Consider the following 144,179-nt stretch of genomic DNA (forward strand, 5'->3'; position numbering starts at 1 on the left):
TACTTACATTACACTGCATTTGTCACCAGTCTGTCCATTCCACTAACCTGTCTATATCTTCTGAACTTTTACAGTCTTCTTGCAGTTTGCCAAACCTCTTTCTTTTGCGTTAGCAGCAAATTTCAAAATCCTGCTCTCTATGGCCAGGTATAAATCATGCCTATCTACAGAGAACAAAAGTGGATTTGGCACTGAGCTCTGGAAAACTCCACTTCCAATCCTTTTTCAATCTGAATATCACCCATTAATTCTGACTCTTTGGGGTGAATTTTAACTTGCAGCAGTGCATCAGTTTGGGAGTGGGGGTGTGGAGTTAAAACTGGGGTCAATTACTTTTTCTTCATTCATGGCATGTGGGCATTGCTGGCAAGACTGGAATTTATTTCCCATTTCTAGTTGCCTTTATCGATTCAGATACAACAGAGTGGCTTGCTAGGCCACTTCAGAGGGAAATTAAGAGTTAACCATGCAAATGTAGGACAAGAGTCACATATAGACGAGACTGGGTAGGGACAGCAGATTTCTTTCCCTAAAGCACATTAGTAAACCAATTGAGTTTTTACAATTATCTGACAGCTTCATGGTCACTTCTATGGGTAGTCCTCACCACTTAAAACATCCATGTTTAAAATGGGCAGTCACTTATATCAGCCCAAAAGCAATTGCCATTAGCAACAATTTCAAATTTGCTTGTTATAGCGTCTTAATTGTTCTGTTTATTCTGGGCAGAAACAGCTATGCTTAGGAACATAGGAGCAGGAGTAGGCCATTCAGCCCATCGAGCCTGCTTACAGTGGTATTATGTGAGTGAAAAACATAACTATCTAAAAATATAAAAGCAAAATACTGCAGATGCTGGAAATCTGAAATAAAAACAAAAAGTGCTGGAAATACTCAGCAGGTCTGGCAGCATCTGTGGATAGAGAAGCAGAGTTAATGTTTCAGGTTAGTGACCTTTCATCATATTCTTCATTATTTTTACATATGTAATTAGGGAACTACATAGAGGGTAAACACTATACTCACTTCATAGCACCCTTGCTGGAAAATATAAATAATGTAAAAAATATACTGAATGTTTGAATTTTAATTACACCATGCCTGTCAATGATGCAGTTCAGTTTCCCCTGCCTGGCGAAGGACCTGTCTGTCACTATTCAGATTATAAAGGATCATTGTTTAGTATTTGTCATTGTTTATTATTGAGCTTTGCTTCCATGTGAGAAAGGAAAAGAATTGTGAATAGGCAGCCTTGATCAGATTTTGTTTGGAGCATTACAGAGATGGGTTCTTGGTCACTGGATGTGACATTTCTAGAGAAGGGGAAAAGCCGGAAATAGACTGAAATAAATATATATATGTTCATCTGCACTTCCAGAAGACATTGATAAAGCCCCTCATAAGAGCCTGTTAACTAAAGTTGAAGCTCATAGAATTGAACGCAAGTTATTGACCTGGTTAGGAAACTAGCTGGGTAGCAGGAGACAGAGAGCAGGGATAATGGGCAGGTATTCTTTTGAGCAGGATGTGACAAGTGTCTCCTGCTAGGATCTGTGTTAAAGCCTCAACAATTTATCGTGTTAAGAACATAGAGCATGGGAAAAGAAGCCACTTAACCAAGTTTGCCATGACACAAATATAGGCAGCATTGTAAGCAGTGTAGATGGAAGCATAAAATTACAGAGATATTGATAGATTAAGTGAATGTGCAAATCTGTACCAAAATGGATTTCAATGTAGGCAAATGTGAAGTCACCCACGTTGGTCCTAAAAAATGATAGAAGAGTACTTTCTAAATGTTGAAAGCTAAAAAAACAATGGAGGTCCAAAGAGACTTTGGGGTCTAGGTATATCACTTATTAAAATGTCATGAACAGGTACAGAAAATACTCAAAAAGGCCATTGGAATGCTGGCCTTTATATCTAGAGGACTAGAATACAAGGGGCTAGAAGTTATGCTACAGCTGTACAAAGTTCTGGTTAGACCACATCTGTGAGCAGTTCTGGGCACCACACCTTCAGAAGGATATATTCGCCTTGGAGAGAATGCAGCGTAGTGTCAAGAAAACCCTATATGCCAAATGAGAAATATTAATTTCATTGGTTGGAAACTTAGTCTTTTAATAGAACAAAATCCTACAAGTTATCTTTTAAAAAACTAGCAGCAAAGATGTCCACTGCAATTTGCATCTGAAATACCAGGAGACTGAACTGGAGACAAAAAGTCTAACAGGAAGCCCAGCCAGAACAATGCTTTGGCAAACTGAGTTAGCCAGATCAACCTTGTTAGCAGGACATCCCAAACCATCTTGAGGCATTCATAAATGGAGATGTCCCTCCAGGAGGTGAACCCTGACAACCCCCACCACCCCCACCTGAGAAAGGTTTTGTGTTTTAGAATTGGGACCTCATTAAAAACAAAGGGGATTGAGAGAACCATGTGACTGTCCATCTTGGAAGAAACTGGGAGTTGTTACACAGACAAAGAGACAAGCAGTAACTGAGTGTGCATCAGCAGAGGAGGCTGTTGCTTCCCTTTTCCCCCAGAAAATATCAAGATTGAAAACCGTCTGCGACTGGGGGACCCCCAAGCTTACAGCCAGCGACCAGGGGAAGACAGCCCACTGCAATTCTGCCTTCAAGAAAATCCTGAGCAAAACAGGCCAACCAAAGTGCACTTTGACCAGTGAGGACTTCAAGAGTACAGTTTCAGTCAGAGGACTACAGGATCATCCACTTCACAGACTGTGTATTTAAGTTCCATTTATTCTGGACTTTCACTGTGCCTGCCCCTCCAAGACCAGCAGCATGCAACCCTCATCAGCGTTTATGTTCCAACCCTGAAGGCTAACCCAGCTGACAAAAATAAGTTCTCCACAGATCTCCATGAACTCATCCAGAATGCCCCTCCCAAGGACAAAATTGTAGTCCTTGGCGATTTCAGCACCAGATTGGGCCATGACAGCCTGGCAAGGAAGGAAGTGCTTGGAAACCATGGAATTGGAAACTGTAATGAAAATGGACATTTACTCTTGGAACTCTGTGCAGAAAAACCACTGTCCATAACTAACACTTTCTTTCAACAAAAAGATGGCTTCAAGACTCCATGGATACATCCCCGCTCTAAACACTGGCACCTGATAGAATTAATCTTGGTGCACCAGTGTGACCTAAAGGACATCCTGCATACTAGAGTCGTGCCCAGTGTTGACTGTCATACAGACCACCGGCTCGTTCCTTCAAAGCTGAACTTCCACTTCAAGCCTAAGCCCAAGAACAGGCTTAGAGACAACTTATCAAAGAAATTTCGAATCATCAACCTGCAAACCTCATCTTGCAGAGATAGATATCAAGCAACCTTACAGACTAGACTGGAACATCCTGATCTCACTGCTGATTCCACTTCAGAAGAACTCTAGGAACACGTCAAAGCTGCAGTACTGGATACTTCCAATGAGGTCATTGGACTCAGCACCAAGAAAAGTAGGACTGGTTTGATGAAAATGACAAGCAAATTCAAGATCTGCTAAAAATAAAAAGGTTCAGCTCACCAGGCTCAGCCGACCAGTCTAGAGAAAAACACAGCCTATTGTCAAGTATGCAGCACCCTTCAATGTAAACTGAGGAACATCCAAAATGACTGGTGGATTGCACTTGCGGAAAAAAACTCAACTGTACACTGATACTGGCGACATAAGAAGTTTCTATGAAGCACTAAAGTCTATGGACCAGCACATCAAAACCATGAGCTTTTCACGGGCTGGTAGGAACAGTGCAGGATTCCATGGGATCTTAATGCTGCCATTATCATCACCTTGCACAAAAACAAAGGAGAAAAATCAGACTGCTCCAACTACCGTGGATCATCCTCCTTTCTATGTGGATGCATCCATGTGGTCTTGAAGCAATCTTTTTGTTGAAAGGAGGTGTTGGCTATGGACAACTGCTTTTCTGCACAAAGTTCCAAGAGTAAATGCACATTTTCATTACAATTTCCAACTCCATGGTTTCCGAGCACTCCCTTCCTTGCCAGGCTGTCACATTCAGAGGAGCGCCAATGGCAAGACCCTACACACTGACAAGGAGTCAGTCTTGGATCGCTGGTTGGAGCACTTTGAAACTCTCTTCAGCACCAAGTGCACAATGCATGATGGATGCAATTGATGGCACTAACAACAGCCTGTCAAAGAAGAACTGGATGAGCGCCCAACTCTGGAGGAAACTGTGACCACCTTCAACTAGATGAACAACAACAAAGCCCCCGGATTCGATGGAATTCCACCCGAAGCCTTGAAGCATGGTGGCCCTGTCCTATACACCAAGCTCCATGAGTTTTTCACGGCATGTTGGGAACAAGGCAGGACTCCAAGGGATCTTCATACCATTGTCATCACCTTGTACAAAAACAAAGGAGAAAAATCAGACTGCTCCAACTACCGTGAGATCACACGGTATTGCTATTGCTGGGAAGATCCTGGCTAGAATACTTCTGAACAGACTTGTGCCCATCATTGTGGAAGAAAACCTCCCAGAGAGCCAGTGTGGTTTCAGAGCAAACAGAGGCACTACAGACATGGTATTTGCACTCAGACAATTACAAGAGAAGTGTCATGAGCAAAACAAAGGCCTATACATCACTTTCGTAGACCTCACCAAGGCATTTGACACTGTGAGCAGAGATGGACTTTGGAAAATCCTTGAAAAACTTGGATGCCCACCCAGGTTCCTGGCCATGGTGAAACATTTTTGTGAAAATCAGTACAGACAAGTCAAGCAAAACAGCAACCTCTCAAGTCCCTTCTGTATCTCTAATGGCGTGAAGCAGGGATATGTGCTGGCCCAGACCCTATTCATCTTTTTCAGCATGATGTTGCAGCAGGCATTGGAAGACCTTAAGGAGGGAGTTTATGTATGCTTCTGGACTGAGGAAGGCCTTTTCAACTTCAGGTATCTTCAGGCTCACACAAAGACAAGAAAAACTCATCCGTGAACTTCTTTTCACCAATGACTGTGCTCTCCTGGCCCACAGTCAGTCAGACCTGCAAAGTATAACACATTTTTCCGAGGCGGCACAACTCTTCGGACTAAAAATCAGTTTAAAGAAAACTGAAGTCCTGCATCACCCTGCATCCCAAAAAGAATATAGACCACCAAGCATTGTCATTAAGGGAACCAAGCTGAATGCCATCAAGCAATTTACTTATTTGGGGAGTGTCATCTCGTTTGATGCCACCATAGACAAGGAAGTGGACAATAGGCTTTCAAAAGAAAACAGAACATTCAGCAGACTCTACAAACATATGTGGAGCAACCACACCCTCAGAGCAGACAAAACCCATAGCCCTCACCATATTTCTGTATGGAGCTGAGTCATGGGTCCTATACAGCCATCACGTCTGCATTCTATAGCGCTTCCATCAGCACTGCCTCTGCAGTATCCTCAAGATCCACTGGCAGGACCGCATCACAAATATTGAAGTCCTGGAAACAGCCAACATCACCAGCATCGAGGCCATCCTCCTGCAAAATCAACTGCATTGGGCGAGTCATGTTGCCTGGATGGACGACAGTCGCTTGCCCAAGATTGTGTTGACTGGAGAGCTGACCATGGGTAAAAGGAACAGAGGGGCCCCATGCAAACGTTTCAAGGATTCCCTGAAGAAGTCCCTCTCTGTGTGCCAAACAGACCATTGCCAGTGGGAAGCACATGCCATAGATCGTGATGCCTGGAGATACTACATCAGGAAGGCTACAGACACCTTTGAGACTGAGCAAAGAACCAGCATGAAAGAGAAAAGGAGGAGAAGGATAGATCCAATTGCCCCCAGCAGCGACTACTCCTTCACTTGTACCCGCAGTGGGAGAATCTGCTGGTCACCGATAGGCCTGACTAGCCACCACTGGGCCTGCAACCGATGACTACAAGCTTCCCAAAATATTCGTCCGCAAAGAAATGCCAAGAGATTCTGGATTTTAATCCAACCACCAAATCTATTTTTACCTCTAATCTATTTGTGTGTGAGAGATTCTCATGTGAATGTGTGGTGAATTTTTGTATTTTTAAATTGGGGTGGCGTGTTAGGTATAATAAACTTACCTCTTTCTTGTTTAAACTCATGAAAACCTGTCCAATTGGTTCTTTCACAATCACAGTAAAGGAAAAAGGTAAAACATTCAGAGAGGTGTTAAGCACTGTTTAAAAGGAATAAGCCTTGTTGCGGTCAAATAAGAGGAAGGGCAAGAGGGGATGATTGTGACCCCCTCCCCTCCCCTGGCCATAACAGTAGATTTACTAGAATGATACTTGGATTCCATAGGCTAAATTATAAGGATAAAATACACAAACTAGGGCTGTCTTCTCTGGGATTAGAAGGTTAAGGGGTGATTTGATTGTAGTTTTCAAGATATTAAGGAGAACTGACAGTGTAGAGAAAAACGATTACCACTGGTTCGGGAGTGTAAGGACGAGGAGCATAGTTTAAAACTAACAGCCAGATCTTTCAGGAGTGAAGTTAGGAAACACTTCTATATGCAAAGGGTGGTACAAGTTTGGAACTCTCTCCGCAAACAGTAATTGATTTCCGCGACCGGTGGGCACCGCAGGGACTGGAGTGCATCGTTGACGCCGAGAATGGCATTTTAATTTGAGTTTTTAGTCGATTTATCTGGTTTTAATAAAGTTATTTTAAAACTGTAAATATGTATATAAAGGGGGCCTGAGGAATAAAGGCCCCCTCGACGTGAAAAATATAAAAGGGGCCTGGGGTATAAAGGCCACCTTGAAAAAAAAAACAGTAATTGATGCTAGATCAATTGTTAATTTTAAACCCAAGATTGATGAATTTTAGTTTACTAAAGGTATTGAGAGATATGGGGCAATGGCAGATACTTGGAGGCATCAAAGGTTATTGTGGAAAATAAAAGCTCATGGTGTTAGGGGTAACATATTGGCATGGATAGAAGATTGGCTAGCTAACAGGAAACAGAGAGTAGACATAAATGGGTCATTTTCTGGTTTGCATTTGGCAAGATGTAACGAGTGGTGTGCTGCAGGGACCAGTGCTGGGGCCTCAAATTTTTACCGTTCATATAAATGACTTGGATGAAGGGACCAAAGGTATGTTTGTTAAATTTGCTGATGACACAAAGATATGTAGGAAAGTAAGTTGTGAAAAGGACATAAGGAGGCTACAACTGGATAGAGACAGCGGGCAAAAATCTGGCAAATGGAGTATAATGTGGAAAAATGTGAAATTATCCATTTTGGCAGGAAGAATAAAAAAAGCATATTTAAATGGTGAGATTGCAGAGCTCTGAGATGCAGAGGGTTTAGGTGTCCTAGTGCATGAATCACAAAAGGTTAGTATGCAGATTCAGCAAGTAATTAGGAAAGCTAATTGAATGGTATTGTTCATTGCGAGGGGAATTGAATACAAAAGTAGGGAGGCAATGCTTCGGTTATACAAGACATCTGGAGTACTGTGTACAGTATTGGTCTCCTTATTTAAGAAAGAATGTAAATGCATTGTAAGCAGTTCAGAGAAGGTTGGACATGCTAGGCTTGTATCTGCTGGAGTTTAGAAGAGTAAGAGGCGACTTGATTGAAACATACAAGATCCTGAGGGGTCTTGACAGGGTGAATGCGGAAAGGATGTTTCCCCTTGTGGGAGGATCTAGAACTAGAGGTCACTATTTAAGAATAAGGGGTCACCCATTTAAGACCAAGATGAGGAAATTTTTTTTCTCTGAGGGTCATGAGTCTTTGGAACTCTTCCTCAAAAGGTGGTGGAAGCAGAGTCTTTGAATATTTTTAAGGCAGAGGTAGATAGATTCTTGCTAAACAAGGGGGTGAAAGGTTATTGGCAGTAGGCAGGAATGTGGAGTTGAGGTTACAATCAGATCAGCCATGATCTTATTGAATGGCGGAGCAGCCTCGAGGTGCCGAGTGGACTACTCCTACTTCATATGCCCGTATGAACAGATAAAACTATGGGCAAGAGAAAGTATGAAGTTACAAAACAGCTGAAATGCAGATGAGTGGAAATGCAAGTCAGTTTTGAAAAGAAGTAATTGGAAACCTGATATAGGCTACTACTGAAAACAAGGAAACCAAAATGGTCTTGCAATGAAACTGCTATAACATCCACATAGATAATTTTGTTTTCATTCCACCCAAGTTGGGAAGTGACTTAAATACACTGGATATTGCAGCAACTTGAAGTCTAGAAGTCTGCAAACAGCAAAAAAACTGATTTCTCAATGGGGAGAGAAGGCACTAGTGTATGATAGCAGTAGCAGCAACTTGAGAGTCTCCTTAGTATATTCCCTATTTCATTGCTGCATTCATTCCATGTTATGAACAGTAAAATTATAGCAAACAGCCAGGAACCAGAAATCAATATTAAAACAAAATACAAAATACATAAGGTAAATGAATTAACGGAAAAGAAACAACACTTTGTAAGGTTCTGGGACCATCATGCTTTGACATAAATTCTTTGTTTGAATCAATGCTTTGATCTTCTTTACAATGCAACTTTCATTCTGTTGCTAACATATTGCCTATTTCAAACACAATGAAGTAAATAACACTCAGAAATCCACGGCAATATCAGTGAATTTATAAGAAAACTTGTAATGAGAAAAGACCAGTGGTTCATTTTCTGTTTCTCTCATACAGACAAATATTTCTTAACCCAAATACAAATTTTACTTTAAGTTTTGAAATTTTCCTCCAGCTATTTTTTCCCAAATAATTTTCAAAACAGCCAAATAGATGTTGTTAAAGACAGAGAAGCATTCTGTCACTTATTTATCTAAATGCTATAGATGCACCCTGCAAATTTGTGCAGACTGCAAGTGCTGAAGTTGCAGGACTTGCCTTCAGCTAACAAAATCACCAACATGGGCAAAAATATCAGGTCCAATCCACAGCTCTTGGGAGATGTTGCGACCTGCAAGTAAAGACTTTAATGCAGGTACCATGTTACGGTAAAATATATCATTTTTTTTTTGTTTAAAATCTTATTTTGGATATTAGAAATTTCAACATTAAAAAATGATCTGGCATTGTTTCTAAGAAATAATTGAGTGATTCAATTAATTAATCAACAAACCATTACAATGATATACATTGGGAAATACTAACATAAAATGTTTATATTAACATTAAAGCTACCTATGTAAACACCAATCATGACGACAGGCAGTAAGGTTTGTCAGGAAATGCATATATATGCAGATTTTAATATAGATTTTAGAACTCAAAGTTTAAACAATCTACCTCTACCTTATTGATACTGTTCATTATTTCAAAGACTCTGGACATCTATCTTGGTCTCTTAATAAGTTTGAGCCTTTTGTCATTTAGTCCCCCAAGGCTTGGAACCATTCTTCTCTGAATATTTTTCAATATATCTATCTTTTTTGAGGAAAGGTGACCAAAACAGTATACCATACTCCAGAATCGGTTTCATTAATGACAAATTCAGCACTCAAAAATAGCTAAGAGTTTCCCCTGCCACTACTTATTAGATTTCTTCTCATCACTGCAGCAAAACACACCAAATTTGGCACGCGAGAGGTATGAGCGTGTCTGGACTTTAACACAAATGGCAGAGCTGTGTGTACTAAAACAAGCACCAGGAACAAAACAAAAACAAAACACTGATAGCCAGACTTAAACACTGGAGTGGAAAGTCTTGCAGGAGCCCACAGTCGAAGTTGACTAATGACTGAATAATAATCTTAAATACACCCCATGGGCAAGGCGCTATGGCTCAAGAGAACTGCTCCCCAGTTTCTCAGAAAATTTTTATATTTCCCGATTGATGGCCGTGAACCTACAGGCAAAGGCTAATAGGTGAAGGAAGGTTTTAAATACATAGCAGCACATTTTGGAAAGGTTGCTTGATTGAAGCATAAATGTTAGGCAGGTGGAGTAGCACCAGAGGCATGAGATAGAATAATTAGGCTGAGAGGATCAGAGGTCAAATGGAAAGGATCAGCTTGAGGCAAGAATAAGTGGTAGGCTTGATAATAAGCGATCTATAATGACAAAGGTGTGCGACAGTACTGGTGTTAAAAAGACACAGAAAGGGTGAAATGTATAGGTTGTATGAAATGTACAGAAAGGGCATGGTATACATGAAACTTTTAATAAATGTTTATACTAGTAAAAGTAAAAATGTGCACACAAAAAAGCCTTTGCAGTAGAACAGCTCTTTGAATTTAAATTCCCACTATTTATTATCTCATTGTGCATATGCAGAACAGTGTTTAAATAGGATCAGCAGTTTATTGTACCAGTTTAGTATGGAGGGAAAACTACGACACATGATGCTTTTATTAGGACTAACTAATTTATTGGACAGCACTGCAGGAATTGGAACTTCAAAACTAGCAGTTATAAAATTTGTCAGTGATACGAGCCGAATTCAATCAGCTCATCTTTAAACACAGCCATCTGCATTCATATTTGTCAGACATGAGATCAGAAAGGTTCAATAATCATTTTGTCTATTAAAAATGTTTTTCATGAAACTGCTTGCTGGGCGGGTGGGAAGGTGTGGGGTGTGGTGGGAGAATGAGAGCTACTACTGTAACTAGAGTAGCATTAGTCTATCCACATATGACTTTCTATATTCAGCCTGAATAGCATCAAATTTTGGTATAAAAATATAAAAGTAAAAATAGTGCACTGCAAAGTATTTGGTAATGATACAGGAGATTTCATTAGTTTAAATCAGAGTACTGTTAATGACTAGATACTAAGTATTAAACATCTCAGTACCTAAACAATGATTTTTTTCTCTGCTCAAGGTCAGTTAAGCCTGTTAAAATATTTTGACATTTATTCTTCCATATCCTCCTCCATTCCCAGTTGAGGCACTCCTTAAACTTTGCCAATGCTACTCTATAAACAGTCCATGAACAAGTATAAAAGCACTACATGGTGCTTTGTCCACCTACTGGCTCTACAATCTTGTAGTACTCGGCACTTGAACAATCAGATGTGGGCATCAGTCAACTGTAGTAGAGTGCAGTAGTGCGATGCATCAATTGCAGAACAATTCTTGGGTAGGAAGGCAAAAACGAAAGTAAGAGGCAGGAAAAGTGAGAGTCTGGGTAGATTAGCAATGTGCCAAATACTGTCTGGGTTTTTGGTTTGAACCTCACCAAAAATGAGGACTTCCTTCATTACTGAAAACATGAAGTGAATTTTGGACAGCCTTAATCCAATTCTTAGTGGACATGAGCTCACAGTTTGGCACTAATCTTATTCAGAAAAATCACAAAATGATTGCTTGTAAAAGAAATAGAAATTTGACACTTGTGCAATAGGAAGTTTTTCCAGAGGTTACAGCCACAAAGGAGGAGGCATTACTCTTCATTATGTCGATTTATCGTTAAACTGAGTGCTTGACACAGATAGTGAGTAAAATGTAGATAAGTTCCATTGCCTAGTGCTGACATCCTTCAACCTGAACACAAAAGTTGACCATAAGTGCATAAATTTCAGAATTGTAAAATAAGCAGATTTCTTGCAGAGACTTGAAGTAATGGATGGATACTCAAAGGGTTCCCTCTGGGCCCCATCAGGTTTGCATTATGCTTTTGGAAAGTGTTATGTAAATGAAGCTTTTTAAAAAAAAAAGAAACTTGAAAGTATTCAGTGAACTTACCTATAATCACACTCTGCTTTAACTTAAAAAAAAATGGGGATAATGTTACCTAGGAACATATAGAGAGGAACTTGAATTTAAGAGCTGTTTAGATAATAGCAACTCCAGGTTGGGATAAAGAAATAGAAAAAGAAACTCAACTAATTAATAAACTACTAGAAAAAAAGTGAAATTTCAGTTTTGATAGAAGCCCAATGATGTGGTGCAGAGCAAATGCAGTTACATACTAATACAATTTGGCTACTGTACTTAAGTCACTTTATTACCAGTCAATTCTATAGGGGTAGCAGATGGAAATTCAGCTGGAACTGGATCAGCACAGTAGCAGTACATTATGGATACACAGGGCTACAACTTAGTTTTCTGTGAAAATTATTTGAGGAAAGTTAACAGCTGGAAACCATCTGCACACCAATATAGAACATTATGGGAGGGGAGAAAAGGTCTAATTCGTGTAATATACAAGAAGCCAAAGGATCCCCATTATCTTTACTTAACCCTTGAAAAAAACACATCTTGGATAAGTGAGATAAGATCTTGTGAGTTGTCAGACACAAATGCAAAACCATTTTAAAGTCACTTATTAATTGTGCAAGTAGTTAAATACAGAAGCTTAACATATTTTGTGTTATAAGTTACATTTTTATTTTCTAACAATCTAAGAAGTTTGCAGCCATCAGCAGTTCCAGTGCTATCTCTGGTGCAATTGGAAATTCAGGAATCTCTGTAGAACTGTTGGTGTAGCGAACCTTGTAGGTAAAATACATGCACACTTTTGATAGCACATGGGATGGAATCTCACGAAAATTTACTTCATTCGTTTCATTTTCAGCAAACTGCCCTGAAAGATTAAAAACCAACATCAAAATACTGCATTTAAAATTTTGATTAATCCCCAACATAAAATGTTTGATTATAGTACTGTGGGTCATCGCGACCTCTCAAAAACCATTAAGTGGTTGTACAGAACTCCTACACAAAAAAAAAGTTTAGACACAAAATTCTTTCAACTGCAGATGTTACCAGACACACTCGGAATCAGCAAATTAGGAGGATAGCGCTAGGATACGCACCACTATTGATGTCAAATGCATTATAATTAAAAAGCAGCAGGTTAGCTATTACCAGTAATCATCCCTCCCATGCTTTTTTTGATCTAACTATGCATCCTGCTCTCTGTGTATCCTCCTCTAGCTGGGAACATGCTGCTATATGAACTGTGCTGCCGACCTCTCCGGACTGAAAAAGTAAATCAATACACATTAACTTGGTTTTACTTTCACACAGCTATCCAACAGCATTGGTTGAGAATGTAAACTCAGCCAAGACATGTGGCAAGCACCTTTCAGGACACGTACTATCTCCCAATGATTCTGCTAGTTGAGCCAATTCCTGAATTTTCAGGTAGAAGTTGCAACCCAGAGCAAAACGTAAAGGGGTACATTTTTTCCCCCTTCTGATCAAAACCCAAATATTTTATTGCCTAAGCAACTATATTAGTTGTCATGAAGCTTTAATACACAATGATTTGCAATCAAAATCCAGATTTCAGGTTTAACCTTATATAAAAGCGTGAGTCATAGGTCTAATAATTCAAATTTAGGAGAATCAAGAACATGGTACTTGCCACGGATAGTCTAATTGGAAACGGTTAAATCCCATAGGTATGGCAACAGGGGATTAAAAGAAATTTGGCATCTTGAGCCAACCAATGATAGTTTCCAATATGCTAAGCTTGTCATGAACTGAAATCTCTTTTGCACTACTACACTAATTAGTTTATAGTGAATTCTGTCAGTTGGCATTGTAAACACATTCATGTGGAGAGAACTGGAATATGGAGATAATTGCAATGCTATAACATTTTTTTCCACCATGTTAAACCATGCCACTTCCTGCTCCTACTTCTGAACCAGTTAACGGAAAGTGCAAATCATATTGCCTGTTTGCTTTGGGCATTTATCCTCAATTTCAGTTGTTGCTGACTGATCTCCTGTGGTGTGCTGACAGGTAGCCTGAGGTTCAGAATAAGGTTAGCTGCTGTAAAGATCTGTTTAATCTGGTCTTTCCCTATTAAGGCATATGTATACCCTTCATTAGAACTTAAAACTCAGGGAAGTTTCAAGAGATTGCTCCTGCCAGATCATCAGGCAGAGAAATATCTACAGGAAGAAAATCTCATTTAGAAAAACACTTTATATGATTATTTTGAGGTGCAATTCTGACTATCTCTCGGTACTGAACTACATTCACTCTCAGAGGAGACAGCAACATTGATAACTACACACAACTACACTACCCTCTTTTTGTAAAACAGGAACAGAATAGATGGGCAACCTATTATTTCATTGTTTAGGCCGTTACTGTTGTTTGAGGTAGTGGGTCCTAAAACTACAAATTACTCTTCAGTGTTTTAGTGAATAATACAGTTCAGTCCAAATTATGGGCTAAACAAGTAGATTTTTATAGTTAGACAATATTTGTTATCCAAATTTAGAAACAAAAGCTTAACATTAATGGGTGAGGATCATGTGACTCCAGACCCACAGCAATGTGGTTGACTCTTAAATGCCCTCTGAAATGGCCTAGCAAGCCACTCAGTCGTAACAAACCGCTACAAAGCCTAAGAAAAAGGAATGAAACCAGACGGACCACCTGGCATCAACCTAGGCACTGGAAACAACAATGGCAAACCCAGCCCTGTTGATCCTGTAAAGTCCTCCTTACTAACATCTGGGGGCTTGTGCCAAAATTGGGAGAGCTGTCCCACAGACTTGTCAAGCAACAGCCTGACATAGTCATACTCATGGAATCATACCTTACAGACAATGGCCCTGACACCACCATCTCTGGGTATGTCTTGTTCCACTGGCAGGACAGACCCACCAGAGGCAGTGGCACAGTGGTATACAGTCAGGAGAGGGTTGCCCTCGGCATCCTCAACATTGACCCCAAACCCCATGACATCTCATGGCATCAGGTCAAACATGGGCAAGGAAACCTCCTGCTGATTAGCTCCTACCGCAACCACCCGCCTGCCCCCCCACTCCCCCTTCAGCTGATGAATCAGTCCCTCTCCACGTTGAACACGGTGGAAGCACCAAGGGTAGCAAGGACACAGAATGTTCTCTGGGTGCAGGACTTCAATGTCCATCACCAAGACTGACTCGTGTGTACCATCTACAAGATGCACTGCAGCAACTCACCAAGGCTCCTTCGATAGTCCCTTCCAAACCAGTGACCACTACCATCTAGAAGTACAAGGGCAACAGATGCCTGGGAACACCACCATCTGCGACTTCCCCTCCAAGCCACGCACCATCCTGACTTGGAACTATATCGCCGTTCCTTTACTGTCACTGGTTCAAAATCCTGGAACTCCCTTCCTAATACCACTGTTGGTGTACCTACACCCCAAGGACTGCAGCGGTTCAAGAAGGAAGCTCACCACCACCTTCTCAAGGGCAATCAGGGTTGGCCTAGCCAGCGACGCCCACATCCCATGAGTGAATGAAAAAAAAATGTTTGAAAGCAGTAAATTTACACTTTAGCAGACACTAGTTTGTGTAAATATGAAAAATTCACTTTATTCTACAGAAACTTAAAAAATGGGTTTTGGCAACAAACAATTATTTGTAATCCCAGTGTTGCCAGTGAATACTTTTTCTATGTTTAAGTTGTAGTTTTATTTTAGAAACAAATTTACTTTCATGAAACTATGCAGAACTCCATATGTATATCAAAATTTATCAGACGTTTTTGTCTAAGCACAGAGGGAAACACCCCACACATATTAAATGTTTGTAGTAAATTAAAGCATAGGGATGTGAAGTGTCTACAAATAGTTTTAAGAGATTCAACAATATAGATAATCCCATGTAGCTTTAAAGATGTCACTTACTAGCTGCTATGCCTTACTTCAGCAGCACTCAAGGATGCTTGAAGATGGCATTCCTTTAACCCCACGAATGATATACATATATAGGGAGCTGTCAGTGTTAACAATTAATGCAGAAGCCTCAAATACTGTAAAACTTTTGGAAGCCCATCTTGCAAATAAAGGTGGTTTATTTCATAACCGGAGTTTGGGGGGAGGGGAGGGGGGGGGCGGGGTGGTGGAAGTGGGAGAAATTATTTTTGTGTGTGAAGTTTCAGTCAGGAATCTGGGAAGGGGAAGAGAATAGGAATAGTTGCCTCCTATTCCACGAGGATGTAAGTTTGGATGTTGCGGGGGGTGAGGGGAGCAGACTTAGAAGTTTCAAATGTGTGGATCCACTGACCCAGCTTTCCCACGTCAGCAACTGTGGATAATTAAGTGACTCTACAACTTACCAGGGCCACTCAACATAGCTTTAATAGTGCCAGAAGTCAATGCATGTTCTCGCTTTACAATAAATTCATGGCCATCAGAGGAGATCAACTTTACATACATAGCATCAGGGCCTTCACAGCCTCCATAGGTCCTCTCTTCTCCATCTGCAAGATGTTAACACAATGTTTACTTAAACTTTCTACAGTTCATTAATTTAAATCTACCATCAACCAGCATCAATGGACAAGGCTTTAATTAGTAGAAACATTTAATTTACATTACAGACTAAAAAAAAGTGAATTGCAAAGTGCCTTTATCTAATTTCTACATTTTGAGAAGGATGTTACTACAACAGATCAGATATAAACTAGCTTGCAATTTTTAAACTTATAACTTAACTATATAATACTGGAAAGACATACAGTGGAATAGTTGTCAAACAGCGATGGTCAAAAGGATTTTTAAAACTAGAAAGATCAATGAATAAATGTGAAAGAAATATATTAGAGGAACTAGACTGTTGTGTGGCAGATACCCTCAAATGTCATGCATGCAACAATCCACTTAGAGGTTTAAATTATATTATGTGAAGTAAAGTTGACTATTGTTGGAATGGCATTTTGATAGGTACAGTATGTTTATGCTGCTTGAAGAATGCCATCTGAAAGTAAGACTTGGACAACACTGTTGTAGCACTACCAAGCACAAGAGTACTTGCATTCTTTTAGTAATGATTTTATTAATGACTTCAGCATTTCAACTTAACAGCACATTTTTTAGTTTATTTTATATATAGATGCACTGCATAGAATATCAGACAACCCAATTAGCAAGTGAAATTAGAAATGTTTTTGCGATGAGGATGACTTCTATGTTCCAACTGATTGTCAGTGCATGAGAACCGAACACTTTTGATGCATAGTTTAACAATCAAGCCCTCCGAGGTCAGCAACAGGATGTTCAAGAACACAGTAAAGTACTTTAACCCAATCTCAGAGGAATTACTAAATCAATTTGAATTAGTGGGTCTGGGACTGTTCAGTGTAAGACTGGGTATTCAAAAAGCCGAAACCTGGTCCATTCACTCATACATTTAACACAAAATATTTTTGGGATCTGGGTGACGCTGAAAGGCAGAATTATTGCCTTGAGGGCAATCACAGTGTGGGACTGGAGTCACATGTAGGCCAAACCAGGAGTGGTAGGTTCCCTTCCCTGAAAAGTATTAGTGAACCAACTGGGTTTATGACGATCAGCAGCTTTCATAGACCTTTTTCCAGTGTGAACCCACAAATTACCAGATTTATTGAATTCAATTTCACTATTTGCTATGGGGCAATTAAAACTCATGATCTCTGAATTGCTAACTTTGTACCATAACCACTCGGCTACCCACATCTCTTATCCTATGCATGATAAAAAAAATGCAAAATTAAAAACTGTGAAATGCTAAACAAAGTACAAGGTATTTTCCAGAACTCTTAGTAAAATGCAAGCGTCAATATAACCATTTTACAGCCTATTAATCTACAAATTGAAACTGAACTCAGAACATAGGAACAGCTGTAAGCCATTTGGCCCCTTGAGCCTGTTCTGCCATTCAAAGAGATCATGGCTGATGAGACCTAACTCCAGACACCTGCCTTTGACCCATATTCTTTAATACCTGTGATTAACAAAAATCCATCAATCTCAGATTTAAAATGAACTGATCTAGCATCAATTGCCATTTGTGGAAGAGAGTTCCAAACTTCCACCACCTATTGTGCATAAAAGTGTTTCCTAATTTTGCTCCTGAAAGATCTGGCTCTAATTTTTAAGACTATGCTCCCTGGTCATAAACTTCCCAACCAGCGGAAATAGGTTAGATAGAGAGAACGGGTTATAGAATTATGCAGCACAGAAAGTGGCCATTCGACTCATTGTGCCTGTGCTGGCTCTTTGAAAGAGCTATCCAATTAACCCCACCCCCTCCGCTCTTTCCCCACAGCCCTGCAATTTTCTTCCCTCGGGTATTTATCCAATTTCCTTTTGAAAGTTATTATTGAATCTGCTTCCAACACCCTTTCAGACAATGCATTCCAGATCATTACAACTCACTGCAGAGAAGAGAGTTCTCCTTACCTCCCCTGTTTCATATTTGCCAATTATCTTAAATCCATGCCCTTTGGTTACCATCCCTCCCGCAATTGGAAACAGTTTCTCCTTATTTATTCCACCAAAAACTGCCATAATTTTGAACTCAGATCCAAGTATATAATAACATAAGAAATAGGAGTAGGAGTAGGCCATTTGGCCCTTTGAGCCTGCTCTACCATTCAACAAGATTATGGCTGATCTTGTACCTCAATTCCACCTTCCTGCAGTATTGCTATATCTCTTAATACCAAAAATGTATCGACCTTTGTCTTGAATACACTCAACGACTGAGTATCCACAACTCTGAGGTACAGACTTCCAAAGATTGACAACCCTTTGAGAAGAAATTTTTCATCTCAGTCCTAAATGGCCCACCTCTTATTCTGAGACTGACTGTTCTAGATTCCCCAGTAGGGCAAACATTTTCTTGGAAACTTACCCGGTCAAGCCCTTAAAAATTTTATATGTTTCAGTTAGATCAGCTCTCATTCTTCTCAACTCGAGGGAAACACAGGCATAGTCTGCTCAATCTCTCCCATCGGACAATCCCCTCATCCCAGCAACAAGTCTAGTGAACCTTTGATGTATTCACTCCACAGCAAGTATGTCCTTCCTTAGGACAGTACTCCACACTGCACACAGTACTCCAGGTGTAGCCTCACCAATGCCTGTATAATTGTAGTAAGACTTCTTTACTCTTATACTCCAATCCCTTGGTAACAAAAGCTAGTATACCATTTGCCTTCCTAATTTCTTGCTGTACCTGCATGTTAACTTTCGGTGATACATGTACAAGGACATGCAGGTCTCTGAATGTAAACATTTCCTAGATGCTCACCATTCAAAAAAAATTCCTTTTTATTTTTCCAACCAAAGTGGATAACTTCACATATTGCCATTCCTTTAGCCATGTCCTTGCCCACTCACCAACCTATCTAATACCCTTCTGCAGGGACAGCTGTTAATGTCTTGAAAACTTCGATTAAATCACCCCTCAACCTTCTAAATTCCAGGGAATACAACCCTAGTTTGTGTAATCTCTCCTTGTACTTTGGTCAAATCTGGTAAATCTATGCTGTACTCCCTCCAAGACCAAAATATCCTTCTGAAGGTGATTATTTTCTGTATCTGTTCATAACATTTTGGTGATCTCTGTACCTGGACCCCCTCCCCCAAAAGTCTCTTTGGACATCCACTGTTTCTATCATTTCTAGGTCAAAAGTGGATGACCTCACATTTGCCTACACTGAAATCCATTCACCACAGTTTTGCCCATTCATCTAATCTATCAATATCTCTTTGTAATTTTACACTTCCATCTACACTGCTTACAATGCTGCCTAGCTTCGTATAATCAGTAAGTCTGGATATGTGGCTTTCTATCCCATCATTTAAGTCATTAATAAATATGAACTAAAAAGGTACCCAAACGTTAGCCAAGTTCTTATTTTCTCAACAGACTTTAAAAACGGCATGCAGCATATGCTTATACAAGAAAAAAATATACACGATAATCATCCAACAAAGGTACCAGGATAATACTTGCCCATTTTCGCTAGAGTGATGAGTTACCGATTTTCCCCCAAAAAAATCTTCAGATAGGATCCTAAAACAAGGAAACAAAAGAGTGTTACCTGTAATTTATAGAGAAACGTGACCACCACCCAAAACAAAACACATTTTAAAAGGTCATAATTAGGGCCCTACCAACTTCACTGTCAAAATGTACAAATTTCACATTCACAATATTTTAAGAATTGTGAATTTCATGATTTCACATATTTAAATCATAAATTTCACAGTGTCGCAACAAACCATGAATGATCTATTTAAAGCAAAAAAAGTGGTTTCTGGTTTCAAACGGCCTTTATTGTATACTCAAAAGTATTGTAAAAAGCTGACTATAAACAGGTCACATTCTTTAATCAATGAAGTAAATGGTTGAACTTGAGCATGGAGCAACCTGCAACTGTCTCTTTCTTCATTCCCTGTTTCTGCACTGTGAACACCTGTGTTTAGACACAGCTCTCTCCGTGTCCAGAGTTTGTTGGAATTGTCAGTGTCCTGCTAGCCTTGCAAGGTGGGGCATTCTGTATTCCACAGAGTTCCAAAACAGCAGCACAAGCAAAGTACAACCTGCTTCTTTTGCAATGCTTTTATAAGCAGGAATCTCTAACCTACAGTTCATGTCAAAGCCAGGAATCACATCAAACAAGTTAAATCCACCAACAGGTACATTTATATACACAACTTTCAGGAACGCTGCAGAAGGTTGTTGAAACCTGAGCCACTTTTTCTTCACCACTTGACTCTTTCCTGTAGCAGTAATATTGTTTGAGCTTCTTTGTCATTCAAGAAAACATCTTTTGTGCACAGGCATTTAATGCAGTGTCAAGAGTGTTGCTTGTGCTTCAGCCCAGAACAGTACATCCATTACTTTATTGTAACATGCTGAGATTCAAACCAAGTGATAAATCCATCAGTCGTGTAGCATTCTTAGCAACAAAGTGAACCCCCTCATTAAGCTGAGCATCGTTTAGATGGGTTACAATGTCTGTTAAAACCTGTGTTTTCAGTGTCAGTGTGAACTCTTCCAATACAAAGTCTGAGTAGTATTTCAGGTGAGCTGCATGATACTGTACTGCCCGAAACCAAGAATTCCAACCTGTAATTACCGACTTTGGAGGAAGAGCGATATTTTGTTCCCCAATTTCAGTCATATTTGTAATGTGCTTCCTGTACGGAGGCTTGTATCTAGGGCAGTGTTGGAAGATCTTTTTAATGTAGCTGACCAGTTTGTCGACTTTATCAAACTTGCTTCTGCATATCTCACTGACAAGAGAAATTATACCTGTATTACGGACAGCATTAGGCATTACACTTTGGAGCACAGATTTGAAAGATTTTGTTATCTAAGTTGCATTGTCACTAATGAAAGCAGGCACTTTGTTGAAATCTGCACTGTATTTTGAAACGGTTTGATAATCACTTGGGAAACTGTGGTATAATTAACAGCATCTAAGTGGACACTGTCTGCGAGCACGGTTAGCTTTCCTGACTTCAGTCTTGCCAGACATAAAATCAAACAAAACACATAGTTGTCTTGCTCATCGATGGACTCATCACAAATAATCACAAAAGACTCACATGCGTTAATCTGTGACTTCATCTCCTCACAACCTGTAGCAAAAACCTTTGGTAGGTAGTCCTATAATAGTTAATTTGCCCATGGCAAGTAACCACCAGTTTGCACATTACATTGAATGAATACCCAGAGCTTTGGGTGATCAAGGTTTTCCAATGGTATGCTGGCCCTTGCAAAAGCATCCACAAGTTCCACTGTAACCAACTGACAATTTTCTGAGCTCTATGTCGACTTCTTAAAAAGAGATGAAATCGTTTTGCATGTTCATTTTCCAGCAGTGCGGTGTTGGATGCTCTCTTTCTGCTGCGATGGCTTTTGGACACTAAGTGGTGCTGACCATTGCCCACTGTGTGTGATCCAACCAAACACTGCAGCTTGTACAAAACAGTATTCCACCATTGGCATGCAGAATTTTGCTTCCAAATTCTTTCATTTGATGTGCTGCAGTAATGAACATATGAATTAAGAGCAGGAATAGGCGACTTCGCCCCTCGTGCCTGCTCTGCCATTCAATAAGACCATGGCTGATCTGATTGTAACCTCAACTCCACATTCCCGCCTACCCCCGATAACCTTTCATCCCTTTGCTTATCACGACTCTATCTACCTCTGTCTTAAAACTATTTAAAGACTCTGCTTCCACTGCCTTTTGAAGAGTTTCAAAAGAGAAAATATTTCTCATCTGTCTTAAATGGGCGACCCCCTATTTTTAAATAGTGACCCCTAGTTCTAGATTCTCCCACAAAGGGAAACATCCTTTCCACATCCACCCTGTCAAGATCCTTCAGGATCTTATGTGTTTTAATTAAGTCGCCTCTTACTCTTCTAAACTCCAGCAGATACAAGCCTAGCCTGTCCAATCTTTCCTCATAAGACAACCCACCCATTCCAGCTATTAGTCTAGTAAACCTTCTCTGAACTGCTTCCAATGCATTTATAACCTTCCTTAAATAAGGAGACCAATTATGTACATAGTACTCCAGATGTGGTCTCAACAATGCCTTGCATAAATGAAGCATAACCTCCCTACTTTTGTATTCAATTCTCCTCGCAATAAATGATAACATTCTATTAGCTTTCCTAATTACTTGTTGAACCTGCCTACTAACCTTTTGTGATTCATGCACTAGGACACCCAGATCCCTATCCGTCTCAAAAGCTCTGCAATATCTCACCATTTAGATAAGACGCTTCTTTTTTATACTTCCTGCCAAAATGGAAAATTTCACATTTTCCCACATCATACTCCATTTGCCAGATCTTTGCCCACTCACTTAATCTATCTATATCCCTTTGTAGCCTCATGTCCTCTTCACAACTTACTTTCCTACCTATCTTTGTGTCATGCTTGTGGCCTTTTTGATTTTCTCATTCTGGCATTCTCACCTATCTAATACTTGAGACTGCTTCTCTCAAAACTGCATCAGAACATAGGAGCAGGAGTAGGCCATTCAGCCCATTGAGCCTACTCAGCCACTCCGCCATGGCTGATCATCCACTTGAATGCCTTTTTCCCCACACTATCCCCATATTGCTTTGTCATTGGAAGCCCTCCCTCATCTATCAATCAGTGAGTTGAGCCTTGTACCAATCACTAAAACGCACGACATTTGCAACATGCCCAGCAATCAGCGAGGTGAGCCTTGCGTCAATCGCTAAAATGTGCGAAGCTCGTAAAATGGGCGCCTTCACGGAGGACCCAAAATTTCACGGTCCATGACTCACTTTTCACGTCTGTGAATTTGGTAGGGCCCTCGTCATAATGGAATGATACCTCTTTGAATCACTTCTCATGGTTAACAAAAGTGACTAGCTGATGGCATCAGTAGCTAGGTAACATAGCACAGTATTACAAACCAGAAATACACCTGGTTACAATGGAATTGTGACCCAAGTTTTTCTTTTGAAAAGACAACTTTCCCAGTATTCTGTGCAAACTTGCCCAGGCGCATAGATGCATCTCAAAAATGGAACTCATTTTCGTCAAGACATCTACAAGTGCAGCCTGAAACCTCACATGCTGTTTCAATCCTAGAGACAAAAATTAACAGAGCTAAAGATACAACTGAGTTGTAGCAGGTGACTGAAGGTATCGTCGAAGGCATTGCTGAAACTCTCACTTATGCTTTTGTTCCCTCCAAACTTGATTACTCCAATGTGCTACGAGCTGGTCTCCCATCCTCCATGAACTGCAACTCATCTAAAAAAACTCTGCTGCCTGTATTCTATCCCACACCAAGTCGCCATTGCTGCCACCTATGTTAACTTACATTGGTTCCCAGTTACTCCAAACCCCAAATTTAAAACGCTCATCCTTGCATTTAAATCCTTCTATGGATTCAACCTTTCCTGACCCCAAATCTACCCCCCACCCAAGCTTTTTCATCCTCCGACTCCAGCCTCTTGTGTACCCTTCTCCATTCACCCCTCCATGCCTTCAGTCAGGGCTCTGGGATCACCTTTCTAAATTGGTTCAGCTCTTCACCTCCTTTCAGACCATCCTTCAACCCACCTTTTGGCATTGCCTTTAGTTACCCCTTCCAATCTCTCCATGTTTTGGCTTGACATCCATATTTTTAGTCGTTTGGTAGTACAGAACTTGAGTATTGCTGAAAAGAGACATTTTGTTGAAACTTTTCCCCTTTGCACTCCCCAGGACCATTCGCAAGGACAATGTAAGGGAAGCAACACATTTATACTGTGTGAGAAAAGAGTGCTGATTGGTCCCAAAGACTGGCTGATCGTATCAAACAACATGTCCCTTCTGCTGATCGCAATGGGCAAGGTACAGACCATACCCAACCAGCTCGTGTTTGCAAAACTCAAATCATAGTGTCCAACATGAGATATGATTCCGCAATTGGACAACATTTGCTAAATAATCCTCAGCGTGCTAAGAATTATGCTGACAACCAATTTAAGATGGTTAGTCGGGCTCGCAGCATGGCGCATTTGCACGTATTGGAAGCTACATATATTAATACACTGTTCTTTGCAGACAGAAAAAACATGTACACACGTTGTGCCTGTTTCTGCTCAACAAAATAAGTGACAGCCATTCGCTGGTTCATTCCTCAGTCCCATGCCTTGACCAGAGTCAAACAGCCTGGTTTAAATTTCAAACAAAGCTTGGCAGTTAGCTGTCAGTCACCATAAACTGGTGCAGTCGCCACGGCGACACCTCTACCAGAGTACACTTGCCAACCAATCAGCACTCTCTTCTCACACAGTATAAATTTGTTGCTTCCCTTACATTGGTATTCCTGCAAACACTGATGAGTGCAAGGCAAAAAGCGTTGACAAATGTCTCTGTTTTCAACAATATCTATATTTTTCCTTATACTTTTAAAATGACCCGAGGCAAGTTTTAAGCAGCGTCTTAGAGGAGATGTGGAAAGGTGAGGAGGTTTGGGGAGGGAATTCTAAAGCTTAGAGCCTAGATGCCATAAGGCACGGCCGCCAATAGTGAGACAATGGGGTGGGGGGTGGAGATGTACAAGGGACTCAAGTGTAAGAACACACTTCTCTGTAGGCCCAGAGGAGATTATGGAGATAGGAAGGGTGAGCCTCTGGAGGAATTTGAACATGGGGAAAAGAATTAAAATTGATGTGTTGGTGGAGTGGAAGCCAATGCAGGTCAGTAAGCATGGGGTGATTGGGACTTGGTGCGAGTTAGGATATGGGCAGTGGAATTTTGAATCCGCACAAGTTTATGGAAGTAATTTACAAGACAATTGAGGGAATGGAAGACATAAATCTAGATTACTACTTTAAATTAGATTGAGAGAGTAGGACAAAGAGAATAGTGCTACAAATTAGATTTGAAAATTTTGATTTCTATGTCCCTTTTGAACCCAAGAATGGTGTGTACTGTATTACGATGCAAAGAAAAACAATCATATGTAATCCAATACACTGCTACAATACTGTTAATTCATCATCTCAAGTTGTGATCACCACTAGTCTTCACTATGTTGTACAGACAACCCAATTTAGATGGCAAATCTACAAATTAATTTTACTGTTGGATACTTTCATTTCAAGGAAGCATACCATAATCAATTTCACTTGCCCATCATTATGCTTTATCGTAAGTCTAATATCAATATTCTTTGAACAGAAAGTGATCTCAAAAAGACAACTGGTTCAGTTAGTTACTAAAACCAGCAATATGAGGGATATAACTATAGTTTTTCACTTGAAGCACTATAGCCAGCTGAAATTTAATTTGTGATGTAAGCAAGACCAGGCCTGAAGACATCCCCAAAGTTGTGTCCAAGTTCCAAGACTGGCAATGGAAAACCTGAGTCCACTGCAGAGTGGGTAAGACCTGTGTCAGCTAGGCTCAGTTGGTAGAACTCTCACCTTGAACATAAAACCTCGGCTGTTACTTCAGTGCAGTACTGAAGGAGTCCTGTAATATCAGAGGCGTTGACCTTCGATTGAGATGTTAAACTGGTGTCCTGGTCTACATTGCTCCCTTATACATCCAAATTCACAATGTTTTGTGCAAAGTGGATGCTCTATTTATTTTCACAACAATAAATGTGTATCATGTATGTGACATATTTTGGAACATATGAGATGCAGCAAGGCTCTATAGAACTGCAAATTTGCTCATACTTTAAATCTTTGGGAAACACCGAAATGGAAAAATGTCATTTCTGGAAATGCTGCAGACAAGTACCAGCTGAGATTGTGAGCAGACAATGTGGTTTGAATGTTACTGGCGATCTGAAAGCAGTCAGCAAAATACTTCAGAGTGACTCCCTCTTTTCAGTCAGGAAGTGCTTGGACTCCATTCTTACCCACCCCCCCTCTACCCCCCCTCTCCCCGCAACAAGTGCAGAAGTAGAGAACATGTAACCCACAATTATTTAACAGTTTGTTGGTAGTCCAATGTGTACATCATCAATTAAAAGAAATGCAGACACAAACCATTACCAATTCAGTTTATAGTACTTAAAATTGCTTTCCTCAACATATGTCTTGGCTTTTAAAACAGCATCAGCAAGATGACCTTCACTTGCCCCTTTTATAATTAGTCTCAATTTAAACAAAAACCCATACAACAGGTGACATCCTCCCTGAAGTCCAACATAAGTGGTTTCAATGGAGATTGCAACAGAGCTAATACAACAGCTGCTTTCACTTTATTTTAACCTGAATAAAACCATATTGACACTGGTCTAAAATCCATACTTTTGTTTGTGGAGCTATGTTTATTTTAAAAATAAATTGATTTTCAAGTGGCATATGGTAAACACTTCCACATACTTATTAAACAGCACTGCACAATCTTTTGAATCATTTAGAGCACATGGGATTGGGGTAAATATACTGCTATGGATTGAGAATGGTTAAAAGATAGAAAGCAGAGAGTAGGAATAAATGGGTCATTCTCAGGTTGGCAGGCTGTTACTAGTGGGGTACTGCAAGGATTAGTGCTTGGGCCACAGCTGTTTACAATCTATATAAATGATTTGGATGCAAGGACCAAATGTAATATTTCCAAATTTGCTGATGACAAAACTAGGAGGGAATGTAAATTGTGAGGAGGATGCAAGGAGGCTTCAAGGGAATTTGGACAGGCTAAGTGAATGGGCAAGAACAGGGCAGATGGAATATAATGTGAATAAGTGTGAAGTGATCCACGTTGGTAGGAAAAACAGAAAGCCAGAGTATTTCTTAAATGGTGAGAGGTTGGGAAGTGTTGATATCCAAAGGGATTTGGGTGTCCTTGTTCATGAGTCACTAAAAGCTGGTATGCAGGTGCAGCAAGCAATTAGGAAGGCAAATGGTATGTTGGCCTTCATTGCAAGGGAATTTGAGCATAGGAGTAAAGATGTCTTGCTGCAATTGTATAATGCCTTGGTGACACCCTAGCTGGAGTATCATGTACAGTTTTGGTCTCCTTATCTAAGGAAAGATATACTTGCCATGGAGGGAGTGCAACTGGGATGGCGCGATTGTTTTATAAGAGACTGCAGAAAATGGGCCTGTATTCTCTACAGTTTCAAAGAATGAGAGGTGATTTCATTGAAACTTTCAAAATTGTTACAGGGCGTGACAGGGTAGATGTGGATAAGATGTTTTCTGTGGCTGTTGAGTCTAGAACCAGGGGGCGCACACTCAGAATAAGAGGCAGGGCATTTAAGACTGAGATGAGGAGGAATTTCTTTACTCAGAGGGTGGTGAATCTGTGGAATTTTCGACCCCAGATGGCTGTGGAAGCTCAATCATTGAGCATGTTTAAGACAGAAATCGATGACATCAAAGGATATGGGGATAGTGGTAAAAAATGGCGTAGAAGTAGATGATTAGCCATGATCTGTTTGAATGGCGGAGCAGGCTCGATAGGCTGAATGGCCTACTCCTGCTCCTATTACCTATGATCCTATAAAATGGGGCACAAAAACCTAACTGAGATACATTTACAATTATGTATGAGAATGGTTTGTCAACACTCATTTAGTGCCTGAGAAACATTTATTTGAATTCCCAAAATCTATTTGAAATCCCCAAATCTATTTGAAATTTATCAATTTCAGGGGCGGCACAGTGGCTAGCACCACAGCCTCACAGCTCCAGGGACCCGGGTTCGATTCTGGGTACTGCCTGTGTGGAGTTTGCAAGTTCTCCCTGTGTCTGCGTGGGTTTTCTCCGGGTGCTCCGGTTTCCTCCCCCAAGCCAAAAGACTTGCAGGTTGTTAGGTAAATTGGCCATTATAAATTGTCACTAGTATAGGTAGGTGGTAGGGAAATATAGGGACAGGTGGGGATGTTTGGTAGGAATATGGGATTAGTATAAAAATGGGTGGTTGATGGTCGGCACAGACTCGGTGGGCCGAAGGGCCTTTTTCAGTGCTGTATCTCTAATCTAATCGGCTCTGTTCAAAATTTCAAATTTGGTTTAAGGCAATATTGCCATTGTAAAAACAAACTCCAGGCTTCACTGCTAAGATCCATTGACATTTCTAACGTACATGCTAAATCATAAAGACTACTTATATAGCGCTTTTCATGACCTCAGCATGTCCCAAAGTCTTTTACAGAAGTACTTTTGAAGTGTACTCATTTGGTAATGTAGGAAACATGGCAGCCAATTTGCACACAGAAAGTTGCCACAAACAGCAATGTGATAATGACCAGATAATCTGTTTTTGTGATGTTAATTGTAGGATAGATATTCACCAGGACACCAGGGATAATGCCTCTGCTCCTCTTCGAAATACTGCCATGGAATCTTTTACATCCACCTGAGAGCGCAGACAGGGCCTTGGTTCAACGTCTCATCCAATAATGGCACCTCAGACGGTGCAGCACTCAGTATTGGAGTGCCAGTCTAGATTTTTATTCTCAAGTCTGTGGTATGGGACTTGAATCCACAACCTTCTGACTCAGAGGCGAGTGTGCTACCAACTGAGTCACCACTGACAGTGAATCATCCGCGAAACACTTCACACAATCATTTTATTATTTTTTATTTTATTTGGAGATACAGCACTGAAACAGGCCCTTCGGCCCACAGAGTCTGTGCTGACCAACAACCACCCATTTATACTAACCCTACAGTAATCCCATATTCCCTACCACCTACCTACACTAGGGGCAATTTACAATGGCCAACTTACCTATCAACGTGCAAGTCTTTTGGCTGTGGGAGGAAACCGGAGCACCCGGCGAAAACCCACGCGGTCACAGGGTGTGTTAACCCTTCAAGGTTATGTTACATTGCCAAAATTACTAAAATAGCAATTTTACCAAATTGTTAAAGAAATACTCAAGTATGTAATTCTTGAGTATTCAAGATACTTTCTACTTTTTCTCTTCCTTCCTTAATCAATTCCCTGCCCACCACCCTCCTTCTTTCCGAAAGTTAACACCTTACTGGTTTCTTGAGCTCCAGTGGACCTCCAATACCTCAGCATACGAGCTCAGACTGCTAGCGTCAACAAGATATTTAACCCCTGGAGGGGGATGAAACCTATCTTGCCATCATACTTCCAGATGTCACTTAATCAGAACTGGGGATCCCACCCAATTTTCCTTGCTTAACTGGGAGTGTCAAGACCCAGTCCTGGCCCTCCCCCAGCTGTGAACTATTAGTTCAACAGATTCGGGAAGAAACTTGCGAAATTCCTGATACATATTTCCCAGCTACCCACTGACTTCAAGCATCTAAGGAGGCTGTCCCTTTTTATTTTTAAGGGCAATATTTGTGTTTGTCTCCCTTTCACTTTTTGTACTTTTATCCTCTTCTCTGTCTGGCTTGGCACCTGCAGCTGAGACTCCTTGTGGAGACCAAGACCTGCCTTCACAAGGAGGATACTAATCATCTTGTTGCGAGGCATTATCACCAGGCTAAGTGGGACAGATTAAGAACAGATCGAGTAACTCAAAATTGCTGGTCAAGATGCGACAGAGAGATACTTGGAGGTAATGGCATTCCCATGCACCTGCTACCTTTGTGGTGTGTGTATCAGGTACAGCTCAGTGGGTAGCACACATACCCGGGTCAGAAGGTTGTGGATTCTAGACTATCTCCAGGGACATAAGCAAATAATCTCGGCTGACACCCCAGTGCAGTATTGAGGAAGTTCTGCAGGTGCAGTGATGGAGCTGCCGTATTCCACATGAAATATTAAACCGAGGCTCAGTCTTACCTTTCAAGTAGATGGAAAAATTCCCATGGCACTATTTCGAAGTAGTGCAGGGGAATTCTCCTGTGTCCTGGCCAATATTTATCCCTCAACCAACATCAATAAAACCCACAGTGTTGTTTGTGGGAGCTTGCTGTGCACAAACTGGCTTCTGCATTCCCTACATGACAACAGTGACTACACTTCAAAAGTATTGCATTGGCTGTAAAGAGCTCTGGGTCATCCTGAAGTTGCAAAAGGTGCAACATAGATGCAAGTTTTTCAATTTTCATCCACCATGTAATTTACCTGTCTTAAGAAAGGGAGTTATGAATTTCTCAGATGAGCAAATGCAGTATGTAATATTATGCAGCTACACCAACATGGAAGTTTCAGGCCCTGAGTTGGCCAATTTTAACTAGGCTGAATCTGCTACAATTGGTTCCAACAATCCGATGAGAAAAATAAACTAAAGACAGGAGTTTTCACTGCTGATTACTACTCACTTACCTCTGCTGGAAGGGTGCATGGGCTGAAATGGCTTCCTCTCATGTTTGAATAGCCTATTAATGTCCAGGTTCACATAGAAAGAACTGCCACCTGGGATAAGTATCAGATGCCTACTGGCACATGTAGATCTAAAACCCATAAATCACCAAAATCAGCAAAAAGGGGGAAATCAAAGAAACAGGGTAATTTTCCCCATAAATATTTGAGATAAGGCCACTGGGGAGCTTGCCATTTAGCATTTTTTTAAAAATCTGAAGCAACTAAGTTCCTTTAATGTTGGCATTTTTCTTCTTTTGCTCCTTCAGCTAAATCTTTTGGGGGAGGGGGATGTTTAAGATGATCTGATGGCTTACAGTTGCCCTCGATTAAACTGAGACTGTTATCTGGACTAAACGAATCTGCACAGGGAGATCAGTGAAGCTTACTCACTGCTGAATCGGTTTTGTTATTTTCAACATTTATTCATGTTTCTACTAGACACTATATTTGCAATTTTTTTTCAATTCGTCAATAAGTAGACACACTGAGTAGTAAAACAATAGCACCCTAGTTTCCAGTATAGGAGATGGCCATTTGGCTCATTGCATCTTGTGCTGAGTCCGCAGGAAAAAAAAACAAAAACTAACCCCACTGCCCTGTTCTTTCCAATCTTCTGATTCAAATACTCTTCCCTTAAAAATTGCAAGGGTTCTGCCTCAAGTGCACCGCATAGCAAAACATTTCATGTTCCAACATTCCCAATCACTCCTCACTTCCTTAGTGACAATTTTAAATTGATAACCCTTTGTCACTGGCTGCCCAACTAGAGGAAATAATATTTCCCTATTTACTCAATCAAAAATTGAATTCTTCATTAAATCTCCTTTGATCCTTCTCTTCTTCACTGGAGATAGTCCCACTATCTCAACTCTCTCAAAGCTACAGCTTCTCATCCCTAACATCATCCCAGTGCATCCAGGATATACATGTTTTTATAGTTTTGTTTAACATTCTATCTATAATGGGGCATCCAAAACTATACACACTACTCTAACTGTGGCCTAATCATGGCCATGTATAAATTTATGAATCTTTTTACTCTTCTACTCTGTGCCCCAATTTATGAAACTTGTAAAGGAAAAATAATTTTAGGTCACAGATTTGCTGCATAATAATGTGCAATGTTCAGAAGGTGGGTCTGATTTAAGCTGATACTAATTCAGAATTTGCAATTTGTAGCAATGAATGGAGATCAGATTCTGCAACAAGTCTAACCTTTACCAGTGGTTTTGTGGGAGGGGAATCTGCATATCGAACAAATTAAACATGCAACAAGCCTACTGTTCTTACTGATAGTTCATCCATTCTGGTATGGAATTTTTAAATGCAATTTCACAACTAATTTTGCAAATCTGCAGTCACTGTCTAAATCCAGTAACCATTTTAAATATTTTTTCCTAGTACCTGAAATTATCCATGAAATAACCTAACACAAGTAAACACAGATTATAAATTAGATGCAAGCACAACACCTTATTAATGATGACAGGTTTAAGATGCTGTGAGAAACAATAAAGTAGCTCTCCAGAAAAATTACAATCTTGGTAATCCCATCATGCACTCTCATTCTTGTTGAGCTCCACCTGTCCTTCAGCTAAACAATTGCCAAATCTTTGGCTTTGTTTTCAAATCCCTCCAGTAATGCCCAACCTTGACTAAGCAATTTCTTCCAGCTATACATCCCAGCAGCACCCTTCATTTCAACTATGGCTCATCTTTGCTTCCTCTGCTCTACTGTTAGTTAATCCATCAGTCACTCTGTCCATCCTGCCGTTTCTCTCAAAAACCTCTCTCTTTGGTGCCCCAATTCTAACCATCTGTGTTTTGATTCTCATTAAGCACCATTAATTGGTTTCTTACCCAAGGGACACTGAGTTTAAATTGTTACCTACAAAAAAATACAAATGCTGTTATGCATAAACATGAGATAAAAGTATCAAACCCAGCTCCTTACACTACCCAACTGCAACTACAAAAATGACCATACACATTTACAGTACACGAAAGTAGATCCTTCATTTTTCAACCTTTCAATTATTAGAATGTTATTAATTTGCCATCACAAAGGCTATTAAACAGATTCCAATGCAATATGGCATTTGGCTTATTGGATCCACCAACTAAAATGACATATTGCACTGGAACCCATGTAATACTCTGTTTAATATGATGGTATGTACCAGATTCAGTGTTACCTCATCTATTCAAAACATTTTGGTGAATAATAGATTTAATTCTGAATATCTCCAAAGAATGACAATGCAAGATACCACACATTTCAAACTGAGTTACCATCATGGCTTCCCCCACAAAAGCTACATTTGGGGCTATTTAGCTTCCTCTAAAATTGCACGGCAATTTGTGGCTCGCCTTCTGGCTTTAAGGATCCCCAACTCTTATCAATGACCTTCCGAGCTCATCAATCAACCCTGCTCATTTGTTTGCTCCTGATTCTGGTCGACGAATCAACTTCCATCATATTGTCCATGTTCGATCCATACAACACAATACAATGACTGAATCAATATATCCAAATGTCTTTCATTCCATGAAGGGACCATGAAAACTTTTTCAATTGTTTAAAAGTTTCTGGAGTTTGCAAATCTTGCTAACTGTTTTGGTCCTTCCACAACAATTAATATTCTTAACCTAAACTGTCTCCTCTCAACTCAGCTAGATTTCCTATCTGAGTAGTCACTTGCTTATGCAAACTCTTATTGCAAAACACATAAACCATTCCTACACTGCAATGAAGTGTCATCTTAGGTTAGATGCCCCAATCCTGAAGTAGTAACTGAAGCCAATAAATCTTACATACATAATAAATAAATATGTATCTTACGTACATAAGTATATATCATCTCATAAGGGAAAGTGCCATTGAGTTAGACTGATATATAAAGTTGCAATGTACGTGCACACGTTATATTTCGGAATATAAAATCCACCAATAATGGGATTAACATGGAGCAGCATCAGCCTCACTCAGAAAACGCCAGTGCCTGGCACCACTTCAGGGTGACTGAACCGTTTTACCCTCCCCTACAGGTCACGTAAAGCCAAGACCCCCTGAAACTATCCCACACATCGCCAAAAAGGAAAACTGAAACCGGAGTGATAGCCTGCAGGCCCGTAAATAAAGCCCAGGGGCCGGGCCTGGCCGGGACCGCAGTACCTGCTTCAGTCACCATTTGTTAAATGGACGGGGTCCGACACTAACAGAGCGGGCAGAAGCGGCGCCCAGGGCCTGCGCTACTTTACCGAGAACCACACCTCCGGCCGGCAGAGCAATAACTAGCTGCCCCTCGCTCTGGGTGATTTGAAAGGCGGACATTTACCAGGAAACCGCGCCGAGCCACGGCCTCCTCGTCCTCAAGATCCGTCCAAAACTCTGACCCGGAAACATATAAAACACTTCCGGGACCCTACCGATCTGGCTCAGCGCCGGACGATCAAAGCGAAATTAATTCACTCGGTACTCAGTCCACACACTCCGGCAGCAGCAGGGCTCCGTGTGAACGCTTTCTTTATAAACATTGAACCTTCCATCGCCCCCTCACCACCCCGAAGACACCTGTGGGCGGGAACGTAACATGTCAACCATGATAGAATCAGCAGGATGTTCCAGAGTCAGCGATGCAGCACCTGGACAGGCTGGGGTGAGGGGTGTGGGTGATGCAGTACCTGGACAGGCTGGGGTGAGGGTGATGCAGCACCTGGACAGGCTGGGGTGAGGGTGATGCAGTACCTGGACAGGCTGGGGTGAGGGTGATGCAGTACCTGGACAGGCTGGGGAGAGGGTGATGCAGCACCTGGACAGGTTGGGGTGAGGGTGATGCAGCACCTGGACAGGCTGGGGTGAGGGCGATGCAGTACCTGGACAGGCTGGGGTGAGGGGAATGCAGTACCTGGACAGGCTGGGGTGAGGGTGATGCAGCACCTGGACAGGCTGGGGTGAGGGTGATGCAGTACCTGGACAGGCTGGGGTGAGGGTGATGCAGCACCTGGACAGGCTGGGGTGAGGGCAATGCAGTACCTGGACAGGCTGGGGTGAGGGGAATGCAGTACCTGGACAGGCTGGGGTGAGGGTGATGCAGCACCTGGACAGGCTGGGGTGAGGGTGATGCAGCACCTGGACAGGTTGTGTTCAGGGGTGAGGGCGATGCAGCACCTGGACAGGCTGGGCAGAGGGCGAAGGAGCACCTGAATAGGCTGGGCAAAGGGCGATGCAGCACCTGGACAGGCTGGGGTGAGTGGTGAGGGCGATGCAACACCTGGACAGGCTGGGGTGAGGGCGATGCAGTACCTGGACAGGCTGGGCAGAGGTCGAAGGAGCACCTGAACAGGCTGGGCAAAGGGCGATGCAGCACCTGGACAGGCTGGGGAGAGGGCGATGCAGTACCTGGACAGGCTGGGCAGAGGGCGAAGGAGCACCTGAATAGGCTGGGCAAAGGGCGATGCAGCACTTGGACAGGCTGGGGTGAGGGCGATGCAGCACCTGGACAGGCTGGGCATAGGGCAATGCAGCATCTGGACAGGCTGAGGTGAGGGCGATGCAGCACCTGAACAGGCTGGACAGAGGACGATGCAGCTCCTGGACAGGCTGGGGTGAGGATGATTTAGCACCTGGACAGGCTGGGGTGAGGATGATTTAGCACCTGGACAGGCTGGAGTGAGTGGTTATTACGGGAGTTGCCAAAATTGGGCAGGGCAGGGCACTTTCATGGTTTAAGTAAGCAGAATTGGGTTGGAGGTGGATCATAGGGAAAGCCCTATTGATCCATCCAGCCTTTCCCATGCAGACATAGGGCAGCCTACATACACCAACAAACCCTTCCCACACACTTTTACTCTCCTGGGAGAGGTGAAAAAACTGCAGGCCAATTTGGAAAATACTCCTGAGGTCTGTAATTCCCTGCATAGTTGTTCCGTTGTAATGGTACATCATACCACGAGGCCCAATTGGCGGGGCAAAAGTCCTAGGAAATTATATTGTAAGCAAATTCAACCATTACTTGCACTATTCCATAATTTCCTGAGACTTTTGCACTGCTCCCCCATTTCCCTCATGGAACAGTTGAAGAGCTAATTATCATAGCGCATCCCACAGTAGCGTAATGGTTATGTTACAGGACGAGTAATCCAGTCGTCCTGGTCTAATGACGTGGAGATGTGTTCAAATCCCATCATGGCAGTTGGGAAATTTTATTTCGGTTAATTAAATAAATCTGGAATTACAAGCTAGTATCAGTAATGGTGACCATGAAACTACTGGATTGTCATAAAAACCCATCTGGTTCACTTGTATCCTTTAAGGAAGGAAATCTGCTGTGCCAACATGTGGCTCTAGATCCACAGCAATGTGGTTGGCTCTTAATTGCCCTCTGAATTGGCTGAGCAAGCCATTCAGTTGTATCAAACCACAACAAAAAAGTCTAATAACAATAAACCTGGATGGACCACCTGGCAACTACCCAGGCACCGGACACGACAAAGGTACCGCAACCCAGCTGACCATGCAAAGTCGAGCTCACTAACATCTGGGGATTTATGCCAAAATTGGGTGACATTGTAAGGTATGATTCTGAGTATGACTATGTCCCAGACTCCTCCATCACCATCCCTGAGTATATCCTGTCCCACCAGCAGGATAGACCCACCAGAGGCACAGTGGTATACAGTTGGGAGAGTGTGGTCCAGGGAGTCCTCAACATTGACTCCAGACCCCATGACGTCTCATGGCATCTGGTCAAACATGGGCAAGGAAACCTCCTGCTGATTGCCACCTATCGCCCTCCCACAGCTGATGAATCAGTTCTAATCATGTTGAGCATCACTTGGAAGAAGCACTGAGGATAGCAAGGACACAGAATGCACTCTGGGTGTGGACTTCAACGTCCATCACCAACAGTAGCTTGGTAGCACTGATGCTGATTGAACTAGCCAAGTCTTGAGTGACCATCACACAGTCCTTGTGGTGACAAAATCCTGTCTTCATACTTAGGATACCCTCCATCACATTGTGGCACTACCACCATGCTAAATGGTAGATTCAGAACAGATCTAGTAGGTCAATACTGGGTATCCATGAGGCTCTGTAGGCCATCAGGAGCAGCAGGATTGTATTCTACCACAATCTGTAACTTCATGGCATTTTAATCATCTACCATTGCCCTCAAGCCAGGGGACTAAATCTGGCTCAACAAGGGCAGCACAGTGGCGCAGTGGTTAGCACCGCAGCCTCACAGCTCCAGCGACCTGGGTTCAATTCTGGGTACTGCCTGTGTGGAGTTTGCAAGCTCTCCCTGTGACCGCGTGGGTTTTCGCCGGGTGCTCTGGTTTCCTCCCACAGCCAAAGACTTGCAGGTTGATAGGTAAATTGGCCATTATAAATTGTCCCTAGTATAGGTAGGGGAATTCAGGAAAGGTGGGGATGGGGTTGGAATATGGGATTAATGTAGGATTAGTATAAATGGGTGGTTGATGGTTGGCACAGACTCGGTGGGCCTGTTTCAGTGCTGTATCTCTAAATAAATAAAGGAATGTAGCAGAGCATGCCAGGAGCAGCACCAAGCATACCTAAAAATGTGCCAACATGGTGAAGCTACAAAACAGAACTACATGCATGCTAAATAGCGGAAGCAGCATGCTATAGCCAGAGCTAAGTGACCCACAAACATCTTAGCCAGAAGTGCCAAGTGTACCAAGTTCCAATTCCTGCATCACAGATACCAATGTTCAGCCAATTCGATTCACTCAATATGTCAAGAAACAGCTGAGCGCACTGGATACAGCAGAGGCTATGGGCCTTGACAACATTCCGATTGTAGTGCTGAAGACTTGAGCTGCAGACTAGCTATTTCAGTACAGCTACAACACTGGCATCTACCTATGTGGAAAATTGCCCAGGTATGTGCTGTCCATAAAAAGGACAAATCCATTCCAGCCAATTACTGCCCCATCAATCTACTCAATCATCAGCAAAGTGAAGAAAGGTGTTGTCAACAGTGCTTTCCTGCGACACTTACTTACAAATATCCAGTTCACCGATGCTCAGTTTGGTTTCAGACAGAACCATACAGCTCCTTATTACAGCCTTGGTCCAAACATGCACAAAAATCAAGAGTACAAAGAACAGTACAGCACAGGAACAGGCCATTCGGCCCTCCAAGCCTGCGCCGATCTTGATGCCTGCCTAAACTAAAACCTTCTGCACTTCCGGGGCCCATATCCCTCTATTCCCTTCCTATTCATGTATTTGTCAAGATGCCTCTTAAACGTCGCTATCGTACCTGCTTCCACCACCTCCCCCGGCAGCAAGTTCCAGGCACTCACACCCTCTGTGTAAAGAACTTGCCTCGCACATCCCCTCTAAACTTTGTCCCTTGCACCTTAAACCTATGTCCCGTAGTAACTGACTCTTCCACCCTGGGAAAAAGCTTCAGACTATCCACTCTATCCATACCACTCATAACTTTGTAAACCTCTATCATGTCGCCCCTCCACCTCCGTCGTTCCAGTGAAAACAATCCGAGTTTATCCAACCTCTCCTCATAGCTAATGCCCTCCAGACCAGGCAACATCCTGGTAAACCTCTTCTGTACCCTCTCCAAAGCCTCCACGTCCTTCTGGTAGTGTGGCGACCAGAATTGCACGCAATATTCTAAGTGTGGCCTAACTAAAGTTCTGTACAGCTGCAGCATGACTTGCCAATTTTTATTATCTATGCACTCCAGTGCAATACTGAGGGAGTACTGCACTGTCAGAGGTACTGTCTTTCACATGAGACATTCAACCAAGGTTCTGTCTTCTCTCTCAGGTGGACCCACAGCACTACTTCAATGAAGAATAGATGAGTTATCCCTGGTGTCCTGGCCAATATTTATCCCTCAATTAACATCCCAAAAACAGATTATTTGGTTATTATCATATTGCTATATGTAGGAGCTCACTGTGTGCAAATAGGCTGCCAGATTTGCTACAACAGTGACTACATTTCCAAAAGTACTTAATTGGCTGTAAAGTTCTTTCAGATGTTCAGTGGTCATGAAGGGTGCATAACTGCAAGTTTTTCTTTTATTTCATTCATGGGGAGGTTAATGGCGAACTCCCATTTTTGTGAAGCAGCAATATTTGGGGATTTGCAACTCATGACATTTCCTTTCCTTACTACAAGTTGTGGGGTTTATTTTGCTTTGTTGGCAGGCACCGTAAACTCACTGTTGTTTACCCAGCAATTTCTGGGACAGTACTTTTGCAACAAATTGTGGTGTAAATTTGTCAATGGAGTCTGGGGAGCACAACGGTCCAACTTATGGCATTCATTGCCAATATCACCACTGCAGAAAATTCCAGGCCAAAATTCTTCTCTGACCCCTGAAGGAAATAGCAAGCCTCAGGGAAACATGAAACATACAAAAAAGTATTAGAAAACTGGTCCCATATGAGTTATGATACTTGCTTTTTTGATGAAAATTCATTGAAAATATTTGCATTGTAGGACCAGGAAAGCTGTTTGAATTCATGCAGAACAAAAGAAATGCTGCATTGTAGGATGAAGTATTCAAAAAGGACCTATTTGCCTGCTTGGATGTAAAAGATCCCTATTTGAAGAAAAGCATTGTGTTCTCCTGTTAATCAAAACAGTTTAAGAGTCCTTTATCTCATTACAGCAAATATAATAGAAATGTGTTTTGCTACAAGTGACTGCACTTCAAAAATAATGTATGGCTTTGAAGTGCTTCTGGATGTCCTAAATTATTTTACATATATGGAAGTTTTTCTTAAAACAGTCAGATAACAGGCAAACATCAAAAATCAATGTTTCAGTAAAATAGTTGTTTAATCTGAATAAATATCTCAAATATAAATTTATTGAGGCTGTTATCAAGTTATATTATAAAAAGTTGCTTCTAGTGACACCAATTACACTCTTGGTTTGTTACAGATGTAAAACACTCTTTAAAGAAAAACTGATTTCTTTTTCTTTTTAATTACAGGCACGCATTGTCAGTATCAAGCACTCCCAGGTCAGTTGCAGTGCATTTCGATGTAAAGCACCCTTTATTATGCTCCAACAGTGTATCTCAACTTCAACTCACAATACCACCCTGTAATGCACCAGTGTTGTATTTTTACTTTTTCTCATACCAGTCATTCTTAGATCTGAGTACCATTGTTAGTTAGCATCACATTAATGGCAGTTTTTGTGCTGTAAATCCATGTCCACTAGGAAGTGCATTGAAATTGCCCAAACTCATTTAACCTTTACACCAGCAGAGGAAACATTCTTTTTTTATTCGTTCCTGGGATGTGGGCGTCGCTGGCTAGTCCAGCATTTATTGCCCATCCCTAATTGCCCTCGAGAAGGAGGTGGTGAGCTGCCTTCTTGAACCATTGGAGTCCATGTGGGTTAGGTACACCTACAGTGCTGTTAGGAAGGGAGTTCCAGGATTTTGACCCAGCAACACTTCCACCAGACTGGGTTAGATTTAAAACCATATCTCAGAAATGAATGGCCAATATCTAGTCAACAGCCTCACCCTTTTCCCAACATGAATTTATCTAGTGCTCAAGTGCAGAAAGACATCTCAGAATACTTTACCATAAGGAGGAAGGGATCTGGTGGAGATAAAAGAGCAAGCTCCAAATAGCTTTCTGCCTCCACCCATTTCAAAACAAAAAAAAAATCACGGGGAGATACAATGCACCATGGTCACAGTCATAGAGTGTAATTTGTGACTTTGGTTTGGGCTGTTTTGGTGCTGTGGGAGGAACAGAAAATTAATTAGCAGAAATCAAATGAAGTTGCCGGAAAAATAATCAAGAATCTGGAAGGTAACAACATGTTCTAAGATCTTGGAGAGGCAAGGGAAGTTGGGAGATGGGATGGTGGTTAGTAAAAATAGATAGATTGAGATTTTGTTTTTGATGATGGGGTGAAGCTGCTGGTTTTGAAAGGGAGAGGTCAGTTCCCGAGGCGTTAAAAGGAGGAATTTAGTGAGAAAAAGGTTGAGGGAATAGGAAGCAAGTCACACAGCTGAGCTGAGATTTAAATGGGCAGTGTAACTGCACAATTGATCATTATTCCTTTAATATTAAAAATGTAAATGACATTTTAATTTTCAACAGACCAACCAAACCCAGCTTACCAAAAGCTACCCTCCATTGTCAGTCTGTTAGCAGACATGGGCAGGAAAATGTTTAAATGTATTTTGAAACGTACAGCAGAAGTTGAACACAGAATCTCATACTTTCACTTCCTCTACTGGAATGCAAGCTGGGCCTCAAGAAAAATCTGAGAACCTGCATGCTTATGGCATCCAGAATGAAAAGGCCCATACATGATACAGTACGTAACTTAATGAAGTGGGTCCAGTGACCTAGAATGAGGAAGATAATATACAATGGGAAAGTGAAGAGAAAGCATTAAGATAAAGCCATCTCACCAATTCAACAGTATACCTTTACCCATGTTCAATATACATACATGCACAGCTTGTAGTTTACAAAGGTAGTTTAATCCTTTATAATGCATTTATATGTGCATTTAGATAAGAAATTTCATGAAATTGTAGAATGGCTACAGCACAGGTCGCCATTCAGCCCATCGTGTCGATGCCAGCTCTGCAAGAGCAACTCGCCTAGTCTCACTCCCCTGCCTTTACCTCGTAGCTCTGCAATTTTCCCTTCAAATAGTTATCCAGTTCTCTTTTGAAGGCCTCGATTGAATCTTCCTCCACCACACTCTCAGACAGTGCATTCCAGATCCTAACCACTCGATGCATAAAAAAGTTTTCCTCATGTCACTGTTGCTTCTTTTGTTAAGCACCTTAAGTCAGCGTCCTCTGGTTCTGGATCCTTCAGACAATGGGAACAGCTTCTCCCTATCTACTCTGTCCAGATCCTTCATGATTTTGAACACCTCTATCAAATCTACTTTTAATCTTCTCTTCTCCAAGGTGAAAAGACCCAGCTTCCCAACCTATCCACATAACTGAAATTCCTCAACCCTGGAACCATTCCCATGAATGTTTTCTGCACCCTCTCTAATGCCTTCATATCCTTCAGAAAACAGGACACAATACTCCAGTTGAGGCTGAACCAGCATTTTATACAGGCTTATCATAACTTCCTTGATTTTGTATTCTATGCCCCTATTTATAAAGCCCAGGATTCCATATGCTTTACTAACAGCTCTCTCAACTTGCCCTGTAATTTTCAATGATTTGTGCACATATATCCCCAGGTCCCTCTGCTCCTGCACCCCCTTTAGAAGTGTACCCTTTATTTTATATTGCCTCTCTTCGTTCTTCCTACCAAAATTAATCAATTCACACAATTCTGCATTAAATTTCATCTGCCGCTTGTCCACCCATTCCACCAGCCTGTCTATATCCTCTTGAATTTTATCACTATCCTCCTCACAATTTACAATGTTTCCAAGTTTTGTGTCATCTGCAAATTTTGAGACTGTGCCTGGTACAGCCAAGTCAAGGTCCTTTTTATATATAATGGTTCAGAAAGGTATATGAAGTGGCAAATTGTAATGGGACAGTGGATTTAAACAGGGAAAGTTTGAGCTTAAGAGCTATATGCTCGATCAAGCTTTTCTCCCCGAATCAGGTTCGTTTCTTTTGTAAATATTTTACCTTATTTGGAGGATTCAATTTTGCTTGTGTTCATATTGGTTACCATCATTGAATGAATTCATCTAACGTTAGCCAGCTAACAATTTCAGTGAGACATTGTCTACCTTTCTAACTCTCCGAATTGCTGCCAGGCCCACAGTACAAACTAGCACACTCCCTGCTCTCGGCGTTACACTGCACCTGCTGTGTTGCTGTTTCTCTGGGATGCTACAGGTGAAGTATAAAAAACCCCTCGGTTCCGCCAAAGTCTGGTACCGCCACAAGGTGAGGGGATAAACTCTATGTTCAGACGGAGGACCCTATTCATTAACTTGCCGCGATCAATTGGGTTGAGGCGGGGCTCTTGGAGTAAGTGTCTTTGTGATTGGTGGTTGCCAGTGGCCAATGGTGTCTCAGTGTGTTTTGAGGTGGAGGAGGCCGTAGCGAAAATGGCGGTGGCGGTGTTCGGGATGAAATTGAGTGGTCGTTCAGTTATCCTGAGCAGAGTCGGGATGGCGACTCTGTGTCCAGCTGTTCGGACTCTTTGTGTCTTTAGTGGCTACAAAAGCTACTACATGACCTGGCTCTTGGACACCCAGCAACCGAAGAGTGCGGGAGGGTCCCGGCTTATTGGCAGCCGCACAAGCGCACAGGTAGAGTGAGTAAGTGAGGGTGGGTGGCCGGCCAGCCAGGCCAGAGGAGGGATGCTGCAGGGCGCAAGAGTTGTTCAGTACTGTTGTAATAAAAACAAGAAATGCTGGAACCACTCAGCAGGTCTGGCAGCATCTGTGGAAAGAGAAGCAGAGTTAACGTTTCGGGTCAGTGACCCTTCTTAGGAACTGACAAATATTAAAAATGTCACAGGTTATAAGCAAGTGAGGCTGGGGTGGGGCAACAGATAACAAAGGAGAAGGTGTAACAAAAACAAGAAATGCTGGATTCACTCAGCAGGTCTGGCAGCATCTGTGGAAAGAGAAGCAGAGTTAACGTTTCGGGTCAGTGACCCTTCTTCGGAAGAAGGGTCACTGACCCGAAACGTAAACTCTGCTTCTCTTTCCACAGATGCTGCCAGACCTGCTGAGTGACTCCAGCATTTCTTGTTTTTGTTTCAGATTTCCAGCATCCGCAGTATTTTGCTTTTATTTTAAGGAGAAGGTGTAGATTGGACAAGGCCACATAGCTGAGCAAAGGCAAACAATATGTTAATGGTGTGTTGAAAGACAAAGCATTAGTACAGAAAAGGTGTTAATGGACTGAATATTGAACAGCAGCAAGTGCAAACATGAAAAAAACAGTGGGTAAGCAAGCTGAACAAACTAAGATGAAATGAAATAAATGCAAAAAAAGGTTGTAAAAAATGTAAAAAAGAAAAGATAAAAAAACAACTAAAAATGAAAGTAAGATGGGGGGCTGTCATGCTCTGAAACTATTGAACTCAATGTTCAGTCCGGCAGGCTGTAGTGTGCCTAATCGGTAGATGAGATGCTGTTCCTCGAGCTTGCGTTGAAGTACTGTTCTGGGTCAGCTTGCGTCAGTACTGTTGTTCTGGGCTCTGGCTCAGCACTCCCGCAAACAGTAGTCGGCATCGCTTCTGAGCACAACGAGGGAATGCCACGGGCACCGGTGAACAAACTGATTTTGGGAAGTTTTTAAAAGGCATGAAAGTGAAAAAATGTAAGAATTCCCGTGGGGTGGAATACAATGGCTGCAAGATTGGCTATTGATGGAGTGGAGTAAGCAGGGGTGAAGAAAATATTTCTATCGTCAGAGGAGTGGAGAGTTAGACTGTGATATAAGACTGGAAACTATTCCCTAAATAAGGTTGAACGATCCTGTGAAGCGATTTGAAGTTGATTAATCATAGAATGGTTACAGCACAGAATTCTGCCCTGGGACCAGCATCTTGAAGTTGATTTGATGGGACATGCGTTGGGAGAGGAATTGTCCACAGAGGTGATTAGAGAAATTTTTGGCAAGGGGTGGCCCAACAAGATAATATTTACTAATGTTGGGAAGAGCTTAAACTAGCTAGGGGATGGAAAACTGAGTGAATTCAGAAGGAAGAGAAGCAACACTGGAAATAGAAGGCAGAAAATTAGTAGGCAAGTATGGAAGGGTGAGCAAACAGACTCAAAAATAGACAACAAAAGAGTTAAGCGATTAGGGGTATATACTAGGAGTAAATAGTGAATTAAACAGATGAGCTGGGGGCACAGATTAGCCACTTGGAAGTATGATATAGCAATTTCTGAAATTTAGTTTGAAGGGCTGGAATGGTAGCTCAGCATTCCTGATTACAGGGTTTTCAGATGGGATAGAGAGGGGGTTGTAATGTTGGTTAAAGGAACAAAGACAGCTGTGAGGAGAGATGATATGGTAGAAGGAGCACCAAATGGGTAGAATGGAGGATTGAAAAAGGGGCAATCTCAATGCAGGGAGTAGACTGTAGACCCCTCCAAACAGTCAGAAGAAGAGCCAATATGTAGACAAATTGCTGAGAAGTGCAGAAACAATAGGGCAGTAATAGAGGATTTCAACTATCCTAATATTCACTGGGATAAATTCAGTGTAAAAAGTACAGAGGGTGCAGAATTCTTAACATGTATTCAGGAGAAGCTTTTTAGCCACTATGTAGCAAGCCCAACAAGTGAATGGGCAGTTCTGGCCTTAGTTTTGAATTAATCTGGGCAGATGGGAGGGCATTTTAATGCCTCCCACTGGTTTGGCACTGATTTTCCTTCAAGTAACTATACCCAGTCCACTTTCGCCAGGTCACCTTTCAGCTTCTTAAAATTTGCCATCCCCCAATTTCGAACTCTTACTCCTGTTTTATCTTTGTCCTTTTCCATGATTATGCTAAAACTTACTGTATTATGGTCGCCCACTGTTACTTCCTCCACTTGCTCGGCTTCATTACTGAAGACTAAATCTAGAATTGCGCCCCCTCTCGTTGGGCTTGTTACGTGCTGGCTAAAAAATGTTCTCTTGAACATAGTTCAAGAATTGTTTCCTCTGTGCCCTTCACCCAGTTGATAGTGGGGTAGTTGAAATCCCCAACTATTATTGCTCTACAGTTTTTGCACTCAGAAATTTTCCTACATATTTGTTCTTTTCCCCCTCTCTCTCTCTATTTGGGGGTCTATAGTACACTCCTAGTAGTGTGGCTGCCTCTTTTTTATTTCTGAGCTCCACCCGTATGGCCTCATTTGATGATTCATTTAGCAGATCATCCCTCCTCAAAGCTGTTATTGATTCCTTATCGAATAATGCTACACCCCCTCCTTTTTTTAAAACTCACTCTATCCCACCTGAAAACTCTACATCCAGGGTTGTTGAGTTGCCATTCTTGCCCCTCTTTAAGCCAAGTTTCCGTTACAGCAACGATATCATGATGCCAATTCAGTCAGGAGAAGTGTGAAATATGTATTAGGGGAGGACAAACAAGGCAAGCGCATATAGAATAAATGGTAGGATTGTGAAAATTATAGAAGACTCTATGTCTAGAGATCCCCAAAGCTGGCATGAAAGATAAGATGGTTAAGAAGGCATGCGGAATACTCTTATTGGCTGAGGCGTGGAGTATGAGACTGCAGCTGGAGTACTGAGTAAAGTTCAAGTCGCTGTATTACGGAAGCATGTGATAACACCAGAGAGGAGATTTACGAAGATGTTGCCAGGAATGGAGATTTTTAGTTATAAACAGAGATTGGATAGGCAGGGGTTATTTTCTTTGGAACAGAGGCGGCTGAAGGAAGATTTGAAGTGCATAGAATTATGAGGGGCCTAGATGGAGTGAATAGGAAGGACCTATTTCTGTTAGCAAAGGGTAAAAATCAGGGGGCATGGAATTAGTGATTGTCAGAAGGATTAGAGGGGAGTTAAGTATTTTTTCCACCCAGAGGGTGGTTGGGATCTGGAATTCAATGGTTGAAAGTATGGTAGAAGCAGAAACCCTCATCGCATTTTAAAAATATTTGGATGTGCACTTGAGGTGCTGTAATCTACAGGGCTATGGACCAAAAGCTGGATAGTGGGGCTAGGCTGGGAAACTCTTTCGGCCAGCAGGGACACAATGGGCTGAATGGCTTCCTTCTGTAATCTATATCTATGTTTCTATTTGAGATTTTTGTCGAGGAAGATAGAAACATTGAAAGGTTATAGGAAAGGTAATGGTGTAAATAAAAACAAAAAGTGCTGGAAATATTCAGGTCTGGTAGCATCTGTGGAGAGAGAAGCAGAATTAATGTTTCAGGTCGATGACTTTTCATCAGAACTGGCAAAGGTTAGAAATGTAAAATTAAAAAAAAATAAAGGGCCAGTCATGCTCTGAAATTATTGAACTCCATGTTCAGTCCGGTAGGCTGTAGCATGCTTAATCGGTAAATGAGGTGCTGTTCCTCCAGCTTGCGTTGATGTTCACTGGAACACTGCAGCAAGCCCAGCTCAGATGTGGGCATGAGAGCAGGGGTGTGTGTTGAAATGGCAAGCGACAGGGAGCTCGGGGTCATGTTTTTGGACTGAGCGGAGGTGATCTGCAAAGCGGTCACCCAATCTGCATTTGGTCTCCCCAATGTAGAGACCGCATTGTGAGCTGCTTCACCTGAAAGGAGTGTTTGGGACCTTGGATAATGAGAGAGGAGGTAAAAGGGTAGGTATTGCACCTCTTGCGCTGTCATGGGAAGGGGACAAGGTGTCTGGGGTAATGGAGGAGTGGACCAAGGTGTCGTGGAGGGAACGATCCCTGGTGTAAAGTTTGAAATGTTCTGTATGTGGGCGAAGGTAATCTTGGTGATAGGAATGAAATTGGACTTAAGCTTGGCTCAAGATCAAACAATGCTAATTTTGCATTTTGGATTTGGGTTGAGAAACTAGCCAAACATTAATTAGCTTTTTATTCAAGACATCTGTTCATTTCCAGAAAGTGGCTGTAAACTGAAAAAAAATGCTTCAGTACTGTTACAACATTTTCCATTCAAATTTGGATTGTTTCTGCAGTAAGAATTTTGTGCATTGTAACACTGGGTTGAAGTTTTGTTGGTGGAAGCATTGTGGAGCAGGCTGCCGGTAAGGTAATTCATTTGGGGGTCAATTAACAACCTTTTTAAAAGGATGCTGGTATAATGCATGTTGAGATGAGGGATTGTGGATTATAGAGGGCAAAATAAAAGCGCAGCTTGATTTTTTGCAGTAGAAGGAAAGAAGCTTGCATTCCTTTAAAAATAGTGGCATTTGAAAATTCGAGTAGTCCTACAACAGGTCTAAAGGGGTGGACTTAATGGTCCAAATGGCATTTTATTTTTGAAAGTAACAGTCTGGAAATTCCTATGGAAGGCCGCTGCTGCCTATTCAACTTCTGGTGTCTCACATATGTATCTGATTCTGAGATGATAAAGTGCCATGCTGTAATGGAGCCATTATGCTGGCCAAAGAGATTTCAAATTTTGGAAACCTTAAATCCTGAATCTCAAATTTGCTCTTTCCTAACAGCAGACAATCACTGGTTAATTGCCATTGTACTGACATATTACACACCTGTGGAATCTCCCCAGTATCTGATTCCAGCAACCTATGTATGTATGCATGCATGATGCAGGTGCCCTTACCATTGGACCTAGCCCTGATCTTGCATCTTTCTCTAGTTTTTCCCCTATCTCCCCATATTCCCTTTTCTGGTTCTCCTCATGCCCCTTTCCACTCATCTTGTCCCGGAGGCCTACTGCCTGATCCCTTGACCCTATTCTCACCAAACTGCTGACTACCCAATTATTCATCCTGGCCCATGTTAGCTGATATTGTTAACAGTTCCCTCTCCTCAGATACTGTCCCCCTCCCCTTCAAATCTGCCATCATCACCCCTCGTCCTTGCAAACTACAGCCACATCTGCGACCTTGCTTTCCTCTCAAGGCCTTGAATATGTTGACTCTGAAATCTGTGTTTCCTGTATCTCTATGTTTGAACCTCTCCAATCAAGCTTCTGCCACAGTACTGAAATGGCTGTTTATCGAAGTTACAGATGACATCCTCTGTGATTGTATTTGTGATAAACTCACTCTCCTCATCCTTCTCGATCTGTCCTTGGTCTTTGACTGGGTTGACCACATAATCATCCTCCAACTCCTCTCCATCATCCAGCTGTGTGGGACTGCCCTAACCTGGTTCCATTTTTATCTATCCAATCATAGTCAGTGAATCACCTGCAATGGCTTCTCTTCCCTCTCCTGCATAGTTATCTCAGGAGTGCCCCAAGAAACTATTCTTGGCCCTCTTCTATTTTTCATTGACGTGCTGCTCCTCGGCGAAATCATCTGAAAACCCATGAGGTTCCATGTGTGCGCTGATGACACCCAACATTACCTCACCACCACCGGTTGAGCCTTCCACTATCACTGACTTTTTCACACTGCTTGTTTAACATTCTGTCCTGGATGAGCAGAAAATTCCCCCCAGCTAAATATTAGGAAGACTGAGTCTACTGTCCTGCCACAAACTCCATCCTTCTGCCTGGCAACTGAGACTAAACCAGACTGTTGGCAACATTGGTATCTTAATTGATCCTGCAATGAGCTTCCGACTACATCTGCGCCATCACTTAGACTGCCTGTGTAAAATCGTCTGATTCCACCCCTGTCTCAGCTTATCTTTTTTTATTCATTCCTGGAGTGTGGGTGTCGCTGGCAAGGCCAGCATTTATTGCCCATCCCAAATTGCCCTTGAGAAGGTGGTGGTGAGCTGCCTCCTTGAACTGCTGCAGTCCTTGGGGTGTCTGCTGGTGAAACCCTTGTCTATGTCTTTGTTACCTCTAGACTTGACTATTCCCGTATGCTGCTGGCTGGTCTCCATCTTCCTTCCACCCTGCAATAATTTAAGGTAATTAAAAACTCTTCTGCCCGTACCCTAACTCACATCAAGTCCTGTACACCCATTGTTCCTGTGCTTGCTGATCCATGTTGGCGCTCGAAGCAACACCTGATTTTAAAATTCTCATACTTGTTTTCAAATCCCTCCATTGCCTCACCCCTCCCTGTCTTTTTTACCTCCCTGGTCCTAAAACCCTCCAAGATATCTGTTGCTTCAACTCTGGCCTCATTCTCATCCTCGAGTTTAATTGCTCCACAATTGGCAGCCGTCCCTTCAGATGCTGAAGCCCTAAACTCTGGAATTCCTTCCCTCAATCTGTCCTTCTTTAAGACGCTCTTTAAAAGCTACCTCTTTGACCAAGTTTTTGGTTACCGGCCTTAACATCTTATGTGACTCAGTGTCAGATTTTATCTGATAATGCTCCTCTGAAGCGTCTTGGGTGTTCAAGGCAATATATAAAAGCACATTGCTGCTGTTGTACAGAAGTAATTCCTGCAGGTAATGTCATCCTGCCAATCCCACTTCTTTTGGTACTATCTGGAGGAGTGTGGATGCAAGAAATACTGCCCCCCCCCCCCCCGCCTTATGTAATACCAAGCAAAATACTGCAGATGCTAGAAATCTGAAATAAAAACAGAAAACAAGAAATGCTGTAAAGTACTTTGACTCAACATTGAGTTCAGCAATTTCAGATCGTATTCTCTGCCCCTATTTTCTGAACAGCAGCTATTGGCAATGATTCTGCTATTCTCATTTACACCTCCTCTAGAACCATTTTTTTTTTGTTTCTTGTTCCATTATCATCCTCCTTTTGCCTTGCACCATCATCCCTTTTGTCATTTATTCTGTCTTGCCTTCCACTCTATCATAGACCTGTGTTGTAAACATCTGTAGTGGTGATGCCAACCTAGCTTAAGGGAATTCAAGATATGAATTGCCATATTACAATGTCATTTAAATACATTGGCTTAATTATTTTCCTACTGTATATTGGTACCAATATCCTAAATAAACTAGTGACATTTGATCTCTGAAATGTTTCTAGTGCTGAACTAAGAGCAAAGACTAATGTAGAGCAGGAGAGACTGGGATCAGCAGTTACTCAAGATTAGTGCCAGAGCAGGAGCTGAAAAAGAGGCATGGCAACCTCAGTCAAAGCTTGGTGCAGTAAGATGTATTATTCTGAGAATGAAGATACATTAAGGCATTAAGGAAAGGATGCTTTATCGTATGTCTAACCTGCAAATGTTTGCTGACAAGGGGGAGAAATTAGCTTTTTAAAAAAATAACGAAAAATTCCATTCCCAAGCGCACATGTCCTCCGCTAAATGAATAGATATAAAACTGGGGATGAGGTGCTAGTGACTGAGATTTTAGTATCTAACCACCTTTTTATTGAAGTTGAAAATGTATTACTTTATCCTAATTGTCCAGTTCTGTACAGATAATACAAGCACTTTTCTTGTGTGTGCAGATTAACCTTGCATTCAGTCAACCTTTTCGCTGCTTTTGCTCTGATGGAAACACTGTGGAGGGGCGATTAATTTACACTGGAAACTTGTCCAGAGCAGTACTTGGTGAGAAATGAAATCTATCTTGTTTTTAACATTATTTCCAAATATTTCTAGATTTAGAGATGAAAACTATTTTGATTATGAAGTTAGCACGTTTTTTCTTATTTCAAATATCTTTTATTTTATAGGGGTGAAGTTCTTCTCCTATTCATCCAGTATTTTCAGTTTGTGTATGATGCCTTATATCCTCTTGCAGTCTGGACTTGGAATTCAGAGCCCTGCACTACAAACAGCTTTCTGTGGCATAATGGGATTTTTTACTTTTTTAAGTCCTATGGTATTGCACCTCCTCACCAAAGGTTACGTGGTTCACCTATATCACAATGCGAAAACAGATAACTATACAGCAATCACTTACAATGTTCTCCTTCAGCAAAAGAAAACTGTTTTCCATCAAAAGGATGTGAAGGTTCCAGGAGTCAGCAAGATGTTCACCACATTTTATGTAGACAAAAAGTCACTGCTAGTAAATCCAATGCTTTTCTGGCATCCAAGTGACTATAGTCACCTAATGGGTTATGATCAGCCCTTCTCCTTTAATTTGGATGAACTAAAAAAGTAATAGGGGAAAGAAATGAAGATAGGGAGGGGGAGGTTCCTTCTACAGTTTGGGTTTACACAGTAAAACTTGTTTCCTTGGTCTTGATTGTTGGTAGTCAGCTAAGTGCTCCTTGTTCAACCAAAATGTATAAAATTAACGAGGAATTCCCTGTATGTACTAAAAGGAAAAGAAAAATCTTGTAGGTACTGGAAATCTGCAATAAAAACAGGAAATGTTGTAAACACTCAGCAGGTCAGGCAGCATCTGTGGAGATGTTAGGTTGGCATTTCAGGTTTATGACCTTTCATTGGACAGATCTGGTATCTAAGCTGCTGAGTGTTTACAACATTTCTTGTTTTTATTCCCTTTATGTACTGTTGTAGTAATACATTATATACAAATTACTTTTAGTATTTTTTGCCTGTATAATCTGCAACCATTTGAAGCTGTTCAGTAGAGAGTACTTGTTGTCATTGAGAACTGACTTGAGTCTCCTCCAACTTTCATCTCCTCACATTGACCATGAACCAAAAGGATATGCAACCAACTGCACCCCAGCCTCTGCCGTTGTTGTTTTGAACTAGTTGCTGGAGGGTGGGAGCGCAGCCTGGTGATGACCCACTATCTTGTGTCCCTTGCTTCTATAAGGAAATGTCTGGTTGAGAACTGGAAAATAATGACAAGATCACTGCTCCCACCTTATTTTGTTTTGCTTCTCTCTCCACTCTTTGTGATTGGGAATTCCACATAGGTGAAAGCTTCAGACTTGTGACCACAATGGCACCCAAATTTGCGACCAATGAGATGCTAAGAAATTGCTGTTCAGTGCATTGAAGAAATATCTTGTGTTGGCTTTCATAAATTGTTGGAAATGGTCTACACATTTCTAAAATACCCTAAAATAAAAGCAAAATACTGTAGATGCTGGAAATCTGAAATAAAAACAAGAAATGCTGGAAATACTCAGCAGGTCTGGCAGCATCTGTAGAGAGAGAAGCAGAGTTAACATTTCAGGTCAATGACCCAGTTCTGATGAAGGGTCACTGACCTGAAACATTAACTCTGCTTCTCTCTTCGCAGATGCTGCCGGACCTGCTGAGTATTTCCAGCATTTCTTGTTTTTATTTCTAAAATACCCTGTCCATCCAATTCCAGTTTCTATAAAATATTAGCTTGAATAGTATAATAATTGTCAAGAGGGAGAAACAAATACCATTTGTTTCTATTGCACAGAAATCCTGTTCTATTATATTTTCCTGAAGATCAACTATTAAATGAGTGGCAAAAAGCATTTATTTATTAAATCCTGTTCAGAAATGTATATAGACCATTTCTGATTCAGTTTGTGAATGTCAACAGATAATTGACAGACTGAAAGGCAATTAAGAGTGTCCCATTGGTCAGTAAATTAAAGACCCTCCAACTTGTCATCCTTGGGATGAAGACTGATTATGCAGTGAATGTGAAAAGCGAACCAGTTTCATTATTGGAGTAAAAGAAAGATGTACATTTATATAGCACTTTTCCTGACCTCTGGATGTCCCAAAGTACTTTACAGCCAATGAAGTACTTTTGAAGTGTAGTCACTGTTGTAGGGAACGTGGCAGCCAATTTGCACACAGCAAGCTCCCACAAAATATGTGATAATTACCATATAATCTGTTTTTGTAAGATTGCAGATAGAGGTGCAGTTTACTATTCAACAGATTAGAATGTTAGGATTCTAGTTTAAAAAAAAAAATGTGGAACAAGCTGACAATCTTGTGACCAGTAGACATTGACAGTGCGTTGCGCACAGGTTTAACAGAAGCTTCCATGACCATTATATGCATCCAGTTCTTAATTCTGAATGTTACTTATTTAACACGACTTAGTCTGTGAACTTAACCAATCAAATAAAAATTTGTCTATGACACATTTACTAACCAAATAGATTTCCAATGACTTCTAATTTCAGTGGAACAAAGTGTATGGGATTGGTAATGATTGATATTATAAGGGGTAACTCTCTATAGTTAGCATCACCAGTTAGTACTTACAAATTCATTTTTAGAATTATTTAATATATGTCCCTCTCGATTTCCTCCCTTTGCAGGTTCCCCAAGCTTAACAAGATCTACTAATATCCATTATAAGCTCACCGACTCCCACAGCTACCTTGACTACACTTCTTCACACCCTTCCTCCTGTAAGGACTCCATTCCATTCTCCCAGTTTCTCTGTCTCCAACGCGTCTGTTCGGATGATGTAACCTTCCACAACAGCGCTTCGGATATGCCTTCCTTTTTCCTCAACCAAGGATTCCCTCCCACTGTGGTTGACAGGGCCCTCAACCGTGTCCGGCCCATTTCCAGCACCTCTACCCTCACCCCTTCCCCTCCCTCCCGGAAGCGTGACAGGGTTTCCTTTGTCCTTACTTTCCACCCCACCAGCCTCCACATCAAAAGGATCATCCTCTGCCATTTCTGCCACATCCAGCATGATGCCATTACCAAACGCATCTTCCCCTCTCCTGTCAGCATTCCGAAGGGATTGTTCCCTCCGCGACACCCTGGTCCACTCCTCCATTACCCCCGACACCTCATCCGCTTCCCATGACACCTTCCCATGCTATCGCAAGAGATTTAATACCTGCCTTTTTACCTCCTCTGTCCTCACCATCCAAGGCCCCAAACACTCATTTCAGGTGAAGCAGTGATTTACTTGTACTTACTACTTTCAATTCAGTATACTGTATTCGCTGCTCACCATATGGTCTCCTCTATATTGGGGAGACCAAACGCAGATTGGGTGATCACTTTGCAGAACACCAACGCTCAGTCCGAAAGCATGACCCTGAGCTCCGGTTGCTTGCCATTTCAGCACCCCACCCCTGCTCTCATGCCCACATCTCTGTCCTGGGCTTGCTGCAGTGTTCCAGTGAACATCAACGCAAGCTTGAGGAACAGCATCTCATTTACTGATTAGGCACACTATAGCCTACCGGACTGAACATTGAGTTCAGTAATTTCAGAGCATGACTGGTTCCCTTTTTTTCTTCATTTTTATTTTAGTTTGTTCATTTTTTTTTACCATGTGCCTGTGTGGAACCTGAGGTGAGCCACCCTCGGACAAGGGTGTGGGTTTGCCTGGTCAGTATGTTTCTCACACTAACTGTTCCTTAGGAATGTCATGTCTGGGTGATGAGATAAGAAGAGTGTTGTTGAAGCATAATGTCTCTTTCTGTTATTGCGCTGTACCAGCTGCAAGGCCAATGGTGAGATAGATATGTAAACGAAGGATGAAAATTACTGTATCTTATTCGTTTAGAGCAAAAACTGAATTGTAATATTATTGGTGCTTTAGAATGCAAATTAAGGATTGAACTATTGTTGTAAGATTATTGGTTGCAGAATAATATAATTGCCATTGTTTTACTGAAATTCTTCAGAACATTGCACTGAGTCTTAATGTGAGCTCTACTGTGTTTGTTCTCCTTGTGCACAAGTTAATAAAAGTCGGTTGTGAGTACTCCCCGTGCCAAGTCTGATTATTCCACAACAGTTTCTTGGAGGTTCCACCGAGATGACGAACCCCCGGAGTGCTAGCACGGGAGAATAGCGTGGTGCCTCGCGGGTCAACAGCTCTATGACCGCGGCTGCCTGATTTCGGCATTACGAGGTTTTGACCAAGGAAACGCACACGCTCACCTGTGTAGCACTACTGGGGTAAGTCAGAAGAGTTTGAGGGAGGTTCGAGGCCCCGGCCTGACGTCAGAAGTTGAGGGAGGTTAGAGTCCCCCTCGGGGTTAGAGTTCCCGTTCGGATCCGGAAAAGTTTGAGGGTGGTTAGAGGCCCCGTCAGAACCAGGTCGACGAGATTGGTAGGTAATTCGGAAGCCGGCTGGCAAGGTAAAATCTGATTAGCTTTTGTTGTAATTATGGGAAATTCGTTAACAAAGGGGACTGGGGTCCCCCCCCCCCCCCCCCCCAAGGGAACACCTAATGCCTATATGTACATACATTATGGGCCTGAAAGCATTCTATATGTCCCGAGATGGGTGAAGTGGACGCAGGGTAGGGAAAAGATGTTCCCGCCCGACGGTACCTTTTAATAAGGACCGAATTGAGAGTTTGGGATGCGTTTTGGGGGAGATAGAGAAAAGTGGCAAAAAGAACATAGGTTGGTCTGCGTATCTCAACTGGCAGAGGGAAATGCAGAAGCACTTAGATGAGTCGCGGAGGAAGAGTCAGGAAATTGCACGAAAGTCTGAGGAAGTGAGACGGGCACCCAAAGCCAGGATCCTGGTTGCGCAAACACAAAAGGGGCGGTTCCTAAGATGTCTGAACCTCCTGTTGAGCAGGAGGAGGAAATTTCAAGTGAGTAAAAACAAGTTACTGTGTCTTTTGATTCGAATGTGTGAATGTTGGAAGCTTCCATGAATGTGGGATGTGCAGCTTGTGTTCTGTAGAACCGACTGTCGTTAACTCTTTGTTGTCTGGCCTTAATGATGAAGGAATGTGTCTGTTACTTTTTCTATTTTTACACGTGTATATTTTGTGGGAACCTATTTTGGTTGTGAATTAGTTGAAACCTGACATCGGGACAGGGAATTTGACAGAGATTTTGGTATTTTGAATTCAGAACCCATTACAGGAATCAATTTTCTAAGTTGTTTGGAATTGAATGGGTGCGAAAAGTGATTGTTGAGTATATTAATTTCAATTTAAGATTGTGCACCCAGGAATGGGATATAAAATTAATTAAAGCATTGTCAGGGCTAACCCATGTGGCCTATATGGGAAAGGGGAGATATTGCTTAACCACCACAGCGAAGGAGTACCGGTATGGACATAAACGGACTTGCCGGTGAGCAACAGTACATTTTGGTTCAACCCACAAATACCAACCCGAGTAGGGAAGATGGAGTTGGTAGAGATACATAAACAAAAGACAGAAACGATAACTGTGGCAGAAAGTATTAAGGAGGATTTGACAAATTACCTCCGGGAATATGAATATACTATTCAGCCATTGCCCACACGCTTGGGTAAAGAGAGACAGCAGCTAGAAGTCATTGCTGTAGTGTACTACAATCTGGAACAACAGTTGAAGAAGCTACTAGATGAGATTGACGAGATAAATGATTCAAACTGGTGGGAGGACTTGTGAAACTGGGTTTCAAATGTGCAGATGCACCCCTGGTTTAGAATTATCTCCCATGTCCTGATAGTGGTTTTGGGTATCATGGTGTTATATGTGACATACTTAATTTGGAAACTTAAGAAATAATTAGGCGATGTGTGAGGATGTATGAATACAGGATGGACAGCTACCTTAAAGACAATCAGTGTTCAAACTTGCTCTATAAAAGATAGACAATTAGTTATGCCCCACAAGGGTGATTGTATAACATATTCGTATATACTTAAAATGAATTAATGAATGATCAACATGCTCTAAGAATGAAATTGCGGCTGTATTATGTTCGCACAATTGATTATGTAATGGTGATGATACAAATGCCTAAATGTATGGGATACAACTATGTGCTGCTATTACTGTAGCCAAGTTACTGTTACGTGAATATGTGCCTAGGTTTGGAATCCCTGAAATCATATCTAGCGACAATGGCCCTTGACTTCTTGCTGGCGGCACAAGGGGGGGTGGTCTGTGCAGCTCATCCTATATGTTGTCATCCAACTCTTCCTCTGTTGCATCCGCTCCGTTTGCCGGTCACAAAATCTCCAGGGTCCTGGTGACAGTCCAACAACCCATCTCCTCCCTCTCCTCAGGGACCTGAAGCCCAGCGGCTAGCAGACATAGAACTTGAGTGAGGACTGGGGATTGTCCTTTCAGGACAAAAGGGGGGGAAGTGTGGAACCTGAGGTGAGCCACCCTTGGACAAGGGTGTGGGTTTGCCTGGTCAGTATGTTTCTCACACTAACTGTTCCTTAGGAATGTGTCATGTCTGGGTGATGAGATAAGAAGAGTGTTGTTGAAGCATAATGTCTCTTTCTGTTATTGCGCTGTACCAGCTGCAAGTCCAATGGTGAGATAGATATGTAAATGAAGCATTGAAAATTACTATCTTATTCGTTTAGAGCAAAAACTGAATTGTAATATTATTGGTGCTTTAGAATGCAAATTAAGGATTGAACTATTGTTGTAAGATTATTGGTTGCAGAATAATATAATTGCCATTGTTTTACTGAAATTCTTCGGAACATTGCACTGAGTCTCAATGTGAGCTCTACTGTGTTTGTTCTCCTTGTGCACAAGTTAATAAAAGTCAGTTGTGAGTACTCCCCGTGCCAAGTCTGATTATTCCACAACACCTGCCCACTGTTGTTTTTTCCATGTATGTGCTTTATGCCAAGGCTGTTCATTATTCTGTCATTTAACACCCTCTCTGCACTGACGCTTTGTATTTCACCACACCATTAACACAACCTTTGCCTTTGCTCCATGACCCTCTCGTCAGTTATTCTGTGACCCTCCGTCTTATCAACACCTTCCCTTTTGTTATCTTTTGCCCCACCCTGTTTTATTTGCTTAAAACCTATTACATTTCTAACCTTCGCCAGTTCTGATGAAAGGTCACTGACCTGAAACGTTAACTCTGCTTCTGTCTCCACAGATGCTGCCAGACCTGCTGAATATTTCCAGCACTTTCCGTTTTTTTTCCGTCATCTGCAGTATTTTGCTTTTATCCCCAAGCTTTACATTTGCTGTAGGTCTGGTTGATTACCTATTGTCAAGACTGCATGTCTCCTGCTGTTGGGACCATGCTCGGAGCTGTGGGAGAATGGCTTCATGACGATTGTATTTTCCCTCCAAGTGGGACCTCTGCATTGTAACTCACCTGTGTTCCTATTTTCCCCCCTTTTTTTAAATGAGAACCCAACTACTGTAAGCATCCATTAGTTTTAGGGCAGGAACTTGTAAGACATTGGGGGAAGGAGGAAATCTCTTAGTTTAATGTGAATATTTGACAGATTTGAAGAAAGCACTTTTTTTGGCTGCAGTTGGTATATCATAAGCAGAGCAATCCGTGTCTGTGGTGGGGGTACAGAGGTAAGGCATCTTGCATCTCCAACCTGCCATCTCTGTATTGGAAACTCCATATTGGGCTGCTCTTACAACCAATATAAATGAAGATGTGTATTTATCTAAATCCAAGAATCCACTTGACCTGAAAGCAGTGTTGGCATTTTCCACAGGATTGTCTTCCTTGTGGAATGTTGTGGACACATGTTTCTAAATAAAAATGTTAGTGAATATAGAGCCAAATGTGTTTTAGGATATTTATAGCAAGACCTGAGTAAAATAACAAACACAATATTGTGATCTTAAAAACAGAAAATGCTGGAAGTACTCAGGTCAGGCAGCATCTCTGGAAAGAAAAACAGCGTTAGCGTTTCAGTTTGATGACCTTTTATCAGAACAATATTGTGACCAGTAGTTATGTAGATAAGACATGTTTTTAACTTCTTTCTGCTACAAGACATGAACTTCTCTTTCTGTGTTGCTGCTTGAGCTTGGCAATTTTTAAATGGTTTGACGCACTCAGCTAGTAGTCAATGCTAAATCAGTGTGTTGAGTAGTGAAGGTAACTACTGGAACGTTGACCATGTTGTGAAATATGAATGTTGGATTCTGCAGTACTACATTTGAAGCATTTTTCAGTATATTGCCACTAGGTGGTGAAAATACACTGTAATTAGCTCTAAGAACATAAGTAGGAGCTGGAGTAGGCCATTTGGCTCACTGAGCCATTTAGTAAGGTCACAGCTGATCTTCCACCTCAACTCCAACCTCCCACAGTATCCCCATAATTCCCTTGGTATCAAAAATCTATCGATCTCGTGAATATACTGTCAAATGTTTCCCATTAAAGGACTGACATTTTAAAAAAGCATAGGGTTAAACTACAGTACCTGTCTAGTAAGACTCAGGTTGATGACTACCTGCAGCTGTATCTTTACAGCCATTTCATTTTTCTTATCTTGCCAATGTTACCATAGGAAAGGAACAGATCTATGTACCTGAAGCCCCTACCTCTTCTGGTTTTATAAATACCAGCTACATTGATGGTATATTCTACTAGCTACCAAACATTCAGTTAGCTAATAGTAATTCTGTTAGAAGTATCTGAAAATTCCATTTAAAAATCCTCAATTACATTTTATGCAAAATGAAGCCCCGACTCCTATTAAGATTCTTGTGAATAATATTGATGCATATATTGTATTGTGTATAATTTTTGCTCGTTATCACACACTGCACTTGGTGTGAAAGTCAGTGAATTTGTAAAGTTTTCCTTTCACATTACAACAACCAATGAGCTCATTAGTATTAAACAAATCTATAAATTAATTACAAAGACACAAAGCATGCATTTAAATAATTTACATATTTGTATACCTTGCCCTATGTGCCATTTTCAAATATATATTTATATTAACTGATCATGTTGGTGAAACAGGGTGTGCTTCTTTGATATGTAGCATTGAGGCTGCAGACGTGACGATTGAGTCAGTGTTTTTATTACAAAGTCTGGGAGTATTAACAGTACTTTCTATTTCAAATTGTCAGTAATTTTGTGGGAATTAAACTAGCGTGTGTGTTTACTTGTGCAGTGTATTTTGTCACACTTTAATAATTTAAAAAATGTAATTCACTTCATAGGGAGATGTTGCACGTATGTAAAGAGTTTGTAGATGTACCAAAGGAGGACATGATGATGTGGTTTGGTGACTTTGGGAGGGTGATGGCAGAGTACTGGTAGGATTGGGTAGTTGTTGCTGCGTTAAGGGGTGGGGTGGGGGGGGGGATTTCCAATATTTGCTAGAACTGGGATTGATGTGTTGTGAATGTGATGATGTTTGGAGGATAGTGGTGGCTGTGGGAAGGCACTATCTGGGTGTGGAATAATGGTGGGATAAGGAACATTTGAGGGGAAGGGTGAACAGCTAGCAGTCATGGTCCATGTTGGTACCAACAACATAGGTAGGAAGAGGGATATAGTCCTGAGGTAAGAGTTTAGTGAGCTAGGTAAGAAAATAGCAAGCAGGCCCTCAAAAGTAGTTAGCTATCTCTGGATTATTCCCAGTACCACATGCAAGTGAGGATAGTACAGATGAATGTGTGGCTGGAAAGATGGTGCAGGAGGGCGGGCTTTATATTCTTGGGACACTGGGACTAGTTCTGGAGAAGGTAGGACTTGCATAGGTCAGATGGGCTGGACCAGAACACAGCTGGGATAAATTTCATTGCAAGGCAATTTGCTAGTGCTTTTGGGGAGGGTTTAAACTAACTTGGCAGGGGTGTGGGAACCAGGCGATATGATTAGGAACACCAAGGTGCACAGAGAATCGGAAGAGACAGATAGCACTAGAGTAGGAAATAGAAAAGTATTACAATGGCAGTCAACATAAAAGGAAACCCAAAAATCTTCTACCGGCATGTAAATAGTAAGCGAGTAGTAAGAGGTGAAGTGGGGCCAGAGAGGGTAATATATGCTTACAGGGCAAGGCTAATATACTTTAATGAGTCCTTTGTATCAGTGTTCACTAAGGAAATGGAAGCTTGATAAAATATCAGTGGAAGCAGCGAGAGAAGAGGCAATGGATAGAGTAAAAGTTGGGGTGGGGAAGGTACTAAAATGGCTGGCTATGCTTGGGGTAGATAAGTCACCTAGTCCAGATGGCTTGCATCCCAGGTTGCTAAAGGAAGTGGGGATGGCAATGGTGGAAGGGCTTGCCACAATCTTCCCTGGATATGGCGGAGATATGGTGCCAGAGGACTGGAGAGTGGCAAATATGACACCCTTATTCAAGAAAGGGTGTGACGACAGTCCTAGCAACTACAGTCAATTAGTTTAACATCAGTGGTGGGTAAGGTTTTAGAAACATTAATTAGGGAAAATATCAACTCCCACTTAGAAGGAAGTGTTTGAGTTAATTAATGATAGCCAGCATGGATTTGTAAAAGACAGATCATGCTTGACTAATTGAGTTTTTTGATGAAGTAACAGAACATTGATGAACAGAATGCAGTGGATGTTGTTTATATGGATTTTAAGAAAGCATTTGATAAGCTACCGTATAAAAGACTGGCTAACAAAATTGATACTGATGAATAGGAGGGTCAGAGTCCAATTGGAAAAAAAAAATTGGCTTAAGAACTGAAAACAGCGAGCAATAGGAGCAGGAGTAGACCATATGGCCTGTCGAGCCCTCTCTGCCATTCAATAAGATCATGGCTGATCTGAGGCTTCAACTGCACTTTCCTACCTGCTTGCCATATCCCTTGATTCCCTGAGAGACCAAAAATCAGTCTATCCCAGCCTTAAATGATGGAGCATCCACAACCCTCTGGGTAGAGAATTCCAAAGATTCACAACCCTTTGAGTGAAGTAATTTCATGTTGGTCCTAAATGATTGGCCCCTTATCCTGAGACTGTGCCCCCGTGTTTTAGATTCCCTAACTAGCAGAAACAATCTATCAGTGTCTAACCTATCCAGCCCCTTGAGAATCGTGCACATTTCAATAAGATCGCCTCTCATTCTTAATGCCAGAGAATATAGTACTGATTTACTTAGCCTCTCATCACAGGACAGCCCCCGATCCCAGGGGCCAGTTTAGTGAACCTTTGCTGTGCTGTACTGCCTCCAATGCAAGTATATCCTTTCTTATATGCGGAGACCAAAACTGCGCACAGTGCTGCAAATGTGGTCTCTCCAAAACCCTGTATGAGCACATCTATATCTCTTTGAACAGCAACACTTAAAAAAAAAGTTTCACACCTTTTATATAAAAAAAAAAAATTGCTTTTCTATTTTTAGTAGTAAAGGTGTAGTAAATGGTTGTTTTTCAGAGTGGAGGATGGTAGACAGTGGTGTTCCAAGGCTTAGTGCTGGGATCACTGCTTTTTCTTGCTATATATAAATGACTTGGATCTTGGCATACAGAGTAGAATCTCAAAATTTGCTGATGCCAACCTTGAAGGTGTGGCAGTAATGTGAACTGCCTGCAACAGGACATAGGTAGGATAGTGGAATGGGCAGACAGGTGGCAGATAGAGTATAATACTGACACATATAAGGCAAATGCCCCAAGCTGCCAAGACTGACGCATACATGATTTCACCACATGAACATTAAAACTTAAAATTGCACACCCCTGACTGGAAAAACATTTGCATAGTCCCTGCCCCAATCCACAGAAGAGACCTGGTCAAACCAGTCAGTCATGTGACCACCTGCTGGCCAACTATGGGAATTTTAAATTGGAAAACAGAATTTGAACCTCCAACAGAGGATTTGAACTCGCAGCCATGTGCTCCTGGTTTGAACAGAACCTCCTCTCCAGTCCTGCCTGCCTCCATCTCTTTCCCACGGAACCAAATCTTGTGAAAGTACCTGAACCTCAAAGAGTGAAAAGTCTCCTACGTGAACAAGGTTTACGAAGAACACTGGGCCCCCGACGAACAGCAAGACTACTTACAATCAAGTGAGATTGAAGCACAGTAAACAAGAAACTCTTCTCGAACCCCTTTCTACGATATTTTCCTCTCTTTTCCTGGCTCTATTTGCATGTGTGTATGTTCATGCTAGCGTGGGCGCGTTGTATATCTGTAGGCATTAACCGTATTAGAGTTTAAGTTTTAATAAAATTAAACTTCAGAAAACCTGTGTACATTGATTTCTTTGTCTTTATAATTGGAAAGCTGTGAACAAGGATTCACAAAGGGGGAGCTCAAAATACAGTGTGTTTAAAATTAAACCCTGTTACTATCTTCACCTGATATAACAGATCCCTAGACACATTTTGCACCTGGTCTTAACACAAATGTGAGGTGATGAATTTTGGCAGAAGGAATAGGGAGAGGCAATATATACTTAATGGCACAGTTCTAAAGAGTGTGCAGGAACAGAGGAATGTGGGGGTACCTGTACATAGATCTTTAAAGGTGGCAGGATATATTGAGAGAGTGGTTAGTAAAGTATATGGGATATTAGGCTTCATAAATATAGGTATTGAGTACAAAAGCAGGGAAGTTATACTGAACCTTTGTAAAGCTCTGGTTAGGCCCCAACTGGAATGTTGCCTCCAGTTCTGCTCACCACACTTCAGGAAGGATGTGAGGGTCCTTGAGAGGGTGCAGAGGAGCTTTACCAAATGGTTCCAGGGATGGGGGATTTTAGTTACAAGGTTAGGTTGGAAAATCTGGGTTTATTGTCCTTAGAAGAGAAGATTGAGGGGAGATTTAATAAAGTGTACAAGATTATGACAGGCTTAGATAAGTTCGACAAGGAAAGACTGTTCCTATTTAGTTTAGTTTAGAGATACAGCACTGGAACAGGCCCTTCGGCCCACCGAGTCGGTGCCGACCATCAACCACCCATTTATACTAATCCTACACTAATTCCATATTCCTACCACATCCCCACCTGTCTCTATATTTCCCTACCACCTACCTATACTAGGGGCAATTTATAATGGCCAATTAACCTATCAACCTGCAAGTCTTTGGCATGTGGGAGCTAACCGGAGCACCCGGAGGAAACCCACGCAGACACAGGGAGAACTTGCAAACTCCACACGGGCAGTACCCAGAATTGAACCCGGGTCGCTGGAGCTGTGAGGCTGCGGTGCTAACCACTGCGCCTAAATAGAGGCATTGAGTACAAAAGCAGGGAAGTTATGCTGAAACTTTATAAAGCTCTTGTAGGCCGCAACCTGAGGGTGGTGGAAGGGGAAACAATCAATGATTTCAAAAGGAAATTGGATGGGCATTTGAAGGAGGTTGAACAGGGAAGCAGGACTGACTGGATTGCTCCACGGAGAGCTGGCATGGACCCGATGGGCCAAGAGGCCTCCTTCTGTGCTGTAAATGACTCTATGACACCATGACCAAGAAAATCTGAAATTTCACAGATTCCAATTCCAAGGAACTGGTTTAAAATTGCTTTAAAACATCACTTCTACTAAGATCAGGTGACCCCCTGCAGTGTTGCATAGATCTTCTGTTCTGTCTCCAAAAAATGTCAATCAGACATTGAACATATGTGGACTATTAAACAACTAGTGCAGAACTGGAATGTAATTTTAATCAGATAATTTCCAGGCCTATATAAGGTAACTGGAAGGTTAGATTGGAGGGCCAACTGGCATCAAAATAAGATTTCTGACAACATTTAAGAAATTCGCAACAAGACATTGTAGGATCATTTAGAAATAAACTTGGCACTCTTTTACTCATCAGCAAGAGGATTGCAGAGGTGCTTATTAAATATTTTCCATCAGTCTTTGAGGAGATTATGACTGTAAACATGCTCTGATGCACAATGGTCAGTACTGGAGATAAGAATTCAAAATGATATGGATTAAAAAAAGTTATAGGAAAAAATAGAAAAACTGCAAGATCCAGATGGTATATGTCCCAGCAAGTTAAAGGAATTTGAGGATGATGTAACTGAGGCACTAATAATTCAAGTCTTTCGAAATGGGAATTGTGCCAAAAGACTGGAGGGTGGCAAATGTTCAAGAAAAGACAAAAGAACAGACAAGGAATATCTTGGCTAATGCAGTCAAGGAGTAGGATTTCAGGCTATAGCTACCCATTGCAGTCCTTATATGTAATAGCCTTCATGGTATCTGTATTCTTACAGAAGGTGTCATTGCTCTTATACTTCTGCTGACCCAGGCCCTAAGAAGACCACTCTCCATAGTAATTATATGTAAATATATACACAACATTAAACTTTGTGGCTTCCAGGCAACTTTTTCTATTATAAATTCCCATGTCCACATTTTAATGGAAAATGCCTGTGTAAATATGCCATGCTGCAGTTACATTGATCTGCCACTAGTGGCACTGGCATTTCACTGTTGTGCCTCCCAGCTCTTCAGTCTGTACTTAGGAACATAGGCACAGGAGTAGCCTATGTTCCACCATTCAATGAGATCGTGGCTGATCTGTGACCTAACTCCATATACCTGCCTTTTCCCTATATTCTTAATACCTTTGGTCGACAAAAATTCATTAATCTCAGATTTAAACTTAACAATTGATCTCGCGCCAATTGCTGTTTGCGGAAGGGTGCTCCAAACTTCTACCACCCTTTGTGTATTGAAATGTTTGGTAATTTCACTCCCGAAAATTCTGGCTCTAATTTTTAACCTATGACCCCTAGTGCTAGACTCCCTAATGAGCAGAAATAGGGTAAATAGAGGGAAAATATCAGTAGAGAAACTTGGCTGCATATAATGGCACTGTTGTTCCGAGACAGAATAGAGATAATTGGATAATTCAACCATCAATCACGGCCTGGAGACCACACTGCTGTAAGTGACGGGGATTGATTCTATGCATGTAACTTAGAGTCATAGAGTTTTACAGCACAGAAACAGGCCCTTCAGCCAAACGCGCCTGCGCCGACCATCAAGCACCCGTCCAAACTAATCCCATTTCCCTGCACTTGGCCCATAACCTTGTATGCTATGGCATTTGAAATGCTCATCTAAATACTTCTTAAATATTGTGAGGGTTCCTGCCTCTACCACCCCTTCAGGCAGTCTGTTCCAGATTCCAACCACCCTCTGGGTGAAAGTTTTTTCGTCAACTCCCCTCTAAACCTCCTGCCCCTTACCTTAAATCTATGCCCCCTAGTTATTGACCTCTCCACTAAGGGAAAAAGTTTCTTCCTATCTACCCTATCAATGCCCCTCATAGTTTTGTATACCTCAATCAGGTCCCCCCTCAGCCTTCTCCGCTCCAAGGAAAACAACCCGAGCCTATCCAGTCTCTTCTCATAACTGAAATGCTCCAGCCCAGGCAACATCCTGGTGAATCTCCTTGCACCCTCTCCATTGCAATCACATCCGCAGTGTAGCACCGCAGCCTCACAGCTCCAGCGACCCGAGTTTGGTTCTGGGTACTGCCTGTGCGGAGTTTGCAAGTTCTCCCTGTGACTGTGTACACCAGCTGTGGCTTTAGCAGCGTTTTATACAGCTCCATCATAATCTCCCTGCTCACATTCTATGCCTCAGCTAATAAAGGCAAGTATCCCGTATGCCTTCCTAACCACCTTATCTACCTGTGCTGCTGCCTTCAGTGATCTATGAACAAGCATCCCAAGGTCCCTCTGTACTCCCTAGAGTCCTACCATCCATTGTATATTCCATTGCCTTGTTAGATCTCCCAAAGTGCATCACTTCACACTTCTCAGGATTAAACTCCATTTGCCACTGCTCCGCCCATCTTACCAGCCCATCTATATTGTCCTGTAATCTCAGGCTTTCCTCCTCGCTAATTATGACACCATCAATTTTTGTGTCATCTGCGAACTTACTGATCATACCTCCTATGTTCACATCTAAATCATTAATGTACACTACAAACAGTAAGGGTCCCAGCACCGATCCCTATGGTACACCACTGGTCACAGGTCTCCATTCACAAAAACAACCCTCTACCATCACCCTCTGCCTCCTTCCACTCATCCAATTTTGAATCCAATTTGCCAAATTACCCTGGATCGCATGGGCTCTTACTTTCTTAACCAATCTCCCATGTGGAACCTTATCAAAAGCCTTACTGAAGTCCATGTAGACTACATCAACTGTTTTACGCTCATCTACACCTCTAGTTACCTCCTCGAAAAATTCAATCAAATTTGTTAGACATGATCTCCCCCTGACAAAACCATGCTGACTATCCTTGATCAATCCCTGTCTCTCCAAGTGGAGATTAATCCTGTCTCTCTGAATTTTTTACAATAATTTCCCTACCACTGATGTTAGACTCACAGGCCTATAATTACCTGCTACCCTTCTTGAATAATAGTACCACATTCGCTGTCCTCTAGTCCTCTGGCACCTCTCCTATGGCCAGAGAGGATCTGAAAATTTGTGTCAAAGTCCCTGCTATCTCCTCCCTGGCCTCATATAGTAGCCTGGGATACATCTCATCTGGCCCTGGGGTTTTATCCATCTTTAAGCCCGCTAATACAGGTAAACTATCCTCCACTCATTGCTGTTTGCTGGATAAATCACACGTGCTGGGGAGTCTAGAACCAAGGGACACGGTCTCAGAATAAGAGGTTGGCATACGAACATACGAATTAAGAGCAGGAGTAGGCTACTCAGCCCCTCAAGCCTGCTCTGCCATTCAATAAGTTCATGGCTGAACTGATTACTCCACATTTCTACCTACCCCCGATAACCTTCTACACCCTTACTTATCAAGAATCTATCCAACTCTGCTTTAAAAATACTCAAAGACTGATTCCGCTGACTTTTGAGGAAGAGAATTCCAAAGACACACGACCCTCTGGGAGATAATATTTCTCCTCATCTCTGTCTTAAATGGGCGACCCCTTATTTTTAAACAGTGACCCCCTAGTTCTAGATTCTCCCACAAGGGGATACATCCTTTCCACATCCACACTGTCGAGACCCTTCAGAATCTTATATGTTTCAATCAAGTCGTCTCTTACTCTTCTAAATTCCAGCAGATACAAGCCTAGCCTGTCCAATCTTTCCTTGTAAGACAGCCTGCCCATTCCACGTATTAGTCTAGTAAACCTTCTCTGTACTGCCTCCAACGCATTTACATCCTTTCTTAAATAAGGAGACCAGTACTGTACACAGTACTCCAGATGTGGTCTCACCAATGCACTGTATAGCTGAAGCATAACCTCCCTACTTTTGTATTCAATTCCCCTCGCGATAAATTATAACATTCTATTAGCTTTCCTAATTACGTGCTGCACCTGCATACTAACCTTTTGCGATTCATGCACTAGGACACCCTCTGCATCTCAGAGCTCTGCAATCTCTCACCATTTCGATAATATGCTTCTTTTTTATTCTTCCGGCCAAAGTGGACAATTTTCCACTTTCCCACATTATACTCCATTTGCCAGGTCTTTGCCCACTCACTCAACCTATCTATATCCCTTATGTTCTCTTCACAAGTTACTTTCCTACCGACCTTTGTGTCATCAGCAAATTTAGCAACCATACCTTCGGTCCCTTCATCTATCTCATTTATATAAATTGTAAAAAGTTGAGGCCACCGTCCAGATCCCTTTGGCACGCCACTCGTTACATCTTGCCAACCAAAAAATGACCCATATCTGCCTACTCTCTGTTTCCTGTTAGCTAGCCGATCTTCTATCCATGCCAATATGTTACCCCCTACACCATAAGCTTTTATTTTCTGCAATAACCTTTGCTGTGGCACCTTATCAAATATCTTCTGGAAATCTAAGTACAATACGTCTACCGGTTTTCCTTAATCCACAGCACATGTAACTCCGTCAAAGAACTCCAATAAATTGGTTAAACATGATTGCCCTTTCACAAAACCATGTTGACTCTGCCCGATTACCTTGAATTTTTCTAAATGCCCTGCTATAATGTTTAATAATAGATTCTAACATTTTCCCTAAGACAGATATTAAGCTAACTGGCCTGTAGTTTCCCGCTTTCTGTCTGCCTCCCTTTTTGAATAAAGGAGTTATGTTCACTGTTTTCCAATCTAACGGAACCTTCCCTGAATCTAGGGAATTTTGAAAAATTAAAACTAACGCATCAACTATCTCACTAGCCACTTCTTCTAAGATCCTAGGATGAAGTCCATCAGGACCCGGGTATTTGTCAGCCCACAGCTCCAACAATTTGCTCAGTTCCACTTGCCTAGTGATTGTAATTTTTTTTAGTTCCTCCCTCCTTCCATTTCCTGACTTACAGCTAATATTGGGATATTACTTGTATCCTCAATAGTGAAGACCGATGCAAAATATCTGTTCAATTCATCTGCCATCTCCTTATTATCCATTATTAATTCTCCAGACTCACTTCCTGTAGGACCAACGCTCACTTTGTTAACTCTTTTTAAAATATCTATGGAAACTTACTATCGGTCTTTATATTTCTAGCTAGCTTTCTCTTGTACACTAATTTTACCTGTCTTATCAATCTTTTAGTCATTCTTTGCTGTTTTTATATTCTATCCAATCGTCTGACCTGCCTCCCATCTTTGCGCAATTAAAGGCTTTTTCTTTAAGTTTGATACTATCTTTAACTGTTTTAGTTAACCACGGATGGCGGGTCCCACCCTTGGAGTTTTTCTTTCTTGTTGAAATGTGTGTATTCTGAAATATTCCCTTAAATATCTGCCGCTGCATCTCTATTGACCTATCCCTTAACCTGATTTGCCAGTTCACTTCAGCTAGATCTGCTTTCATGCCCTCATAATTGCTCTTATTTAAGTTTAAAATACTGGTCTTGGACCCACTCTTCTCTCCCTCAAACTGAATGTAAAATTCAATCATATTATGATTGCTGCTACCTAGGGGCGCCTTAACTATGAGGTCATTAATTAATCCTATCGTGTTGCACAATACCAGGTCTAGTATAGCCTGCTCTCTGGTTGGCTCCAGAACGTATTGTTCCAAGAAATTATCCTGAAAATATTCTATGTATTTATTTATTTAGAGATACAGCACTGAAACAGACCCTTCGGCCCACCGAGTCTGTGCCGACCATCAACCACCCATTTATACTAATCCTGCATTAATCCCATATTCCTACCCCATCCCCACCTTTCCTCAATTCCCCTACCACCTACCTATACTAGGGGCAATTTATAATGGCCAATTTACCTATCAACCTGCAAGTGGCTGTGGGAGGAAACCGGAGCACCCGGCGAAAACCCACGCGGTCACAGGGAGAACTTGCAAACTCCGCACAGGCAGTACCCAGAATTGAACCCGGGTCACTGGAGCTGTGAGGCTGTGGTGCTAACCACTGCGCCACTGTGCCGCCCCTCACTACTCCTCATTTAAGCTACCTCTGCCCTTCTGATTTTTCCAGTCTATATGTAGATTACAATCCGCCATAATTATCGCTGTACCTTTCTGACAAGCTGCCATTATTTCTTCCTTTATACCCCGTCCTACAGTGTGGTTAATGTTAGGTGGCCTGTACACCACTCCCACAAGTGACTTCTTGCCTTTATGATTTCTCATCTCTACCCAAACTGCTTCTACATCCTGATCTCCTGAACTTAGGTCATCCCTCTCTATTGCGCTAATACCATCATTAATTAACAGAGCCACCCCTCCACCTTTTCCTAGCTTCCTGTCCTTCCTAAATGCCATGTATCCTTAATATTCAGGTTGCAATCTATGTCGGCCTGCAGCCATGTCTCTGTAATGCCTATCAGATTGTACGTATTTATTTCTGTTTGTGCTCTCAGTTCATCTGTTTTGTTTCAAATACTACGTGCATTCAGATACAGAGCCTTTAGTTTTGTCCTTTTATTATTTGTGTAACTTCTAGTCTTATCAGTTGATTTACTCTTGGATTTGTACGCTCTGTCCCTTCCTGTCACAGTCTGTTTATCATTTCCCATATTAATACCTTTCTCTCTTGCCTTGTCGCTACTCCTTGATTTACCGTATCTTCCCAAATTTGATCCTTTGCCCTCACTATTCAGTTTAAAACCCTTTCTACTTCCCTAGTTATGCAACTCGCTAGAACACCGGCCCCAGCACGATTCAGGTGTAGACCGTCCCAACAGTATAGCCACCACTTCCCCAGTACTGGTGTCAGTGCCCCACGAACCGGAACCCACTTCTACCACACCAGACTTTGAGCCACGCATTAATTTCTCTAATCTTATTTGCCCTATGTCAATTTGCATGTGGCTCATGTAATAATCCAGAGATTATTACCTTTGAGGTTCTGCTTCTTAATTTAGCACCTAGTTCCTCATACTGACTATACAGAACCTCTTTCCTTGTCCTGCCTATGTCGTTGGTACCTACATGGACCATGACAACTGGATCCTCCCCCTCCAGCCTCCCTCCCTCCAGTATGTTCCTCTCCAGCCCTGAGCAGATGTCCCGAACCCTGGCCCCTGGCAGGCAACACAGCCGTCTGGACTCTTGCTCTTTGCTGCAGAGAACAGTGTCAATCCCCCTAACTATACTGTCCCCTACTACCACTGCATTCCTTTTTTCTCCCTCCACTTGAATGGCTTCCTGTACCATGGTGCCATGGTCAGGTTGCTTTTCCACCCTGCAGCCCCCACTCGCATCCAAACAAGCTGAAAGAACCTCAAACCTGTTGGACAATCTCAAAAGATGAGGCTCCTGCACTCCTACCATCTGGGTTCCCTTACCTGCCTTAGCTGCAGCCACACTCTCCAGTCCCTGACCACTGACCAAATCAGAACACCCTATCCTAAGGGGTGTGACTGCCTCCTGGTACAAAATGTCCAGGTAACCTTTCCCCACCTTGATGTGTCACAGCGTCTGCAGCTCGGACTCCAGTTCAATGACTCTGAGCCGAAGCTCTTCGAGCCACAAACACTTACTGCAAATGTGTTTGCCCTGGATCACACTGGCATCCAGGAGCTCCCACATGTTGTAGCCATGACACATCACCTGTCCTGTCCGGCCATTTAGGACTGAGATGAGGAGGAATTTCTTCATTCAGAGGGTGGTCAATCTTTGGCTGTGGAGGTTCAGTCATTGAGTATATTCAAGACAAAGATCGATAGATTTTGAGATCTTAAAGATATCAAGGGATATGGGAATAGTGTGGGAAAATGGCATTGAGGTAGAAGATCAGCCATGATCTAGTTGAATGGTGGAGTAGGCTTGAGGGGCCGAATGGCCAACTCCTGCTCCTATTTCCTATGTTCCTATGCCCTTGAGAAGGTGGTGGTGAGTTACCTTCTTGAACTGCTGCAGTTCGTATGGTGAAAGTGCTTCCACGGGGCTGTGAGGGAGTTTCAGGATTTTGAATGAATGACAATGAAGGAATGGTGATATATTTCCAAGTTAGGATGGTGTGTGTCTTGGAGGGGAACTTGCAAGTGATGGTGTTCCTGTGTGCTTACTGCCCTCGTTTTTCTAGGTGGTAGATGTCACGAGTTTGGGTGGCACTGTCAAAGAAGCCTTGAAAGCATTTTCTACATCAACCCTATCAAATTCCTTCATAATTTAAAGAGCTCTATTAGGCTACCCCTCGGTCTTTTCTCAGAGAAAAAAACCTGTTGTGTGATTGCCTTTAAGAGTGATGTCTCTTTAAGATCTTAGTATGCTAATGAGCCAAGTACCAGGATGCAGTTATGTGACTGTCAGCCAGACTCACTCTGCAACTGTAACACCAAGAGGCAAGTTCTGTTAATAGTTAGTTCTGTACTGTATATATAAGTTAATTGTTTAATAAACCTGTTTGAGATTCTCAATCAACTGAACTACAAGCATCTCATTTATGTTCCATCAGACAACATAAAAAGATTCTCTTTACAGAACCCCCAGTCTGTTCAACTTACAAGTTCTGCTTATTCGTGCAGAGCTTCACTCATTTGGGTGCATCAGGGAAACTATGACTTTCCAGCAATTAAAATAATGGATAGAAAATTGTGGGGGAGCAAGTGTGCTCAGATTCTCGATACACGTTCCCTGTATGCAAAAGTCCATGCTGGGAGTGCAAAATCATAAAATTACCCAGTTGTGTGTCCAAAGAAACTGTGTATTTCTTTTGGTAGCACCAGCATGCTTCTCTCTGAATAATTACCACTTTTTATTTGCTTCGCTCAAATGTTCTTACTCATTTTATTCCTCATGCTCCCTGATTTGTAAATGTATTACAACTTCCAACAAAGTAATATGGCCACAAATCAGTTAGGTGTGAGTAAATATTGCAATGTTTTCTGCTCAAATGTTGAAGGAACCCATCTTGGTTAACTATGCATGGGTTTCCTTTCAGTTTGCAGTTTATCTAAACTCTGTGTCAGCTGTTCTGCGTTGCTCAAGTTATTGTCTTTACTGGCAAATCAGCGTCAGTCTGCTCTTCACAACAGAAATATTACTAATATTACTATGGAAGAACAGTAAATACGAATCAGTTGATGCTGCTTACCCAACACACATTATGAGTGTGTTGCGTTTGCTTGCAGAATGCATGCACAACCTACACATTGTTTTATTTTAAAAATAATTCTCTTTCAAATTCTCACCTCTCCAGATGGCACTGACTGTTGCTGGGATACTCATCCTTGGGTGCCAGCAGCCCTCCAGTGTTTTATCCTAGGGACCGTTTTTCATATGTGAGGATAGACAGTATTCACAAACGATTCAGCTTCTGAAGACATTAAGCTCAGCCCAATCCAGTCCTCATCTGCAGTCTACCGACATGCACTTTCCAGCAGGGGTCACTGGATAACATTCAAACAGTGGCTTTTTTTTCTTTCCTCTATAACTAATTCTACTACCTTTTCCATTCCACTTCCCCACCCTCCCTATGCTTAGCTCAGCTATCCAAACCTTGTTTTAATAGTACCAATTTTTCTTTTGAAAATATAAAATCAGTAATTAGGTCTGCTTTAAAACTGCATTAATCTTTTCTGCCAGAAATAATGTTGTGAAGTGTACCAATACATTGTGCCATATATTAAGCAATGGGCCTTGCTTTTAGTAGTGTAAATTTCATTTTCACAATGAACACTTGGCACTACTGAGGATCAAGCAGCTAATACAATATTGCTATCAATAGCATTACTTTCGTACAAGTCTCAACACATTTAGGGTAATACAATATTGATATGTCTTTAGTTACATTTTCCTTTGTATTACTTTAACTTATTCTTGCCAACTTGTGATTCTTTTTATTTTACAAAGAATTTGACTTTTCACCCTGTGACAAATTCAGAAATGATACAGGTGTGTAAGCTGATTATCTCAACTAAATTGCTTGATTGTCTGATTCCATGATAGGACTGGATTTGTTTATCCTTAGAAACAACTGTACACTTAAACAAATACTCCAGTTTAAGGCTCTGCAGTGAGAGTGACTGCCCTTGTCATCGAGGCAGCATTTGACCGGGTATGGCATCAAGGAACCCTAACAAAACTGGAGTCACTGGGAATCAGGGGGAAAGCTACGCTGGTTGGAGTCATACCTAGGGCAAAGGAAGATGGTTGTGGTTGTTGGAGGTCAATCATCTCAACTTCAGGACATCACTGCAGGAGTTCCTCAGGGTAGTGTCCTCGGCCCAACCATCTCCAGCTGCTTCATCAATGACCTTCCTTCAATCATGTCAGAAGTGATGATTGCACAATATTCAGCACCATTCGTGACTCCTCAGATACTGAAGCAGGCCGTGCAGAAATGCAGCAAGACCTGGACAATATCCAAGCTTGGGCTGATAAGTGGCAAGTAACATTCGCTCCACACAAGTACCAGGCAATTACCATCTCCAACAAGAGAGAATCTAACCATCTCCCCTTGACATTCAATAGCATTATGATCACTGAATCCCCCACTATCAACATCCTGGGGGTTACCATTGACCAGAAACTGAACTGGAGTAGCCATATAAATGCTGTGGCTACAAGAACAGGTCAGAGGCTAGGAATCCTGCGGCGAGTAACTCACCTCCTGACTCCCCAAAGCCTGTCCACCATCTACAAGGCACAAGTCAGGAGTGTGATGGAATACTCTCCACTTGCCTGGATGGGTGCAGCTCCAACAACACTCAAGAAGCTCGACACCATCCAGGACAAAGCAGCCTGCTTGACTGGCACGCCATACACAAACATTCATTCCCTCCACCACCAACGCACAGTGGCAGCAGTGTGCACCATCTACAAGATGCACTGCAGCAATGCACCGAGGCTCCTTAGACGGGACCTTCCAAATCCGCAGCCTCTACCACCTAGAAGGACAAGGGCAGCAGTTGCATGGGAACACCACCACCTGCAAGTTCCCCTCCAAGTCACACACCATCCTGACTTGGAACTATATTGCCATTCTTCCACTGTCACTGGGTCAAAATCCTGGAAGTCCCTTCCTAGCAGCATTGTGGGTGTACCTACCTCACATGGGCACCTAGGAATGAGCAATAAATGCTGGCCTAGCCAGCGATGCCCACATCCCATGAATGAATAAAAAAAGTTAACATCTTATTTGAAAAATAAGCCTCTCTGTATTACAACTAACCATATATATCATTTCTGAGTGATGGTGCAGGAAACTACCAGAGTACCAGAATAACTTTACAAATGTATTATGCATTGTATGAGTGAGGAGCCTTCTGCCACCATTTGTAATTTTGTTTTATTAACTGTCCTGTAGCTTGCTAAACAAAAGAAACCCCGAGAGTCTTCAAACAGATAAAAATCATGGGCAGTGCACCACTGATTTCCCAACATGCACTGTCAGTCGGCTAAACTTCCCACTAGTAGTGTGAACTTGGAAAATTCAGCCTTTTTCTTCACTAGGCTTAGTTTCAAACATTCTCCCCACTGCTTGTTACTTTTAATTATGTTTAGAAAATTCAGTAATGTCATGTTTTCCCTAAGAGCCTGAGGAATGTAAGAAAGATAGTAAGCCAGGCAGAGTTATTTAAAAAACTTAAGGATTCACTTCTAGCCCGAAGTGCTCTTGTGCTAAATATTCAAAAACTTAATTTAAATATTAAAGCTGTCAGAAGTGGTTTGTTAATGAGCACTAGCGCAATTGCCCAATTTTCTCACTGGGATACGTTATCCACTCAGCCCATCCTTGATCAATCTCTTTCTGGGATTTCAGCAAGCAACTTTTTAAGAGATGGCCGACTGGATTTTTCACGCAACCATTTTTAATTTTAGACTTTAAACTTTCGAGAGTTGAACGAGTGTTTTTGTTTTTCTTTCCTGATATTTTGTTCTTTTTATTGGATATTTTCCAGCAAGATATTTGATTGAAGAATTAAAAATCTGGATAAGGGTGTTCCTCTTCTGTTTTTGAAGGAGGTTTGTTGTTTGGAATATTTGGTTATACCAGAGCTGGACTATCTGCACCATCTCCTAGTGTTGCAGTTGTATCTACGGATGCAGATAAACCTGTTGTCTATTATTGTTAGCATAGTTCGAGCATTGTTTACAAATGTCTCGGAGTCTTTGTATGGCTAAATAGTAACTTGTTTATTTTATATACATAACCATTTGCATGCTCATTAAGCATGTCCAGCTAGCACCTCTGATGATGCTTCTAGCTTCTTCCAAGCCTAATACCTATGTGACTATTACATCATCTCAAACATGAACCCTTTCAGACCCTTATGCTACAAAACCTAAAGAAAGCTATCTTTACATGTGTTTTCACCAGGCATGCAGTGACAGGGTTGTCTTCTGCAATCTGACCTGAAGACAACTTCGACAACAGGAAGTACATGGGCAGTCAGAGTTAGTGCAACCATGAAACTTTAGGCCAGAAGTTATTTCCAAGCTTCCATTAGCCAATCCCCAGGGCACTGATGCATTAAGATAACCATTGGGCCCTCTAGCTTTACCTTTCTGTGAATCCCATCCCTTTACCCAACGATTGGCAGCAGAACCTTTAGCCACTGCAAGAGGTTTTTGATTTTTTTGAGGTTTTCGTGGAAAGGGTTTGGATTTGAGTTTTGTTTACCTTAATTTTCTGAATATAATACGCACTCTGATTTTTGTGAATGAAGTGTCAAATTTTCCTTATCGCCATGTATAATATGTAGCTAGACTTTTGCAATCCTGTGATCAAGGTGACCCTTTATTGATAACAGTAGTGAGCAAACCCGACTAAGCTAAAGAGTCCATTCCTACCCTAGTTTGCTGAGTGGCTGGCTCCCATGGCCACGCAAAATGTATGATACTCAAGGTAATCGAATGAGCCAACAGCATTTATCGATCAATCGAACGTAGCATGTGACGTGCAGGCACATTAACATGCAGTGCGGCATCTATCAAACCAATCAACATTGCTGCGTTTGCGTGTTAATTGATTTCTTTCATTAACAGAGCAATTCCCTATGGTGGGGCACCTTGTATATGGCAGGATTCTTCATACTAATGTTTTCATTTGAAAATTTTAACTGTTAACATTGCAGAGAAAAGCAAGTTGCACAGCAGCCTTCAAACTTAAGGTGAAAGAAATCGCTGAAAACCATGGTAACAGAGTGGCAGCATGGCAATTTGATGAGAACAAGGCAAATGTTAGACTTTGACGAAACTCAAAAGCCAAGCTAAAGTCCCAAGGCAAGCAAACCAAGGCTCCTGGATGTGGAAGAAAGGCTCAAAACTCACAGCTCGAGCAAAATCTTCTGGCATATATTCACCAATGACGAGCAAGTGGATGTGCAATCAGCAATGTAGAAACTAATTTGAAGGCCCTTTATATGACGGAAGGTTTGAACCCCAAGAGCACCTTTAAAGCATGTCCAAAATGGTACTACCTCTTCATGCAAAGGCATGACACATCCATGCGTCGACACACTTCAATTACGCAACGCATGCCTGATGATTTTGAAGACAAGCTATGTGAGTACCAGCGTTATATTATAAGGCTGCAAAAGTAACACCACTATAGTGCCTCTCGTACAGTCAACGCAGATCAGCCACCTCTAGGTGACAATGTTGCTGCAGTGGATAACGAAGATAAAGATAATATCTGCAGTGATGTCATTGACTGTGATGATGAAAGAGACAATGAGATGGTAGAGAAGCTGTGAAGGACATGATCCCTGAGCTGTAAGAATATAAAATAGCTCAAAATTACACAGAGTTGAGCTGTACTGGCACTAAAGGGGTAACTGTAACACACAGATGGGTGAGTTAACTGAAACTCTGGCTCATCAAGAGACTGAGAGAGCCATTATCATAGACGATGGCACAGGGCAACTGCCAGTACAAAGCACAATTAGTTCCTGCCAGGAGTGAAAGGAGCTTTCACACCCCAGTCAATCTTGGAGCCATGTATCCCTCACCATGGGGAGGGGATCACATTGCTTTCCATTGTATAAACAGCAGAAGAGTTGACTATGTCCACACAATCCTGTCTAGACCAGGGCAAGCAATAAACCAAGGTAAAGAGGTGCTAAGCACGGACGACTCAGTGGAATGGTAACAGGATGTGTGCCTGTGATATGAATTGGCCCATTCAAGGACAGAGGAGGGAATCTAAGTGTGGAGCCAGAGGAAATGGGTGAGGTACTAAATGAGTACTTTGCATCAGTATTTACCAAAGAGAAGGACTTGGTAGATGATGAGTCTAGGGAAGGGAGTGTAGATAGTCTGGGTCATGTCGTTATCAAAAAGGAGGAGGTGTTGGGCGTCTTGCAAAGCATTAAGGTAGATAAGTCATAAGGGCCTGATGGGATCTATCCCAGAATACTGGGGGAGGCAAGGGAAGAAATTGCTGGGGCCTTGACAGAAATCTTTGTATCCTCATTGGCTACAGGTGAGGTCCCAGAGGACTGGAGAATAGCCAATGTTGTTCCTTTGTTTAAGAAGGGTAGCAAGAATAATCCAGGAAATTATAGGCCGGTGAGCCTTGCATCAGTGGTAGGGAAATTATTAGAGAGGATTCTTCGGGACAGGATTTACTCCCATTTGGAAACAAATGAACTTATTAGTGAGAGGCAGCATGGTTTGTGAAGGGGAGGTGGTGTCTCACTAATTTGATTGAGTTTTTTGAGGAAGTGACGAAGATGATTGATGAAGGAAGGGCAGTGGATGTTGTCTATATGGACTTCAGTAAAGCCTTTGACAAGGACCCTCATGGAAGACTGATACAAAAGGTGAAGTCGCACGGGATCAGAGGTGAGCTGGCAAGATGGATATAGAACTGGCTCGGTCATAGAAGACAGAGGGTAGCAGTGGAAGGGTGCTTTTCTGAATGGAGGGCTGTGACTATTGGTGTTCCACAGGGATCAGTGCTGGGACCTTTGATGTTTGTAGTGTATATAAATGATTTGGAGGAAAATGTAGCTGGTCTGATTAGTAAGTTTGCGGACAACACAAAGGTTGGTGGAGTTGCAGATAGTGATGAGGATTGTCAGAGGATACAGCAGGATATAGATCGGTTGGAGACTTGGGCGGAGAAATGGCAGATGGAGTTTAATCCGGACAAATGTGAGGTAATGCATTTTGGAAGATCAATGGCAGAGAGATCTGGGCGTACAGGTCCACAGGTCACTGAAAGTGGCAACGCAGTTGGATAAGGTAGTCAAGAAGGCATAGAGTATAAAAATTGGCAAGTCATGCTGCAGCTGTACAGAACCTTAGTTAGGCCACACTTAGAATATTGCGTGCAATTCTGGTCGCCACACTACCAGAAGGACGTGGAGGCTTTGGAGAGGGTACAGAAGAGGTTTACCAGGACGTTGCCTGGTCTGGAGGGCATTAGCTATGAGGAGAGGTTGGATAAACTCGGATTGTTTTCACTGGAACGACAGAGGTGGAGGGGCGACATGATAGAGGTTTACAAAGTTATGAGTGGCATGGACAGAGTGGATAGTCAGAAGCTTTTTCCCAGGGTGGAAGAGTCAGTTATTAGGGGACATAGGTTTAAGGTGTGAGGAGCAAAGTTTAGAGGGGATGTGCGAGGCAAGTTCTTTACACAGAGGGTGGTGAATGCCTGGAATTTGCTGCCGGGGGAGGTGGTGGAAGCAGGTACAATAGCGACTTTTAAGAGGCATTTTGACAAATACATGAATAGGATGGGAATAGAGGGATACGGTCCCCAGAAGTGCAGAAGGTTTTAGTTTACACAGGCATCAAGATCGGCGCAGGCTTGGAGGGCCGAATGGCCTGTTCCTGTGCTGTACTGTTCTTTGTTCTTTGAATCACCCTTAAAGAGGACGACATTGGAGCGCAGGCATTACAGCAGGAGAAGGACGGAGACCGGTCATCTCCAGATCCAGGCCTATAAACAACACTGGTAACAACCAGTTGTGTGGGTGATCGTAAGTTTCAGTCAAATCGTAGAGGGGTTTGTGTTGTGAGGTATTTTGTAAATTTCAGTCAACCTTGTATGGGGGTTTGTACCATGAGGTATTGTTGTTAATTCCGGTCAAATCACAGAGGGGTTTGTACTGGGGGCGGGGGCGGCGACGGCGGCGGAGGGGGGGTAGTTTTGTATGTTCAATAAACAAACAAATGTGAGGTTGAGCCAAACCCTGTGTCACGTGCATTTTGTTCTCGTAATTCCTGGAGTCCAAGAATTATGTAAGGGGGAATGGGAACAGAATCTCTTACAGATCTTGGCAACCGTGGCAGCACTCTAAGATTAAGAACACAATAATGACAGGGACAAGGACAAGAAACCTTCGATGGAGGATACAATATCCCCGTATGTGTGCAGCAAGGTAAATATTTCTGTGCCTTGGGTGTTGGAAATGATGCACTCTGACAGTCCGCAGGAGAAAGCGGCTGAGTGGACAAGTGGTAGCCGAACATAAGAAATCAAAAGAAAAGACGATTTGGTTACTGTGTTTGCAGAAACAGAATAACAGAATTGTTACAGTGCAGAAGGAGGCCATTCGGCTCATCATGTCCGCACCGGCTCTTCAAAAGAGCAATTCACTCAGTTCCACTCCCCTGCCTTCTCCCAGTAACTCTGCACATTCTTCCTTTTCATATAACAGTCTAATTCCCTTTTGAATGCTTCAGTTGAACCTGCCTCCACCACACTCTCAGGCAGTGCATTCCAGACCTTAACCACTCGCTGCGTGAAAAAGTTTTTCCTCATGTCACTTTTGCTTCTCTTACCAAGTACTTTAAATCTGAGTCCTTTTGTTTTCAATCCTTTCACAAGCGGGAATGGTTTCTCTCTATCTACTCTGTCCAGACTCCTCATGATTTTGAATACCTGCATCAGATCACCTCTCAGCCTTCTCTTCTCCAAGGAAAGCAGTCCTAATTTCTGCAGTCTATTGTTATTACTGAAATTCCTCATCCCTGGAACCATTCTCGTGAATCTTTTCTGTACTCTCTGCAATGTTCTTACGTCTTTCCTCAAGTGTGGCACCCAGAACTGGACGCAATACTCCAGCTGAGGCTGAAATAGTGTCTTATACAAGTTCAGCATAACTTCCTTACTCTTGTACTCTATGCCCCTATTAATAAAACCCAGGATATTGTATGCTTTATTAACCGCTCGTTCACCTGCTGTCCTGCCACCTTCAATGCCTTATGCACATATACACCCAGGTCCCCCTGCACCCACTTTAGAATTGTACCTTTTAATTTATATTGTCTCTCCATGTTCTTCCTACCATAGATGAATCAATTCACATTTCTCTGCATTGAACTTCATCTGCCACCTGTCTGCCCATTCCACCAACTTGTCTATCTCCTTTTGAAGTTCTACTCTATCCTCCTCACAGTTCACAATGCTTCCAGGTTTTGTATCATCTGCAAACTTTGAAATTGTGTCCTGTACACCAAGGTCTAGGTCATTGATATATATCAGGAAAAGCAAGGGTCCCAACACTGACCCCTGGGGAACTCCACAACAAACCTTCCTCCAGTTCGAAAAACATCCATTAACCACTACTCTTTGTTTCCTGTCACTCAGCCAATTCCATATCCATGTTGCTACCGTCCCTTTTATTCCATGAGCTGTAAGTTTGTCCAGAAGACTGTTGTGTGGCACTGTTTCAAACACCTTTTGAAAGTCCATGTACAGCACAGCAACAGCATTGCCCTCATCCACCCTCTCTGTTATCTCCTCCAGATTCTCAGGGAGAGAGTTAAGCAGTTAGAAGAGGAAAAAAGGGAATTAGAGAGTAGTGCAAGTGACAGAGAGGCCATAGTAAATTGTGTGATGAAAGATTTAAGAAAGGCAGGAGAGGAAAGCACAGGAAGAAACTTCTAGGAATACGATTGCGTACCTGCTATGTCAGGTCACCGAATGTAAAAGGGCATGTCAGGCTCAGCATGAGGAAAGTGCCAGGAATTTAGAGAGAGCCGACAAGGCCGAGGGACAGTTGAAAGACATCAAGGTGGCATACAGGGTAGCTCAAAATCGGGGATATGAAGAGGCTGATCACGGGCCTGAAACGAGAAAATTTGTAAGCTGACTCTAGCATTATCCGGGGCCAGGAAGAAACTCATGACAGTATTGAAGGAAACTGATCTCCCTTGCAATGTTTGTATTTTTTGGTGCTGTTTGGAAACTGTTTGGCAATGTAATTTTTACAGATTTTTATGAATAAAGTATATTTTGGAAATAAAAAAAAAAATTAACAAAAGGGGAGAAGGGGAGCCAATTGGAGATCCTTTTGGAGCAGCAGATTTAATGATTAAGGAGGGGATGCTGTTTAAAGGGGAAAGGTGGATCGTGCCCGCACAACTCCCAGAAGAATTCATGCAGCTAGCTCACGGGGTCCAGGAGCCGGACATCCAGGGCCAGAAATGACCTGGAAGAAAGTGGAGGAGGTGGGTTGGTGGCCTCATCTCAGGGAAGATGTAAAGGAGTATTGTAATAACTGCCTAGTGTGTGCTGCGGAGAATCCAGATCCCCACCGAAGAAAGGCTCCGTTGGGACATACTAGGAGAGTAGAGGGACCATGGCGATCTATACAAATAGACTTCATTGGGCTGCTGCAACAAATATTGTCTAGTATTGGTGGACGTTTTCTCCGTGGGTGGAGGCCTTCCATTGTAGAACAGCCACAGCATTAACCACCACTAGGATCCTGGTGAGGGACGTGTTCTCACGATGGGGGCTGACTCAGAGAGTGGAATCGGATTAGGGGAGCCATTTCACTGGATGAGTTATGCAGGCCACCCTGAAACTTCTAGAGATACAGGAAAAATGGCATGTGGCCCACAACCCCTAATCATTGGGAATAGTGGAAAAATGAACCAGACTATAAAAGAGAGACTTAGGAAAGAGATAGGGGAGGATCCAAGGAAATGGGATGAGGTCCTGCCTCTAGTTCTTATGAACATTACGGCCAGCCTCTCCAAAAGCACAGGGCACTCTTCGCCTGAGCTGATGACCGGAAGGGTGATGAGGACTGAAGCTCAGACTAGGGAGGTCAACCGGGATAGGTTTGTAAAAGATCTATATGAGACTCTAAGGAAAGTGCATTGGGAAGCACCGAATAACATGGGAAGCCAGCACCAGAAAAATAAAATGCTGTTAGAACCACAGAAAGTGCAGGAGTGGAAGATAGGGGACCAGGTCATGGTCAGAAATTATGCCAGAGTAGGGGCATTTGAATCACTGTATATGGGGCCATACAGTATAGTGGACAAGGCAAGCCCTATGGTATATGCTGTGCAGCTGCCAAAAGGGATCAAATGGTTCCATATTAATCAGTGTAAACTCTATGACCCCAAGGAGAGGAGTACAAAACAGGCCAGGACCCAGGGAACAATCATTAGTTTAATCAGCGTAAGTCTTCCTCCCATGTTGTGGGATGATGACGAAGACCCAGAATGCGGGGCGGTAAGAAAGAATAGTTGGACACCCCAACCCAGGGTGCCTTGGACATCTCGCACACCAAGCCCGAGCCACAATAAATCCCAACCTGAAGGAAAGGAAAAGGGGACGCGGTATGGTTCTATGGTAATTGTAGCATACAGTGTAAATTTGTACATAACCTAAGTCTGACCTGTGGAGGGAAGACCTCTCACAGAGTGGCACTATTTTCTTTTCTTTTTTTTGCAGAAGCAAGTCGAGCCAAGGATGCAAGATGAAATGCACTCTGTGGCTGGGTGTGGAGCAGGACAGGGGGATCAAGGGGACATCGAGATGTCTTTTACTTATGGGTGTATGGGAGAAGCCAGGCCCAATGTAACACAGGGGGGGGTGGCTAGAACACGGGGCACTGACGGGATAGCTGTATACTTCCATGAGTGAAAGTAGCCGGGTTGGTTGGGGTCAAATTCCACTAAGTATTCCAATCACACTGGTTACAAATTTGGGGAAGCATCGGTGCCCTGCCTGAAATTAAATATCACAGCCAGCAAGGTGTGGCTGAAATAAGGAAGAGAAGTTTGCATAGAATGTCGACGGAGCCTCTCTGTGGGCTGGTGATGGTGGTTACGGAAGACGGATGAGACTAAAGGCGATGAATCCACGGATTGGGAAAGATTGGGGAACAACTCGCACAGGCGGATTATGGGAACTAAGGAGGGAGTGAAATTGTATTGGGACAAGTGGCAGAGGTAGGAATGAAGAGTTTATGTGTCTGTAGGTGGGTCAGAGCGCAAATACTAGAAGGGAGTGTCTATCACTTTTAAACGACAGTGGATCCAGTATGGACAAAACTGTTCAGGGAAATGTTCCGACAATTCGATGAGCTGAATTATGGGGACGAAAATTGGGAGGGTTTATATAAATTAGTCGGTAACAGTCACACCGGTTTGAGGAGATGGAAGAGGGGATTGATCAATGATGTGGCCACGGTGTTTAATACAGGGACATCACTAGTCAATAGTATGGATAATGCCCAGCTGCAAATGCAGATCAATACCTTGCAGGATCAGCGAAAGAGAATACTGGGGGAGGGTAATGAGATTGAGGGACAAGAATTATGGGAAGACCAGGTAATGACCATTCACCTAAAGAAATAATAGCTGAGCTGGAAGGTCATGCCCAGACCATAAACAATTTAATAAAGGAGGACCAGAACCTGTCGGACTGGGCCACTCAAAATGATGCGTGTGTTATGTACGGTTCCTGGTTGTTAAACAAGGGGTGTAGTAATTTAGAGGATTTGGAGCAAGGTCACATGCCATCATGGATTGACAACAGACACCTAAAGGCTATGAGTACTTATACCAATCTCATGGACCCGTGCCAGCTATGGTTGGCATCCGAAACATACCCGGTCCCAACTGACTGTGGTCAGTAGAACCAAACTATGATGGGGATAGTTCTCAGGATGCCAGTGATGGGTCAGTCACACAGCCAGTTCCGGTATACCGGAAAATATTGGTGTCATTCGAAATGGTGTATATGTGTGACATCATGGGGTCCCTCCATGTGTGGTTAAGTGGAGCACTGATCTGAAGGGGTGCCAGGGAAGGAGTGCACATGTAGTGTTGTGTCCATATCACCTGAATGTGTTAGACTGACTGATATGTGGGTTTGACTCTGAAAGCGCACAAACTATCAACTGTACTATGTCACCACTAGTGCGAACCAATAGATGGTACACAATGATACCTGGCGCCCAGTTCATGACCCTTTGCTTTAGACCCTAGATAGAGGTTCAAGTAGCACAGGAAAGGATAATCCCTATCTCAGTTCATACCCCAATAAATCTCACAGTGAGAGTTAATTTACCGAACCTCCAGGAATACATAACCCATTTTGGGTATGATATTTTGCCACGACCTGAACATTTGACAGAACTGGTGAAGGATGTAGAGCTTTCCCAAAAACATTATTATACTTTACAACAGGAAAACAGGGAAATGAGAGACGAGATCAAGGAAATATTTACCCCAGCTTGGTGGGAAATTGGGCTCAATATTGTGGTTCCTTCCTGGATTCGAAGCGCAACATCACATTTATTGGTAATTGTACAATTGATTATGGTATTGTATCTATTTATGTTATCATGTCAGCTAAAATGAAAAGCTGAAAGGGAAAAACTGGAAAAATTACTTAAAGGGAGATTTGGGTGCTGGAATCAAATGTATAAACTGAATAAAGAAATGTAAAATTTGGCTGAAACTGGCAATGCACTCACCACAGCAGAAGAATTGACAGAGGTAATATCTGTAGTGTAAAAGAGATATTAAAGGGGGGAGAACTGAAGGACGTGATCCCTGAGCTGTAAAAATATAAAATAGCTCAAAACCACACACAGAGTTGAGCTGTACAGGCACTAAGGGGTTAACTGTAACATACAGACGGGTGAGTTAACTGAAACTCTGGCTCATCAAGAGACTGAGAGAGCCATTATCATAGACGATGGCACAGGGCAACTGCCAGTACAAAGCACAATTAGTTCCTGCCAGGAATGAAAGGAGCTTTCACATCCCAGTCAATCTTGGAGCCAGGTATCCCTCACCATGGGGAGAGATTACATTGTTTTCTGTTGTGTAAACGGCAGAAGACTTGACTATGTCTGGTACAGTTCTGTTTAGACCAGGGCATGGAAAAAATCAAGGAAAAGAGGTTGTGAGGAAAGCCACACCTGCCAAGAATGAGGCACATTAATGTTGTCATATGGAACATTAATTTTAAACTCTTACTGGACTGAAAACATGGCTCCACCTGTATTCTAATAGGACAGTGGCTGGAAACATTTGCATTCTAAGAGACAGTTGCCTGGAGGAGACAATGGAACTGCTTCCTGATTCAATTAAGCAAATGGATTTTGATCACAGGACATTGATTGTGTGAAAGCCAGCATTCCAACCCCCTACTGAGGATGACTACTAAGATTGAAAGAATCCACAAGACCACGCCAGGCAGGTTGTTTAAAAAAAAAGCTAGTCACATAACTGGCTTGCTGGCCCAGGTATGGTTTGAATTGTGTTCACAGAACAGTTTGAGGTCAGACTGGAGTAGCCATATAAATACCGTGGCTACAAGAGCAGGTCAGAGGCTAGGAATCCTGCGGCGAGCAACTAATCTCCTGACTCCCCAAAGTCTGTCCACCATCTACAAGGCAGAAGTCAGGAGTGTGATGGAATACTCTCCACGTGCCTGGATGGATGCAGCTCCAACAACACTCAAGAAGCTCAATAACATCCAGCACAAAGCAGCCTGCCTGATTGGCACCCTATCCACCAACATTCACTCCCTCCACCACCGAAGCACAGTGGCAGCAGTGTGTACCATCTACAAGATGCACTGCAGCAATGCACCAAGGCTCCTTAGATAGCACCTTCCAAACCCACGACCTCTACCAACTAGAAGAACAAGGGCAGCAAATGCATGGGAACACCACCACCTGCAAGTTCCCCTCCAAGTCACAAACCATCCTAAATTGGAACTATATTGCTGTTCCTTCACTGTCGCTAGGTCAAAATCCTGGAACTCCCTTCTTAATATAGACTGCAGTGGTTCAAGAAGGCAAGAAGGCAGCTCACCACCACCTTCTCAAGGGCAATTAGGGATGGGCAATAAATGGTGGCCTAGCCACTGATGCCCACATCCCATGAATGAATAAAAAAGACTGCAACTGAGTTTGGAGAGACAACATCTCTCTCTCCCTCTCTAATGAAAAAAGGAAACTGCAATTGGATTTCAAGAAGACAGAAAACCGTTGAAACAAGTTTGAAAGTGTGTACTGGGCCCCAACGAGATGGCAAGATTGAACTGCAAAGACTTTACACCAAACTCAAAAGACAGTAAATGAATTCCAGCTATTGCTTCAAACCTTTCCCCTTGATTCTTTATCCTTTTCTGTCTCTATCTGTGTGTGTGTTCATCGTGTATGCATGCTAGCATGGTCATGTCACATATTTTTAGTAGTTTTAACTGAATTAAGCAGGGAGAGAGCGGGCGGGGGAGAATGGCAGGAGAGAGAGCGGGCGGGGGGGAATGGCTGGAGAGAGTGGGCGGGGGAGGAGGAGGAGAGCGGGTGGGGAGAATGACTGGAGAGAGCGGGTGGGGGGGGGGTGGTGGGTGGAGGAGGAGAGTGCACCTGCTGCCACCAAGGTCTTTGGCCGCATTATCCCTGCTTTCCCGTCCCCACTCTCTCCCCGCTTCCCCCCACCGCTTCCCCACCCCGCTCTCTCCCCGCTTCTCCGCTTGCTCTCCCTCCCGCGTTATGCGATGACGTCATCTGCGCTTGCGTGAAATGGTCCTGGCAATGCGGAACACAGCACACGTGCAGAGAGCAGGAGCCCGTTTGCGCATGTACGCATATTGGCGCAGTCGGAAGACGTCACTGGTCGTCTGCGTTGTCAAGAATCACTTTGTTTCTTTAAACCCACAAACAAAGGACCAGAGTAAGAGAGAAGGCATGTTTTGTGGGCAGGCCTACTAGTGAATCACTGTGGAAGAGGTCAGACGGACAGCTCTACAATGTGTGGGAACACTGGTCCCTTGTTTTTTAAAATTCATTCCTGGGATGCAGGCGTTGCTGGCTAGTCCAGCATTTGTTGCCATCCGTATAATTTTCTACAAGTTCCTCCATGACCTTACCTCTTCTTACATCTATAGCCTTCCTTAGGCTTTTTTTTCCAGCATTGGCCCTCTTTTGCCTCTGGCTATTTTTGCCTCCCCCTGCCCCAATCCACTCTACCTTTTTTACAGTCCTTTCTGCTGTCTCAGCAACACATACTGAAATTATCTTCCTAAACCACTCCTTTACAATCTCTATCCCCACTTTAAAAGCATCCTTAAAATTGACCTTTTTGATCTTGCCTTCAGTTACGTCTCCTAACCCATCTCCCTCCACTGCTCAGAATGTAGTTTTTTTAACCTCTGTAAATGTTGTATTACATTAAAAGTACTTTATAACTGCAGTTATTTTGCATAGTTAATGCACAGTGGCGCAATGGTTAGCACCGCAGCCTCACAGCTCCAGCGACCCGGGTTTAATTCTGGGTACTGCCTGTGTGGAGTTTGCAAGTTCTCCCTGTGTTTGCGTGGGTTTCCTCCGGGTGCTCCGGTTTCCTCCCACATGCCAAAGACTTGCAGGCTGATAGGTAAATTGGCCATTATAAATTGCCCCTAGTATAGGTAGGTGGTAGGAAAAATATAGGGACAGGTGGGGATGTGGTAGGAATATGGAATTAGTGTAGGATTAGTATAAATGGGTGGTTGATGGTCAGCACAGACTCAGTGGGCCGAAGGGCCTGTTTCAGTGCTGTATCTCTAAATAAATAAAAATAAAAATAAATAAATAGATCAGCTAACGAGCTTTTTGAGCTTTGACCATGCATGCCAGCAGACTATTTGATTGCAGAGCTTTCACATTACACCCCAAAATCTTTCTATACATTATTTTCCAGTAGGTGTCTCTGGATATTAGAATGAAGCATGTCCCTCTTATGCACTGCTTAAACAATGCACTGTTGTAGCAGATGGGCCAACAAATTCGCAGCAGTAGACTTGGAAAGAGGCCAGGTTTAAAAATGTTTACCTGTTTTCACCTCATTGAGTGCATGATTTTCTCAGATAACTTGGTGCCTTTAATTTTTTTTGTTAGCCAAGGAAAAGGCAAGAAAAAAAGCAAACGATTTAAAATAAAAGGAACAGGAACATAGGAATTGCTGAACACAAAAAAATCGAAGTCCATTTAATTTGCCTTTTGCCATTCTGGTAGCTGCACGATACAAATCTAATGGAGTCATTGTCTAATCTTTTATCATTTTTTGTCCAGGTGAATTCACAGTGAGACAGATGTTTGTTTCTGTTGAGTAAACACTCCTGTTCTATACAAACTGAAGAGTGCAGATCAGCAGTGCCATTGAATTGTGTACCAGCAGCATCACCAAGGGCACAGAGTCAATACTTGATAACAATAACAATTAGGGATAACTGAATAAAAGGCTATTTACAAATGTGGGCTTGCTTCCTTTACTGTGCATTTAGTCACTTAAGAATACTGTAAATGTATTTTCCTCTCATTTAGCACTTAAGGTGGTCCATGTTGACTCTTTTTTCCAGTTTAAACAGTCTAGTGTCAGTGAATTTGCTGAGAATCTAGGAATTCACTCTGCCATGTGTAAGAGGTTTTACAGTTTCATTCTAATCTCTTGTGACAGCTGGGAGGATGTCCATTGAATTACCTGACATTAAGAGCACACAGAATACAAATGCTTCACTGCTATCTAGGACTGGAAAGCTGTGATTGGAAGTTCTCATAACTGTCACTGACTTAAATATACATGTATCATTATTATTATCCTTCTCGCTAATGAGTAAAACCCTTACTCAGTTGGCTCAGAATGTCTCAAAGAATTTAAAAGTGAGACATATATTTAATAGTCTGTGAGATACCAAAGCCAAAGAGATACTGTAGTGCTGGTCTCCGGCTGCTCTTTATAAATCATTTGAGTAACTGAACCTGCTGCTTTTAAACTGACTAATGAGTCAGGTATTATTAATGCATTTTTGTACTGTTGGGGAAAAGATCTTTCATTATATAGATGACAAATCTGGGCACGATTGTACAGTTTGGCTTGTGTGAATTGAACTGTGCAGAATATATAGAGCTGGGTTGTGGGGTTTGAAACATTGACCCACAGGCTCCCTGTGGCCAAGAAATGTAACTATCCAGCCCCCAAAGCACTTCTCTTAACTTTGTTTCTCCATTGCAGTAGCCAATCAGGCTACAGCATAAAGTCACATTACGAGCATATGAACAAACAAATTAGGAGCAGGAGTAGGCCACTTGGCCCCTCGAGCCTGCTCTGCCATTCAGCAAGATCATGGCTGATCTGATTGTAACCTCAACTCCACATTCCTGCCTACCCCCGAAAACCTATCACCCCCCATGCATATCAAAAATCTATCTACCTCTGCCTTAAAAATATTCAAAGACTCTGCTTCCACCACCTTTTGAGGAAGAGCGTTCCAAAGACTGATGACCTTCTGAGAGAAAAGAATTTCTCCTCACTTCTGTCTTAAACGGACAATCCCTTACTTTTAAACAGCGACCCTTAGTTCTAGATTCTCCCACAAGAGGAAACATCCTTTCCACATCCACCCTGTCAAGACTGCTCAGGATCTTATATGTTGCAATCAAGTCACCTCTTACTCTTCTAAATTCCAGCAGATTACAAGCGTAGCCTGTCTAATCTTTCCTCGTAAGACAGGCCACCCATTCCAGGTATTAGTCTAGAAAACCTTCTCTGTACTGCCTCCAACGTATTTACAACCTTCCTTAAATAAGGAGACCAGTACTGTACACAGTACTCCAGATGTGGTCTCACTAATGCCCTGTATAGTTGAAGCATAACCTCCCTACTTTTGTATTCAATTCCCCTCGCGATAAATGATAACATTCTATTAGCTTTCCTAATTACGTGCTGTACCTGCATACTAACCTTTTGTGATTTATGCACTCGGACACCCAGATCCCTCTGCATCTCAGAGCTCTGCAATCTCTCACCATTTCGATATATGCTTCTTTTTTATTCTTCCTGCCAAAATGGACAATTTCACATTATCCCACATTATGCTCTATTTGCCAGATCTTTGTCCACTCACTTAACCTATCTATATCCTTTTGTAGCCTCCTTATGTCCCCTTCACAACTTACTTTCCTACGATCTTTGCGTCATCAGCAGATTTAGCAACCATACCTCAGACCCTTCATCTAAGTCATTTATATAAATTGTAAAAAGTTGAGGCCCCAGCACTGATCCCTTTGGCACACCACTTGTTACATCTTGCCAACCAGAAAATTATCCATTTGTGCCTACTCCCTGTTTCCTGTTAGTTAGCCAATCTTCTATCCATGTCACTTTGTTACCTCCTACACCATGAGTTTTTTTCCCCACAATAACCTTTGATGTGGCACCTTATCAAATGCCTTCTGGAAATCTAAGTACAATACATCCACCGGTTCTCCTTTATCCACAGCAAATGTTACTTCTTCAAAGAACTCCAATAAATTGCTGAGACATAACTTCCCTTTCACAAAACCATGTTGACTCTGCCTGATTACCTTGAATTTTTCTAGGTGCCCTGCTATAATGTCTTTAATAATAGCTTCGAATATTTTCCCTATGACAGATATTAAGCTCACTGGCCTGTAGTTTCCTGCTTTCTGTCTGCCTCCCTTTTTGAATATAGCAGCTACATTTGCTATTTTCCAATCGAATGGAACCTTCCCCAAATCTAGGGAATTTGGAAATTTAAAACTAACACATCAACTATCTCACTAGCTACTTCTTTTAAGACCCTTGGATGAAGTCCATCAGGACCCAAGGACTTGTCAGCCCGCAACTCCAACAATTTTCTCAGTATCACTTCCCTGGTGATAGTAATTTCCTTGAGTTCCTCCCTCCCTTCCATTTCCTAATTTACAGCTATTTCTGGGATGTTACATGTATCCTCTATAGTGAAGACCGATGCAAAATACCTGTTCAATTCATCCGCCATCTCCTTATTTTCCCTTATTAATTCCCAAGGCTCACTTTCTATTGGACCAACGCTCACTTTGTGAACCCTTTTCCTTTTTAAATATCTATAGAAACTCTTACTATCTTTTTATATTTCTAGCTAGCTTTCTCTCGTGCTCTAATTTTTCCCTCTTTATTAATCTTTCCGTCATTCTTTGCTGTTTTTATTATTCTGTCCAATTACATCACCAGTCACTTTCACTTATCTCAGGCTGTATAACACAGTTCACAGAATTATTACAGCACAGAAGGAGGCCATTCGGCTCATCGTGTCTGCATCGGTTCTCTGAATGAGCAATTCACCTTGTGCCATTCCCCCACCTTCTCCACATAACCCCGCACATTCATCCTTTTTAGATAGCAGTCTAATTCCCTTTTGAATGCCTCAATCGAACTTGCCTCCACCACATTCTCAGGCAGTGCATTCCAGACCTTAACCACTCGCTGCGTGAAAAAGTTTTTCCTCTTGTCACTTTTGCTTCTTTTGCCAATTATTCTAAATCTGTGCCCCTTAGTTCACAATCCTTTCATGTGTGGGAACAATTTCTCCCTATCTACTCTGTTCAGACCCTTCAAGATTTTGAATTGCTCCATCAAATCACCTCTTGGCCTTCTCTAGGGAAAACAGTCCTAACTTCTCCAATCTATCTTCATAACTGAAGTTTCTCATCCCTGGAACCATTCTCATGAATCTTTTATGCACTGTCTCCAATGCTTTCACATTTTTCCTAAAGTGTGGCACCCAGAACTGGACGCAATACTCCAGCTGAGGCTGAACTGGTGTCTGAGACAAGTTCAACATAACTTCCTTGCTCTTGTACTCTATGCCCCTATTAATAAATCCAAGGATACTGTATGCTTTATTAACTGCTCTCGCAACCTGTCCTGCCACCTTCAATGCCTTATGCACATATACACCCAGGTCCCTCTGCTCCTGCACCCCCTTTAGAGTTGTACCCTTTATCTTATTTTGTCTCTCCATGTTCTTCCTACCAAAATAAATCACTTCATGTTTCTCCACATTGAACTTCATCTGCCACTTGTCCGCCCATTCCACCAACTTGTCTATATCCTTTTGAAGTTCTACACTATCCTGCTCACAGTTCACAATGCTTCCAAGTTTCATTTTGTCGCAAATTTTTGTGCCTTGTACATCTAGGTCTAAGTCATTAATATATATCAGGACGAGCAAGGGTCCCAACACTGTCCTCTGGGGAACTCCATGACAAACCTTTCTCTAGCCTGAAAAACATCCATTTACCACTACTCTCTGTTTCCTGCCACTCAGCCAATTTTGTATCCATGTTGTAGCCGTCCCTTTTATTCCATGAGCTATAACTTTGCTCACAAGTCTGTTGTGTGGCACTGTATCAAATACCTTCTGGAAGTCCACATACATCACATCAACAGAATTGCCCTCATCAACCCTCTTTGTTATCTCTTCAAAAAAAAACTCCAGCAGGTTAGTTGCCCTTACCTATCTCAGCTAGCGTTTTCATACACTGGATATGGGCATTGCTGGCAAGGCCAGCATTTATACACATCCCGTATTGTCCTTGAGAAGGTGGTGATGAGCTGCATTCTTAAACCCCTGCAGTCCATGTGGTGAAGCTACTCCAATGTGCTGTTCAGGATTTTGACCCAGTGACAATAAAGGAATGGTAATATATTTCCTAGCCAGGATGGTGTATGATTTGGAGGGAAACTTGCAGGTGATGGTGTTCTCATCTGCCTGCTGCTCTTGTTCTTCTAGAGGTAGAGGCTGCGGGCTTGGAAAGTGCTGTTGAAGAAACATGGGCAAGTTGCTGCAGTATATCTTGTAGATGGTACACACCATAGCCATGGTTCGCTGGCAGTGGAGGGAGTTAATATTTAAGGTGGTGGATGGGGTGCCAATCAATTGGGCTGCTTTGTCCTGGATGGTGTAGAGCATTTTGAGTGTTGTTGAAGTTGCACTCATCCAGGTAAGTGGAGAGTATTCCATTACACTCCTGACTTGTGCCTTGTAGATGGTGGACAGGGATTGGGGAATCAGGAGGTGAGTTACTGTGTAATGTAGTCACTATCGCTTATCTCAGTATGTGTATGGTCTCTCTTAATTTCTCTTCCACAATGCTTGTCCAGGCAACCACCACCAGACTGTTCATATTATTTGGTGATCGGCATGAGCAGTAACCGATATTTACCTGATATTTATGGGGAGGTGGGGAAGATGCAGGGGCGGCCGAAAGCGGCCTAACTACCAGGCAAGGCAGGGGTTGCAGAGGTCTGTGAATTTAATGACAGGACCTCACTCTAATTTTTTTTCTTTTGTTTCAGGCCCAGTAGCTGGCTAAATTGACAGGTTGGCCAACTGCCGGGGGGGGGGATACCAGCAGCAGGATGTTGTAGCCAGGGTTCCTCGGAGACGGTCCCCGCCAATCGTTTGGGGTGGTGGGGAGGGGGGTTGGTGCGGTTGACTGTGCTTGCAGCAGAGTGGAGGCCGAAGGCTTCCTCAAGGGTGCGGTGGGTGGGGGGAAGGACTCCTCCTTTGGCCAGCAAGGATTGCTATAAAAGGCATTTGCCTTCTAGTACCGGCAGCTCTTGCCTCCATTTCACTGCCGAGTTTCCTGAACTTTGGGAAACCTCATATAGCAACAGTTAAATTTCAATTAGGCTTCCAATTGCACCGTGGGAGCCTGATTTAAATATGTTAATGAAGTATTCCACCTTTCCAAGACAGGATACTTGTCCACCTCGGTTTCTGTAAAAAATGGCAGCAGGTGTGTACAGGAGACAATGGCGGCGGTTTTTGTTTTCTAGGGTTTAATCCTTTTGACCTCCTGCCTCCCATTGTAGGGGGATTAATATCAAGCACCATGCGTCAGCTTGGGATAGTAAGTTAGCCAACATTTGCTCCTTTATGATTTATTTACAGTTCTTTATTAAGAGATTTCTATATGCTAAATTCTGTTTAGTGTAGTAGCGTGGTTCTCAGAATTGTAATTATTAGTTATTTTCAAACATTTATTTCAGTACGGTGGGTTCCTGTTATAATCAATTTCCTTGATAGCTTAAATAGTGACTGCATGCAACAATAATAGAACAAATAAAAGCAAAATACTGCAGATGCTGGAGATCTGAAATAAAAACAAAAAATTCTGGAAATACTCAGCAGATCTGGCAGCATCTGTGGAGAGAGAAGCAGAGTTAACGTTTCAGGCCAGTTCTGATGAAGGGTCACTGACCTGAAACGTTAACTCTGCACCTCTCTCCACATATGCTCCCAGACCTGCTGAGTATTTCCATTAATAATAGAACAAACTCTGAGTTCATGGTCTATAGAAATTTTCATTCTCCTGATTGTTTAGAACGAATTCCAAAGATTTGCAACTGACTGGTAGGATAGAACTCTGGTGTTTATTTGTGTAAAAATAAATATTAGGTGGAAATTAGCAAAAGGGACGGCAGCAACTATAATATATGGATGTAATAAAACGAATTGAAACCTCATGGAGAATTGAATATAAACAGGAGGCGATTTTTGAAATAGGTAATGCCCGAATTCTAATATAAAAGCAAAATACTGCGGATGCTGGAAATATGAAATAAAAACAAGAAATGCTGGAACCACTCAGCAGGTCTGGCAGCATCTGTGGAAAGAGAAGCAGAGTTAACATTTCGGGTCAGTGACCCTTCATCGGAATGCCCTAATTCTGTTGTTTATCCTAACTAAAGGCAGAACATCATTATCTTTTTTCTGTCTATTGATATAAACTTTGGTTTAAAATAAATGATTCAATGATGAATTAATTAGCACTGCTGATAACAATTGTGAATTTCCTTATTTCTGCAAATTAGTACTCAAATAATTTTTCACAGCAATGATAAAATTCCTTTAATTTGCTGTTTTGTATGATAGTTAATGCTGGCAAGCTCCATAGTACACAAAAGTGACACACTGCGACAAAGATTTAAGACACCCCTGATATGGATAATGACTATTGAACACAGGTGGTTTACAGAAAATAACTCAGATGCTGCATGTCTGGGAATCAGCGGTACTGCAAATTTAGTGCTTATATTTATTCCCCCCATTGAGTTTGTGTGAAATGAATGAGATTCATTTGCAACAATATATTACTCCAGGTTATCATGGAGTTTGTTCTATTGTTCTTGCATGTAGTCACTATTTTAGCTATCAAGCCACAGGGGCAACCAGTTTATAAACACAAAGATGAAGCCTATTCAGCACTTGGAAAGAATAGAATATACTATAAATTTAAGAGCGCACAAGCTAATTAGATTGGTTTTTCCCACTAGACGTAATTGCAGGACAGTATCTATAGCCGAATGATGAGCATAGCTGAGGTGGTAACCCTCTTCTGAGTCAGAAGATTGTGGCGTCAAGCTCACACTCAACATATCATTTGCTCTTTGTGGTTGTTCAGTTGGATGTTAAAGCTTCCCATTGCACCACTTGAAGGAATTCTTGCAGTGTTCTGGTCAACATTCCTCCCTCAACCAGCATCACCAAAAACACATTAACTGTCTTGCTTGCTGTTTGTGGGATCTTGCTGGACACAACTTGGCTACTGTATTTGTTCCCACAAGAACATTTCAAAAAATAACTCATTGGTTGTGAAGTGCTTTAAGACCCTAAATAGGTGCAAGTTCATTGACGTTTTCCCTCTGGTATTGCATCCTGACTACTTCCTGGTCCCTTTGAATATGGACCATATTCACTTTGTCACAGTGGATCTTCTGGAATGGAAGTTGTGAGTTTTGCCATGAAACTGCGAAGATTGCTTCATGCTGCTACATTTAAACGGCTTCCGTTATCTGCTTTTAAGGCTGCTGTTGTGTTCAGTTAAAACTGTTTTGTAAAGTATGTAGTCCCACCATTTTATTTCATGTTTTACCTTGAGGGGCTTTATGTTTGCAGAAAGCATGCAGTAATTCTTCTTTAAATTTTTCTCTTCTGTCGATAACGGGTAACAGCCTGTCAACATTTCAGATGGCGCTGTGCTGAAGGAGAAATGGATGGGGTACATGACCATCAGTTAGTGTGTGGAAAAACATTTTAAAAATCTTTTCTTATTTTACAATGATTTTGACACCAACTTTCAGAAGATTGAATTATCGTGACATAACTAGGTTCTTTGTCATAACCATATTTATTTTTTCACCCTGCCCTACACACCTCTCACCAGGCTTCAGCTTTGCTGTTCTGAACTGGGGTCTTTAAGATGTGTACAAAAGTGAGGAATCCAGATCCTACCACTCTGTGATACAGAATGTCAAAGTGCTAACAATTAGAACTGTTAGCTAGTTTCTTTTTTCTCATTTTAAAAGTGTCTCCGCAAAACTGCCACCTGCGTCATGCTGGTATCACATAAAATGTCAAATCAAGTCCTTAAAGCGCTCCCCTTACTAGTGTAGAGATCAGGCTAATAGTTTACAGCGCACTGACAAAGTTAAGTCAATATTTATACAAGTAGGGCTTTTGAATAATGAATAACTAAACTGCTACATTCTAGCAATACCTTTTCTCCTGTAAAACAGGACTATACTTTAAAGTGGATATGTGACTGGGGAACATGATTATCTGGTGATGCCTCTGAGTCACAAGGTTCCAGTTTGAAGTCCCACTCCAGGGCTTGAGCACAAAAGATCAAGGCTCCCATTCCAGTGCAGCACTGAGGCACTTCTGGACTGTTGGAGACGCTGGCTTTTGGATGAGATGTTAAACCAAGGCCCTGTCTGTCCTCAAAAATCACAGAATGATTACAGCACATAAGGAGGCCATTCTACCCATCGTGTCTGTGCCGGCTGTCTGTAAAAGCAACTCACCTAGTCCCACTTGCCCTCGCTCCCCCTGTAGCCCTACAAATTTTTCCACTTCCGATCATTATTCCCTTTTGAAAGCCATGATTGAATCTGCCTCCACCACACCCTCAAGCAGTGCATTCCCAATCCTAATCATTCGCTGCCTTAAATTGGTGTCCTCTAGTTTTCGATCCTTCCACCAACGTTATATGTTAATGACTCGGATCGTGGAATACAGAGTAGAATCTCAAAATTTGCTGATGACATCAAACTTGGAGGTGTGGCAAACAGTGAGGATGATAAGAACTGCCAGCACAAGACATAGATAGGCTAGCAGAATGGGCAGATAGGTGGCAGATGGAATTTAATACTGACAAGTGTGAGGTGATGCATTTTGGCAAAAGGAATATGGAGAGACAATATATACTTAATGGTGCAGTTCTAAACAGCGTGCAGGAACAGAGGGACCTGGGTGTGCATGTGCATCGATCTTTGAAGGTAGCAGGACATATTGAGAGAGTGGTTAGCAAAGCATATGGGATCTTGGGCTTCATAAATTGAGTATAAAAGCAGGGAGGTTATGCTGAACCTTTATAAAGCTCTGGTTAGGCCCCAAAAGGAGTATTGCGTCTAGATCTGGTCATTATACTTTGGGAAGGATGTGAGGGTCGCTGAGAGGGTGCAGAGGAGATTTACCAGAATGGTTTCAGGGATGGGGGATTTTAGTTACAAGGTTAGATTGGAAAAGCTGGGTTTGTTTTCCTTACAGCAAAGGAGATTGAGGGGAGATTTGGTAGAAGCATACAAGATTATAACAGGCTTAGATAAGTTAGACAAGGAAAACCTGTTCCCATTAACAAATGGTACAAGGACTAAGGGACACAGATTGAAAGATTTGGGCAAGCGATTCAGGGGGAATATGAGAAAGAACCTTTTTGCGGAGTGGGTGCTAATGAACTCACCGCTCACAAGGGTGGTGGAAGCGGAGACAAACAATGACTTCAAAAGGAAATTGGATGGCCACTTGAAGGAAATAAACTTGCAGGGATACAGGGATCGAGGGGGGAGTGGGACTGATTGGATAACTCCACAGAGAACCAGCATGGACTCAATCGGCCGAATGGCCTCCTTCTGTGCCGTAAATGACTCTATGGCAATGGAAACAGTTTCTCCCCATCTACTCTGTCCAAACCCCTCATGATTTTGAACACCTCTATCAAATCTCCTCTTAATTTTCTCTTCTCTTAGGAGAACAGCCCCAGCATCTCCAATCTATCCATGTAACTGAAGTTCCTCATCCCTGGAACCATTCTCATGAATCTTTTCTGTATCCTCTCTAAAGCCTTGACATTCTCTCAGTTGGATGTAAAAGATTCCATGGCACTATTTCGAAGAAGAGCAGGGAGTCCTGGCCAATATTTATCCCTCAATCATAGAATCATAGAGATTTACAGCATGGAATGAAGTCATTTGGTCCATCATGCCTGCTCTGTCTGACAAATAACCATCCAGCCTAATCCCACTTTCCAGTTCTTGGTTGTAGCCTTGTAGGTCAAGTGCATATCCAAGTATTTTTCAAATGTTCTGAGGGTTTTTGCCTCTGCCAACCTTTCAAGCAGTGAATTCCAGATCCCTACCACCCTCTGGGTGAAAACAGTTCCTCTCGAATTCCTTCTGAACCTCCTACCTCTCACCCTAAATCTATGCCCCTTGATTATGGACCCCTCAACCAAGGGAGATAAGGCCTTCCTACCCACTCTATCCAGACAGCTCATAATTTTATACATTTCAATTAGGTCTCTCCTCAGCCGCCTCTGTTCAACAAGAACACAAGAAATAGAAGCAGAAGTAGATCATATGGCCCATCGAACCTGCTCCGCCATTCAATACGTTGATGGCTGTTCTTGGGCTTCAATTCCACTTTCCTGCCTGCTCCCCATATCCCTTGATTCCCCACGAGGCCAAAAATCTCTCTCCCAGCCTTAAATGTATTCAATGATGGAGCATCCACAACCCTCTGGGGTAGAGAATTCCAAAGATTCACAACCCTTTGAGTGAAGTAATTTCTCCTCATCACAGTCCTGAATGATTGGACCCTTATCCTGAAACTGTGTCCCCGTGTTCTAGATTCCCTGATCAGTGGGAACAATCTCTCAGCTTCTACCCTAATAAGCCCTTTCAGAATCTTGTGTATCTCAATTAGATCGCCTTTCATTCTTCTAAACTCCAGAGAATATAGGCCCAATTTATTCAGCCTCTCATCATAGGACAAACCCCCTCATCCATGGGGGACAAATTTAGTAAATCTTTGCTGCACTGCATCCAGTGCAAGTATATCCTTTCTTAAATGTGGAGACCGAAACTGCACACTGCATTCCAGGTGCGGTCTCACCAAAGCCCTGTACAATTTTAATAAGACTTCTTTATTCCTGGCCAACATGCCATTTGCCTTCCTAATAGCCTGTTGCACCAGCATATTAACTTGGTGCGTTCCTTGTACAAGTACCTCAAGTCTCTCTGAACATCAACACTTAGCAGTTGCACACCTTTTAAAAAATATTCTGCTTTTCTATTTTTACGAACAAAGTGAACAACTTCACACTTCCCTACATTATACTCCGTTTGCCATCTTGTTGCCCACTCACTTAACCTGTCTATATCTCTTTGCAGCCTCTCCACATCTGCCCCACAGTTGACCTTTCCACCGAGCTTTGTATCATCAGCAAACTTAGATACATTACTCTCTGTCAAAGAAAACAATCCTAGCCTATCCAATCTTCAACCTTAACTAAAATTCTCCAGTTCAGGTAACATCCTCGCAAATCTCCTCTGTACCCTCTCTAGTGCAACCTCATCTTTCCTAGAATGCAGTGACCAAAATTGCATGCAATACTCCAGCTGTGGCCTAACTAGTGTTTATACCGTTCCAGCAAGACCTCTCAGCTTTTATATTTTATGTCTTGGCTAATAAAGACAAGTATCCCATATGCCTTCTTGACCACCTTATCTACCTAACCAGAAACCCTCAAGGATCTGTGGACATGCACTCCAAGGTCCCTCTGTTCCTCTATACTTTTCAGTATCCTACCATCTATTGTGCATTCCCTTGCCTTGTTAGCCCGCGCCAAATGCATTACCTCACACTTCTCTGTATTGAACTCCATTTGCCAATGTTCTGCCCACCTGAGTAGTCCATTGATGTCATCCTGCAGAATACAGCGTTCTTATTCATTATAAACCACGCGGCCAATTTTTGTATCATCTGCAAACATTTTAATCATACCCCCTACATTCAAGTCCAATTTTTAAATTATTTGTTCATGGGATGTGGGCATCGCTGGCTAGGCAAACCTTTATTAGCCATCCCTAATTGCCCTTGCAATCCTTGGGGTGTAGGTATACCCACAGTGCTATTAGGAAGGGGGTTCCAGGATGTTGACCCAGTGACAGTGAAGGAACGGCGATATAGTTCTGAGTCAGGATGGTGTATGGCTTGTAGGGGAACTTGCAGTTGGTGGTGTTCCCATGCATCTGCTGCCCTTGTCCTTCTAGGTGGTAGAGGTCACGAGTTTGGAAGGTGCTGTCGAAGGAGCCTTGGTGATTTGCTGCAGTACATCTTGTAGATGATGCACACTGCTGCCACTGTGCATTGATGGTGAAGGGAATGAATGTTGAAGGTGGTGGATGGGGTGCCAATCAAGCGGGCTGCTTTGTCCTGGATAGTGTTGAGCTTCTTGAGTGTTGTTGGAGCTGCACCCATGCAGGCAAGTGGAGAGTATTGTATTACACTCCTGACTTTTGTCTTGCAGATGGACAGGCATTGGGGAGTCAGGAAGTGAGTTACTTGCCACAGAATTCCTAGCCTCTGATCTGCTGTTGTACCCACAGTATTTATGTGTCTGGACCACTTCAGTTTCTGGTCAATACTGACCCCCAAGATGTTGATAGTGAGGAATTCAGCAATGGCAATGCCATTGAACATCAAGGGGAGATGGTTAGATTTTCTCTTGTTGGAGATGGTCATTGCCTGGCACTTGTGTGGCGTGAATGTCACTTGTCACTTATCAGCCCAAGCCTGGATGTTGTCCAGGTCTTGCTGCATATGGACACGGGATACTTCAGTATCTGAGGAGTCGCGAATGGTACTGAACATTGTGCAATCATCAGCGAACATCCCCACTTCTGACCTTATGATGGAGGGAAGGTCATTGACGAAGCAGCTGAAGATGGTTAGGCCAAGGACGCTACCCTGAGTAACTCCTTCAGTGATGTTCTGAGACTTAGATGATTGACCTCCAACAATCACAACCATCTTCCTTTGTGCTAGGTATGATTCCAATCAGCGGAGAATTTTCCTCCTGATTCCCATTGACTCCAGTTTTGCTAGGGCTCCTTGATGCCAAACTCGGTCAAATGCTGCCTTGATGTCAAGCCCAGTCACTCTCAGCTCATCTCTGGAGTTCACCTTTTTTGTCTATGTTTGGACCAAGGCTCTAATGAGGTCAGAAGCTGAGTGGCCCTTGTGGAACCCAAACTGAGCTTCAGTGAGCAGGTTATATCTGAGCAAGTGCCACTTGATAGCACTGTTGATGACCCCTTCCATCACTTTGCTGATGATTGAGAGTAGACTGATAGGGCAGTAATTGGCTGGATTGGAGTTGTCCTGTTTTTTGTGTACAAGACATACTTGGGCGATTTTCCACATTGCCAGGTAGATGCCAGTGTTGTAGCTGTACTGGAGCAGCTTGGCTAGTTCTGGAGCACAAGTCTTCAGTACTATTTCCAGAATGTTGTCAGGGCCCATAGCCTTTGCAGTAACCGGTGCCTTCAGCCGTTTCTTGATATCACATGGAGTGAATTGGATTGGCTGAAGACTGGCACCTGTGATGCCGGTGACCTCAGGAGGAGGCCGAGATGGATCATCCACTCGGCACTTCTGGCTGAAAATGATTGCAAATGCTTCAGCCTTGATCTTAACTTCCTTCCCATTAGCAATTCTGCTGGTGATAATCTGCACAGCAGTGGCATTGAACGATAAACTAGGAGTGAGATAGGAAGATATTCATTTTTCTTGAGTAAAGGTTTTATGGTTCTCACACCTCGTTCTGTCTTGCCATTGGGCTATGGATACCTCAGTGAGTTCATAAGAAGCTGAAAGCCCATTTTCATGGCAAATTTGGTAAAATATATGTTTGCAAACTATGGTCCGTTGTCTGATAATATTCCATCCGGAATCCCATGTGTTACGAAGATGTCCATAAGGATTCTGATAACTACCTTGTTGGTTGTTGAATGTAATCATCGGACTTCTATCCACCTGGAAAAGTAGTTGATAATTATGACATATGACTTCCCACCAAACATGATTAAATCCATGCCCAGCCTAAGCCAAGGCCTAGTTGGAAATTGGGTAGTCAACAGAGGTTTGCACTGTTTTGGCCTCTGTATCATATATGTCTGACAGTTGTTGATCATGGTCTCGATATCTTGCTTCAATTGTATAGAACCTTGGCTCTTGCTTCAATTGTATAGAACCTTGGTTAGACCGCACTTGGAATACTGTGTGCAGTTTTGGTCCCCTTACCTTAGGAAGAATATTATTGCCATAGAGGGAGTGCAACAAAGGTTCACCAGACTTGTTTCCGGGATGGCGGTACTGTCCTATGAAGAGAGATTGGGGAAACTGGGCCTGTATTCTATGGAATTTCGAAGAATGAGAGGTGATCTCATTGAAACCTACAAAATAATTAAAGGGATAGACAGGGTAGATGCAGCTAAGATGCTTCCCCTGGTTGGGGAGTCTAGAACCAGGTGACACAATTTTAAAATAAGGGGAAGCCACTTAGGACAGAGATGAGGAGAAATGTCTTTACTCAGAGGGTTGTGAATCTTTGGAATTCTCTACCCCAGAGGGCTGTGGAAGCTCAGTCATTGAGTATGTTTAAAGCAGAGATTGACAGATTTCTAAATACAAATGACATAAGGGGATATGAGGACAGTGTGGGGAAAAAGGCATTGAAGTGGATGATCAGCCATGATCACATTGAATGGTGGGGCAGGCTCGATGGGCTGAATGGCCTACTCCTGCTCCTATGTTCCTATATCCTTAGCTATCCCAGGGCACCATATCGAAGATAGTGCCATCGCTCTGCACTTGGTTATACCCAAATGGCGTTGGTGTAATCGATCTAAGGTATTGGATCTCTTTGATATAGGAATAACAATTCTGTCATTGTAAACTATTAAGTTGTCAATTATGGTGAAGTATTTCCAACACTCATGGAACTTCTTCATTGTTCTCCCTCCTGGACTTTCTTGTGGCCACCCATGTTTACAATATTGTTTGATGCAAATGTACTCTTCGTCATTTTTCTGTGCTTGTCCTATTTCATGCAACTTCTGTGACCCTGCTGCCAACTTTGTGTTGTGTGTTGCGAGTATGACTCTATGACACCTATGAAATTCACATCTTTCAGTAAAGGATGATCTACAGTTGCCCTTGATAATGCAACGGCTGACGATTGGAAATTCCCTTGGACGTATTCAGTTTCATATGTGTACCTCATTAATCTTACCTTCCGGGAGAGCAGCAGAGAGGAGTCCAGACACGCCGGAGTTTGAAAACAAAGTGAGCAGGGACATCACAGGAAAGCTGCGAGGTGATTGGTTGGTGAGTAACTGCTGTTAGGGAATAACTCTAAATAGCTGAGTTAGTACACTAGTGTTAGGGTGCGTGTGTAAATAGCGTAATAATAAGGAACAAGTGAGTAGCTTTTCTTTTGAGTAAGATTTATTTTAACTAGTGAACTGTATTGATTTTTTGTAGGATTTATCAGTAGCTTCAAAAGTAAAGGTAAGGACTTTAGTTTGTAGTGGGTAGTGTTTGGAGCATAATTAGTATTTTTTAATTAAAGGGAGTAACTAAGTAATCTAAAGGTAAGCCATGGCAGGAGAGCTCGCACCCGTGAAATGCTCCTCCTGTGCTATGTGGGAAATCAGGGACGCTTCCAGTGTCCCTCACGATCATGTGTGCAGTAAGTGTATCCATCTGCAGCTACTGGCTACCCGCATTACGGAGCTGGAGCTGCGGGTGGATTCACTGTGGAGCATCCACGATGCTGAGATTGTCATGGATAGCACGTTTAGCGAGGTGGTCACACTGCAGGCAAATGCTGCAAAGGCAGAAAGGGAATGGGTGACCACCAGGCAGAGTAGAGGAAGGCAGGTAGTGCAGGAGTCCCCTGTGGCCATCCCCCTCTCTATCAGATATACCGCTTTGAATACTGTTGGGGGAGATGGCTCAGGGGAAAGCAGCAAGAGCCAAGCTCATGGCGCCATGGGTGGCTCTGCTGCACAGGAGGGGAGGAAGAAGAGTGGCAGGGCTATAGTGATAGGGGATTCAATTGTAAGGGGAACAGACAGGCGTTTCTGCGGCCGCAAAAGAGACTCCAGTATGGTATGTTGCCTCCCTGCTGCTCGGGTCAAGGATATCTCTGAGCGGCTGCAGGGTATTCTGAGGGGGGAGGGTGAGTAGTCAGTTGTCATGGTACATATCGGTACCAACGACATAGGTAAAAAAAGGGATGAGATCGTACAAGCTGAATATAGGGAGTTAGGATGTAAACTAAAAAGTAGGACCTCTAAGTAGTAATCTCAGGATTACTACCAGTGTCATGTGCTAGCGAGAGCAGAAATAGCAGGATATATCAGATGAATACATGGCTGGAGAAATGGTGTAGGGGGGAGGGATTCAGATTCCTGGGACATTGGGACCGGTTCTGGGGAAGGTGGGACCAGTACAAGCTGGACAGGTTGCATCTGGGCAGGACCAGGACCAATTTCCTCTGGGGGGTTGTTTGCTAATGCTGTTGGAGAGGGTTTAAACTAGAATGACAGGGGGATGGGAATCTGAGCAGGGAGGCAGAGGAGGGGGAAGCAAGGATAGAAATGAAAGACAGAAAGGTAAGAAGCAAAAGTAGAAGGCAGAGAAAACAAGGGCGAGAAACAAATGGAGCCACAGTGCAAAATAAAGCTAAGATGACTAACAATGTTAAAAAGACAAGTCTAAAGGCATTGTGTCTTAATGTGCGGAGCATTCGCAATAAGGTAGATGGATTAACAACGCAAATAGATATAAACGGTTATGATATATTTGCGATTCCAGAGACATGTCTGCAGGGTGACCAAGGATGGGAACTGAACATCCAGGGGTATTCAATATTTAGGAAGTACAGGCAAACAGGGAAAGGAGGTTGGTTAGTGTTGTTAGTAAAGGAGGAAATCAATGCAATAGGGAGGAAGGGTATTGGCTCGGAAAATCATGATGTGGAATCTGTATGGGTGGAGCTAAGAAACACTAAGGGGCAGAAAACATTGGTGGAGGTTGTCAATAGGCCCCCAAACAGTAGTGGAGATGTAAGGGATGGCATTAAACAGGAAATTAGAGAAGCATGCAATAAGGGTATAATTGTAATCATGGGTGAGTTTAATCTACATATAGATTGGTCAAACCAAATTAGCAATAATAATGTGGAGGAGGATTTCCTGGAGTGTGTACGTGACAGTTCTTTAGACAAATACGTTGAGGAACCAACTAGAGAACAGGCTATCCTAGACTGGGTATTGTGCAATGAGAAAGGATTAATCAACAATCTTGTTCTGCAGGGTCCCTTGGGGAGGAGTGACCATAACATGATAGAATTCTTCATTAAGATGGAGCGTGAAGCAGTTGAATCTGAAACTCGGGTCCTGAATTTAAATAAAGGAAACTATGAAGGTATAAGGCGCGAGTTGGCTATGGTAGATTGGGGAACTTTACTAAAAGGGTTAACGGTAGATAGACAATAGATATTATTTAAAGAACGTGTGCATGAATTACAACAATTATTCATTCCTGTCTGGTGCAAAAATAAAATCGGAAAGGTGTCTCAACCGTGGCTTACAAAAGAAATTAGGGATAGTATTAGATCCAAAGAGGAGGCATATAAAATTGCCAGAAAAAGCAGCAAGTCTGAAGATTGGGAGCAGTTCAGAATTCAGCAAAGGAGGACAGAGAGGTTGATTAAGCAGGGGAAAATAGAGTATGAGAGTAAACTTGTGGGGAACATAAAAACTGACTGTAAGAACTTATATAAATATGTGAAGAGAAAAAGAGTAATGAAGACAAATGTAGGTCCCTTACAGTCAGAAACGGGGGAAATTATAATGGGAACAAAGAGATGGCAGAACAATTAGACACATACTTTGGCTCTATCACAAAGGAGGACACAAATAACCTCCCAGAAATGTTAGGGAACCAAGGGTCTAATGAGAGGGAGGAACTGAAAGAAACCAGTATTAGCAAAAAAATAGTGCTAGGGAAATTAATGGGGTTAAAGGCTGACAAATCCCCAAGGCCTGATAATCTACATCCCAGAGTACTAAAGGAAGTGGCCCTGGAAATAATGGATGCATTGGTGGTCATCTTCAAAAATTCTATAGACTCTGGAGCAGTTCCTGCCGATTGGAGAATGGCAAATGTAACCCCACTATTTAAAATAGGAGGGAGAGAAAAAACAGGGAATTACAGATCAGTTAGAGTCCATTATAAAGGATGTGATAGCAGAACACCTGGAAAGCATAAATGGGATTGGGCAAAGTCAGCATGGATTTACGAAAGGGAAATCATGCTTAACAAATCTACTGGTGTTTTTTGAGGATGTAACTAGTATTATAGATAAGGGAGAACCAGTGGATGTGGTGTATTCGGATTTTCAGAAGGCTTTTGATAAGGTCCCACATAAGAGGTTAGTGTGCAAAATTAAAGCACATGGGATTGGGGGCATGGATTGAGAATAGGTTGACAGACAGGAAATAGAGAGTAGGAATAAACGGGTCTTTTTCCGGGTGGCAAGCAGTGACTGGTGGGATACAGCAGGGATCAGTGCTTGGGTCCCAGCTATTCACAATATATATTAATGACTTGGGTGAGGGAACTAAATTTCCAAGTTTACAGACGACACAAAGCCGGGGGGCGGGGGTGGAGGGATGGTGGGTGGTGGGGTGGGGAATGTGAGCTGTGTGGAGGATGCAAAGAGTCTCCAATGTGATTTGGACAAGTTGGGTGAGTGGGTAAAAGCATGGAACATGCAGTATAACGTGGATAAATGTGAAGTTGTAAAAACAGAAAGGCAGATTATTATCTGAATGGTGATAGATTGGTAAAGGGGGAGGTGCAACGAGACTTGGGTGTCCTTGTACACCAGTCGCTGAAAGCAAGCATTCAAGTGCAGCAAGCAGTTAGGAAGGCGAATGGTATGTTGGCCTTCATTGCAAAAGGATTTGAGTACAGCAGCAAGGATGACTTACTGCAGTGATACAGGGCCTTGATGAGGGTCGAGGGAGCAGTACCTCAGGACATGCGCGATGCCAATATCATCACCCTCTATAAAAATAAAGGTGACCGCGGTGACTGCAACAACTACCGTGGAATCTCCCTGCTCAGCATAGTGGGGAAAGTCTTTTCTCGAGTCGCTTTAAACAGGCTCCAGAAGCTGGCCGAGCGCGTCTACCCTGAGGCAAAGTGTGGCTTTCGTGCAGAGAGATCGACCATTGACATGCTGTTCTCCCTTCGTCAGATACAGGAGAAATGCCGCGAACAACAGATGCCCCTCTACATTGCTTTCATTGATCTCACCAAAGCCTTTGACCTCGTCAGCAGACGTGGTCTCTTCAGACTACTAGAAAAGATTGGATGTCCACCAAAGCTACTAAGTATCATCACCTCATTCCAATGACAATATGAAAGGCACAATTCAGCATAGCGGCACCTCATCAGACCCCTTTCCTATACTGAGTGGTGTGAAACAGGGCTGTGTTCTCGCACCCACACTGTTTGGGATTTTTTTCTCCCTGCTGCTCTCACATGCGTTCAAGTCTTCAGAAGAAGGAATTTTCCTCCACACAAGATCAGGAGGCAGGTTGTTCAACCTTGCCCGTCTAAGAGCGAAGACCAAAGTACGGAAAGTCCTCATCAGGGAACTCCTCTTTGCTGACGATGCTGCTTTAACATCTCAGACTGAAGAGTGTCTGCAGAGTCTCATCGACAGGTTTGCAGCTGCCTGCAACGAATTTGGCCTAACCATCAGCCTCAAGAAAATGAACATCATGGGACAGGACGTCAGAAATGCTCCATCCATCAATATCGGCGACCACGCTCTGGAAGTGATTCAAGAGTTCACCTACCTAGGCTCAACTATCACCAGTAACCTGTCTCTTGATGCAGAAATCAACACTGTGGGCGGCACAGTGACGCAGTGGTTAGCACCGCAGCCTCACAGCTCCAGCGACCCGGGTTCAATTCTGGGTACTGCCTGTGTGGAGTTTGCAAGTTCTCCCTGTGTCTGCGTGGGTTTTCTCCGGGTGCTCCGGTTTCCTCCTTCAGCCAAAAGACTTGCAGGTTGGTAGGTAAATTGGCCATTATAAATTGCTCCTAGTATAGGTAGGTGGTAGGGAAATATAGGGACAGGTGGGGATGTGGTAGAAATATGGGATTAGTGTAGGATTAGTATAAATGGGTGGTTGATGGTTGGCACAGACTCGGTGGGCCGAAGGGCCTGTTTCAGTGCTGTATCTCTAAACTAAACTAAACTAAACTAAACTAAACTAAACAAGCGCATGGGAAAAGCTTCCACTGCTATGTCCAGACTGGCCAAGAGAGTGTGGGAAAATGGCGCACTGACACGGAACACAAACGTCCGAGTGTATCAAGCCTGTGTCCTCAGTACCTTGCTCTATGGCAGCGAGGCCTGGATAACGTATGTCAGCCAAGAGCGACGTCTCAATTCATTCCATCTTCGCTGCCTCCGGAGAATACTTGGCATCAGGTGGCAGGACCGTACCTCTAACACAGAAGTCCTCAAGGCGGCCAACATCCCCAGCTTATACACACTACTGAGTCAGCGGCGCTTGAGATGGCTTGGCCATGTGAGCCGCATGGAAGATGGCAGGATCCCCAAAGACACATTGTACAGCGAGCTCGCCACTGGTATCAGACCCACCGGCCGTCTGCAAACGCAACATGAAGTCCTGTGACATTGATCACAAGTCATGGGAGTCAGTTGCCAGCGATCGCCAGAGCTGGTGGGCAGCCATAAAGGCAGGGCTAAAGTGTGGCGAGTCGAAGAGACTTAGCAGTTGGCAGGAAAAAAGACAGAAGCGCAAGGAGAGAGCCAACTGTGTAACAGCCCCGACAAACAATTTTTTCTGCAGCACCTGTGGAAGAGAGTCTGTCACTCTAATATTGGCCTTTATAGTCACTCCAGGCGCTGCTCCACAAACCACTGACCACCTCCAGGCGCTTACCCATTGTCTCTCGAGACAAGGAGGCCAAAGAAGAAGAAGAAGAAGATGATGAGACCACATCTGGAGTATTGTGTGCAGTTTTGGTCTCCTTATCTGAGGAAGGATGTTTTGCCATGGAGGGAGTGCAACGAAGATTTATTAGGCTGATTCCTGGGATGGCAGGATTGATGTATGAGGAGAGATTGGGTCGACTAGGCCTATATTCACTAGAGTTTAGAATAATGGGAGGGGATCTCATAGAAACCTATAAAATTCTAACAGGACTAGACAGACTAGATGCAGGGAGGATGTTCCCGATGGCTGGGGAGTCCAGAACCAGGGGTCACAGCCTCAGGATGTGGGGTATGCCATTTAGAACCGAGATGAGGTGAAATTTCTTCGCTCAAAGGGTGGTGAACCTCTGTCGAATTCTTGACCGCAGCAGACAGTGGAGGCCAAGTCATTAAATATATTCAAGAAGGAGATAGATATATTTCTTAATGCCAAAGGGATCTAGGGATATGGGAAGAAAGCGGGAACAGGGTTCTGAATTCGATGATCAGCCATGATCTTTTTTGAATGGCGGAGCAGGCCCGAAGGGCTGAATGGCCTAATCCTGCTCCTATTTTCTATGTATCTATGTTTCTATCTGAGATGAAACCTTTGTATACATGGCGGCATTTTTGCTATTTCTTTTTCGTCTAATAAGGAAACCAATAGCTTGTGGTCTGTCTTGATTACCACACATATTCCAATGATGTAGTCTGAAAATTTTTCACATGCCCATGTGACAGCTACAGCTTCTTTTTCGATAACTCTGTAGTGTATCTGGCTGTGCTTGGGTCTTTGGGAATCACCTGGTTGCTCCTGATAAAGAACAGCACCCAAGCCGTCTGAATAGGCATCTGCTACTATAGTCATAGGCAGTGTAGGATTGTAGTGTGCCAACACATCCAGAGAAATTAGCATCTCTTTAATTTTTTTGGAATGCTTGTTCCTGTTAGGCATTCCCACATCACGCTTGTTGTTTTCTTCGAAGTTGTCTAAGCATATCAGTTATTTGTGCTAAGTGAAGTAAAAACTTTGCTAGTTGATTTACCATTCTGAGAAATCTCTGAAATTGCTGAACTGTTGTAGGGATAGGAAATTCCTTACCTGCTTTTGTTTTCTAAGGATCTGCCATTATTCCTTCTTTGCTCACAATGTGGTCCAAGAAATGAATCGACGTTTTGGACAATTCTCACTTCTCCTTTAAAATCAGTCCCGCTTCTTGAAGTCTCTGTAGAACCTCTCTGACTCTGTGGTTATGTTCCTCCACTGACTTTCCATGTATTAGAATATCATCCATGTGGCTTATCACTCCTATGAGCCCTTCTAGGATATTGGACATTGATCGCTGAAAAATCTCTGGTGTGGAGGTTATTCCGAACGGTAACCTATTAAAACCAAAGAGCTCAAAAGGTGTTATGAATGTAGTCAATATCCTTGAGGTCTCATCCAGGAGTACCTGCCGAAACCCCTATTGGCATCGGGTTTTGTAAACATGGCATTCCTGAGAGAGTTTCGCTGAACTGTCATCCACCGTAGACATTGGGTGAATCTCCCGCGTTACTGCTTTGTTGAGCTGCATTAAGTCCACACATATTCGCAGAGTTCCATTTGGCTTCGGGACAGGAACCATGGCTGAACACCAGTCCATTGGTTGTGTTACCGGAGAGATAACGCTCATTTTTGTCATCTCCTCCAATTGTTCTTGCACTTCGGTTAATAAGGGATGAGGTATTCTTCTTGGTGTGAAGATACACACTGGTCTGGCCCCTTCTTTCAGAGTGATCCTGTACTCCATCTTTAGTTTTCCGAGCCCTGTGAACAGCTTCGGGAATTCTGTTTGAAAGGAACTGTTTACTTTTGTTTGCTTGACTTTGGCTACCTTTTTAATCAGCTGCAGTTGTAAGCATACATTCCTTCTCAGCAAAGAAAATTCTTACTTGTGTAAGACTACAAGGTCTCCACCAGATGTTTTCCTTTATGCTGAAGAGTGGTTGGAGTTTGCCTTTTACTCACAGTTTTGTCCTGCCTGGACCATGCAACTATATATCTGTCAGTTGCAGGTAATGTCTCTTCATCCATGGCTCTTGGTCAGACAATACTGTGATGCTAACCCCTGTGTATAACTAAAAATTTGTGAGGTGTCCATTCACGTAGATGTTTGCCATCCAGAAATCTTCATCTGGATTACTGATTTCTCGCAAGAACTCTCCTGGTTCTTTCTCTTGTGGCTGTTGCAGTACTTGATTCACTGCTGTTTGCGTGAGGGTCTTCTGCTTTGTATCTTTAAGTGGAGAAATTATGCAGTGGCACATCCTCCCATAGTGTCCAGTTTTTCCACACTTAAAACACTCAGCTTTACTTGCTTGGCACTGCTCTTGTCTATGGGTCTTCTTGTCTCCACAACGTTGGCAATGTTTTTCTGTGTCATGCACCTTCTCACCTGTATGTTTTTTCTGTTCCTCAAAGTGTTTCCCTGGCTTTGGCATAACCAGTTGGATGGGCAAGGACTCCTTCTCATCCACGGCTTGTCTTCAACTCATAGGATGTCCCTATTCACTCTGTGAACTTCAGCCTGTCTTACAATTAGAATGGCTTTTTCCAGTGTAAGGTCTTTCTTGGATTGCAATAGGTCTGACAAGGATTCATACGCAATGCCGACGACTATCCTGTCTCTGATTAGCTCTGCCTTTGATTTGCCGCATTCACAACTGCTGGCAATCCATAAAGGTCATTAATATAGGAGTCTACAGATACGCCAATCATCTGCACCTGCTTATTAAATTTGGCTCTTTCCAAGAGTTTATTGGTACGGAGATAAAAATATTTACCAAAGGCTTGGAGTATCTCCTCAAATTTATCAGTAGCCTCATTGATCTCTTGTCAAACAATTATGTCATCCTCAACCGCACCTATTGAATATAAAAGTGTGTTCACTTGTTCCATTTCAGATTTTGTATGGATTGTGAAGCGATTCTAAACCTTAGAAAACCTTTTCTCCATAATAGCCAGTTATGAATCTGATTGGATCCCTCTTGAATCTGGAAACTCTCAGGCATTTCCATTTTTGGATCCATTTTGCTTTCTTTAATAGACCTTTTACAATGTTCCCTTTCTTTTCTGTTTGTTTGTTTTTTTCAGGCTTGTTTGCTTTAATGGAGGTATCCCAACTGTTTTCGAGAGTCCCCGCTGTTTAAATAGGCTTTTTTAAGGTTTTCCGCTTTGTTTGAGAAATTCACTTTGTTTTATTTTCAGGCTTGCTTGCCTTAATGGAGGTGTCCCTGCTGTTTTCGGGGTTTACCATGCTTTTCGGGAGTTCCTGCGCTTTTCGGGGGTTGCCCACTCTTTGCCCTCATGTTCAGCCTGAAAGAAGGATTGGATTTTCCCCCTTTTTCATGTTTTTGAGCACAATACCTTTAGAAAATTACTTTAAGCTTTTCACAGGTCTTTTGAATCGATCCTAGATCATTGGTATCGTGCCTCACCTGATCGCTGGATTCTACTTACAGGCCACCATGCTTCAATGGTGCAGCCTGTATTGCTGTGCTCTGACTCACCACAGCTGTGGAGCTCTTCACAGCCTCGTCTGCAGGTAAGTAGTTTGCTTACTGTACCGGGCCAGTATTTATCTTAAAATTTCTCTGTTTTTAACCTAGTGTTTCTTCCACTGAACCACAGAATCACAGAATCGTTACAGTCCGGAAGGAGGCCATTTGGTCCATCGTGTCCGCACCAGCTCTCCGAAAGAGCAATTCCTTCAGTTCCATTCCCCTGCCTTCTCCCCATAACACTGCACGTTCTACCTTTTCATATAACAGTCTAATTCCCGTTTGAATGCTTCAATTGAACCTGCCTCCACCACGTTCTCAGGCAGCACATTCCAGACCTTAACCACTCGCTGCGTGAAAAAGTTTTGCCTTCTGTCACATTTGCTTCTCTTACCAAATACTTTAAATCTGTGCCCTCTTTCTCAATCCTTTCATGAGTGGGAACAGTTTCTCCCTATCTACTCTGACCAGACCCCTCATGATTTTGAATATCTCTATCAAATCACCTCTCAGTCTTCTCTTCTCCAACGAAAACATTCCTAACTTCTCCAATCTATCTTCATAACTGAAATTCCTCATCCCTGGAACCATTCTTGTGAATCTTTTCTGCACTCTCTCCATTGCCCTCACGTCTTTCCTAATGTGCAGTGCCCAGAACTGGACGCAATACTCCAGGTGAGGCTGAAATAGTGTCTTATACAAGTTCAACATAACCTCCTTGCTCTTGTACGCTATGCCCCTATTAATAAAGCCCAGGATACTGTATGCTTTATTAGCCGCTCTTGAAACCTGTCCTGCCACCTTCAATGACCTATGCACATATACACCTAGGTCCCTCTGCTCCTGCACCCCCTTTAGAATTGTACCCATTATTCTATATTGTCTCTCCATGTTCTTCCTACCAAACTGAATCACTTTACATTTCTCTGCATTGAACTTCATCTGCCACCTGTCTGCCCATTCCACCAACTTGTCTATGTCCTTCTGATATTCTACACTATCATCCTCACAGTTCACAATGCTTCCAAGTTTCATATCATCTCCAAATATTGAAATTGTGTCCTGTACACCAAGGTCTAGGTCATTAATATATATCAGGAAGAGCAAGGGTCCCAACACTGATCCTTGGGGAACTCCACTACAAACCTTCCTCCAGCCTGAAAATCATCCATTAACCACTACTCTTTGTTTCCAGTCACTCAGCCAATTTCATATCCATGTTGCTACTGTCCCTTTTATTCCGAGAGCTACAGGTTTGCTCACAAGTCTGTTGTGTGGCACTGTATCAAACACCTGACCTGAAACATTAACTCTGCTTCTCTCTCCACAGATGCTGCCAGACCTGCTGAGTATTCCCAGCATTTCTTGTTTTATTTCAGATTTCCAGCATCTGCAGTATTTTACTTTTACCTTTTGAAAGTCCATGTACACCACATCAATAGCATTGCCCTCATCAACCCTCTCTTTTCCCTCCTCAATAAACTCCAGCAAGTTAGTTAAGCATGATTCTCCCTTAAGAAATCCATGCTGACGTTCGTTACTAAACTCGGATTTGTCCATGTGACAATTGATTTTGTCCCGAATTATTTTTTCTAGAAGTTTTCCCACCAACAAGGTTAAACTGACTGGTCTGTAGTTGCTGGGCTTATCTTTATACCCTGTTTTGAACAAGGATGTAACGTTTGAAATTCTCCAATTCTCTGGCACCACACCAGAGTCTAAGGAAGACTGAAAAAGTATGGCCAGTGCCTCTGCAATTTCCACCTTCACTTCCCTCAGTATCCTTGGATGCATCTCATCTGGTCCTGGTGCTTTATCCACTTTAAGTATAGCCAGAATATCTAATACTTCCTCTTTATCAATTTTAAACCCCTCTAGTGTCTGACTTACCTCCTCTTTCAACATTACCTCAGTTGCATCTTCTTCCTTGGTAAAGACAGATGCAATGCATTCATTTAATACCTCAGCTATGCCCTCTGCCTCCATTGTAAATCCCCTTTCTGGTCCCTAATCGGCCCCACTCCTCTTTTTACCACCCTTTTACTATTTATATGCCTATAGAAAACTTTGATATTTCCTTTAATGCTAGCTGCCGGTCTCTTTTTATGCTCTCTCTTTGCTTCTCTTTTATCTTATTTGCTTTTTCACTTCCCCTCTGGACCTTCTATATTCACCCTGGTCCTCAATAGTATTTTCTACCTGGCATCTGTCATAAGCACACTTTTTCTTCTTTATTAATCTCTACCTCTTTTGTCATCCAGCGTGCTCTGGATCTTTTGCCCTACTTTTCCCCTTCGAGGGAACATACCTCTTCTTTGAAGTTAGCCCACTGTTCATCTACCAGTTTTCCTGCCAGCCTTTGATTCCAATTTATTCATCCCAGCTCCATTCTTACCCCAATGAAGTTGGCCTTCCCCCAGTTAATTAATCTTACCTTGTTTTGCTGTTTGTCCTTTTCCATAGTCAGCTTAAACCTCATGACACAATGATCATTATCCCTAAATGCTCTCCTATTGATATTTGATCCACTTGTCCCACCTCATTCCAAGAACCAGGTCTAGCAGTGCCTCCGTTCTTGTTGGACTAGCAACATACTGTTGTAGAAAGTTTTCCTGAACACACTCTTGGAACTCTTGCCCCTCACTGCCCTTTACACTACTATTATCCCAGGCTGTTTGGAAAATTAAAGTCCCCCATTATAACTACCCTATAATGTTTGCACCTGTAGAAGGAAAAATTATGGCCGATGCAGCTAAATAAATGCACACACATATATATATATATAAGATGAAAGTATAGCCACATATTGTTACAAAATGGAGTATTTACCCAAGGCATTGTGGGACAAGTTAGTTAGCTTGCAGCCTTGAGCATGGTACTGCTTAGCACAGACAATTAGCCTGACCAAGGAGGGCCCCTCATATCAGTGTATTAGACAGCTGCTTTGTGTAACTGCAGACTGCACGAAGCAATTAAGAATGCAAGCTTGATAAAGGTAAAAGGATTCATTGTGGAGACTCAAGGATAGTTGATAAGGGGGTCTGGGAAACATCACAAGATGATCAGGGGCTTGCTATGAGCTGATCACGTAGCCACCTGATGCCTAATGAGTAATCTAATTGGTAATATGTGTAATGTATGTAATCAATAACCGTTATGATTGGATTATGTCCAGCCGGGATGGGCTGAATAACTGTATGTCTGTTGTGGATTTTCCTTTGTTCAGTGGAGAGGCATCTGGACAGACCAGTGACCTGTTCCCCGCTGGTGTAACTCAATAAACTGTTTGACATTGGAGCAGACCTGAGTGTCGAGTGATTCTTCTAGATTCATTCCCGCTAACAATTGGCGTAGTCGGCAGAATCAGGTGTAAGTCAGCTCTTCTGTAACCCCGAAGGGGCCAAGGGGGAGTTGGCTGGAGCCTGATCCAGAACTTGAGAACAGGATTCGGCGGTCGCTTGATGCCATCAGGAATACCGGGTGAGTATCTTTAAAGCTTATCCCAGGGCCGGGTGGTGTTTCGCGACCGACGAATGCCAAGTTTGTGAACAGGATCTGACCAATGGTCAAACGGTGGTAGGTAGTTCGTTAAGAGACGTAGGCACTGTTGAGAAGGGTTTGGAATATATGTATGCGTATATATATCATAAGCTTGTTGTATGAAATACGGACAGACTTGTGACCTGACAGTTAGCCAGGAGACGGTCTACTACAAGCTGCGCTAGGTTAAAAGCGGACCTCTGAGAGTAGATTCTAACGGTTCTAATCCTACCCAAGTATGGCCAGTGAAAAGATAGAACTCGAGTGGGGACCGGAGGGGTCCATTACCTGCCAACTGGCAGAGAAACAAAAAGAAAAAAAAGCATTCACTAAGTTTATGGCAGAGTGACACAAAGGACTATGTTTTAGAGTAAAAACAAGTTACTGTGTCTTTGATTCGAATGTGTGATTGTTGGAAGCGTCCACGAATGAATTGAACGTCTGGGATGTACAGCTTGTGTTCTGTAGAACTGACTGTCGTTAACTCTTTGTTGTCTGGCTTTAATGTTGAAAGCATGAGTCTATTAAGTTGTTTGGAATTGAATGAGTTTGAAAAGTTATTGTTGAGTGTGTTCATTTCGATTTAAGATTGTGCACCCTGGAATGAGATACTAAAATTGAATTATATTTTAAGTTAAAATTTTATTTTGATTTTAAAAGTTGGTTTTGCAACTGTGAAAAGGCAATGAACAATTTTCTAAGAGATAAGCTTCAGCCTTGAAGGTCTGAAGATGTTTGGCAGAAATCCAATTTGAAGTTTACAACTCCTGCTTTAATTGGAGTTCCAGTTTAAAATCGGTTCTAGTTTTTTTGGAGTTTAAATTAAAGACATGTTTTACTGACTGTTTTAAGTTGCAAATGTCAGGAATTGGATATTGGTTTTAAGGGACAGAAGGATAAACAAAGGAGATAATGGGAAAGATTAAAGTTTGTGTAAGGAGCTGGTGTTAAGTCTTTTGTTGTAAGAATGTTAAATAACTTTTTCTTTAGTTTTTGGTTTTATTACAGTCATTTGAAAAGGTGCCTGAAGAACAAGAAAAATGACGTAATTTACCTATCTTTTTAAAAAAAAGCACATGCTATTCTGTTCTGTGTGTAGTTAATAAGTATTATAAGTTAATAAGTCTGAATTAAAGGTTAATTGACCTGTTAAATTTAAAAAAAACCTGGAAATGTCATTTGCAACCACAATGAACTTTCAAGTTTAGCATGTCGAGTTTTGGGGGAGTCTTAAGTTCCGGACATAGGACTCACTCATATAACATCGGCAGTTTTGATTTTTAAATATTTATTGCAGTAAATTGGAATTTGGAATCATCTTTGTTTTATAAAAAATCCTTGGATTAGAAACCTCTTACCAAAGATGCTAAAAGTTTGGAAACAATTGGAGTTTAATCTAAAATGCTGTCTTTCCTGATGGAGATGGTTTCCTTTGAAGTTGATAATGTTACTAAAGATTTTGTTGTTTGAAAATCCTAAGGATACCAAAAACCATTTAAAATGGAGTTTAGTTCTTTTCGATAAAAAAAAGGGTTACGTAAAGCGACGCAGTGGAGAATGCTTTGCTCCGCCCCCTTGGAGACAAGCAAGAAATTAACCTTGCTGCAAAACTATCTTTATCAATGAGACAAAGTGCTTGAGAAGGAGAAATAGTTGCAAGCACTTCTGTCTTTACTAAAAAAAATGCAATATCACCAAGTCTGGGCATAAGAAATTGGAATCGATAAACAAAATTAAATTGATATGAGTGGTTAATTAAAGCATTCAAAAGGAAATTTACTGTTATTTGAATTTGGAATAATCTGAGATGTTGAAAATCCAGTTTAATTTGACAAGTTATTTAAGGAATTAAAATGTCATCAAAGGTTAAAAAAAACCACAAACAATATACACTAATGTCTGGAATCAAATGGAAATGTTTGATTTCTGTTTTAAGGAATTATGAATATTAATTGTAAAGGTTCTCCAGGGCTCAAAATGAAATAGAATTATAATTAATGCGAATTGGCAATCAGATCTGGCTGATGCAAACGCTAATAAAGGAATTCTGGGGATAAACAAATAGTGAAATAAACAGCTAATTTCCAAGAATATAAATTAACTCCTGGATTCCCCAGGACATGTTCGGTCTCCACAGGTAGACATGTATCCCTCGTTAGGGGATACTCACAACATGGACAAGTACTAACACCTGGTGACCACCAGTGTGTTTAAATTACAGATATAACCACTAGTGGAGAATGGGAAAGAACCGGACTGCAATGGCTGTGGGGCCTGATGCTAATATCCGGAGAGGAAGAACAAAGACCTGGTAATGGATGCACAACGGATTAATGAAAGGAGTATTAATATGGACTATATGAACTATGGGGCATTGCACAACATGTTGGATGGGAAGTGTATAACGGCGAGTAAACCTACTTGACTGGATGGCTGAATCCGGGCAAAGATGCAGTATGTGTACGGTGTTCCACAGATGACCCGCGCTAACTGCGTGACCAGACAGAAAGGGGAAGGGGTAACTGAGAGCTGTGTCTTTGGAATTGTTTGTGCCCCTCCCATTGGGCAACATATGATAAGGAAAGTTGAAAGGAACATGGATGTGTGTGGGTACATCAAGCCCAGGGGAAGCGTTGTATGATAATGTAAAACATGAAATTGTGCCTGTGTTGATCAATGTCTCAGGTATCCGGATGCCACAGTATTGTTCAGAACAGGCTAAGAATACGTATAGTATGTTAGCCACTGTAATAGTGCGAAAAGCTGCTGACGCCACAGGGGCCACAAGGATAAGGGGGCGTAACCCATTTCATAGATACAAGAGAAAAAAATATTAAATGATGAGTTAACAGGGATCAATACTGGGACTTCTTTAATCAATTCTTTACATACACAAGCGGTAAACGAGAATGTGGAACGACTCTGGAGGGTTATAAGGGAGCTCATAATTCAAGCTGAGGGGGCCCAATCAAACAGGTCTGGGGCAGAGAACAATGGAAATACAATTAGATGGAATAGCGGTGCTGGAGGCCCATGCCAAGACTTTTAATCACTTTGGATGCCGTACCCGGCAAGGACAATTGTGCCACACTTATGGGCTGTGGATTGTAGAACAAATGAGACACAACCTCGATCAGCTCCAAAGGGGGGAGGTACCAGATTGGATCGACAGGGCAATACCTCCCACCGATATTATCTGACAGAGATTTTGCAAGGTCGGGGTACCAGGGAAACGGAAAGTACTGCGTTTCCACCATCGAAACATCATACTGCTATGGAAGTTGACGCTGTCCCATATCATACCCAGACTTCTGTTTTACCCCTCAACAACCAGTCACTGTAGGACTAGCCTGGATAGTTTATATCCAACAGTGGGGGCTGGAAACCATTAATGCAACTGATCAGCTCCACGATCACCTCTACCATTATAAAGAGTCAGAGCAAGCCACAATCCCACACATAGATGAGAAATTGAGCGGATTACGGGACAAAGTAGGTCACTCAGTGAAGCTTTACCATCAGTTAAAAAGAAAGTTAAAGGTTCTCAAGGAAAATAATGAACAGGAACTTCAAAGTACAAGCTGGCGGGGAAGCGTTTGGTATTGGGGGATGAACGTCAATATTCACGTGTTGGTGGGAGTGCAATTGGTACTGGCTCCCACCGGGGTAATATTGGCTTGTAGATCATGCGGACAATATACTAAGCGAAAGAAAGCAAAGGCTTTGGTAAAGGAACAACACAGGAGGTTAACCTCAAAGGGACACGATAATTTGGGTCATATTGATTTGATTTAAGTGACCGGGATTCCTGAAATCACGTGACTGGCCAGCACGTAGAGGCAGGGAATACTGGACAGGGTTAAAACGGGGATAATAAAGTAGGTATGTCGGTTAACAGAACTAGGGGTAGTCCTTTACCGAAAGGGGGGATTGTAGAAGGAAAGATTGTGGCCGATGCAGCTAAATAAATACACACATATATATATATATATATATAAGATGAAAGTATAGCCACATATTGTTACAAAATGGAGTATTTACCCAAGGCATTGTGGGACAAGTTAGTTAGCTTGCAGCCTTGAGCATGGTACTGCTTAGCACAGACAATTAGCCTGACCAAGGAGGGCCCCTCATATCAGTGTATAAGACAGATGCTTTGTGTAACTGCAGACTGCATGAAGCAATCAGGAATGCAAGCTTGATAAAGGTAAAAGGATTCATTGTGGAGACTCAAGGATAGTTGATAAGGGGGTCTGGGAAACATCACAAGATGATCAGGGGGCTTGCTATGAGCTGATCACGTAGCCACCTGATGCCTAATGAGTAATCTAATTGGTAATATGTGTAATGTATGTAATCAATAACCGTTATGATTGGATTATGTCCAGCCGGGATGGGCTGAGTAACTGTATGTCTGTTGTGGATTTTCCTTTGTTCAGTGGAGAGGCATCTGGACAGACCAGTGACCTGCTCCCCGCTGACGTAACTCAATAAACTGTTTGACATTGGAGCAGACCTGAGTGTCGAGTGATTCTTCTAGATTCATTCCCACTAACAGCACGTCTCTGTAATTTCCTTGCAAATTTGTTCCTCCACATGCTTCCCACTAGCTGGTGGCCTATAGACAACACTGAGCAATGTAACGGCACCTTTTTTGTTCCTTAGCTCCAGCCAAATTGATTCTGTCCTCAGCCCCTGTGGGACATCCTTTTTCTCCAGCACTGCAATGCTCTCCTTAATCAATATCGCCACCCCTCCCCCTTTTTTCCCTTTCCTATCTTTCCTGAACACATTGTATCCAGGAATATTTAACACCCAGTCCTGCCCTTCTTTGAGCCAGTTCTCTGTTATAGCCACAACATCATATTTCCACATGGCAATCTGTGCCTGTACCTCACCAGTCTTATTAACCACACTCCTTGCATTCACATACATGCACATTAACCTTGATTCAGACTTTATTACTTTCTCCCTTTCTCTGACCCCACCTAATAACTTACTATTCCCTACTCTCGTGCTATCTATCTCCCCCAGTATTCTATGCTACTTGGTATTCCTCTCTGATACTTGCTCCTGGTTCCATGATAAGTTACCAGTTTTGCTGCCCTCCAATCTGGGTTTCCTCTCAGGTTCCCATCCCCCTGACAATTTAGTTTAAACCCTCCCCAACAGCAGCAAATCTTCCTGCAAGGATATTTGTCCCACTCCTGCTAAGATGCAACCTATCCATCTTGTCCAAAGGTAAGGAGATCTTCAAATTCTCCTGGTCATTGTCAACACTGTTTTACCATTATTATACTGCTGCCACCATGTTGGGTTTAGTTGTATTTGTATTAATAACATTGTAGGGCATTCTGAAGAAAGTCTTAGACGCTTGTAAAGGTTAACTAACAGCTCTATTATTTACAGTTACCGTATACATTTACCGCAAGACACCTAAGCTCACATCCTTCGTACTGCTATACCTTCTGCTTCTCAAGCCTATCTCATGTGACTTTTACATCATCGCTCATACAGTGGGAGGGGTCTCTCTCACTGTCTTCAGTATTAACCCTTACATCCTTATACTACAAGAGCATCTGCTATTTCTTCTTTTGCTTCCCTTAACAGCTGAGGATACATTTAATGCGGGCTGGGGATTTATTCACTTTAAAAGATGCTAAACCCCTTAATGCATCTTCTCTTACTCTGTTAATTTCATCTAATATTTCACACTCCTCTCTGATTGTAATGTCTGTATCATCCCTCTCTTTTGTGAAAACAGGCGCTAAGTATTCATTAAGAACCATATCAAAGTCTGCCGCCTCCACACACAGGTTACCTTTATAGTCCCTAATAAGCCCTACTCTTTCTTTAGTTATCCTCTTGCTCTTTATGTATTTATAAAAAAACTTTGGATTTTTTTTGCCAATATTTTTTCATGCCCTCTCTTTATTTTCCTAATTTCCTTTTCAATTTCACCCCTACACTGCATATACTGCTGTCGGTTTTCTGCATTCTTGAAGCCTTGGTATCTGTCATCAGCTTCCTTTTTTTTTCTTTATGCTCTTCTTTAAGTCCGTTGACATCCAGGAACCTTTGGATTTGTTATTCCCACCTTTTTTCTTGAAGGAAACATACTTTCTCTGAACTCTATCTCTCCTTTGAATGCCTCTCATTGATCTGGCACTGATTTACCTTCAAGTAGCTGTTTCCAGTCCACTTCAGTTAAATCACATCTAAGCTTCATAAAACTAGCTTTTTCCCAATTGAGAACTTTTATTCCTGGTCTATCTTTGTCCTTTTCCACAATTGCCTTAAATCTAACTGAATTATGATTACGTCCACCGAAATGCTCCCCAAATGATACCCCTTCCACCTGCCCAGCTTCATTCCCTAAGGACTGAATTTAGTCAGCCTGTCACAGGTCCCGGTGGTGACACTGGAAGCGGGTGCTATTGCAGCATGTCACGTGTGCGGCCAGCCAGCCGTGGTCACATGGCGGCCGGCCAATTAACATAACTGAGCAGGATGCGGGTGGGCTACAAAGCACTGACAATGGCGCCAGCTGATGAGAACGCAGGTACTGATACCATCTTTAAAGCGCTGCCAGGCATTCTTGTAGTGCTGCCTTTCACTGATGCAGTGAATCTGGAGTGTTGCTGGACCCCTTTACTGCTGCTGTTACTCCTGGACCCTCCTCTACAACTGCTGCTTCTGCTGGATCCCTCTCTGCTGCTGGACCCTGCTCCACCACTCATGTTCTGCTGGACCCTCATCTGCTGCTGCTACTGTAACTCCTGGACGGCCCCCACCCCCCTACTACTCCTGCTACTGCTGGACCCCCCCTCTGCGATTGCTGCTGCTATAGTAACTCCTGGATGCCCCCCACCCTCCCTACTACTCCTGCTACTGCTGGACCCCCCTCTGCTATTGCTGCTGCTACAGTAACTCCTGGACACCCCCCACCCTCCCTACTACTCCTGCTACTGCTGGACCCCCCTCTGCTATTGTTGCTGCTACAGTAACTCCTGGATGCCCTCCACCCCCCCTACTACTCCTGCTACCCCCCTCTGCTATTGCTGCTGCTACAGTAACTCCTGTAGCACCCCCCCTACTGTTGCTGATGGACCCCCCTTTTGCTATTGCTGCTGCTGCTGCTACTGTAACGCCTGGACCCCCCCACACTCTACTATTGTTGCTGCTGCTGGACCCCCCTGTATTACTGTTGTTGCTACTGTAACTCCTAGACCACCCCGCCCCCTTTACTACTGCTGCTGCTGCTGGTCCCCCCTTTGCTTCTGCTGCTGTAACCCCTGGGCTCCCCTCTGTTAGTGCTGCTGCTGCTGGATTCCCTTTCTGCTGCTGCTGTAACTCCTGGACTCCCTTCTACTACTGTTGGTGCTGGACCCCTTCTACTACTCCTGCACCTCCCTGCACACCTGCACCAGAACTGCAGACTGACAGGACAGAGCAGAAGCCAACAGGGACCATGTCCAAGGCAAGACACTGGGTGGCCCCACAGTTTAGTGATGCCTCCCTGGAGATTTTCCTCCAGGCTTCAAGGGAAAAGCAGGAAGTCCTTTTTCCAAGGAATGGCAAGAGGTGATCCTCCCACCTGACCAAGCAAGCCTGGATGGAGATCGCAGAGAAGGTCAACAGCCATGAGGTCACTCCTCCAGAACTGGGTCCAGTGCCGCCAGACCAATGACCACCTTCTCTTCTCCAAGGCGGGTCCTCCATACCTCTCTCCTCTCGGGGCTGGCATGTGGCTATGCAGGAGGGAGCGCTATATGGGAAGGGAGTGACCACAAAGGCAGTGACAAGAGGGTGAGGCATCACCACATCCTGTCAGATGCATGGCTGCATCACAGCAACAGGCCGCTTTCTTTCACAGCTCACCCCCATTAAGTCCCCTGAGAGCAGATGTGGGGAGAATCCATTTGGGAGACCCCATCAGGGGACGAGGGGCTGCCATTGGCATAAGTGTCCTGTTGTTCTTCATGCGAGGTCCAGCTGTGTTCCTCTTTCTGCTTGCAGGAGAAATGAGCCCAAAACACCAGGGAGACATTGAGGACTGGCAGTGAGATCCCTGATGTGTGTCCTCTGACGTCAGCAAAGAAGGAGACTCTGGAGCTAGTGGGGCCCAAGGCGCTGTGCAATTGTGGACGGTGAGACTGGGGTGTCCACACAAGTGAGCGAGGAGACGTTGTGTTCATGTATCCTCCACCACACTTCTGGAGATCCACATCATGCATGGTTGACACGAGGAGATCTGAACAACCTAACCCACAAATGTTTGTGTTCTCTCATGCAGGTCATGGAACTTTGGAGGCAAGTGCAGCCGCTGGGACAGGGGACCTGCCATCGACCTCTGAGGAGAAGGAGGATCAATCAGAGGATGCACCATCACATCATTCCCCTGCACCCTCCACCAGTGCAGATACTTTCATGTCATTGAGTATGTGCTCAGGCTTAGATCAGGGTCATAAACTAGTGAGAGCAATGCACATGCACCCGAGCAGCTGAGGGAGGCTGTGACAGCCGAGACCACTAACAGTCAGAGGACTATGGGTGGCCAGGCCCATGCTGAGCCCCAGGCTGATGACGAGCCTCTGGTGTTGACAACACGGGGCATGCTGGAGTTGTAGAGAGAGGTAAGGCAACATCTGGTGGAGCTGCCAGAGGCAATGCATGGCCATGAGCAGAAAATGCAGGGGTCCATCCATGTCATGAGTGCTGCAATGTCTCAAGCGTATGAGTGCATGACCGACTCCATTGAGAGGTTGGCGACTCTCATGGAGAGCCAGATCCCACAGATGTGCACAGACCTGCACATCATTACCTTGACCATGAACTCGATGCAGCAATGGCAAGGCAAGAGAGGGACGAGGCACCTGGAGTCTTCTGTAGGTCCTTGTCCTTCAGGGAGGTTCAAGTGAACTTTGAAAGGGATGAGAAGAGGCTGACCTCCATATCTGAGAGCTCCCCTCGGGGTGCTCTGAGTGTGGACAGTGGCTCTTCAGCCCCTCCGCCAGTGACTCCGTCTCCAGTAGCCACGATGACTGAGGAGGCTCCTGAACCTAACCAGGAACCCCTCAGCCAGGTGGGGCCTTCCAGGCCTCAGGCAGCCAGAGAAAATCTGCCAAATTCATCTCGGACCAAGGGATAGCCTGATCAGCAGCCTGCCTCCACCTCAGGTTCCCATCTCCCTGCCAAACTAGTTTAAACCTTCCCCAATAGCACTAGCAAAACTCCTTGCAAGGATATTGGTTCTAGTCCTGTTGAGGTGCAACCCATCTGACTTGTACAGGTCACACCACCCCCAGAAGTGGTCCCAATGCCTCAGGAATCTAAAGCCCCATCAGCTGTATCCTCCTATTCTGTGTTCATTAGCACGTGGCACTGGGTGTAATCCGGAGATTACTATCTTTGAGGTCCTGCTTTTCAATCTCACTCCTAGAACCCTAAATTCTGACTTCAGGACCTTATCCCTCTTTCTGCCTGTCATTGGTGCCGATATGGGCCATGACCTCTGGTTGTTCACTCTCCCCCCTCAGAATGTCCTGCAGTTGCTCAGTGACATCCTTGACCCTGGCACCAGGGAGGCAACATACCATCCTGGAGTCATGTCTGTGGCCACAGAAACGCCTGTCTGTTCCCCTCACTATCAAATCCTCTACCACTATTATTCTTCCACTCTTTTTCCCCACTGCAGGACCTCAAAGATAGTCTTTGCTTTTTGTTTGAAAGTGATTCCCGTCTCTGCAGATAAGCTTTTTCTATCTTCAGTATTTAATTTATGTAACTTACAATGGGATATCTCTCCCTGCTCTACAAACTGCTCAGCATTAAATGTAGCCATACCTTTTGTTTCTAGCGCCATAGAGAAAGAACAGAAGAATACCAGAAACCTGTTTATTTACTTTTCCATAATTTCAGAGGTCAATTTTTCTCCTGTTTTCTAAATCTCCCGTTTGTCCAGCAGTTCAGACCCCTGGATTTATTATGGCCACGTGATGAGGGGTGTGGGTGGTTCCCACTGTTCAACTCCCAACGGACTGCAGCAAGTGTTTTTTTGTTATTAGGGTTTAACCCCTTTGTGTTTTATGTGCTAAATGAACAGACAGCGACAGGTTTTCTTATATGATTAAAACAGAAGATTATTTATTTATTGAGCAATATGCCTTATCCTGAAATTATCCACCACATCCATTCACGCATTCATTTGCACACACACACACACACACACACACACACACACACACACACACACACACACACACACACACACACACACACACACACACACACGAAGATGTACAGAGGAAAAGGGGTAAGTGGTTTTCAAAGTGAGGTTTCAGGGTTCACGGTAAACTTGTTGAATTCTCTCGGAAGTCAACCTCTCGTTGGTTGCAGGCCTGAGGTGCTTGTAGGTTTTTTTTCTTGGTGGAAAGTTCAGTTTGAAGACAGAGGATCACTTTCAATTCACTGCTGCATAGGTTGGAAATGTAGAATTCACAGCAGGGTTCCTCCCTTCTGGCTTGCTGGATTTTCTCCCCGGTTCTCCCCAGAACCGGAACGGGACTAACATCCTTGCTGGGAGGTTTGCAAGTGCTGTTGCGGGGGAGGGGGGTGGTGGGGGGTTTAAACTAATTTGGTAGGGGGATGGGATACAGAATGGAGATACAGTAGGGGGTGAGGCACAGCCAAATATAGAAAAGAAACGGAGTCAGTCTGAAAGGCAGAGCAAATATAGACCTGTTAAGGCACAAGTAAAAAATGCAAGGCTGGATTGCATTTAATTTAATGCAAGGAGTCTTACTAATAAGGCAGATGAATTGAGGGCATTGATTAGCACATGGGATTATGATATTATTGCCATCACAGAGACATGGCTGAGGGAGGGGCAGGACTGGCAACTCAGTATTCCAGGGTATAGAATCTTCAGTCGTGATAGGGGAGGGGATAGAAGAGGAGGTGGTATTGCACTGTTGATCAAGGAGTCAATTACTGCAGTAAGGAGGGATGATATCTTAGAAGGTTCCTCAAATGAGGCCATATGGGTAGAACTTAAGAACAAAAGGGGGGCAATCACTTGGCTTGGAGTGTACTACAGGCCTCCAAACAGTCAGGGAGAGATAGAGGAACAGATATGTAGGCAAATCTCAGACAGGTGTAAAAATAATAGGGTAATAATAGTCGGGGATTTCAACTTTCCTAATATCAATTGGGATACTCTTAGTGCAAAAGGCTTATTGAAGGGGGAGGAATTCTTAAAATGCATACAGGAGAGCTTTTTGAGCCAGTACATAGAAAGTCCTACAAGAGAAGGGGCAGTACTGGACCTAATCCTAGGGAATGAAGCTGGACAAGTGGTAGAAGTATCAGTGGGGGAGCATTTCGAGGATAGTGACCATAACGCTGTAAGATTTAGGGTAGTTATGGAAAAGGACAAAGATGGGCCAGAAATAAAGGTATTGAATTGGGGAAAGGCCGATTTCAATTTGATAAAACAGGATCTGGCCAAAGTGGACTGGGAGCAGTTACTTGTAGGAAAGTCTACGTCAGACCAGTTGGAGTCATTCAAAGAGGAAATAGTGAGGGTTCAGAGCCAACATGTACCCATTAAGGTGAAGGGTAGGACCAACAAGTCCATGGAACCCTGGATGCCAAGGGATATAGAGTATTGGATCAGGAAAAAAGAAAGCATTTGGTAGATTTGGAGCGCTGAAAACAGAGGAGGCATCAGAGGAGGATAGAAAGTGTAGGGGGGTACTTAAAAAAGTAATTAGGAGAGCGAAGAGAGGGCATGAAAAAGCACTGGCGGGCAAGATAAAGGAAAATCCTAAGATAAAAGCAAAATACTGCAGATGCTGGAAATCTGAAATAAAAACAGAAAGTGCTGGAAAAACTCAGCAGGTCTGGCAGCATTTGTGGAGAGAGAAGCAGAGTTAACGTTTCAGGTCAGTGACCCTTCTTCAGAACTGGCAGATATAAGAAATGTAAAAGATTTTATGCATGTAAAGCGGGGATAGGGCAAGAGATAACAAAAGAGAAGGTGATAGGACAAGGTTACAGAGAATAACTGACCAGAAGGTCATGGAGCAAAGGCAAACAATATGTTAATGGTGAAAGACAAAGCATTAGTACAGATAGGATGTTAATGGACTGAAAACTGAACAGCCACAAGCACAAACATGAAAAAACAGTGGGTAGGCACAGTAGAAACAAACTGAACAAACTAAAATAAAATAAACACAAAAAGTAAAATAAAAAATAAAAAATAACTAAAGATAAAAGTAAAATGGGCCCATCATGCTCTGAAATTATTGAACTCAATGTTCAGTCCGGCAGGCTGTAGCGTGTCTAATTGGTAAATGAGATGCTGTTCCTCGAGCTTGCGTTGATGTTCACTGGAACACTGCAGCAATCTCAGGACAGAGATGTCAGCATTAGAGCAAGCAGGTGTGTTGAAATGGCCAGCAACCGGGGTCATGCTTTCAAACTGAGCAGAGGTGTTCTGCAAAGTGCTCACCCAGTCTCTGTTTGGTCACCCCAATGTAGAGGAGATCACATTGTGAGCAGCGAATACAGTATACTACATTGAAAGAACTACAAGTAAATTGCTGCTTCACCTGAAAGGAGTGTTTGGGGCCTTGGATAGTGAGGAGAGAGGAGGTAAATGGGCAGGTATTACACTTCCTGCGCTTGCAGGGGTAGGTGCCGTGGGAAGGGGACGAGGTGGTGGCAGTAATGGAGGAGTGGACCAGGGTGTCGCGGAGGGAACGATCCCTTCGGAATGCTGAAGGGAAGGGAAGATGCGTTTGGTAGTGGCATCACGTTGGAGGTGATGGAAATGGCAGAGGATGATCCTGTGGATATGGAGGCTGATGGGGAACCCTGTCACGGTTCTGGGAGGGAGGGGAAGGGGTGAGGGTAGAGGTGCGGGAAATGGGCCGGACATGGTTGAGGGCCCTGTCAACCACAGTGGGAGGGAATCCTCAGTTGAGGAAAAAGGAAGACATATCAGAAGCGCTGTCATGGAAGATTGCATGATCAGAGCAGATGCGTCGGAGATGGAGAAACTGGGAGAATGGAATGGGGCCTTGGATAGAGGAGAGAGGAGGTAAATGGCAGGTATTAGGAAAATTCTAAGGCGTTTTATAAGTATATTAAGAGCAAGAGGATAACCAGGGTAAGAGTAAGGCCCATTAGGGACCAAAGTGGCAATCTGTGTGTGGAGCCGGAGGACATAGGTGAGGTTTTAAATGATTACTTTTCATCTGTTTTCACTGTGGAGAACAACAATGTAGATGTAGAGATCAGGGAGGGGGATTGCGATATACTTGAACATATTAAGATTGAAAGGGAGGAAGTATTAGATGTTTTAGTGGGCTTAAAAGTGGATAAATCCCCAGGCCCAGATGAGATGTATCCCAGGCTGTTAGGTGAGGCAAGGGAGGAGATAGCAAGGGCTCTGACACAAATTTTCAGATCCCCTCTGGCCACGGGAGAGGTACCAGAGGACTGGAGGACAGCGAATGTGGTACCATTATTCAAGAAGGGTAACAGGGATAGACCAGGTAATTACAGGCTGGTGAGTCTAACATCAGTGGTTGGGAAACTATTGGAAAACATTCTGAGGGACAGGATTAATCTCCACTTGGAGAGGCAGGGAATAATCAGGGATAGTCAGCATGGCTTTGTCATGGGGAGATTGTGTCTAACTAAGTTGATTGAATTTTTCGAGGCGGTGACTAGATGTGTCGATGAAGGTAAAGCAGTTGATGTAGTCTACATGGACTTCAGTAAGGCTTTTGATAAGGTCCCGCATGGGAGATTGGTTAAGAAGGTAAGAGCCCATGGGATCCAGGGTAATTTGGCAAATTGGATCCAAAATTGGCTTAGTGGCAGGAAACAGAGGGTAATGGTAGAGGGTTGTTTTTGCGAGTGGAAGACTGTGACCAGTGGTGTACCACAAGGATGGGTGCTGGGACCCTTGCTGTTTGTAGTGTACATTAATGATTTAGCCGTGAATATAGGAGGTATGAAAAGTAAGTTCACAGATGACACAAGAATTGGTGGTGTCGTAAATTGTGAGGAGGAAAGCCTTAGATTACAGGACGATATAGATGGGCTGGTAAGATGGGTGGAGCGGTGGCAAATGGAATTTAATCCTGAGGTGTGAGGTGATGCATTTTGGGAAGGCTAACAAGGCAAGGGACTATACAATGGATGGTAGGACCATAGGAAGTACAGAAGGTCAGAGGGACCTTAGTGTAATTGTCCATAGATCACTGAAGGCAGCAGCACAGGTAGATAAGGTGGTTAGGAAAGCATATGGGATACTTGCCTTTTTTAGCTGAGGCATAGAATATAAGAGCAGGGAGGTTATGATGGAGCTATATTATACCCTAGTTGGGCCACAGCTGGAGTACTGTGTACTGTTCTGCACACCACGTTATAGGAAGGATGTGATTGCACTGGAGAGAGTGCAGAGGAGATTCACCAGGATGTTGCCTGGGCTGGAGCATTTCAGCTATGAAGAGAGACTGAAAAGGCTAGGGTTGTTTTCCTTAGAACAGAGAAGGATGAGGGGGGACATTATTGAGGTATACAAAGTTATGAGGGGCATTAATAGGTTAGATAGGAAGAGACTTTTTCCCTTAGCGGAGGGGTCTATAACTAGGGGGCATAGATTTAAGGTAAGGTGCAGGAGGTTTTGAGGGGATTTGAGGAAAAAAAGTTTCACCCAGAGGGTGGTTGGAATCTGGAACACACTGCCTGAATGGGTGATAGAGGCAGGAACCCTTACAACATTTAAGAAGTATTTAGATTAGCACTTAAAAAGCCATAGCATACAAGGCTACGGGCCAATCGCTGGAAAATGGGACTAGAATAATTAGGCGCTTGATTGCCGGCACAGACATGATGGGCTGAAGGGCCTGTTTCTGTGTTGTATAACTCTATGACTCTATGACTCTTAGCTGGACAATCTTCTTGGTGATGCTTCTTTCTGGGTCTCTCTCACTCTCTCTCTCGGGCTGCCTTTTTAAGGTAAAATTTTATCACGTCATATTCTGGTAGGAGATGCTTTGGTCTCTTTCCCCATGGTGATCACACAACAGCACAGGATGAAAATAATCTGGTTATGATGTTTCTACTTCATACCTTCTTTGTTTCAGTAGAACCCATTCAATTCAGGAATATTTTAGGATGGGTGTAATTGATACCTCAACCTTGTTAGGCATCCTTTGTTCTGAACAGACAGTGTTGCATTGTTGAAATACACATGCAGCCATCTTTTGCAGCATTGTCCATTTTTAAAAATAGGTAAGTCAGTTTTTCTAATTCTTCAGTTTGTGTCTGCATTTTTCATCATCACATTTCTCGTAAGCGTGACACCTCTATTCAAGAAAGGAGGGAGACAGAAAATAGGAAACTATAGGCCAATTAGCCTAACATCAGTCATTGGGAAAATGCTAGAATCCATCATTAAGGAAGTAGTTGCAGGACATTTAGAAAATCATAATGCAATCAAGCAGAGTCAAATGATTTTGTGAAAGGAAATTCATGTTTGACAAATTTAATAGAATTCTTTGGGAATATAACAAACAGGGTGGATAAAGGGGAACCAGTAGATGTAGTGTATTTGGATTTCCAAAAGGTATTCGATAAGCTGCCACATAAAAGGTTACTACACAAGATAAGAGCTTATGGTGTTGGGGGTAATATGAATTGAGGAGTGGCTAATGAACAGGAAACAGAGAGTTGGGATAAATGGGTCATTTTTGGGTTGGCAGCTGTAACTAGTGGAGTGCCACAGGGATCAGTGTTGCGGCCTCAACTATTTACTATCTATATTAGTGACCTGGTTGAAGGTTCCAAGTGTATTGTAGCCAAATTTGCTGATGATACAAAGATGGGTGGGAAAGCAAGTTATGAGAAAGACACAAAGAGTCTGCAAAGGGATATAGATAGGTGAAGTGAGTGGGCAAAAAACTGGCAGATGGAGTATAATGTGGGAAAATGTGAGGTTATCCACTTTGGTGGGAAGAATTATTATTTAAATAGAAAGAAACTGCAGAACGCTGCGGTATAGAGGGGTCTGGGTGTCCTCGTACATGAATCACAAAAAGTTAGCATGCAGGTACAGCACGTAATTAGGAAGGCAAATGGAATGTTGGCCTTTATTGCAAGGTGGATGGAGTATAAAAGTAGGGAAGTCTTACTGGAACTGTACAGGGCATTGGTGAGACCACACCATTTTTTTGTATTTGTTTCAGGGGATGTGGGCATCTCTGGCAAGGACAGCATTTGTTGCCCATCCCTAATTACCTTGAGAAGGTGGTGGTGAGCTGCCTTTTTGAACCACTGCAGTCCATCTGGTGCAGGTACACCCACAGTCCTGTCAGGAAGAGAGTTCCAGGATTTTGATCCAACAATAGTGAAGGAACAGCGATGTATTTCCAAGTCAGGATGGCATGTGGCTTGGAGGGGAACTTGCAGATGGTGGTGTTCCCATGCGTCTGCTGCCCTTGTCTTCTACGTGGAAGAGGTCATGGGTTTGGAAGGTGCTGTCGAAGGAGCCTTGTTTGAGGTGTGGTGAGTTGCTGCAGTGCATCTTGTAGATGGTATGCACTGCTGCCACTGTGCATCAGTGGTGGAGGGAGTGAACGATGAAGGTGTTGATGGGGTGCCCATAGGCGGGCTGTTTTGTCCTGGATGGCATCGAGCTTCTTGAGTGTTGATGGAACCGCACTCTTCCAGGCAAGTGGAGAGTATTCTATTGCACTTGGGGGAGGCAGTGGCGTAGTGGTAATGCCACTGGACTAGAAATCCAGAAGCCCAGGCTAATGCTGTGGGGACACGGGTTTGAATCCCACCACGGCAGATGGTGAAATTTGAAGTCAGTTACTAAATCTGGAATTAAAAAGCGAGTCTAATGGTAACCATGAAACCATTGTTGATTGTTGTAAAAAATGAATATGGTTCACTAATGTCCTTTAGGGAAGGAAATCTGCCGTCCTTACCTGGTCTGGCCTACATGTGACTCCAAACCTACAGCAATATGGTTGACTCTGACAGAATTCCCAGCCTCTGACCTGCTCTTGCAGCCACTTTATTTATGTGGTGCTCCAGTTCAGTTTCTGGTCAATGGTAACCCCAGCACAAGTTTTAGTACTACAGCCGCGATGTTGTCAGGGCCCATAGCCTTTGCAGCATCCAGTGCCTTCAGCTGTTTCTTTGTCATGTGGAGTGAATTGAATTGTCTGGGCTGGGACCCCAGGAGGAGGCCGAGATGAATCATCCACGGCACTTCTGGCTGAAGATGGTTGCAAATGCTTCAGCCTTTTCTTTTGCACTGATGTGCTGGGCTCCTCCATCATTGAGGATGGGATATTTGTGGAGCCTCCTCTTGCCTTAGTTGATTAATTGTCCACCACCATTTATGACTGGATGTGGGAGGACTGCAGAGCTTAGATCTGATCCGTTGGTTGTGGGATCACATAGCCCTGTCTATTGCATAAAAGCAAAATACTGTGGATGCTGGAAATCTGAAATAAAAACAAGAAATGCTGGAACCGAAGAAGGGTCACTGACCCGAAACGTTAATTCTGCTTCTCTCTCCACAAATGCTGCCAGACCTGCTGAGTATTTCCAGCATTTCTTGTTTTTATTCCTGTCTATTGCATGCTGCTTCTGCTGTTTGGCATGTAAGTAGTCCTCTGTTGTAGCTTCACTGGGTTGACACCTCATTTTTAGGTATGCCCGGTGCTACTCCTGGCCTGCTCTCCTGCACTATTTATTGAACCAGCGTTAGCCCCTTGGCTTGATGGTAATAGTGGAGTGAGGGATATGCCAGATCATGTTACAGATTGTGGTTGAATACAATTCTGCTGCTGCAGATGGTCGAGAGCACCTCATGAATACCCAGTTCTGAGCTGCCAGGTCTCCTCTGAACCTATCCCATTTAGCATGGTGGTAGTGCCACAGAACACAATGGTAGGTATCCTCAGTGTGAAGACGGGACATCATGCAGTTTTAGTCTCCTTATTTAAGGATGGACATACTTGCATTGGAGGCAATTCAGAGTAGGTTCACTTGGTTGAAACTTGGGATGAAGAGATTGCCTTATGAGGAAAGTTTAAGTAGGTTGGACCTATACTCATTGGAGTTTAGAAAATGGAGAGATGATCTTATTGAAACATATAGGATTCTGAGGGGGCTTGACACGGTAGATGCTGAGAGGATGTTTCCTCTTGTGGGGGAATCCAGAACTAGGGGGCAAAGCTTCAAATTAAGGGGTCTCCTATTTAAGGCGGAGATGAGGAAGCATTTCTTCTCTCAGCGGGTAGTTAATCTTTGGAATTCTGTACTGAAGAGCACTTTGGAAGCTGGGTCATTGAACATATTGAAGGCTGAACTAAGCAGATTTTTGATCTACAAGGGAATAAAGTGATATGGGGGCAGTCAGGAAAAGGGGTTAAGGCCATCATCAGATCAGCCATTATCTTATTGAATGGTAGAGCAGACATGAGGGGCCAAATGGCCTACTCCCACTTCCATTTCTTATGTTATTGTGGTATATTTTAATTGTGTTTGTTTACTGCCTCTCTGCTGCCTTCTCTGTTGAGAGGTGTAAATAAAAGTTGCTAACATGGCTGCTCCCAGTTAAGACCTCATGTAGTTTTACCCTGTATACACAACAGAAATATGACGACAACGTAAATATGATGACGAAAAGATGGGATTGATATTTTTACATCTCATTTGAGAGATTACAGTATGAAGAATATTCTGACACACTTTTTGGAACTCCCAAAGTCGATTTTGAGGAAGTTTGAGCAATTTGCAAGAATGCTTCATGTGTCTGCAATTCGTATCAAGCTACAACTCAATGAGTACCTAATTTTAAAGATATGGCACTGAAGCCTTTTGGGACAATGGAAGAATTCAACCCTAACAAATAAGAACAATGTAATTATGAACGAAAGTTACACATTTGGTTTAAAGCTAACAAAATCGGAGATCAGGATAAAGTGATTGTCTTCCTCACCATGTTGGGGCCAGATGCATTTGAGCTGGTGCTTAACCAATGCTGCCCATGAGACCCCAGTACTTTAGACTATTCTGAAATAAATGAGACTCTGGACTCATATTATGGCTCAACTAAGAATGAAATTGTGCTCCAAGTTGCATTGTGTAGAAGGAAGTAGTTGCCAAGGGGGTCTATTGCAGATTATATTCTTGAGTTAAAAAAACTTTCTCGTCACTGTGGTTATGGTGACAACTTATAAGTCAACCTTAGAGACACGTTTGTTGAAGGTCTAAAGAACAGTAAATTTCAGGCCAAGCTTTTGAGTAAAGGCAATAAGCTGGCATGGGAAGAGGCCTGCGATGAGGCCACAGCCATGGTAATGGCAGGAAGAGCCAGCTGCAGATTGCAAGGAAATTCTTTTCCTGAGCCAGCAGGGGAGGTCCACTGGATTTCAACAGGAACCAAGCAGCCAAGTTCACAGACTCAGAGTCAGAAATTTAGATGTGCTCATTGCTATAGTACCCATCAACCAGCCAAATGCTCCCATTTCCAGTAAAAGTACTATGCCTGTGGGAACATCGGTTATATCCATACAGCATGCAGGAGTAGAGGAAACAGTAATGCCTCAGGTTGCAGTAAAGCTCCAAGTTGCAGCAGTACACTAGGTTGAGGTCGTGGTAGACCTAGAACTAGTTCAGCCTCCTGGAAGTCCTCAAAAGCGCGTTGATAGATATGAAAACAGATGTTGATGTTATCAAGCAGGAAGATCAAGAGCTGTATTTAGTCAGAGAGATAGAAAAACAGAACATGGATATTGAAAGAAAAAGGGCTGAAGATATAATTCCAGTGCCTGCAGTAAAAATGAAAGTTGGAGAGTCACAACTTACCTTCGTCATTGATACCACCGCAGCAGTGCTGTCAGAAGAAGAGTACAAGAAGTCCCTAAGTCACATTCCCTTAAGAAAAACAGTGTGAAACTGACTAGTTATTCCAATAACAGTATTCCAGTATTAGGTGAAGTGAATGTGAAGGTGGAATATTTCGATGCATCCTATTTCTTGCCTTTGGTAATAGTAAAAGGGAATAAAGTCTCCCTGATGAGATGAAATTGGCTTAAGAGGGCGGCACAGTGGCGCAGTGGTTAGCACTGCAGCCTCACAACTCCAGGGACCCGGGTTCGATTCTGGGTACTGCCTGTGCGGAGTTTGCAAGTTCTCCCTGTGACCGCGTGGGTTTTTGCCGGGTGCTCCAGTTTCCTCCCACAGCCAAAGACTTGCAGGTTGATATGTAAATTGGCCATTGTAAATTGCCCCTAGTGTAGGTAGGTGGTAGGGAATATGGGATTACTGTAGGGTTAGTATAAATGGGTGGTTGTTGGTCGGCACAGACTCGGTGGGCCAAAGGGCCTGTTTCAGTGCTGTATCTCTAAAAAAATAAATAAATAAGAGCATACATTTAAACTGGGCTGAGCTATTTACAGTAGGGATCAGTAAGAGTATGTCTGATGTTGAGGAATTGAAAACTGATTCAGTTTTAGCCCATGAGTTACCTACAAATTACTTTACATACACAAATGACATGCCAGAGAAATTTCTGAAGAAACTCGCAAGGATGTGGTGCTCAGTAAAGTACTCAATTATGTCATGGATGGCTGGACTAAAGTGTGTGATGATGAGAAATTTCAAGAGTGTTTTACATGTAGAAATGAACTAAGTGTAGATAAAAGTTGTCTCCTATGGGGTTTAAGAGTCATTATTCCACTAAGGTTTAGAGAGAGATTGTTAGAGGAACTTCATCCAGAGTACACAGGGATAGTCCGTATGAAAGCAGTAGCAAGAAGCTATTTTTGGTATCGAAAGGTAGATGGAGATATTGAAGAGTTGGTGAAAAGTTGTGAAGTGTGTCTCAGAATGAGAAATGATCCACCCAAAGTTCCTTTTATTCCATGGCAAACACAAGAAAACCGTGGGAATGAGTACATGTCGATTTTTTTGAAGTAGAAGGTAAAGAGTATTTTGTTTTGGTCAATAGCTATAGCAAGTAGATAAGTGTAGAGTCTATGCCCAATACCACAAGTGCCAAAAGTATTGAGGTTTTGAGAAGTTGGTTTGCAATTTATTGATTGCCAGAATTGTTGATGTCAGATAATGGTCCACAGTTTATGTCAGAAGAGTTTGAAATATTTCTGAGTAAGAATGGAGTCAAACACACTCTAATACCTCCATATTACCCAGCACAAATGGTGCTGCAGAAAGAAGTGTACAAATTGTGAAGAGGTCTTTGCAGAAGTATTTGTTAGATGACAAGTTACGCAGCAATTTCCATGTTCCTCTTCAACACGGGCTAGACAATTTTCTGTTCACTTACAAAATAACTCCATAGTCTACAACAGGTTGCTCACCTTACGAGTTAGTGTTTAAACACACTCCTAGGACAAGGTTTAGTTTGCTTAAGCCAGACATCAATAGCAAGGTAAGAGAAAAGCAAGACAGAGTGAAGATGACTCATGATATTTGAGGCATGAAACTTGGAGAGTTCAGTGCAGGTCAGAAGGTAATGGCGAAAAACCACTGAGGTGATGAGGAGAAGTATGTTTTTGGAGAGAGAAGCAGAGTTAACGTTTCAGGTCAGTGACTCTTCTTCAGTTCGGTCACTGACCTGAAACGTTAACTCTGCTTCTCTCTCCACAGATGCTGCCAGACCCACTGAGTATTTCCAGCATTTCTTGTTTTTATTTCGGATTTCCAGCATCCGCAGTATTTTGCTTTTATATGAGTATGTTTTTGGAGTTGTTGTAAAAAGACTAGGTGCATTCACATATCTATTGAATGGTAATTTATCTCATTTGCTGTTGGTGGGACGTTGTTGTGCACAAATTACCATAAAAGTGACACCATTAAAGGAGTAATCTATTGATTGTAAAGCATCTGGAATGTCCTAAGGATGTGATTAGGTGCCATCTATATGCAAGTTCTTTACGTTGGACAGGGTGCAGTGTAGAATAGCAAAAATGATCCCAAATATGAAGGGAGAACATTAAGGAAAGTGTAGAGAAGTTCAAATTCTACAGACTGGAAATGAGAGAGTTAAGGAGGACTTTATAGAGTTACATACAATATTGATTGGTATACATTACATCTTTTTTTTTCTTCTTTGGCCTCCTTATCTCGAGAGACAATGGGTAAGTGCCTGGAGGTGGTCAGTGGTGTGTGGAGCAGCGCCTGGAGTGGCTATAAAGGCCAATTCTAGAGTGACAGGCTCGTCCACAGGTGCTGCATAAAAATTTGTTTGTCGGGGCTGTTACACAGTTGGCTCTCCCCTTGCGCTTTTGTCTTTTTTCCTGCCAACTGCTAAGTCTCTTCCACTCGCTGGACTTTAGCCCCGCCTTTATGGCTGCCTGCCAGCTCTGGCGAACGCTGGCAACTAACTCCCAGGACTTGTGATCAATGTCACAGGACTTCATGTCGCGTTTGCAGACGTCTTTAAAGCGGAGACATGGACGGCCGGTGGGTCTGATACCAGTGGCGAGCTTGCTGTACAATGTGTCTTTGGGGATCCTGCCATCTTTCATGCGGCTCACATGGCCAAGCCATCTCAAGCGCAGCTGACTCAGTAGTGTGTATAAGCTGGGGATGTTGGCCACCTCGAGGACTTCTGTGTTGGAGATACGGTCCTGCCACCTGATGTCAAGTATTCTCTGGAGGCAGCGAAGGTGGAATGAATTGAGATGTTGCTCTTGGCTGACATACGTTGTCCAGGCCTCGCTGCCATAGAGTAACATATATCTGGAATATTACTTGAAAATACGTCAGACTTGTATGACCAGTAAATTTAAAGCTGATGTACCAGAATGAACTTAGTTACTCAAAGAATTATACATATTTGGAATAATCTGCCAGACGTGGGATGTTTAAAAAATACAATTAGACCATAGGCTAGGAGAGTTAAGCTATAAGTATTACAAGCTAAATGTTCTTATTTCTTATAAAAGCAGGCCTTTTTTCTCATTATGACTACATACAGTAAACACTTATGCTTCTGGAACATTGTTTGCTGTATGTCACATTAAAGAAAGCCTTGGATTTGTGTGGCATCTTATCATGTTTCCCAGCATTTCATTTATAACAAATTATAGTATGTTATGTAGCTAAACATTGTGGCCAGTTTGCATACAGAAAGGTCCCCAAACATCATTGAAAAGAATGATTAGTTAAGCAGTTTTTGAATAGTGCTATGGGATCTTTAACATCCACCAGAACAGGCAGACAGGGCCTTGTTTCAACATTTCATGCAATGGTTAGATCCTCTAACAATGCAGGGCTATATTATGCTACACTGGCGTGTCACCCTAAACTCTAAGTAAGTCACGGAATGGTGCTTGAATTCACAACCTTCTGGATCAACAGTAAGAATGATGCCAACTGAGCCAAGCTAACTTGTTCTCATACACTGCTTTTTGCACCTGTCATTACTTGGAACTCTAAATTGCCCATTGGCATTTCTGTATTTTTTCATCTGTGGTAACCATATAACTCTGGTTGGCATCCTTGCATCTACGAAAAATGATGGACATGCAGCAAACAATCCATTTAGGTGGGGTGTCTTTTCTTGTTGCACCTTTGCTGATGGCTGTGAAGACCAATCCTTGAGAGGCAAGTTCTGCCACAAGTGCTGCATACGAAACTGCTAAGTGACACTGTGAGTTGTTGTTTTTGATGTTGGCGCCTGTTGCCAAGCTGCTGTAGGAACTGATCATCGTGGTAGTGCACACCAGTCCACAGGATGTGTTGCCATTTCCCTCTTTCACCAGCTCGTGAGTCTCAGGTGCGATGGTCGACATTTAGGGTCTTCATGTCACGCTGGCAAACATCCTTGAAGTGGAGCTTTGGGCGCCCCACTGGTCATCTATAGTTAGAATATACAATGTTGAGCTTTGATTGCTCCAAATGGATTTGCAGAAAAACACATATAGCAGATATTTCTTTATAATTACTACATTACTATTTTAATAATTAATGTCCTTATTTTAAAGAAAGTATTTTAATCGATCCATTGTCAGTTCCACATTTGTTCAGCATCTTGGCTCCGTTCAAACTGGATTTCCTCTACCCTCTCCTTCAAGCATGAAACATGTGGAGGTAACAGCCTTATCAAATTTTGTGTCCAACCATCCCTCTTCTGTACCACCTGACTCCAACACAACCCCACTTCATTTGATCTGACACTAAACCAGCCTCTCTGCCTTTCCAATCATGATTGAGCTGTTCTTCCTGAACTGTTGTTGATCACAGCTGGTCTCTTCCTGGCTAGCTGACCCTGAAAGATAAGTGAGGTAATGGCTGGTCTTCCCGCTATCACTTCCCAGCTAACTACCCTTGACCTGACTTTTTTTTCTTGTCTCCTGTTCCTGCTATTCCCTCCTCCCCTGTTCCCATCATAGACATAATAAAAGCAAAATACTGCAGATGCTGGAAATATGAAATAAAAACAAAGTGCTGGAAATACTCAGCAGGTCTGGCAGCATCCGTGGAGAGAGAAGCAGAGTTAACATTTCAGGCCTGTGACCTTTCATCAGAGCTCCTGATTGTTAAATTGTAAAATTATGATACAACTTCAAATTATGCTAAATTAAAACTTTTAAACAATTGTCTCTGATATGAATACTGCAGGCAAGGTTGTTTTTGTGACCCATCCTTTGTTGCCTTGAGAAGGTGGTGTAGGGATTTACCTTGAGCTACTGCAGTTCTTGTGATGACGGTGCTCCTACTATGGTGTTAGGTAGAGAATTCCAGGATTTTGACCTAGCAACAATAAAGAAATGGTGATATATATTCAAATTAAGATGCTGCATGACTTGAAGGTGATGGTGCTCCTACGGCATTGCTGTCTTTGTCTTTCTCAGTGGTAGAGGTTATTGAAGTAACTTTGGTGAGTTGCTGCAGCCATGGTGCACCAATGATAGAGGGGGTGGATATTAAATCTTGTGGTAGGGATGCCAAACAAGCATACTGCTCTGTTCTGGATGGAGTGAAACTCCTGGAGCATTATTGTGGCTGTACCCATCCAGTGGAGTGGTGAGCATCTCATCGCACTTTTGACTTGAATCTTGTAGATAGTGGAGGGACTTTGAGGTGGTCATGAGTGAATTACTCTTTGCAGAGTACCTATGATGTTATTACAGTTGGTCCAGTTAACCATCTGGTCAATGGTGATCTCCAGAATGTTAAAGGTGAGGGATGCAGTGATGATAGATGAGGCGGTAGGGTATTCTCTTGTTCGAGATGATCATTACCTGCCATTTACCAGTCCAAACCTGTATGTTATCTAGGCCCTGCTCTCTGCTGGCATAGGTTGCTTCATTATTTGAGAAGTTGTGACTGGAACTGAACATTATAGAATCATGAGCAAGGGAAGGACATGAATGAAGCAGCAGAAGATTGCTACGCCAATGTGCTTTGTTGAATGATAATTTTCTTTAATCTACTGATTGGCGATCTGAACTTGTATTTTTTTTTAAAAGGACATTGAGACCAGCTAAAAGGATGATTATGCTGGCAGCTTAAGTTGCCTACCTAATTTGCAATACTGTATCCTACATTACAAATGACTGTGAGGAGGGAGAAGAAATGTCTGCTAATTTCCCAGCAACCACCAAGACCCAGAAAGTTTGAAGGAACTGCTTGTTCTTTCAGCAAGCAGAGAAATACTACTAACTGCTATGTTTGAATCACGGAATTACTGTCATGTGACAAGCTCCTCCCCATCTGTGGTTTTAAGCTGGTGTTTTCTCTACAAGAGGAGAAGCAATTGGACTCTGACATGAGCAGACCCTAAGTGAGGGTCCCTCTCTCTCTCTCTCTCTCTCCATTCCAGCTTGAAAGCTTTCAAATTCTGTTTGTTGACTTACCACCTTTGCATACTCCAGCTACAATCCAAAACCTCGTTGGAGGAAATCATCTGCATCGCTATCACTAAGAGACTCACAGAACCAGACAACTACCTCTTCAAACTGAATGCCTTAGGGCCACTGAATTCAGCTAGAAGTCAGCCGAATCACCAATCTCCACAGACTGTATACTTTTTTATGGACTCTAACTCAACCAATCTACCATTCCCCACTCTGTAAGCTATGTGTGTGTGTGTAAACTTTTAGTGTGTGTGTGAGAGTGAAAATTGGTGAATTGTTTATTATTTTATTAGTTCGGTTTAGGTACAATAAGGTTAACCTCTTTCTCCGTTAACTCAAGAAACCTATCCGATTGGTTCTTATGATCATAGCAAGTAAGTAATCAAACACCTACTGAATGGGCCAGTACATCCATTTTAAGAAAGAATTAAACTTGTTGAGGTCAAACAAGGAGGGGGTAAAGAGGGAAGCCCTTCAACCCCTACTCACTTGACCGTAACGGTAATTTGGGAGCTCGCGTCTGGGATCAAACCCAAAGACAAAAGGGAAATTGGAAGCGGGAAACTAAATTGATCCCCAGCAATAATGTAAAAACTTCAATACAGATTTTCTTGTGGTTTTCAGTGCTAGAGTACTAAAATGTCCATATTCGAGGCCAATACCTTCCTAGAACAGAGTGAAGTAACTTGGGCCAAGTTAAGGGCCCTATCTGTTGAAGAATTGAAGAATTTAGCTGGGCAGTTAGAGATTACTATCTGTCCAAAAGCTAGGAAACCTGAAACTTGTGGCCAACCACTTCAAAATTGACACTGAAGAACTGGAGACAGACAGAATCTGAAACAGACAAAGTAACATTAGCTAAGGTACAATTAGAAAAGAGGAGACTAGAATTAAAATTCCAGAAGGAGAAAGAGCAGAGAGATTTCCAGGAAAGGGAGAAAGAAAGAGCTTTCCAGAGATAGAAAGAGGAGAGAGAATTCCAGCAAAGAGAAAAAGAAAGGGAGGAAAAGAAAAAAGAAAGAGCTTTCCAAAGGGAGTTAAGGCA

General features: G+C 42.7%; 2 protein-coding genes across 7 annotated transcripts; one reads left to right on the plus strand and one right to left on the minus strand.

Moving 5' to 3' along the window:
- Positions 1-12,305: 12,305 nt before the first annotated feature.
- On the minus strand, positions 12,306-33,911 carry eloca (elongin C paralog a). 5 transcript variants are annotated; one of them, XM_068032051.1, is made up of 4 exons: positions 33,809-33,911; positions 19,682-19,741; positions 16,017-16,160; positions 12,306-12,525 (listed from the first exon to the last, which is right to left on the minus strand). In XM_068032051.1, exons 2-4 carry the CDS (start codon positions 19,683-19,685, stop codon positions 12,335-12,337), a joined length of 339 nt encoding a protein of 112 aa, XP_067888152.1. In that variant the 5' UTR covers positions 19,686-19,741; positions 33,809-33,911; the 3' UTR covers positions 12,306-12,334. The 5 variants fall into 5 exon arrangements, with proteins under 5 accessions (XP_067888152.1, XP_067888153.1, XP_067888155.1 ...); XM_068032052.1 differs by lacking the exon at positions 33,809-33,911 and adding an exon at positions 33,732-33,801; XM_068032054.1 differs by lacking the exon at positions 33,809-33,911 and adding an exon at positions 33,744-33,768.
- A 2,507-nt stretch (positions 33,912-36,418) lies between these two features.
- tmem70 (transmembrane protein 70) lies at positions 36,419-52,063 on the plus strand. 2 transcript variants are annotated; one of them, XM_068032057.1, is made up of 4 exons: positions 36,419-37,379; positions 39,470-39,499; positions 50,434-50,536; positions 50,662-52,063. In XM_068032057.1, exons 1-4 carry the CDS (start codon positions 37,362-37,364, stop codon positions 51,093-51,095), a joined length of 585 nt encoding a protein of 194 aa, XP_067888158.1. In that variant the 5' UTR covers positions 36,419-37,361; the 3' UTR covers positions 51,096-52,063. The 2 variants fall into 2 exon arrangements, with proteins under 2 accessions (XP_067888158.1, XP_067888157.1); XM_068032056.1 differs by lacking the exons at positions 36,419-37,379; positions 39,470-39,499 and adding an exon at positions 42,535-42,753 and having other exon boundaries at positions 50,662-52,062.
- The last annotated feature ends 92,116 nt before the right edge of the window (positions 52,064-144,179 follow it).

This window comes from Heterodontus francisci, chromosome 5 (genome assembly GCF_036365525.1).
Source record: "Heterodontus francisci isolate sHetFra1 chromosome 5, sHetFra1.hap1, whole genome shotgun sequence".
NCBI lineage: Eukaryota > Metazoa > Chordata > Chondrichthyes > Heterodontiformes > Heterodontidae > Heterodontus > Heterodontus francisci.

What these genes read in the sequence shown, in the direction of transcription:
- eloca (XM_068032051.1), bottom strand. An exon ending in AGCTATGTTGAGTGGCCCTG is followed by an intron (nt 12,526 to 16,016) that starts GTAAGTTGTAGA and finishes TTAATCTTTCAG; the next exon opens with GGCAGTTTGCTGAAAATGAA.
- tmem70 (XM_068032056.1), top strand. Translation starts at nt 42,550, where the DNA reads ATGGCGGTGGCGGTGTTCGGGATGAAATTGAGTGGTCGTTCAGTTATC. An exon ending in GCAGCCGCACAAGCGCACAG is followed by an intron (nt 42,754 to 50,433) that starts GTAGAGTGAGTA and finishes TTGTGTGTGCAG; the next exon opens with ATTAACCTTGCATTCAGTCA. An exon ending in CTTGTCCAGAGCAGTACTTG is followed by an intron (nt 50,537 to 50,661) that starts GTGAGAAATGAA and finishes TTTATTTTATAG; the next exon opens with GGGTGAAGTTCTTCTCCTAT.